The sequence below is a fragment of the Haemaphysalis longicornis genome, unplaced genomic scaffold (genome assembly GCF_048455015.1).
Source record: "Haemaphysalis longicornis isolate Haplotype H1 unplaced genomic scaffold, Haemaphysalis longicornis Haplotype H1 scaffold_12, whole genome shotgun sequence".
Classification (NCBI taxonomy): Eukaryota; Metazoa; Arthropoda; class Arachnida; order Ixodida; family Ixodidae; genus Haemaphysalis; species Haemaphysalis longicornis.
The window spans coordinates 86,078,355-86,195,887 of record NW_027526225.1 but is presented as its reverse complement, the minus strand read 5'-3'; the positions used below and the strand labels follow the sequence as shown (position 1 = coordinate 86,195,887).

The 117,533-nt window shown below is 48.6% G+C and overlaps 4 protein-coding genes, 1 long non-coding RNA gene and 1 pseudogene across 8 annotated transcripts; 3 read left to right on the top strand and 3 right to left on the bottom strand.

Annotated features, from left to right (window-relative positions):
• Nucleotides 1-20,345: 20,345 nt before the first annotated feature.
• On the top strand, nt 20,346-22,271 carry LOC144161715 (uncharacterized). The gene has a single exon (XM_077692331.1). The coding sequence runs from the start codon at nt 20,346-20,348 to the stop codon at nt 22,269-22,271; it is 1,926 nt and encodes a 641-aa protein (XP_077548457.1).
• Nucleotides 22,272-36,919: 14,648 nt separating this feature from the next.
• On the bottom strand, nt 36,920-58,685 carry LOC144162916 (chymotrypsin B-like). The gene is made up of 11 exons (XM_077693641.1): nt 58,417-58,685; nt 56,658-56,836; nt 54,247-54,330; nt 53,636-53,777; nt 49,925-50,038; nt 48,423-48,553; nt 47,163-47,263; nt 45,619-45,721; nt 43,626-43,785; nt 38,619-38,770; nt 36,920-37,208 (listed from the first exon to the last, which is right to left on the bottom strand). Exons 1-11 carry the CDS (start codon nt 58,457-58,459, stop codon nt 37,023-37,025), a joined length of 1,395 nt encoding a protein of 464 aa, XP_077549767.1. The 5' UTR covers nt 58,460-58,685; the 3' UTR covers nt 36,920-37,022.
• Nucleotides 58,686-62,888: 4,203 nt separating this feature from the next.
• LOC144162917 (protein neuralized-like) lies at nt 62,889-97,971 on the top strand. 2 transcript variants are annotated; one of them, XM_077693642.1, is made up of 11 exons: nt 62,889-63,146; nt 65,467-65,677; nt 69,959-70,069; nt 71,101-71,270; nt 72,426-72,467; nt 73,333-73,379; nt 74,743-74,819; nt 78,005-78,294; nt 80,861-80,980; nt 93,507-93,597; nt 97,840-97,971. In XM_077693642.1, the coding sequence occupies exons 1-10, from the start codon at nt 63,122-63,124 to the stop codon at nt 93,584-93,586; spliced, it is 1,173 nt and encodes a 390-aa protein (XP_077549768.1). In that variant the 5' UTR covers nt 62,889-63,121; the 3' UTR covers nt 93,587-93,597; nt 97,840-97,971. The 2 variants fall into 2 exon arrangements, with proteins under 2 accessions (XP_077549768.1, XP_077549769.1); XM_077693643.1 differs by lacking the exon at nt 80,861-80,980.
• LOC144162053 (uncharacterized) lies at nt 84,085-86,839 on the bottom strand. Of its 3 annotated transcripts, XR_013320591.1 has the most exons (5): nt 86,575-86,839; nt 85,351-85,434; nt 84,532-84,595; nt 84,296-84,430; nt 84,085-84,163 (listed from the first exon to the last, which is right to left on the bottom strand). It is a non-coding gene; the product is annotated as an uncharacterized LOC144162053 (long non-coding RNA). The 3 variants fall into 3 exon arrangements; XR_013320589.1 differs by lacking the exon at nt 84,532-84,595; XR_013320590.1 differs by lacking the exon at nt 86,575-86,839 and having other exon boundaries at nt 85,351-85,818.
• Nucleotides 97,972-106,202: 8,231 nt separating the features above from the next.
• LOC144161714 (microtubule-associated protein RP/EB family member 1-like) lies at nt 106,203-107,035 on the top strand. The gene is made up of 2 exons (XM_077692330.1): nt 106,203-106,584; nt 106,767-107,035. Exons 1-2 carry the CDS (start codon nt 106,203-106,205, stop codon nt 107,033-107,035), a joined length of 651 nt encoding a protein of 216 aa, XP_077548456.1.
• A 5,727-nt stretch (nt 107,036-112,762) lies between these two features.
• Nucleotides 112,763-113,641, bottom strand: LOC144161713 (CCR4-NOT transcription complex subunit 7 pseudogene; annotated as a pseudogene).
• Between the last annotated feature and the right edge of the window lie 3,892 nt (nt 113,642-117,533).

Sequence of the window (117,533 nt, the reverse complement as noted above, 5' to 3'; positions counted from 1 at the left end):
TCTTACGAGTTAATGTGAGCTTCCTTCATTTTTTTCCCTTCACTTCATCCACGATCATTCATCACCATTAGTGAAAGGTTGCTTTCCTGCAGGGCGTATTGGCATACAACGGCATCAGTGAGGACCATCAAGCTTCGCTTTAAAAGGCTGAGGGATGGCGCGACGTAACCTCATTACTTACGGAAGAAACGTGGTTTATTTCCTTAAAATACGTTTACAACAGCCATCCGGAATCTTTTCCAGAATAAATGCCACATCGCAGTATTGCTCGACGTGTAAAAGCATTGATTTGTGCCTGTAATAAGCCTTGGTTGCTGGCGAGTTGATTTATGGCTTATCAAACAAACAATTACCATGTGGCTGAACGATGAGAGGCAGCAGGGTGCCAAAAACCCGCCTTCATTTTCACAACTGAATGCTGCTGTCGCGTTTTAACACAAGCTTCCACCTACGCTTGAATAAACATAAACTATGTCGCTTGCGCCGCACTGAAACCGCTGTCACAAATTGTGTGACTGAACAAAGCCCGCGGCACAAAAAAAAAAAAAAAGATGCAGAAATTTTGAGAATTGTCTATTAATACATAAAAACATTTTTGAGGCTTTTCCGTTTCCCCAACCTTGCCTTAACAACCAAGTGAGAGCGTGGGATCAGAATACACGTTAGTTTCGTCAGTTTATTCTCAGTTCTCTTCTTTTTAGACACCCATGAAAGCACACGATTACGCAGAACTATGATTTACTAATTGAGTGCCAACATATTTTTTTTTTGTTTGCTGCAACGGACGGGGGTCTCCAGATTTAGCTGTCACTATCCAAATTGAGCGGTGTTTGTTCCGTTTGGTTATATTATTGTTTTTTTTCCTTCAATGGTTTGCATTTACTTTAATAACGATAAATTGCCCTGACAAGGCATTACACCGTTTGCGTTGAGGTACTCGACAAAGGGTGCTTGCGCATTAAAAAACACAGGTTGACGTTAACACTCTGCCACATTTTTTAACGCCTTGGTCTATCGCTGCCAGCCATTATTTCACACATGAGGTGGTGAAGGGGGAGGGAAGGAGGGTTGTAGCTTGGGCATTTGACTCTCGACAAAATGACCACTTCAAACTCGGGAGTTCCGTTTCAGCTGTCAGACTCCCATGGTGTCACTCATGGAAACAGACACAAGCTTACGGTTACAGAAAAAAATTGTTTATTGCCGCGAATTTTCCATGGTCACATGATAATCGAACTAATACGCGAGTGCCTCTGTCTTCAAAGCACATATATCCAGGTATCCAACCTTAACGTTAAGGCTGATGTGGAAGCTGTAGTCATAACCAGTGGAAATAATTTACCCTGGTGCATAAATACAAATTTACCCTGCACTGTAAACGCAAACTAGCCGGAAATGGAGTTTTAATCAAGTAATGTGCCATGAAAAGTACCTAGAGCAAAAAATGTACACCCTAGGCATGGTTTAAAAAAGTGGACGAACTTCCATGGTAGTACCGTTGCCCATCCGTGTAGGTAAAGAGAGGATTTAAAACGACATAGCACCATTTGTGAGATGGCGTTCGGTTCCTTGTATACTACAACGTCCACAATAAACTCCCCATCGGCGGTAATCATCTCAAGCGGGCGGTCGCCATGTTAGTCTTGGGTTGTTTCCGTGTATCAGCACTTCAACCGTTGCTTAATGCTAATTAGAACGAGTAAGCAGGACACGACGGTTGCATGCAGCTACAAAACCGATACCGTACGTATACCCGTATAGATGCTTCAGCCAGCGCGATCACAGGCAGACAGCGCGGCCGTGTTGTTTCAATCGGTTTATTTTGTCGATAGGTGTTGTCAAACTCTGCTGCTAACAAAGAGACAATTCTCGCCGTTGCAAACAATTGCAATGTTCAGCTGCTTTGCTTGCTTGCGGATATATAGACGATTTAAATTCTCGTGCCAGCGCGCCAACGCACCCTACTGCAGCGACTCAACTTGCCCTGGAGGCGCGACTTGCTGCCCGGATGTAAACAACCTCCGTCGCCGTGCTATCAACGCAGCGCCAGCAGCGCGGCCTGTTGCTCGGTGCGGCCGGAGCTTCAAGCTTCGTCTTGGGCCTTCGTTTTTTCTTATTTGAGAAGGACTAGTAGTGCCATTGGGTGGAAAGATTTTCATGTGCCCCTGTCACACGAGGAACGGCCCCTAACAGCATTTGGATTCGGCGACAGCTGTGGACAGCTCGCTGGTAAGTGGTCTGTCATCAGTCGATGCGTCTGTCAAACGTTTGGATAGGGTTAACAGCGAAGTACCTGGGTACCCGTGCCGCACACAGCACGTACACGCGCGGGAAAATAAAAAAAGCGCACACTCGTTTTATTTTACTTGTTTGTGGGTTTTGGGGCATGCATTCGCATTCTTTTGTAGGCCGGTTTGTAACAGGGCATTCGAGATAAAATCGTTTTTCGCGCGCGGCGTCGTTTCAAAGCAACGTGGCGGTTACTTTGTGTTGGCGAAAATCAGCGCAGTCAGGGCGCTCATATTTAAAAGAACGCGTAATGCAAGCCCTGGAGGACTCCGACGTACCCCCGGGCCTAGAATCACCGTGATCGTCTCGGACGGCCTGTCCTACGACGAAGCCACGCTTCACAGGTAGCCGAATCGCCTCCGACAGCGGTGCATCGTCCGGGCCGGTCGGTGAATATTGTGGGACTCTGTCTCTCATATGCATCGAACTGTTCGTGTTCTTTTTAGTTAACTGCTCTACTTTGTAATATCTATTTGTTAACGCTCCTGGTGGTTTGCTTGTCCAAATATAGGACTTTGAGTTGTTTACGCGTTCAAGGCTCTGACTCATTCTTACCGCTCTGGTCGGCCACCCCATTCGACACTTGTGCCCTGTAGATTCGGTGGGGTTGTTTGCTCGCTTGAGTCGACTCTTCACATCTTCTAACAGCGCACCCTATTAAGGAATCGGTGACGTGCGTAAAAGGTGCTATGAGCCTATCGAACGATTAAATGCACATAGTGTGGTCCACGACGGCGACGTGGTTCGAAACCGAAATGTTTTTATTCCCTTTCGGATGATAATGAGGGGTCGGTATACAATCGGGGCCTGTCAGTCGCCAGGTAAGGCCACGTAATTAAAAACAAAAATTTATGCCCTCATGGAAGAGAACCAAGTTTGCCGTAGCATGACACAAGTCTGCCGGGCATAAAAAGGGATATATTTTTCAGAAGAACAATGCACACACTTTTTTGATGGTAATAACGTTATGTCATAATCAATAGTAAGACCATACACAAAAATTGCTGGAATCATCTGACACTCGATTTTGACACGGAGCTTGCAGCTCCAAAAAAATGCACTGTGGTTTTGCGTGACGGCAACTTCTACAATCACGTTAACATTAACTAAGGCAGGTGTGTGTGGCCTGCAGCGTTGGTAAGTTTGCGAGAATAGTGTTTCCATTTCAACTGTTTTTATTTGTTGTCATGCAATCATAAGTAATTTGGTGCCATGAACGAGGTTTACGTTAGCTAACAAGGCTGTAGTAACGATTGCGGCTACAAATGACCTTATGCACCAATCATGGTTGTCAGCACGGTGACACACAATATTAAGGTGTCGGAATACGAATGACTGAGTCGCCTATTTTATCACTACTGTAAAAAAAGAAAGTGTTTTCTGACGCAGTGAATGACTTTCCTGTATGACTAGCTGTGTTATGACAGATGACCATACTTGATGAGACAATCCGTAACACATTAGCTTTGTATGTAACACCACGAGGGAAATAGGTGGAGGTATCTGCAAGTATAACTGAAACAGTGTGTGCCTGTCCGGCATGAATTCATTATTTGCTGACACGATTTTCTATTGCAGATCCTGATACATGATCGAGTTGAATGAATTCATAGATCTTAAGACGTGGTAGGCTGTGCTGTACAAGGCAAAGCTGCATTTGGAAACGAGGTTGGCCCCTCCAGCAGAAGTGAGTATTGCCACGGCTCGCAACAGCCGTCCAGCTCGCAAAAGCTGCACTTTTTCTATGAAAGTGAGCCACCACGGTAGGGGAGAAGCAGTGTGAGGGTTTGCATCTTTAACTGTGTGCCCACTCACTTGAATAGATGCAAGCTGGCATCTTAAAGCAAGAAACAGCACTCAACAAAATCATGCAATACCAGTGTTTTTGAATCAAAAACAGAAAAACTTGCACGTGTTCTGAAAGAACCCCATTCTACCTCGAAAACGATAACGCACGTTTGTCTCAAACAAGCCTGGCAGGAATTGTCAGGCCATATAGACATGAATCACGGTGTCATTTCAGAGCATACTTGCAGCGCTGCACTTTTTTGCATCTAAACGTGGGACGAAATCATGGAAAAATTTCTTGCACGCACCTTCAAGGGCTGTGCATTTCCCATCCTTTTTCTCTGCCTTGCTTAATTGGAAATTTTTGTAGTGTGTCTGGGAACTTGGTTTTTGCACAACATGCCAGCGGTGCAAAAAGCCAGACACACAAGAAGCAGCATATAGGTGTTTAGGCAACTGTTAGTTGCAAGAGCAAATCTTTTGGCAATTTGAGATGCATCAGCATAGAAGTCAGCTTCAAAAGGCAGACATTAAATTGCGTGGGGGACCTCGGCTGCATTTGCGAATTCCTCTACATTACGAATTGAATCTATATAGTTCATCGTGGAGCCCTCCATTGTTTTGCAAGCTTGAGAAAGCTCCACAGCACATTCATAGTTGAGAACCGCTGATCTGGGTACTAAGGATTTAAAATAAACTGAATATTTTATCATGAGGCGTAAAACCTAAGTATGAGAAGCACTTCTTCGCAGGGTGAAGTAGCAGACTAGCTTCTGCACGACCATACATTTGTGATTGCTTTTGCTGCCTGAAGGAATGCATTCGCTGGTAATCAGATATTTGTGCCTACTATAGGGATGCTTACTGCACAAGCATTGCTCAAGAAATCCTCAGATAGGCACCTCGGAGTGCTAAAGGTGAACAAGTAAACAGCAATGTGCAACATTGGATAGGCCTTGGCATGTATATGTGTTATCTTTGAGGGGTTGTGCATGTGCCCACAGCTTAGTCAATATGGAGCACTAGGCATCTGGTATCGCTCTGTGTGGGTTTGAATTCAGGCTGGAGTTCTTTTTGGGTGGGAGTGGGGGGTTAGTAGAAGCAGGCTGGGTCATGCTGTCTCTACTAACACACCTGAGTCCCTAACGAATCTTCTAAAACGTGCTCTTCTTGCTGGCATGAGTACTTGCTGGCTTGCTTCCTTGCATTCTGTTGCTGATAGACACTCACATATTTTCACTTTTCTGCCGACTTGCTTGCTTGCTTAGAAGGTTCGTTATGGCTTTTTAAGAACTTTAAGACTTTTCAGGAGCAGTAAAACTGCTTTCATTGTATTCCAAAGTATTACAAGCAAGCACTGCAATGGGTGCATTCTTGTATTATATTCTGTTATAGATCAGCGGTATGGAGTTCAGTTTTGAAATTGGAATTGATGACGTCATGCTTTTTAAAAATATGACAAGCCACTGTTTTTGTTTTTAACTGTACATAACCTGGCACGATTGCAAGTGGAACATCTTGATGAAGTTTAGTCTTATTACAAAACTGCCTTTCAAAACATTTGCAGAGGATGGAATTCGGGCCTTGCTGGCATTCATTGTCGACGTGGTGATTCATTCGAGGCCATTTTGACCGAGGTAAGTTTTAGGTAACAGTTGAGCCTAGGCGTAAAGAACTAAGTGCAGCAGAGAGTTAAAAGGATGCTATTAGCTAAATTTAGCATAACTGGTAGACTGATTTGCCTTGCTGCGACGAATGTGATGGGCTGTTGACACCGATTATTCCAAATGGCTAAAGCATGGCCATTACTAGGCTGAACAAAAAGCCAATCATCTATTTCATACAGGTATATCACAAACAGTAACAGAAGCATAGATTCTGGGCTTCAGCTGGAGATTGCTGACTGGTCACTCAATAATGGCTCAAAAGAGCAGTCGTTTGCTAGGAAAGGGATGTCGTTGCTGAAGAGGTATCATGATTTTTCATCCAGACAAATAATAATTGCCATCCTGCATCTCGAGAGATAACAAGGCTAGTCATATTCATCGTCATCAGCCGTCTGCTCATCAGCCACCGACCCATCAAAACTGTGGTCGTGATTCTGATTCTCATAAAACTAAGGAGCGAAACAATGACTACGGTCACTATCTCTCTTAGAGCATAGCGATCTTATTCCTCCTGTTCCTCTCCAGGGGGCAAGTCGTCTCTCTGTGAATATCAGGTTGCATTGGTACAGTCGACACGTTCAACCATTTCTGTGGTTACATTTCAAGCTGAGATGGCTACTGAGACTGGTCATAAATGCGCCTCTACTCGGCACAAGTTATGAATGGCTGTGTGGCTGTGGGAGGCGTTGTGTGGGGGCCACTGTTAGATCGGCTTCAACATTCATGGGGCCTCAAAATAGCAATATGTTTTTCTTTAACAAAGCGTCAATACTAATGATCATGGGTTCCTTTAAAAAAAATTTTTTTGTAATTTTCTAGAGCAGCCAAAGACGTGGGAGTTTGGGGAAGCACGACTGGTGTAGCTGAAAGTGACGAAACCTCTTGGTACATGGTAACGTTGAATTCAGTTGCCCTTTACCGCCATACATCACAGCTGCCTGGCTCACTTCCTGTTTATTCTAATGCAAACAGGGGCTGCATCATGAAACTGCTGTGAAGGAAATGACGGAAATGCATTGTTGGAATAAAGATTTTGTAGGAATGAAAGCATCCTTCGGAAGCACATTAAAGGGAAGGTGAAGCGGTTTTAGAATTAAAAGAAAAGTTGACTAGCAGCAAGTACACATTGAATAGTTCATGTGTACGAAATATTTTCGCTATACATGCAATAGAAGCGGCGCAATGAGCAAACAAAAGTGGCCCGATGCCCCGCCCCAACTTCGCCGCGCGATGCCGGAAGACCGAAGAGCGCGGGCGAAAACCGGCTGAAAAACGTCATACCTGGACTTCCGGCCGGATCGGCCGCCTCGGCCATGCTCTTTTCGCCGTGTTTCCTTGTGAATGATACTTGTTGTTGTGGTTGATAGCACTCATTTGTACAATTTTCGTGTTCAAAAAGTATGCATGAACGCCAAACGAGGCATACGTTATCATGCCGTATTCCTAAGCAGAATAATGCCACGCCGGGATGCTCGGAAGCGACAGCCGAGGTGGCTGTGCTTGATGACAGAGAATATACTACACTACGTTAAATACTTTGTAAACCGCTCCAATGCGGTTTTTTTTTATGCGACGGACGTGAATCTTCCCATCATATTCTAGATTTACGAAGGATGGGGAATACTGCTGTACTTTGGCCGGGGATGTTTCGTTCCATTCCAGAAACCAAGTCACATTTGTTCAGGAAATACTCGTTAAACGCGTCGGTTTTGTTTCCCTATGGGCTCACGACAGTGTTAAAAAAAACAATTTTTTGGCGAAACTAAAACAAGCGGCCAATCCTGATAGAAGTTCTCTCCCGGCTAAGAGGTAAACAGTATTCCTACAAAGTAAAAGAACCAAGACAACCAGATTAATTCTTTTGCAAGTATACATGTCACGATAAGGTGATGTTTGTCTGGAATTTAAAAAAAACACACCACTCCGAACCACCACCGTGCCATAATTTGTGTTGACTGCAGGGGCCTAATTTTTTGCCCAAGATTCCGTGTGGCTGCATATTATAACCTGGCAAGCACTTGTTGTCACTGAACCTCAAGTGTGCTCCAGTGATAGTCGGTGATATATATAATGATGATACTAAAAAAATTAGGAGCGAATAGTAAACATACGGCCTCTGTCCGACTAGCGCGGTAAATGCTTAAATCTAGAAATGCTGAAACAGGCCAACGATTCATTATCACAAACGTTTGGTGATTGTTACCTAAAGTAACGTAACTACAACGTAACTGCCTTGTCCGACTGGTCTGTTAATTATAACGAGGTGGCCGTAATATTGTAGCAGAATGCGCAACGTACAAGCGAAAATCAAGCCCTACTACAGCCAATAATGCTGAGCAGGCACTAGTATGCTGCAGTGTTTTTAGAATACATGCATGTGAAGCAGTAAGACGCCACTCATCGAAGTGCAGCTAGCAATCGCGGAGGCGCCGTAGTGCCGCTGCCGAAATGGCGCGCGCGTGTGTGTATGTGTACGGGGATGAGTAACGGGGCTGGGGTGGGCGACAACGAACAAAGGAAATGCGGAAGCAGAGTCTGCTTGTTGGTTTATGCGTGTACTGGCAAGATGTGTCTCGCATATACGTTTACAGCGCATGAACGCTATTTTTTCGCGCAGTGCACGTACGTGCTTTTCGCTGGTAAATTGTTTATAAAACGCCCATTAATCTTCGGCATAAATGGTTTTGTGTATAATAAGAAACAGTTAAGGCGGTACCTAATATTAACATAAGGTATAAAATCCCCCTATGCTGGTTGCCTAATTCAAAAATATTTTGATGGAACCCACTAGTCGACGTCACAGTCACTGCTTTGGGGTTCTCTGTCGTGTAAAGCAAATTTAAGCTCCAAGATAATCGAACCAACAGCACGGGAAATTATAAAACAAACTTCCAGTCATGTGCGAAAATTAAACTGCAAGCTAAATTGCCGCAAAGGCAACCGTGCGATCGTTCGCAATGCTTCCTACAACCCGCGCGGCCGAAGGGTGTCCTCCTTTGACGTCATGACGGGCGCAACCAATCAGGGGCGTCAAAAGACGAAAAGCGCGCGTATTTCAAACGGGGCCGCGCTTTTTGCAAGATAAATGCCGCTTGGACTCATGTACGATAAATTTCAATGTGATATTCGGAATCGGCGCGCAAGAAACTATATAACTGTTAATCTAACTCAAAATTTTTGGAAAGCGCTTCAGCTTCCCTTTAACACTAAAATGGCTATGGGAAGGTTTGTTTCATTTGAAACCAACTTGCTGTCCTCTTTCCACTCTCAAATGTTCTAGGTCCCTATCAGGAAAACCGTTACGGTCTAAGGTGTTTCAATTGAAAACCTTTCATTTCGAATGTAGACAATATACTCCGTAAAAATGAGTTGCCTGTCCTTTTAGATATGGCGAAATCTCGCGCAGCGCATCATTCTGCCAGGGGGCCATATCCTAATGTCAATGCACACACTATGAAAGCAGCTTGCACCTAATGCGTCACATTGCCTGCTGATAAGCATTTTAGCTTCGCCCCTCTCATCATCATTCAATTCGTGGAGAGGGCGGGATTTTTTTTTTCTTGCATAGTTTGTTGTCGCTTAAGTAATTAATAGCAGAATCAGTCCTACAAATCACAGGAACGGCTCGTTTCACGTTGAAAATACTCACAGTAACACACACTGCACCGCACTGAGGAACAATCGGTTGCAGTGATGAGTCATAAGGGTAACTTGTTGTTCTTAAAGGGTCACTGAAGCAAGTTGGTTTCAAATGGAAGTTTGAAACCAACTTGCTTCACCAACTTACTCCCCAAAGCCATTTCAGCATTCATTTAGTGCCAAGATGCCTTAAATGCTCAGAAATCGCTGTTCAAATGCTCATCAAACGTGACGCAAACACGACTGCAGTCGCTGTTTGCATCAGGATAAACCGGAAGCAAGTGAAGCAACGGTAATAATAGCAGTATAGAAGCAACTGAATATAACATCACCACGTACCAAGCAGTTTGGTCGGTCAAATCGCTCATGCTTTCCCAAACTCCCCTGTCATTTGCCGTTCGAGACCACTAAGCAACATGTTTCTCCATCCATCCATCCATCCATCCATCCATCCATCCATCCATCCATCCATCCATCCATCCATCCATCCATCCATCCATCCACCCACCCACCCACCCATCCATACATCCATCCGTCCGTCCGTCCGTCCGTCCGTCTGTCCGTCTCAGTACCAAACTTGTCTATTGTCTTCATGGCTCCTTTAGAGATTAATGAGCGCTGCCAATATTTGTAGACGTGAATTTGTTGTAATGGTGGTGGGGTTCGTACTCTTAATAGTACTCGTAATGATACTACCAGTAATAGTACTATTCAACAGCAAAGATTGTTGTTCTGCGTGAGGTAATGCGTAGCGATACTCAGGGTGATTGGCCAAAGCGTTGCAAGCCATACTGAACAGCGTGGCTTGGTTGTTGTATCGATAGCCCCAAGGGAAACACGCTCGTAGAAATGTGAACATAAACGCTCAAATGTCCGAATGTGAATTCATTGAAGTAATGATTTAGCACACCCTCTTAACTTCTAACGACACAAAGGCACAAAATTCTGACACCCCCCCCCCCCTTTCCCTGCGAGAAAAAAAGAAATTGAGGAAGTCCACCCCATCTACCCTGCCGAACCTGTGCCACAAATTTCGGCAACATCATTCGAATCCCTTATTACCAGAAGTCGGAACCAAAGCAATCTTCCTTCGAAGCAGCTGCCCAGAAGGAAGCTACTTTAACCCGAATTTGGCCCTTTAATCTAAGTGTGGCCCCGAAATGTTCTCCGCGTCAATTCCTGCAGTGGACGCCAAGCCGAGAGCACGGCCATACTTTATTTTGGGTGTTTTTTTGACATATCAGACCGGGATATAGTCAAAAATTCTATTCATGTTGGTTGCGACAGCGGTGACTCTTGTGGGGAAGCGTCACCTATTCATCATCATAATTTTCCCCATCAGCATCAACAGCGTCGTCATAAAGAGCTTCATCAGAACAGTAAACTTTATTATCAGCAGCAGCTGCAGCAGCCTGCTTCTATCCACTGCCGGACGAAATCCTCTCTCATAACCTCTAGCCGGTCCTCTTTGGCCATGCCTATAAGCGATAGTAGCGGTGCAATGCAAAGCGTTTTTACACGTGTCGATATGCTGCGCGCAACCCGTAAACCGACTTAAACTTCATATGAAACTATCCGTATTTACCAAAAGAGCGCATTGGTCCTAGCTAACAAGTACTTTTACAGGAGGAGGACTCAACTGTATTAAGCCAGCACTAAGGTGCTGATGTGTGGGCACCCGCCTGGTGAGGCATTTCCTCAATGGCTTGCGCTGGCTACGCTGGGAGCAGAGATGGGAGCTCGTCAGCCGTGCCACAAACTGATCGTATGTGGATTGGGGATTATGGTAGCTTCGCTTCAGGAAAGGTGTGGATGGGGGGCTGCGTATTGTGCAGTAAAAAAATCACGGGTCCTGGAAAAAAATAGCATTGCTATATAAGGCTCTATAACACGGGCTGTTTGAGCCTAATCCCTTGATTCTATACCTAGACTACTGAGGCCAAAAATCGGGAAACATTTGGAAGCTACTCTGGAGAACCGGAAGAGTGTTCCAGGCGACCGAGTAGAGGGCATTGGGAGCGTACCGGGAGTCTCCAGTTGCAACACCCCAAAAGTGCTTGCCAGAATGGATGCAAGGAGGGCTGCCCTGCCAAGCACATCTCCACAGGACCAACTCAACCTGCTGGGAGCTTTCGCAACTGCTTCCCTGGACCTAGGGTTCCAAGTACGAATACCGCCCTGTGCTATCCCCTAGCCCCTTTCTCATCTTCCTTTCCTCAATAGTTCTTTCAGTCGGTGGGTCGAGTTTGACCGACTGAAAGAACTTTATTGAAGGAACAACAAGACTGAAAGAACAATACCCACACCTTTTCAAAAACCGAAGCTCCCATATTCCGACGGCTGCAAACAAACTCCTACCCCGCAATGCCACGCTCCTCGCAACGAGCCCAACACCCTGCACGCCGCCTCCTAATAAGACTACTACTATTAAAGTAGTAGTACCATTGCTGCTCTTTTTTTTGCGATAGAATGCCCGTTGGCATAAAAATAACTTATTTACAAATATACATGGGCCCCCGTCTCTCGAAGGAAGTCTTCCCCCACCGCCACTACAACAAATACACATCTACAAATTTTTAAGTGCGAATGCACTTCTTAAGCGACCCTGAATCACGCGTCCACCGCCGTCCGTCCGTCCGCACCACATACCCACTTAGGGCGATTGGCCAAGAAGAGTTCCTAATTTCTTTAGCACATACCCACTTAGGGCGATTGGCCAAGTAATCTGAATCACGCGTCCACCGCCGTCCGTCCGTCCGCACCACATACCCACTTAGGGCGATTGGCCAAGAAGAGTTCCTAATTTCTTTAGCACATACCCACTTAGCGCGATTGGCCAAGTAATCTGAATCACGCGTCCACCGCCGTCCGTCCGTCCGCACCACATACCCACTTAGGGCGATTGGCCAAGAAGAGTTCCTAATTTCTTTAGCACATACCCACTTAGGGCGATTGGCCAAGAATCGGGCGTGAGAAGGGCTAATGCACCCGCTTAAAGGAGTACTGACACGAAATTTCAAAGCTGAGATCCGCTCTAGCAATCAAGTACAACGACAACACAAATAGGTGTCTGTGAATAAATGCATCTTTCTTTCTTTGTAGTTGTGTGTGTGTGTGTGATCTCTCTTTCGCGAACATTACCGAACCGCGCAAATTCAACTCCTGCATTCGCACTTTCACATTCTTCCCCTCGGGGAAATGCGGGGAAATTTTAGGGCAGCGCTCATTAATCTCTGAATGAGCCATGAAGACAATAGACAAGTTTGGTCCCGGTGACAGTGATAGCAATTCCATCGTAAACTTCGAACGAATTGCCGAGATATTAGCGGGAAACGAATGAAGCGGTGGCCTCTACCCAGCCGCTCCACGGCGATTTTTCTGTGACGTCACAGAGTATTCCCTGCGCGACTGGCGGCCGCCGGTCTAAGCCACCGCAAAAGGCATCTAGCTCCGTTTGATCGAATCACTTGAAGGAGAGAGAGAGAATAAACATTTATTGAGCCAAATGCGCAGTTAACACTGACCAAAATGTTTTATCCGTGGCCTATACTGCGTCACTCCTGCTCGTATTACGTCCACGTGGTGCGAATATTGAAAGTTTTTTTAATATTTCGTGCGTTTTTCCCGGCGTCTTTCGTGGCTCGATTGGAGATGAGTGAGCTGCCAGTGACTTGTTTAGATTTCCCACCGAAACAAAGTTGTGATTTGTTTTCATAACTTCTTTAAAAGGGTGCAGAGACACGTTTTAACGCCAGTCCCGAATCACCAACCGGCTCGCGGATGGGCTTCGAGCGTAGAAGACGAGGTCGAAACGACGATCGCGAGGGTTCAGCGCGAGCCACGTGGTTCCTCGGCAGCAGCGGTGGTGGCGGCGGCGGTGACCGGGGCCTTCCATCGTTCGCATCCGACCAACATCGAGCCCTGAGGACGCAGGGGCCGCAGCCGCTGGCCGTCCAATGAGTCCCCGCCTCCCCTAGGCTCCCTCAGGGATCGGAACCCCGCAAAATTTCCCGACTGCAAGAGTGAGTGCTTCTTATCCTGCGTTCCTCTCAGGGCGTTGTCAAATTGAACGGGGTGCTATACAGCTTTCGCTATGGGTCCATCATCATTCCCCATAACGCCGTCGCCAGGCAAATTCGGCGAGGAGGCCAACGTCTCCCGAGAGTTTTTATTTTTCTCGGGCTAGTCGCAGTTCGAGTGTTCTGTTCACCGCCCTTACCTCGCACTCTCCGCTTCTGTCAGCTTCCTGGAAGACAATGCGAGTTCGTGGTCAGCGCGCTTGGTCACGCCGCTGCGGACGGATAATTCCTGGCCCAGCAGCGTTGCGTTCACACCATGTCTTTGTGGGACTGCATCAGCGTAGAAGTCGTCTATATTGCTACGGGAGGGAAGAAGTGGGTACTGTTCAGAGCAGCGTCGGTGCTGTTAGACATACTAGACGGTGGAATTCTACGCCCGCTGAGGAGTCCTGTGGGCGATGGTATAGAAGCACGCGCCTTGTTGTGTCGCTGGTGTCGTTACCCTTTCTCGTCCATGTGTCTGTTTGCGCTTAAATTTCACTCATGCGTGTTGTATACTCTGTAATATATTTTATTCCCTTGCTTCTGCCTATTAACAATATTAATCATCTCGAAAGCTTTCCGGTGTAGACGAAGAAATAGTTTGCACTATACTTTCGAAAACATTTATGTGTGTCTCTAACACGCGAACCGCAGTTAGGTTAGCGCTAATACCTCCAGCGAAGTGGACAACGCGTGCAAGCGCACAGGGTGTATTCACTGGGCTTTGGACCGCGCCGCAGTGCTACCTGCGAGGCGGCGATGACGCCATACCTGCGGCTGCACTCTGCCGCGCGGGCAGCGCGTTTGCCGACGCGAAACGTGGTTTGCGGCGTGGTTTTGGCAAGAACGTTCGAACGGTCTTTTTTTGTGTGATTCGTGGGTTTCAAAAAGGTTTTGTTGTAACGAGTAGTCAGCATTGTTTTCGCTGCAAAATTCCGGATGCTCTGTTGACGTCTCCTACAACGGCAGACCCGAGGTAGGCCGAACGACGAACGCAAGGGCGCCGAGTATTTTTTTTTTTGTCATTTGCTGTTTAGAAGCGAAGGCTAGGGCAGTGCTTGAAGACGGTCCGACTTCGCGCGACGAATGCAACTGTCCAATGGTTTGACAGGCGCGGCCAGCGGCTTGCATAACCCGGTCAGTTTCGGCAATTTCGCGCTATCTCGGTGTCATCCCCGTGGGCGGATTTCCTTATTTCCGGTGTTGCTTCAAATGACCGCAGCTCGAGTTGAGAATATTTGATGTGGTGTTGGCGTGTGAGACAAGGCGCTGCTTTTACCGTGCCACCCAGGCATGTTGCGTGCTTCTTGAAGAGTACAAGAGGTGAGGTGATCTGGTGACAGTGTTCTGATCCGTTGAACGCACAAAGGTCGTCCATGTGAGCTCCTAATGAAGCTGAACAATTGCGCACAGGTTCTGGAAGGAAATGATCGCGAGATAAGTACGCCGTAGAATTTGGCATTGTGGCGACGACAAAGATTCCACCGATATGATTTTTCAAGTGTTTTCCTTTCGGTGCAGACGAAGTGGAGATTAGAAGCAGAACAAGTTTACGAGACACGCTTTGGCTACTTCGAAAGCAGCGCAGGGGCAAGTGACAGTGTTCTAGTTTGTCACTGCATACGTCTTCGTCTATGCGCAGCTTCTGAAGTATTCAGTGTACCCAGCGTCAAGCTTTATGGTGTTATCACGCAACACGCTTGGTCATTAGAGAAAAGTCGAAGGCGACGAAGAATTCGATTCCCGCAATTACCTTGGAAGTGACATTGCATGCACGCGTCTTTTCACCGCCTCAACACTCGAGCTAGTCCATGTTGATGCTGGGCACCCAGTTTGGTTCGTCTCATCCATAAACTACACCGGCTACCTAAATTTGCGAACATTTTAAGCGCTTGATGTCGTCGTGCGGCCTTCCTCAGGTCTGCGGTTGTAGAAGTCCAGCGCAGTCCGGAATTTCGAAACGAAAACAATGGTAGCTACTCGTTATGCGAAGGCTTTCGCAAAACCACGAATCACGCAGAAAAAAAATAACATCTTCACGCCATGAACGATGCCGAGTGTGCGAAGCACTGGGACGCAAGTTGTGTATTTCCTGTGTCATGAGCGTCATCGTCCGTGCGTGCTGATGCACTTTGAATTCTAAATGATTTTGAGGTTCAGTAAACGCACTGTAAATGAAAAGCGCATCACAAAAGACAATTCGCGTCCCAGTACGTCGCACCTTCGGCATCGTTCACGCCGTCTTTTCCGCGAATCATCGTTAACCAGTTTATGGTTTTTACTTTATTTTGCGTTTTGTACCCTTTGAAATTTGCGCTCTTTGCTACTGCAGTTACCGGCGCTCTCCAGATCGCGCGCGTATTGTACTAGAGTGTGAGCCGCTCTCGATAGATGGCGTGTAATGCTGTGCGCACGTAAAGCCCGTTCCGCGCGGAGAACTCCAGACATTGACACGGAAATTGCGAAGTCGTAAAGGGCTTTGCCCATAAAACACAGTTCACACGAACGTTCTTTCCTACACCACGCCGCAAACCACGTTTCGCGTCGGGAAACGCGCTGCCCGCACGACGCAGTGCAACTGTACGTATGGCGTCATCGCCGCCACGCAGGTAGCTTCGCCGCGTGGACCAAAGCCCATTGAATACAGCCTATAAGGAAAAGTTGCATTTCCGTTAAAGTTCACATCTGCAGCCGTCAAATCCAAGTGTCCCGCGTGTCATGAGCCTTTTACAACCATTTTCAATGGGTGTTGCTTATCCTCGGTATTCAATGGCGTGGAATGTATGCAGGCAACCAAGTGTGCGCCGCCATATCTGTGGCCAAGCGTCTGTTGCTAGGCGACGTTGAGCGCACGGCCCGCAGATCAGGCGCCCCTCTTCTCCTCCATGCAACTGTGTGAGTGCGCCCGTGGCCTCCGCGATTTGCTGCCGGCGGCGTGCCGCCTGTAGCCGATCGCGAAGGCCACGGTGCGCCGTCACTCGTTACGTCGGGCTCCGCAGGATGGCGGCACTTGTCCGTGCTAAGCACGACTGTGAAACACATGACTGTGTTTCACGTTACGAACTCTTTGCCGAACACAAAGTATTGCGGCGAGTTCACTGTGAGTGCGATTAATAACATCTCTGTTGGCGCCACAGCTTAGAATCGGATTGGAACGGAGCACGTGACGCACGCCGGTGTCTTTTTTTTTTCTTCGGCGTGCGGCGGCATTATCTCTATGGCGGCGACAGTGGCCCAAGCTGCGCCGTGTCCGTGGCGCATCGGCCATGTCTGTGGCCGTTTACAGTGTTGCTAAGCGAAGAAATTGATCGCTAAACTTTTCAACGAATACCGTCTATACTTAGGCCATGTCTCATGCAAAAAAATTAACCTACTAGTGCTGATTACCAGTTCGTGTTTCCTCGCCGGCCCTAACGGTGATAGACGAGCGCAAATGTAGCCGGCTGGTGCTCTGTGTAACAATCGCTAAAATCAAAGTGTCTTGCCTCGCTAGTAGCGGCTCGTTCTAAGTGTCTTCTCTCGCCGTGCGCGCGCATGCATGCGCAGTCGGGTACCGGTCCCGCCACCCCTAGCGTAGCGCCCACTAGCCGCTATGCCAAAGCTCTACTATACCCCACTCCCGTGTCTCCGCTGCTCCCGCGTTCCCAAATCTTGGGTGCCGCCATGGCGTGTCCGATTTCCGTTGGTGGTCTTTTGGCGGCTCGGTTAGCACCATTGGGAGTGCATGCGGGGCATGCATATCGAGATAAACATCGATATAAACAGCATAGTTCTAACAAACCGCGATATGTGCTAATTGGCAATCCAGCTACAGGCGCGACACCGTATAGTTCTAGGTTTTTTTGTTCGTCTTTTAAAGACTCTTCATTGAGTTACCTAAAAGCGAAAATTTAGAATAATATTTTACGGGCTATCTCCACTAACGTGAAACCTGTGGACAGCGAAGCATGCAGTGTATAAGAGTATTTAAAAATTCTAAGTCTCTCTCTCTCGCCCCACGGCGCGCTCTGATTGGGCGCTGGAGAAGTGCCGGTGCGAGGAGCAATCACGCGCTTGCTAAGACGGTGGCGACGTCACTGCGTTGAACCGGACGTAAGCAATTAAATGAGACATACTGGCCATAGGCTGTCTTGTGTCACACGCAGCAGCATGCTAAGTGGCGCGAGGCGTTGGAAAACTAGTGTCCCGCTGTTTTCCTTTCGCACGCGTTTTTGCCCATGCAGATGAAACGTCGTAGCGCGAGGAGTTGGAAAACGAATGTCCCGGTGTGTTCTTTTTGCGCGCGTTTTTGCCCATGCAGATAGAAAGTAGCGCGAGGCGTTGGAAAACGAGTATCCCGGTGTGTTCTTTTCGCACGCGTTTTTGCCCATGCAGATAGAACGTAGGGCGAGGCGTTCGAAAACGAGTGTCGCGGTGTGTTCTTTTAGTACGCGTTTTTGTCCATGCAGATAAAACGTTGAAGCGCGAGGCGTTGAAAGACGAGTGACGCGGTGTGTTGTTTTAGCACGCGTTTTTGCCCATGCAGATAAAACGACACCCCGGTGTGTTCTTCTCGCACGCGTTTTTGCCCATGCAGATGAAACATTCTAGCGCGAGGGGTTAGAAGACGAGTGTCGCGGTATGTTTTTTTAGTACGCGTTACGTTTTAGTGTGAGGTGTTGCAAATCGTGTCGCGGTGTTTTAGTACCGTGACTACAGGAGACGCCGTTCCTTCGACCCCCTAAGATGGTTCGCCCCTAAAATCTGACCGTGTCTCGCAAAATCCAATCATCCGCAAATTTCGAAATATTTATTCATCAAAAAGTAATGTATAGGCCAAACCTTTCCAAATGAGATTACGGACTGGGTCCTGCACTCATGCAGGGCCAAAAAAAGACAAAAGTAACGTTCTTTTAAATAAAAATACACGTCCAATTGCTTTTACTGTAAAAAAAAATTAAAATTCAGTTGAATTTTGAAAATCGGCGTGACATTTTTTATGGGAAAAGCGCGAGAGGAAGTGAAAGGCCCGTTGTTTGAGAGCGGACGAGGAGGGGTCTGTATAGTCACAATGGACGCAGAAGAAAATCGTCGTTCGACGACAGCCGCAGCGGAGCAAGCAGATACTCTCGCAAAATATACAGTCGAACACGGATATATCGAACTCCAAGGGGATCATAAAATAGTTCGATATATCGATAATTCGAAATATGAAATATACCTATCTGAAGCGTATCTGAAAACTCCGCACATCACTGAGAGCCTTTCAAAGTCGCTACAAGCGGTACCTTACCGGTTTGTTCCTCACAGCCCGGTAAATCCGAAGCCACACCGCTACGATAACGACAATTTAACACAAAACACAAAATCTGTAAGCTTCGCTTGCTTCTTTTTCTGCGTCATAAGTTCACAAATCCAAAGTCTTCCGCTTTTCCGTGACCATGGCTCCGAAACGTGGGCCGTGGACAAAAACACGCAACATGCCAGATGGGTCCCCCTGCGCTATCAACCACTGAAAACCGCTCGAGCATGCAGAAAACATGCCAGAAACCGAACGCGGCAGGAGAAGTCGCCATCATCATCACATCCACCCCCTAAGGAGAAGCGCACTTGCAGGGGCAATTGGGGCGCAGCGTTCGATATATCGAATGTGTCCGTGATCGAGAGTTCGATATACGCGTACAACAGCGCTATACTTTTGCAAGGGGTTTTCAAGGGGATGTTCAGACAGTTCGATATAGACAATAATTCGATATATCCGTGTTCGATATATCCGTGTCCGACTGTATCATTCTTTTAATGGTCTCGAAAACTTTGCGATTTTAACACGTACACACAGGACACGACTGGGTATTTTGTTTTCTATTTAATGCAATTACAGCCTTATCACTGTGCTCTGCGATGTGCTTCACCGCTTACCCTATGGGCGTTCTTTGTCGAAATGATGTGTCGCGCGGTCCTCTCTACAAGCAACCGTTTCACTTTCTGGCTGAGACTGGCCTAAACAGTATTCTGTAGTTCATGAAGCCATCTGCATTCAGTCACTTGTTTTCCCTACTTTGTTTCTTTTTTTAGACTTGTGCGTAAACTTTAGCATTTGTTTTTCCATTCCTTCTATGCCATGGGACAAAAAGGCGCAATAAAAGAAAGCGAACATTGCGAGCACTCTTGCTGCTTACTAGTACAGCGGTTTGGATTTAGGAAGAAATATGAAAAGAGCGAAGAAAGGTAATGAGTAAACTTGCTCTACGCCTTGACAAGTCTGGTATCTACCTTGCAGGTCCAGCCCTGCTGTGTGTCCTCCTCGCCGAACGGCAGCCCGTCGAGCCGAGTCCGTTCAAATTCGAAGCCGCGCGCCTGCTACCCGCTTAATATGGCTGGAGCTCCCCGAGGCCCACGTCTTGACGGTTTCCCAAACGCGGCTCCGATCCCGCCACTCGGACAATCTCCGAGCTTGCGTCTCCCTCCACCCTCGGCATCGCCAGGTCAAGGTGCGCCCGGTGCCATTTTCCCAGCTTCGGTCACAGGAAGTCGGAGGGGCTCCGGCACTGGCCTCCCAGCATCTGGAACGCCGACTCGGCAGTTCCCCCCTCCTGCTCCCCCAGCGGCGGCCACGCCAACTTGGCAACCCCCTGATCCTGCTCGTCTGGGTTCGGCCACGCCAACTGGGCAGCCCCCTGGTCTTGCTCCCCCGGCTTCGGCCACGCCAACTGGGCAACCCCCAGATCCTGCTCGCCTGGGTTCGGCCACGCCACCTTGGCAACCCCTCGGTCCTGTTCGCCCGGCTTCGGCCACGCCGTCTCGGGAAGCCTTTCTCGTCGAACCACCGCCACAGTACGCTGCACCGCCACCCGCGCCACCGACGACCGGGCCCAGCCAGCAGCCGCAGCCGCAGCCGCAGCAGGGAACCGGCACCGCAGACATGGTACCAGGCGTGCCTTCAGAGTCTGCCAAGAAGGAGTACCTGTCGGCGGTAAAGGCGTACGAGCAGCAGCTGGGGCCCAACATTCTGCGGGGCAAGATGTACATCGAGAGCATGCCTGCGGATGCTGTGCCGCCCGAGCAGAGGTTTTCTACGGGGACAGTGGCTCCGGGAATGGTGCCGGAAATGGCGCCCGGGGCGGAGTGCGGGTACAACACGGCAATGGGCATGGGACCGGGTCAACCCTGCGGATACGGCACCGGCAAGCCAATGGGCGGCGGCTACGACGGCGGGAGACCAATGGGCAGCGGCTACGGCCAGCCCATAGCCTTAGAACGACCGTCCAGTGGCACGAGTTTGGCCGCGCAGCGTAGCAGCGAGGGGTTTAAGGAATTCGCGGAAATGCACTCGGCGCTGAAATTTGCGGAGCTTGCCGAATTGCGGCCTGAAGTCAAAAGACTGATGGACAGGGGAGGCCGTTTGGAAGACATTATCAACCTTCCCCGAAATTACGAGGGACCAATGGTACAGTCCGGCAGCGGCTACGCCGGGCCGCCCATGAGAACGCCAGGCACTTTTGAAAGGCCGATGAATCCGGCTGGGGGCTTCGGAAGACAGCCCATGCCTGGATACGACCCACCGATGCGACTGGCTCCCGATTACGCCGGTCCGCCAGATCGTTGCGATGGTCCACTAGGTCGCTACGACGGTCCGCCAGACCGGTACTACGGTCAGTATGACCGCTACTACGGTCCACCACAGCGCTACGGCCGTCCACCAGATCTCTACGACGGTCCACCGGCAAATGTGAGGTCTTATGGAAGACGTGCTTTTCCTGGTGAGAATTCGCGAAGCGTCTGGGAAGGCGAGTTGCCGGGGCGGGCCGCACCAAAGCAGCACTCGCCGAAAACGGCGTTGGACCTCTTACACAAGATACGGGAGGACATCCAGGAGCATTGCGCAGACGGCATGTCCCATGAAATGCAGCGAGAAGTCACGGGGTATGAAATTGGTGAACAAGAGGAACGCCGGGTCCGAGTCGGCAGTGTGCCGCTGAGGACTACGTCCCCGCGAGGAATCCGCGACGACGAAGTTGAATCGAGAAGATCTCGGCGCTTTCGGGACGACTACGACGTCCCGAGGAAAAGCCCGTCGTCGCCACGGCGACAACCCTCGAGGAGGCGGCAGGAGTCGTCGTCTTCGACTTCCTCATCCTCCGACGACAAATTGCGACGTTCGCGCACCTCTCGGTGGCGCAAGGATGATTCAATCAAAAGCTTCAAGTCTCGGTCGAAACGACGGCCTAAATCTATGACTAGAAGGTCGCCTTCGTCGTCCAGCTCTTCCTCTTCGGGCGGCCGAAGACGCGGGAAGGGCAAATCTGCGAAGAAAGAGTCCTCCTCGTCGTCCTCCAGCTCCTCTTCGGACGTTCGACGGGGGAAGAAAAAAGTCGAAGGGGTCGAGTTTAAACGAAGCGTCACCGGGCGGATGTCATCACAAGCGCAGAAGGACCTGGAAAGTATTCGTAAGCATTGCGAGGCGGTGGTAAAATCCCTAAGTTCCACGCGGGGTGGCAACGGCTGCCCCCTCCTAAATCTTCTGGGTATACGGACGCGCGAACAGGCGAGTCTTAACAGACCGCCATCGAGGAACACCGTAGGCACGCTACCGATGTACGGGACCGAAGAGAGGAGCCGTTCGCGAAATTTTGGCGGTGAGATGACGGCGCGCAATGGCGTTTCGAGGTCGGCGTTGACGAGCTTCTCCAATTCGACATCGAGGAATTTGGGCCGCGAGGTGGAGGGCTGCGACAGCGGCGTCACGAGGCCGCCATCGAGGAGCTTTGGCGAGCAGGCGCAGCGCATGCGTTCTCATGGATCTGTTTACAGATACGACAGCAAGCCGTCGGCCTTCAAAAGGGATTAAAGAATGCCAACTACCAGACTTGTCTTACTCGCACACTTAATTTCTTGCAGGCGCGCTCGGTGTGGGAGCAGTTTTTATCGTATTGACGTAGTATGAATAGCCAACATCACTATACTGACCATACTGCAGCATTGCTACTGGACAGTGCTTTACCATTCTACTTCTGGGTTATTCCAGTTTGTGCTCTGCGATGGTCAACGCACTGCCCTAGAAGCCTCTCGTACAAATTAAGGGTCTGGCTGCTTTCAGTCTAGTTTTGTGCCGTGTAAACCTATAGAACCCATAGAAACATTATTGTTTGTTTTATTGTTTGTTTTGTTTGTTTTATTTTTAACCCCTTAAAGGGACACTGAAGTGAATTTGTCAAGCTCCCGTTTTTGCTTGGACTGCGTAGACTGGCTCAAATTAGCACACTTTTCATCGTTTATCCGGTTGACAAATCGGTAATTATTTTACAAAGCGCGAAGGAAGAAAAACTACCATGCGCGGTTTGCGGCGGCCGCACCAACTAAAGCTGTGACGTTAGGAGGAGCGGGCACCGTGATTGGACGATGCCCAAAGTGAGCAACCAAACAAGTTTCGGTTTCGGTTCTGTAAAACACAACTGGTGGCGTTGTTGGATGGGAATTCTCAATAACTCAGTAATCATCGTACCGCGCTTCTGCCATGTTGTCAGCTGTGAAAATGCATAAAGATAAGCCTCCCAGGACGGCTTGGAATCGTAGCATTCACTAGCCGAGGCCTACGCAGTGCATGGACGCCCTCCGCGTACCCGCAGACGCCCAAATGTCATGCGCTTTTCCCCCATATTTGGAGCTTGCCTCACTCATGCCTGTACCGTAAAAAGCGTGTTCGCACCAGGCCAAGGGTCTGTTCATTCTGGCCTGTGCCCACTGCCCGCAAGCAGTCGGTGCTTATGGCAACAGCACGCCAACGAGAACTCGCTAGCGCGCCAGTGCCAGCCTGCGCGCGTTTTGAGAACTAGTTCGTGTAGCCATGAACGTTGCGGCCCAAAAAAAAGGTGTACTCAATGTAGAAAACATCGGCAGAAAACGGAAAAGTTAACTAAAAAAAAAAGCACGAACCCGCGGGGACTCGAACTCGTAACTTGCAAAACACTTGCGACAACACACCTAGCGCCCCAAACTACTAGACCACGAGAACTTTTTTTTTTATTGCATATTTTGTCAACAACACACACTTTACAAAACCAACCTTTGAGGTTGAGGACAATAAACCTCCGCCAAACTTTTAGTTGGCGCTGAAATGTTGGTGCACTTTCATTACACTAAGCTCATTTAACAAACACAAAAATTCATGATCACAATCATCATTATTCACCACATCTCGAAGACTACAGACGTCTTCAACAAAATAACTATTTACAGACCGCGCGTCAACTGAATTGTGACGAACGTCCATTCTGCTACGCCATATTGCGTGCAAACCTAAAAGAAATAGCAGATCGTATGGAATACTGTCCGTGTTTACTGAAAGGTATCTAATTCTTTCGGCTGTTAGTGGCAAATCTTTTTTTATAATTCTTTGAAGGACGTCCCAGAAAAAGACTGCGTCCCAGCAATCCAGGAAAACGTGCTCCACATTTTCGGGTTTTTTGCACAAAAAGCAGCCTGAACCCAACGGTAAAAAACAGCCCCCTTCGCTCTTCCCATGTCAGTACCGGAAGGGTGTCCGTGTGAAGCTTAAAGAAAAACGTCTTTGCAGCCCCTCGCACTGCCATTTTTTTACCCTCTTTAAAACGTTGCGGCCGGTGCTGTCACGGTATCTGGATCGGTAGATTGGTTCGGGGAACAGGGATTCAGTTAGGCCTCTAGCATTTTTTCTTGGAGCGCTTACCGTCACCGTCGTTTTGTGAAACCCTAGTGTGAAAGTTGGCTATTCTGCAGTGCGTTTTCACTTTTAGACGCCATCAGTGAGCCAATGAAAGCCTCGCTTTCAAAATCGACGCAGAAGAAACGGGCACGGGCGGCAGACTGCTCCAGCCGTCACGCATTCATCAGTTTGGGGCACGACATCTGCTCGTTAAAGTCTCCCTGAAAAGCGCTCCGTCTCACCGATTTCGTGGCTCAGACTTCACTTCCGGCCCCCAGTGGGTGCGGACGTGCGATGGCTAGCTCCGCGCAAGGCGATGCTGCGGCTATCTCTGGCCGCGCTGGCCGCTCGTTCGGCGAGCCAACGCCGCCTGTATTAACATTGTCTGACGCGTCGCGCGCTTTTCAATGGGAAGGGTAGGGACGCTTAGTTCAGGCACTGATCCGCTATGTGGCGCGTGCCGGCGGACATCTCGCCTTACGTCAATGCTCGCGAGTCGCGAACGCTGCACCCACTTCTACGACGGTGTCTGTCAGCTTTCCTGTTGGGCTTCAAGGGCCGTTTCGCTTACATCTTAGCCGTGACGGGGCGCTAGTTCTGTGGCGCACTGGGGATCTCGTTCAACGTGTCGCTCGCTTCATACTTGCTGCATTTTTCCAAAGATAAAGACGGAGGCGGACTGAAATAGTCCAAGAACATACTGAATGTCGGGTAGACATATAGCTAACAGAAAACGATATTTTGGGATGGGGCAGCCATTATTTTACTGATATTTTTCTTTCTGGAGTATTTAGAGAAGAAAAAATTGCGTGCACGTTTTTTGTTCAGGCGCTCACTTCTACGATTACTTTCCAATAATATCACGTGCTTGTAAACTTCAGAAATTTATAGGAAACAAAAGGATAAGCAGCTGCGATCCCGCCACGCTGTCCGGGCGCTTCTACAGTACAGTCCTCAATTTTAGAAGTGCGTACCGATCCGGAGTGCGAACAGGGGGGTCAAAACAATACCTAAATGCGGAGGGGATAGAGGGGGGATGCCCCACTCAGAAAATTTCAGGGCCTGTGATCCGAGTAGATAAGCGCGCAAAGCCGGCATCAGCCTGCGGCAGCGCAAGGGATTTTGCTTCGTGACAAAGGAAGTTTTATCAGTGACAGACCAAGACAGACAGGCATGGTGAAAAACAAGAAGGCGTAGGAGCGCCGCCTCGGGAACGCTAAACAAACTTTCCACTATTTTGCATAGTTTCCGAGAAGCGGCGCTGGCTGGCGGACACGAAAGCACGCTGGAAGGCTACGGAGCGGGGAAGGGTAGGAGAGAGCAACAGGAGAGTGGCTGTTTGGCCATTTTTCGCTCACGCGTTAGGCACTGTTTATACAGGCGGCGTTGGGCGAGCCGACCGGTTATCGCTGGCTGCTGCCCACTTTGCCTTCGGATGATAGCATGAAGGCGTGCGTTTTTCTGCACTGTGACCCATCGAAGCGCCCGTACCGTATCGACAATTTTTGTGCACCGTTCCGTGAATTGGACTTACTGAAGGAAGTGGGAGGCATTGGGCCTTTCCAGATGAACCACATCTGGCTCGTCAAGTTTCGCACCCCGGCTGCGCGTGAGCGGATTTTGAAGAAAGGATCGCTGCAGGTGAAGGGACATTTCTGTGCGGTAATCGACCCAATCCACCAGGACGTAAGTTTTAAGGTGCACTGGGTGCCATTTGACATTACTGGCGAGTGTCTGAGCCGTGCACTGAGTGATTTCGGCGACGTGAAGAGTGTCAAGCATGACGCCAGGGCGGCCAACGGCTTCGAGATGGCGGAATCGACCACACGGGTTGTCCAGATGACGCTCAGGCCGGACGTCACTCCGGACGAACTACCGCACGTGATGAAATTCTACAGCGGCCAGGTGCCTGTCGTCGTGCCGGGACGGGCGCCGCTGTGCTTGCGGTGCAAGCACACTGGTCACATGAGGCGCGACTGCCGTGCGCCGCGGTGCTTCAAGTGCCGTTCTCTCGGTCACACGGCCGCTGAGTGTGTGCCGACGTACGCCAGGGTGGTTGGGGGAAAGGAGGAGGACCCTGAAGTGAACGAGAACTTGATGGAACCCGAGGAAGCGGAGGCGGCTTCGAAAGCCGAATCCCAAACGACAGTGCAAAGCCCGGAACAACAAGGAGCGGCAGCGGCGGCAACGCCCCCCGAGCCAGGCCAGGACGAAGAAGAACAGGACATTGACAAGACGAAAACTACGCAGCAACAACAACTGGAAGAAGGAAACGGTGCAGCCGATGCAAGTGTGGAAGCCATGGATGCCAAGGAAGCACCAGCAAAGAGACGACGGAATGAGGGGGAGGACTTCACCAAGGAAAGTAACGAGCAGTAACACGAATGCAGAAAGGCAGCAGCGGGAAAGGGCAGGTACGGTAAAGAACCCCGGTCCGTGTCTTTGACACATCTGCAGCGAATGAAGTAGAAGCCGACAAGGTTTTTTTTGTCTTTGTTACAGTAGCTATTTCGTTTGTTTGTTTGACACCATGCTGTCAGAGTGCTACTATGCCTTATGACTGTTAAACTCAGAACGCCCTTCAGAGTAGGGACCTTGAATGTCCGGGGACTCGGGTCAAAAAGGCGCCAGTTAAACCTCAGCAGTCTGGTTCGCGAAAAGCATTTGGATGTCATTGGCATTCAAGAAACTAAAATTGAGAGCGAAAAGCACACTGACAGTATGGTAGCACCTTTTGTTGCTGAATTTGATGTTGCTGTAAGCCACTCAGTCGGTCTATCAGCCGGCTGCTGCTTGTTGCTAAGAAAGTCCCTAGGTATCGTTGTTCGAAACGTAGTGAGCAGTGAAACTGGGCGATTTGTTTTATGTGACTTTGTTTATGAAGATGTAGATTTCAGAGTGTTGTGTGTGTACGCCCCCACAAAGGCGAAGTCCCGCTATGAGTTTTTCGAAAGCATTGAAAGTTATTTTGAAACGGAGAAAGTTTTGATTGTTCTTGTTGATTTTAATTGTGTTTGCTCTCCCGAAGACAGGGCAAAGGTAGATGGGGTAGCTGATCGCAGCGCGAAACTACTTGGAACGATTACAACCGACAGTTCGTTGGAAGATGTGGCCACGATTGCAGGAAATGGAAAAGGAGTTCTTTACACACACTTCCAGGGTGCAAGTCACGCGAGGTTGGATCGCATTTATGTTTCCGCGGATTTGACACCGTTGTGTAACAACTACGAAGGGCAAGAAGTGTCGTTTAGCGATCACTGTTTGGTCGCATTTTCATTGGGGTATAAAACAATACCAAAGTCCAATTTTAACTGGTCACTTTGGAAGATGAATGCAAAATTGCTTGATGATAAGGTTTTTCTCGACAGGGTTAAAAATTTCTTTGATAATAAGTATGGACTGAAGTGTAACAGCAAAAGTGAAGCCTGGGAAAATTTTAAACAAAACATTAAAACGATCGCTCTAGAGCGATCAAGTGAGATAAAGAGGAAAGAAAGAGAAAAAGAAACAGGCCTCCGAGGTATCCTTAAGCAGTTGATACAGGAAGAAACAAAAGAACCCGGCCTTTTTATAGATGACTTAAGAAACACAAAACGCGCCCTGGAAGACCTTGATGTCGAGAAATACCGTGGGGCAACCGTGAGGGCTCGTGCGGAAAAAATGTTGGCAGGTGAATAACCGACAAAACGCGCTCTAGCTGACGAAAAAAGGCATTCACGTAAGCAAGACGTAAAAGAAATAGAGTGGGCAGGTGTAGTTAGTCAAAACAAAGACGAGATAGCTCGTGCGTTCACACAGTACTATCGCGATTTGTTTGCTCTGCGAAAACCTAAAGAAGGGTTTAAAACAGAATTTCTGAACTGTTTGCCGCAGCTGGAAAGTGAAAAGACAGCACTTCTGGAAAGGGAGATAACCTTAAGCGAAATCGAGGACGCCATAAATGATTTGAACTCTGGCAAATCGCCGGGGCCTGACCGGATTGGTGCTTTTTTTTTACAATAGGTTAAAGGCAGAAGTGACGGGACTACTTCATGGGGTTTTTTCTGAGTCTTATGAGCGTGGGAGTCTACCGCCGTCATGCGGAAATGCTCACACGGTGTTGATACCGAAGGGGGAGGACAGCGACCAATCGAACAAAGTAACTGGCTACAGGCCTATTACACTTACTAATACTGATTATAAGATATTAATGAAAGTTCTTGCGAAACGTATGCAAGGCGTTATCAAATCGTTAATAGGGCCTCACCAAACCTGTGGTATAAAGGGAAGAACTATATTTACAAATATTCATGTAGCCCGCAGCGTATTGGAGTACTGTGATGCCGACTTTCGAACGGTAGCCATGGTACAAATAGACCTGGCGAAAGCTTTCGACCGTGTATGTCATGAAATACTGTTTGAAATACTGCAGCATGTTAACTTAGGGTCGGTAATTAACGACGGCGTTAAAATGGCCTACAGTAATTGTAATACTAGAATAATTATTAATAAGGAATTAACAGATAAAATACATGTTCAGTCCTCAGTGAGGCAAAGGTGTCCACTGAGCCCGCTACTTTTTGCCCTTTATGTAGAACCTTTGTGTGCAAAGATAATTGCAAGTAGTAGCATGCGTGGTTTTTGCCTGCAGGCATGCGAAGTAAAAGGCGCTGCTCATGACGCAACGCTTTTGTGATGTAACGGGTAGTCAATTAAACGTCAGCAAAACTGTCGGGCTATGGCATGGGGAATGGGCAGAGGTACCTGCTGTTTACGAAAACTTCCAGTGGTTCACAACGCCGTCAAAGTATTTGGGGGTACCATTGGATCGGTATCGCGAAAATACGGCGTACTGGGGCGATAGGGCGCATGAAATGCGTGCGCAGACAGAAAAATGGGGTGGTAAAAAATTGCCTATTTTTGCGCGTGCAACTGTGTGCAACTTGTTTCTGGTGGCCAAGATTTGGTATATAATGCAGGTTTTATCGTGTTCCCGGGTGAATGTGCAAACGTTCCATCGCCTGTTTGCAGTTTTCGTTTGGCAGTCGGTTTTCGAGCGAACAAGCCGCAGCAATTTGTTCCGCAGACTGGAGGATGGTGGTCTGGCGTTACCACACCTTTTTGTGAAACAGCTTGTGTCAAGGTTTTTCTTTTTAAGGGACCAGACAGACCCTTTAATTTGAACCTATTTGCAAATGTCACTAGCGACGGCCCTGCCAAATTTTGTTGTTTCATCTGTTGACTATGTAAGGCATAGTGGTAGCGGTTTTCTGCGGGAAGTAGTCGCATCCTTCCGTTTTCTCACGGCCCGGTTTTCGATGGAATACCTGTCCAATGTTTCCCGTAAGCGTCTTTCTAGGCCACGAGACCGGCTCAGCCGACCTTGGTAATATAAGGTATATATTGTACAACACGTTTACACTTTTATTTAGTTTTGGCATTTCAAGCAGCTTAGGTGACTATTTGTTGTATTGCGCTCGTGCAGTAAGCGTACCCCGAGTTTCCACAATAGCTCACGTCTAGCAATTGCATTTCGTAGACGGAAAAGCGTTCGCAGATGCGTAGTCGTGCTGCTGACCGCTGTGGTTGTTCGCCCAGCGCAAAAAAGTACTTCCCGCACCCTAGTTTTACGCTGTACGGTAAAAATATCAGTTGATTTTATTTCCTTAGTACCTATATTGACTTCGCTGACTCTTCTCCCGCCTTCAAGAGGCCTTATATTTTCCTACTGGCGTACTAGTCAGCGAAGCGTCGCATGTGCGCTTGGGCAGCGCTTGTGTGAAGCGACCTTGACTTGGAGCTAGATGCAGTGTGCAAACTAACCAAGTAAAGAAAGGCACATTCTTCCATTCACAAACGTGTCCTGGCTTCGTTTCAACTGAGCGAACGAATTGCGACGACCCGTCGGCGGCCGGCGGACGAAACGCTGGGCCGACTGACTCTGTCTGAAGGCCGGGGAGCCGTGCAGTAGCGCAGCCAATTGCGAGCTCGGCACCTTCTGACGTCACACGAAAACGCCACAGAAAATGGGCGAGCGTAAAGAGAGGAGGACAGCATTTTCGAATTAATTTTTTCTACTAAATAAAATCGCGTAAACGCGCCCAGAGTGGTCGAAACATGGCCTGGGGACCCCGGGCTACAATTTGCGCTAGTAATCCCGCAATGTTTACATATCACTTCAGTGTCCCTTTAAAGTATAGACGGTATTGCTGAAATGTACCACTGAGCATCGCGGGACAATGCGCTCACGTCTATGCTGGTGAGCCCGAGGTCGCTGGTTCGATTTATAGCCGCGGCATCCGTTTTTCAGATGGAGGTGAAAAGCGAAAACGCCCGTGCGTTCGAGATTTCGGCGCAGGTTAAAGGTCCCCAGGTGGCCAAAATTAATCCGGAACCCTCCACTACAGCGCGCCTGATACGCTCACGTGCAACGGGTTACATGGCCGCAAAACTGAGTCCTACATGAATAAATAACAAAATTGTCAAAACGGTTAGTAAATTAGATGGGGTAAAATTTTACACAACTGATTCAAACCCATCGCTCTCCGCTTTATCCGAATGAGCGCACTAAACTTATCTCATTGTCGGACCTTTCGTCTCTGTGGATCTTTCGTCTCGTTGGACATTCAGGCTCGGTTGGGCCGTTCGTCTCGTTGGACATTCAGGCTCGCTGATTACGTGACTAATTGGACCTTTCGACTCGTTGGATCTTTCGTCTTTCGTTGGACCTCGTTCCCAGGAAGAGATGTGTGGCCAGGGATCCACACTATACGGGTCGTTGGGAGCGATGATCGGCGTGCTAGAATGTTGGAGCTGATGCGAGTGATGCGTACCGTGGCGTAGCGGCGGCAAGCGGACTGGGAGTCGGTCAGCACTGTGATGTCCGATGAAGCTGTGTTGGTGATGACCAAAGCGATTGCAGACTCACTTACCGGGCATTCCCAGAAGAGACCAATGACGTACCCGGCCCACGAAGACCTAACCCTCCACCCCCTGTCCCCAACTTACTCCGACATCTTAGCGCACTAGCGGAATTCCGTACGACTCTATTATCCCCCCCACACCCGTCCCTCACAACCGCCGACGCCCGCATATGGCGCCGCCTACAAACACAGAAATACCACAATCACACTCGCTTTCACTATGTCTCCCCCACCCTCTACCCACTCAACTGTCCATACTGCAACTCTCCCAACACCACCATTCACCTAGTTTGGACATGTCCGTTCAATCCCCCCTCCCTCCCCACTCCTCTCTCCCTCTCTCCTGAGCATTGGGAGCGCGCGCTGCGCTGCAGCCAGCTCGAAGAACAGGAAGCCCTGATTAGGATGGCCACCCAGTGCTCCACTTTTTAACCCAACTCCCCTCCCCTCTTTTCATAATAAACGTTTTCAACACCAACAGCAGCCTCGCGCGCGAGAGATAAGCCCGACGAGGTCGAGTAAATTGAGAGGAGAAAAGGCGAGTGTGAAACTGCCAAGGCCAAGCGAAACGAGACGGCGATGGAAAAAGGCGGCAAAGAAATGAGCGGAGCGAAAACATCGCTGTGAAAGACACTGAAAATCAGAAAGCAGAGAGAGGGAAGAGAGAGCGTCGTGAAAAGAAGGAAATTAGATCGAGTGTGCGAGGAAAGCGGGTGTTCGGTCATTGCCTTATGATTGCGTCGTACCCGCCTGCTTGCCTGCGTCTGTTCAGCAAGTGATCTGGCCCGCCTGCGAACCTTTGCAGATCAAGCAGCGTCAAACGGGGGTTAAGAATAAAAAAAGGTGGAGACGGGGTGGGGAAGCGGTGTAAAATTTGGGAAAAACGCCGGTTTATCCGCGCCAGGGTCCGTCGTATGAAGCGGACTGCGTGCACACGAGCGTCACATCATTGGGGGTTTAATGTATTGTTTCTATGTGGTTTCTGGCACTATAGTCTTTGTTTGCCGGAACCGGGGGAATCCTTCGTAAGAAGCGGGTTTTCGTAAGTCCGGGGGAAGTATCAGCGGGGTTCCCCTGTATAACGCATATGTGAATATGGGGAATGTACCGTGAATATTCCTCCAGGTCTGAACAAACATAATGTTACTGTATTTTCACCGTATGCGGGATTAGCATGCGCGTTTGTGTGTGCGTATGCGCGAGTGCGTGCTCGAGTGTGTGCGGGTGCGCGCGCGTGCGTGCTTGCGTGTACGTACGTCCGCGTGCGTGTGAGCGTGGGTGTGTATGTGTGTGTGTGGTGCGTTCGTGTGTGTGCGTGCATGTGTGTTATTGCGCAAATGTGTTACGCCGTCGCTCCTGCAGAAATTATTGGCAACCTACTAGCACTCGCTCCTGTTCGCAGTGACTTTACACTGCGTAGGACAGAGAAGCAGTAATGAAAAATGGATGTGCCATTCCTAAGTCTCTATGATTTCGTTTACACCTACATATATCAGACGAAGTTGAAACCACCATTGTTTTGTTGGTGAGGACAACAGGCAGTTTCTGGAGCCGTACGTACGTGAGCTAGTGGTCAACGGTAAACCGTGCCGAGTTCTCCGCGACGACAGTAGACATGATCCACCCTTCGTACGTTGAACCGGATCAGCTGACGGGACAGAGTGTTTGGGTGAAGCAGGCCGTAGCAGCACGAAACGTGCGCCTGCCGATTTCTAAGGTCAGCATCGCAGGTCCATTTGGTGGACTTGTCACGGAGGCGGCAGTATCTTCACAACTTCTTTCGGTATACAGGTACCTATTCTCGAACAGGTCGGATTAGCCGTTACGTGACAAGGGGTACAATTTCTAGAAACTGCCGAGGAAAGAATCAGCTGGGCTCGCTGCAAAGGGCTCAAGTAACGACAGTGTCACCCCCTCTGAGAGAAATGGCGAGACTCAGACAGATAGCGAGGATGGGGCATTTCCGGAGGCTCACGACAGCGGACAGCGTAAGTACACTGGGTGTAAGGCCCTTGCTGAGAGCGGAGATGTGTCAGCGTTGTGTTCGGTGTGCTCAGGTTCACGGGAGGCCTTGAAAACGGCTGTCGACCCGAACGCGCGCAGTTCGCAGGCTAACGACATTCCGCGGGAAAGCCTAAACCGTGACGTTAGCGAAAGGAGGCAACACGATCCCGTTGAAGCGAAAGTTGTTTCACCGGACGCTAGTTCAGAACCAAGCTACGTTGGGGCAGAGCCGGCAGTCGAGACACTTAACGGTTTTCACGGTGCAGCTAAGCTGGACGTCGCCGCAACTGAGCGAGTCGCTAGCGTTCCACTTCCAACTCAGATACTCGATGTGGAGCCACGGCAAGCCGAGCTAGTAGCGATTCAAGTGTCGCGTGTGGTTGAGCCGTCTGTTGAGACAGGGCCGCCCGTTCCTAGATTGGCCTTGACAGCCGGAAACGAGAGCGAAAACACCCTTCGGTATTCGCTTACTGACAGTGTCGCAAATAAGTGTGGCAAGAGCTCCTATGCGGGCCTGCCGAGTGGCAGCGCTGCGCGCACGCTGTGCGCCGCGTCTCAGCGGACCTCGGAGCCGCCGAGAAAGAAAGCGCATGCCTTGCTCGAGCGGTGGAAATTAGAGCAGTTTTCTCCGCGCGCTCGAGATATGTCTCGGAAGGCCGATGTCGTCTCGACCGATCGCAGTAGCTTTCAGAGACCGGACGCACCTAAAGTGCGATTCAAAAAGGGAAAGCTCAGGGAAATGACGAGAGCTTGAATCGCGGCTCTCAGCGCGAGAAGTGGACAGTAGACGCCTTACTTTCTGAATTCCGTTGTTTTTCCTGAACCAGGTTTCGCCCTTTACTACTAATTTTTTTTGGACATTTCCAATCACTCGAAATGTCACCTTCCAAGTTTGAGTGCTTGTCGAAAGTACTGCTGGGGTAAAATATAACTAGTGTAGTTAGTTATTAGCGCATTTTATCGCAACTAAAAGCCTGGTAGAGCTTCAGTGTGGATTTGTCTTCGCACTTGCCAGCGATGCGGTTGTGTCTTTCTGTGTTGTTCTGTTGCTTGCCTGATCAAGCCAGAGACGTTTTTTGGCAAAACACTATTCGTCCAGTGACCGGCCCCGGTGCAGCTCCAGCACGGTGTCGTACAACCCAGGCCTGGAGCCGATCATCTGGCGAGCACTTTTCTCCGAAAGCATCCCTCCGGACAACGGTTGAAGACCCTTATCCATCGGGATCTCGCAACCCCGGCGGAGAAGCTGTTACCATTGAGCCCACCGCTGGGCTTCGTTGCAATTCTCCTCGGCTGTGCGGCGAAGCCTCCACCACGTGAGCCTTTCAAGCAGGCCCTCCCTGTCGGTGGTTCACGCTTGCAAACGACAATTCAAACAAGCTGTGACAGGCCTGGATCACGCGCCTCGTTATCGGCGCGTCCAAACTTCGATGGAGGCCGACGCAACATGTGGAGACTTGCCCCACGGACCCAGAAGCCCCGCGTCCGCTGCGGAGACCTCCTCTCTCCCCTCTCTCGGACTCAGCGTGCGCCGCTACTACCGACTGCTCATGAACTCTGGAAAGAGTGTTGTGCGTGTCTATGCAGTTCGTGACGTGTGCACAATCTAAAGGGAACCCTTGTTTTGACCGTTGGCCCTTTAGGTATAAATAAGAACCCCCCAAGCGCTGTAGTTCATTCCTGTTTGAGCAGTGAATCAATACTGTCACTCTGCTCGAGTCCTGTACTGTAACCTCGCCCGTCGGGGCATTGTTATTTGGCTTGGGCTCATCTCTTGCAATGAAGTAAACAGTTACGTTAGCCTACGGCTGCTGGACTACTTCACGGCTCAACATTGGCTGGCCGCTCACTTCAAACCACGTTACCAAACGTATGTCGGAGGCGACGGAGCTCAGCTCGGGTCGGCCTTCCCGTACGCAAAAGGCCTAGTCCCAACAGTGGTGACAGCGTCCAGATGGCTGATTCCCAACTTCGGGTGACGAGCTGGATGCGAGTCACAACCTTGGAGCAGTACTGGGAAGGCCATTCCAAACATCACGGAAGCAACACTGCGTTGTGTGATCCATATACACCATATGCACCGGTATATGTGCAGGCCACATGCACCGGTTATGGCCTGCACATGTCCACTGCCCTGCACGACCGCTGACGAGCCATCACTATCTCATTCTGAGGCCAGAGAGAGAGAGAGAGATTTATTGAGCTTTATGTGGCTTTGGGGGCGGTTGTGGCCGCTGGCTTGTACCGGGCAGCGACCTGGGCAGCTCTGATGACCAAGGAGGTTTGTTCCTCTAGGTCAGAATTCCCAGCGCCACCTCCCATTGCTCATCACACAAAATTAGGGCAAAGGGATCTTTAGAACATCACGAGTGGGGAAGGGTGGCGAGGGCACCACATGCAGGGCATTCCAGGGAAGGGTATGAAGGGTGGATTCAGTGGAGCACGTGTAACGGGATTTAGAAATGCGTTCGTCTTAAGCAGACGCCACGTGTTCTTCCGAAATGGGGAGGTCGACGTGAGGCAGGTGCCCAGATCGCTTGATTGGCTCCAAGAACATGTGCAGTAGGCTGTAGATACCCTTGTAGGCGCGCGCTCGGATATGGAGGGAGGGGGTTGATTCTTTGAATTTTCATTGAGTAGGGGCGGCCACAATCTCGAAAAATCCCACTAACTTCCTCGGGGACACACATCTAGATTTTCTGCCTTAATGCCACCACAGAGCGTCACTCGCTCCCTCTCCCTCCTTCTCTACAAACGGGCCCAGAGTCTTCCATTTCAATGAAAGAACTCCTCCTTTTATTTTCCTTTCCTCGCAACAAACGGTACAAACAAACAAAGAAAAAAAACGTGGAATCACGTCGAGTTCAATCGCCGAGCGAATTCAGACCGTGGTTTACGGAAACAAACGCATGGGCAGTAAAATACCGTATTTTTTGGGATTATAGGCACCTCCCGCTTCTAAGCACCCTCCCCTACTTTCAGGAAGAAAATTGGAAAAAAAGTTTGCATGCGAATCTAGGCACCCCCTTTACTAAGCAACTATCGCAAGGTGAGTTTCGGACGTGTGGAAGCGGGCCGGAGTTGATGATCTGGCCAAGTCATTTCTGAAGCTTTCAATTACAAACCACTTCGATGGAACGGAAGACGACCTGCTGTGGTACACTTAGAGCAGCGGCCCGAGTGGCACAACGGACTCTAATGGTAGTGAGGTTGACTGTGTGTCAGACCTAAGCGGTGGGTTCACTGTCTGTAGCTATTTTCCTTTTAAATGTTTGCCAAATAAAACATTATTCCTTGAGCCTGTCTCGTCGAGGTACGACCGCAGCAAAAAAATTAGTAGTGGCTTAGTTCTGCTATGCCAGGATATACGTAGCGTGAGCTAAGGTTCAGCAATCCAGTCCAGTCCAGTCCAGTCCAGTCCAGTCCAGTCCAGTCCAGTCACTGCTCCTCCCGCATGCTCAGCACGTCTTTTTGACGTGCCACGCGAAACGGCTATTAAGCGGCTCCGGTGCAGCGTCAGACTTGGCTACTGCGCAATTGAGGCGCACACCTGGGCACGCGCCGGCGCCAGTGCGTCTGCCGCGGCTGCGCCGCAACCCAATCCAACACAATCCGCATTAATCCAATCTAATCCAAATCCAATCCTATCTAATCCAAGCCAAGCCAATCCAATCCAATTTCCCTCACGCCTGCGCAGAACGGCCCTTCACGGCACACGCGAAACTGCTCAACCTCGGCCAGCGTAGCTTACGCTACAAAATGTGGTGGTGGTGGCGGTGGGGTCTGGGGGTGTAAATAAGGTTTTCTGAATCGAAGCACACCCCTCACTTTGGGCATTGCGATCGTGGAAAAAAGGGGGGGGGTGCTTAGAATCGAGTAAATACGGGAATATCTTTGGAGAACAGAAAGTGTGCTTGATGAAAGTATGTTTATTTACATCAGCCACGCACTATGAGCACGCCCTCAGTTCATGGCGCGGCGCACCGTACGCGAGCATACAGAAGAGGGCGCTTCAGAGGGTGCGCACTGCGTTCGCTATCCATGGTCGGTTGGCGATGGTGGAACTCCAGATGGTGCCCGTGCCCATAGCACACAGCGCATGCGTGACGGTGAGCTGCGTGCCCTGGCTTGTCATGCCCACCAGGGTCCACGCGGAAGACGAGCCGAGCTGGCAGACGAGGGGTCCTCCGCTGTCTCCCTGCACGCGTGCGAAGACGAGGATCAACGTGTTTACACTACAGAACATTTGAGGGAGACACACGGCATTTTTAATGCGAAAGTGTTTTATTCCCGGTTACACCAAGATCTCAGTGACGTCATATCCGTCACGGAAGTGACGTCGCCAGAAAAAGGTGCCATTGACGCGGCGCCGCCCGGATTCGAGCACACAAACTCGCTCGCCAGAACGGGAGGTACGTGGCGCTCTGCCCACTGCGTTGTAAACACAGACGTGAGCAGCCCTACGAACGCGCCTTATGTCATTCCCTATGACTCATTCAGATGGTGCTGCCGTCTAGGAGAGGCGAAGCGAAGTAGCGCATCATGACGCTAATTAGCACCGACAGTTGGAGCCTCGATGCCAGCGTCTTCGTGTACGGGGTACGCGCGTGAATTGAGGCACCCTCCGCTGTGGCGTTGTTCCCATGACCGTTGTGTTTCAACCTGATGTTTCTGTGCATGTCATTTTTGCTTGTGTTTACCCGGACCAAGCGGTTTTTTTTTCTTGCGTGTCGGCGTCGGTCAGGCTTGCTAACCCTTCGCACGTGAAGGAGGTTCCTTTAACATTCCACTGCTCCTGTGAAGGCCCCTTTCACTTTCTTGTTTTACCGATTTTATGAAAAAGGGATCAATCACAATTTTTGTTAATTCCCGCAAAAATTACTTCTCTTAAGAGTTTTCTAACTAAACACGAAGGGGGAAACTCATCGCGGAAAATCGCTATAAAACGAAATGATGAGTTCTTTAAATAATTAATTTCGTTAAGCCCAGTTTACCACTGCTTGAATGAACTGTACTAAGCTTGAAAAAAAAATGAAAAAGTCGTATGGCCGCGAGTTTCGCTGAGCCTGCTTGACAGGTTTAAGTGAACAAAGATTTAAGAAAATGATCTCGTTACATCATCAACTTTCTAAAAAGTCAACGTTCGTCTTACGAAGTTTTAGTGCCGGATGGCAATCTACAAATGCTGCAAATACGACTGAACACACGGGTTAGAAGTGCTTCTGGCTTTCAAGAGTAGAAGTTTGACAGCGTGATCAAGGAAAGAATCCGCAATCGACCGTTGTATGCTAGCCAGCCTTTCTATGCACAGTTGAAGGTTTTTAGAGGGAAAGCTCCAGGCACAAAACCAAGCAACCACTCGTAGCGTCAATATGACCTTCAAGCTCATCAAGGTCAAGCCAGCACCTCAAGGCAACTGCGCCGATCAGAGTTGCGTTTTGTCTCGCGGTGCGATTGCGCACACGTTCACTACTAGTTCTCGGCACAGAAACCTAGCTATCAGTCGAAGATAGCGGTTTAACCACGTTCAAACACACCAACATTTTTCTAGAAGGAATATGTGCTGTTTATGCGCGTGCCCACCCACATTAAAGCGGTTGGTACGTACGTGGCAGGGTCCGGAAGAGTCCTCGTCATCCGTAGCGCATACCAGGTGGCTTGGGCGCAGGTTTGGCTGGAAGCTTAGGATGTTGCGGCAGCTTTGATTGAAGTCACGCACAGTCAGCCGAGACTGCTTCAGGAGGAAGGAGCTACCAGTGCCTGCGTGTACGCGCAAATGAGCAGCATACAACGTGTCTTCGTTTTATTTTTATTGCAAAGCAGTATATGTCTAACCCCCCCCCCCCCCAATTTTCATTCCTGAGTCATCGATTTACTTGGCGCCGCTCCAAGGCTCTTCCTCACTACCGTTGACACCTCTTTCACAACTATTTCCCCCCTCACCTCCCTTGATGCCCTTTTGGCGAATTGCGCAGTCGGTAGCTAACGGCGGTGTGCGGTTATCAGATGATTGCGAAAATAAAATGGCAGCATCTACACTGATGGCGAGGGTGCGGAGTACGGGGACTCGAAATGACATCCAAGTTGCACCCCGAGTGACATCCGATTTGCGCCCCGACCGTCATTTCATTTGAGCCGTGAGTTGCACCTTGAATATTCCCTAAATGAGACTGGAACTTACGCCTACGATCGAATTTCTCATGATTTTCGCTTGATGGTGGTGTGCGCACGGATGGACGCGGACGGGGGTCAAGGTACTCCGCACCGTTACAGGCGAGGGGGTAAGCCGTTTGACTCTCGGGTGCTAACCAGACACAGGCTCGAATCCTGCCGGTGCCTGTGTCATATTTTGCGGTTGTAAATGCTGTGCGCGCGGACGCGGACGGACATTTCCCGGTCCTAAGGTACTCCGCACCTAAAACAAAAGCTCGGATGGGCGTAAAAATGCACTGACGATTACTGCACTCCCTAATATGAAATTTGTGCGCAGCGCGAGCTGCAGTCTTCTCGGTCACGGCGCAATTCTGCTGCATCTCAGGAAGTATTCGCGTGATCAGCGAACGTACGGCGGCGGTGCGCTACTCTGCTGCTGCCTCGCAGTGCGCCGCCGCCGCCGGCCAGCTTGTTGCAAATCCTGTTTGAACCTCTCGCACAAATGTCACGTGATTCAGATTAGCCCCGCCCAAGGGAGCAGCGAGCATGCTTTTGCATATCGTGTTTGAAACACCCGCGCAAAGGTAATGTGGTTTGAATTAGTGGAGAATGGAACAGCGTTTGGGGAAAGTGTCAGGGGTGGAAACTCCTTGGTGGCGACACATGAAGCATGTGTGAGGGAAAGGCCGTGAGATGACACCGTAGCCGCCCCTGTCGTACTCCACTTCACCCTTCGCAAGACGCTCCTCTCCGTTTTCTTTCTTTCGTCGCTGCTGCGTTCGCTCACTCGGTTATGCGGACATAAACAGACGCCGCTCCGGCGAAGCCTAGGTAGCCGCTGCCAAAAGGCTGCCCCCTAAAACGACAGAAGTCCGCTGTAGCCGTTTCCACTCAAATTCACTTCGCCAAGTAGCTGCGAATTCCTCCCGGTAGGAGGAGGAGGAGGAGGAATGCCTTTATTATCAGAGGGGGCATGAATGCCCTGTTGGGGAAGGAAAGGGACATGAAGGAAGGGAGGGAATAATCGAAAAAAAAGAACAATGTTCAAGGTTCAATCACCTTAAATGGTGGATAGCATTGTAAAGTCCGTGAACATATAGTTCGCAGAAACCGTGAAGAGATAGGTGCGACGATTTTTAGAGGTGTCGGTCCAGGTTATTACACCAGCTTGTAAAGACCACTGGTTAGTGCGTATTCAATAACTTTCTCAAGTACTGAGGGGTCCTCTCGAACGCGTTGCAGGTGAGCTTCTTCATCTCCGGGTGGGGAACCGAAGTCCAATAGTGGCTCGCGATCGGTCTTGAAGTGCTCACAGTGCCATATCAAATGGTACAGGTTAGGGATACACTTCTCGTCACAATACGGGCAGCGTTGGGTGTGCGAGCTGGCTCCGTGGGTCCATTTATGTAGTACATGAGGGGTTAGGGCCGTGTTAGCGTAAATCTTATTAGCTACCACCTTGCCCGAGCGTGTGAGCGTCTTGAGCAGGCCCAGCACACCCACCGGGGTGGTATCTTGAAGCCTCTTGCGACTCTCTGAGAAACTTCCCCAGTTGGGACGCCGGCTTGAGCCCATATTTCTTTCTAAGCTTGAAGGCCTTTCGAGCGACATTTTCACCGGTGTCTTTCACGCCTAAGTATGTGCCATCACCGGTTGCCGGTTTATGCATGCACGGTTTGCAGGTGGAAAAAGGAGGGCGTGCACGCACAGTTAGGCTTTATGCCGCTACCGATGAAATGCCGGTTGTGCTGGTATTAAATGTCGGAATTACATGGCTCAATTCGATTAATTGGCGGTCCTCCTCAATAGAGTGGTTCGGGTGTGGGTTGATCTGTTAAACAGACATCTTACCCACACAGTAATATCATACGATGGGGAAGGAAAACGAGCAGGCACATTCTTGTACGCGAGAATAGACCTCAAGGGCTTCCAGGTTTTAAATCGTTATGGGACGGATGCATGCCGTTCATTTGGGGGAAGAATCGGAGCGTTGGCCCGAATACAAGCGCGAATGGATGCAAAAACAACGCAAAGCTGCTGGCACCTCCGTTGCCACCTCAAGTTCAGCTCGTGGAGTAGCGGCGAATCCCTCCCGGATGAACAGCAAATTGCCTGCTTGGAACCCCGGCGTGAGCCAATATGACTTCTTCAGAGGAGCTTTCAGAGGATATTTTCGATGGCGTCTGTCACTTCTAAGCACGCGCACATGACCGGTTGCCGGTTTATGCGTGCGCAGGTTTGTAGGGGAGAATAGTAGGAGGGAGGAGGGGAGGTGGGACCGAAGGATGATACGTCCGTTGTGCTGGGGCGAGATTTAAACGCGGACGTTAAACGGCCCAATGGGACCTGTCCGGAGTCCTTAATGGTAGAGCGTATTGGGTTTCTGTGTTACGCTATGCTCAGATTACCGACACAAAACCCATATCGTGATCTACGGATGTAAAAAATGTAATGTCACGCAGTGCGGTTCACTGAGACGGGAAATGACGTCATTCCGTAAAGTTATTACGACAGTTGCGGCAACAGTCTGAACCGGGCCTTACACAAACAGTACGATGCTTACGACGCGAGAGGGACACAGGCAGTTCCGTTTTTATCTGCAAGAACAAAGCTTGGATCCGTCAGAGGTTCACTCAGTTATTTGCCTAGGAAATATGCTCCATCGCAATTTACGATAAACGCGTTTTGTTTCATGCACTCCGAGGACTGCGTCCAGCTTTGCAGGTCATCCTTCTTCACAGAGCGAAAGGGCACTAATTTTTTAAAGGGAAGCTATAAGTAATTCCTGCGCAGTCCTTTAATGCGAAGAATACGCAACTATCGCGAGCAACTCTTAGGAACCCTCTACCTACATCTATTTTATCATATGAATTCATAATTGAAGATCAAAGTGTTGTTAATTAAATTAGAGCTGACAGCCTAGCTCCTCCCACTGCCTTACAACTGGTAGAGACGCCACCTGTTCCGCTCTTGACATGGGTGCGTTTTTCTGGCCTCTAAACACGCTTTCACACATCAGCCTTATGGCTTGCTAGTGATGTCTTTGCAAGCCCGCTTCGGTCTTACCCGGGAAGTATTGCCCCGAGAAATTTGTGGCCATAGGCCAATAAAAAGCAAATGTCTATAGACCTTTCATTTTAACACGATTGTGTTTTATTCCCGGGTACACGAAGATTTCGCTGACGTCTTATATGTCAAGGAAGTGACGCCACACCAACGAAGCAAGTGGCCTGTAAAGGGTGCACCCCTGCACACATGGTCTTCTTGCGGGGAAGCAACCTTTAGTACTAGAGTACGCTATAATGAATGAATTTATTGTCAAGTAAAAAGAAAGGAAAGACCAAAAGCAGGCGTAAATTGTCACACCTAGGGGTGGACACCGGAACGCCTGCTGGTGTGGGAGTTGGGGCAGAGGATGACAGATTCATAGAGAGGAGACACAGATGATAAAGGTGACATATTTACAGAACACAGGGGAGAGAAGAGCATATTTACAAGTGAACACACACTCACGCACCCACACAAAGTCTGGCCCAGAAAAAAAAGGAACCCGTAAAAGTCCACACAATCACTGGGCCGGAGAGTCAAGTGCCAGAAAGTCAAGTGCCAGGGAGTCAAGTGCCGGGGTTGTTCGTTTTCGGATTTTATATTTTAGGCCGTGTCTAGAGTGCCGTCCGACGGTATTACAAGCAGTGCACTATATCGACATCCACCGACGTTTTGTGACAAAATCGTCGCGTCTGGCACTTCATCGCTCTAGATAACGTAAGGCTAGGCAACCTAACCTAAACATAACATAAGATAACCTAACGCACACAACGAAATCATTTAAAACACCAGAACTAACCTAAGACATCAAAATTATACTTCAATTTAAAGATAAAAAAAAACCGAGGCAAGAACTGGTCTCGAACCACCGTCCTTGAGAACAAGAAACTAAAGCGGATCCTCTGCACTACAACGACAAGTCTCTTCAGCCCGGTACTAGACTAGTCTTCAATATTAGAATGTCATCGGACGGCGCTATAGCCATGCCTGCAGCGGCCAGCTAGAGCGCCGTCGGACGGCCCTCTAGACACTGCGTATATTTGAACACGAAAGTGTTTTCTCCCACGATACCCCAATATTTCACTGACGTCCTATCCGTCACTGGATTACCGCCAGTACTCGTTTGCCGAAGCGACCCGCTACAGGACGTCGCTCGCCAAGCGCACCCACAAGACAGCCGCCGACCTGCAAATCATGCCCAGCTGCCGATTTCGCTGCACATTTCACTTTCGTATTTACTGATTCCTGTGAGAGATGAATCAACCAGTTTTTTTTTTAATGCGGTTAACTGTAATGCACTGCACTACACTGAGCATACGAATTAGGTAATCCTGTCGAGTGCGCCAATTGAATTGAACTCAATCAGAAAATGGCTGCTTCTAGATTGAAGAAGTTGGAAAGGACTGTAGCTTACCCCGCGTTGTGCCCCAGCCAGTGGAGTAGCAGGTGGTGTTGAGGGGAAGTGTCACTCTTGGTCCGGGCAGGCAGACAGGTCGCACGTAGTCCGTGAAGTTCACCGGTAGCGTCAGCTTCAGCAGTGCCACGTCGTGGGTCATGTCGTTTTGAGTGTACCTCTGCAATAGATGGCAGTTGGGCACGACGCGTTGAATGCTTGAACGTTCGTTCGTTCGTTCAAAACTGCGTGCGTCGACGGAAAGCACGTCGAAAATTTTGACGCCGAAGCCATCATCTTGGTGAGTGCTCTGTAGCTCTCAATCAATGTACGTATTTTGAAAGAAAGAAAATGATACCGATATTGTCCGCTAGGACGAATATATCATTTCCCCGAGTTGCATTTGCTTCTCGTGATTAGTTGGTGCGCATTAAAGTTGCAAACGTTACAAAACTCCCGCCTGCTGTCAATACATGAACGTCGTTTGCGGATGGAGCGTATTCAGTAAAAGCACGTTAATTCGAACTCGAAGGGGACCATAAAATTGTTCGAATTAAGCGGAGGTCGAATTAGCGGGCGGCCACTAGAATGTACTGAAAGAATGTACGAATGTACTGAAAGAAAAGTTGGAGAGGGTGCAAAAAAGGGCTGCCAGGTTTGTAACAGGTAATTACGATTTCAGAATAAGGTCTTCCGGAATTCTTCAGGCCCTGGGATGGAAACCCCTTTGTGGACGACGGAAAGTTCAGACTTGAATTTCTTTATAATATATATCTTGGTAAAACTGGAATAAATAAAGAGCGGTATTTAAACACGCCTAGTTATATGTCCGAACGGAAAGATCACTTATATAAAATTAGAGAATATAGCTGTCGATTGAATGTCCTTAAATACTCTTTCTTTCCAAACTCTATTAGCGACTGGAATGCGCTAAAAATACCAATATTCTCTGATTCTAATTTTCCAACAGCCATTGAAGCAGCATTTTGAGTTGCTGAAATAGCCGATTTATTTAACGTTGGCTTTGTACTTCTCGTGGTTGTTGATTTTTGATATGTATAATTACAGCTTCCGTCGTATAATCTTGTGTTTTGTATTGTTGTTACAATGCTGTACTGCAAGTGTTTAGATTTCTCATGTATAATGTTATGCATGATTTTAGTTCGGTGACAATTTTGCTGTTTGTATTCTATTTTCTACTGTAACCCCCATACAACAATGCCAAAGGGCGATGTGGGTACTTGAAATAAACAAATAAATAAATAAAAATTAATGGAAATCGCGCCACACTGCGCGGGAAGAACACAAAGAAGCCACCTATGGACTCGTCATCGCGAATTAGGCGCTGCTACACGTTTGGGGCAGGTTAGTTCGTAAACGAAGTTTCGTAAATAAGAATGGCATGCGCCGGAGCCCTGGCGCCGGTGGCGCAGCGCCCTCTGTAAAAGCGAATAAGCTGTTGCAGGAGAGTAGCGTGCGTGCCACGCCGTTGTTTTTGTTTCGTTGTTTTGCCTCTCTCTAGTTTGGTTTGGATTTGCAACGCATTGTAATCACTCTGGGCCGACTTCTTCTGTGAGGAGCGATGGAAGCCAGGAGACAATAGTTCGAATACCGACGTGTTAGAACTATCGGGAGTTTTCCCCCATTGAAATATACAGGGCTGTGCCGGGATCAGGGCATGAGTTCTAATTAACCGGAAGTGACGCTAGTTTAAACCGTAAACTACAAAAAGGCAGAACCTGGCTCTAAACCGCGCTCTCTCAAAAGTGACAATCTCGTGACCGAACATCGAATTGGGTGGCTCCGCCTCTGCACGAGTTGCCTCGTGACATCGGTTGTGTAGAATAAATAAACGCGGGGCTTCAGCGCACTTGGTCGTGTTACACGGCATTATACTGCGTCCCGTTTAGAATTTAAAATAAAGGAAACTTAGTTTTCATTTTGAAAACCTGTTGTATTTTTTTTGCGTTTCGGTTGCGATTTGCAACGAGTAAAATGTCTGCAATGCACTCACGCTGTGCCTTGCAATGACGTCCACGCTTCGAATTTGAACTCCCGCCTCGTCGCTGACAAGGTTGTGGCTGCCAAACTTCACCACCAAGTTCTTTGCGCGCATACTGCGTAAAAGAATACACAAATGATAGTCACACAAAGGACAATACGGGAAAAGAGATAGTGCTTCCGTTGTGTGCCATCTGACTACTGTACTCGGGAACAAGTGAAGAACGACAATAGCTCATATACGGTATCACTCCGCCTAATCGACGGACCCGGATGTCACGGCACGCGGGTTTTGAAAGGACATCGCTATGAATGCGGGGTGTCGTCTGCCTTTCCTCACGTAGGTTGTTTGTCGTCGCTGCAGTAGTTTATAAGCATATTAGGTCCTAAAAATCACCGAAACGGCCCGTGCCGTGCTCAAAATATTCTCAGTAACGCACTATTTGCGCCTCGCGCAGTAATATCCGGCTGCGGTGATGAGGCACAGCGGCAATACCGTTGAAGATTAGAATGCTGGTGGATGAAAAGCGGAGAGGGGAACATTGCCTAGGACAGATACCACATTAAACAGAAAAAAATAAATATTTTGTGCGTAATAAGTTTTTTGTGCCTGCCCTATGAGCAGCGCTAGTATTAAGCGGAGAGTATAAAACATTGGTATATTAGTTTTTTTGGTAAGATGACACATAATCAACCCGCTACAAAGGGGAAACCAATAGCAATCATCATCAATCATCAACGTTGCCGTTCTTAAGTTGTATCCGGGTGTAGCGACCGTCAGGTTCGCTAAGCGCAATCCTCTCCACGCCTGTTTGAAGAAACCGTGAAGACAAATTGAACAAACAAGTTTGATTCATTGAAAAAAAAAATTATTGACCCAAAGAGCAACGACCCATAATTTAACGCAAACTTAGACCAATTAATAGTTGATGCAGAAAATAGTTGATGCAGTGGTTATTCACCAGCCTTTTTCTCTTCCATCCCTTATTTCGTCACATAGACATGTTTGTACGATTGCCAGCCGCTGACTAAGAAATACTGTACAACCGTGGTGGTGCCTCTAGTTCCGTTTGAACGACGTACTGTACTGCTATGGATCGTGCCCACTTAGTATCTCCGCGATTACGTCACTGTGGAAGTTTTTTTGGCGCGAAATTTGAAAGAAAGACCCCAACCCGCACAATTATTTTGTCGAAACGGGAGCTTCGTAAAATCGAGAAAGCGTTAAGTCCACGCGACACGATTGGGATTTGACAAAATTTATTCGTACGCGCGAGTGTCACAGGGCTTCAGCGTCATGATCATCATCATCAGTGGAGAAAGAGGAGACGAACCCGGGAGTAAGAAGAGGGAAAGGCGTATGATGATAATGATGAGGAGGAGGAGCGAAGGAGAAGACGGAGGAAGAAGAAGAGAAAAGGAGTGTGGTTAAAATGGGGATGATGGTGATGAGGATTAGGCGGATGGAGAGAAACGGGAGCATGGTTATGATGATGATGGTGGTGGTGAGGAGGAGGTGGAGGAGGAGGAGGGGGAGGAGGAGGAGGACTTTCTCACTCAGATACGCAGTGGGCTGCCGTAATGATCAGATCGTTGCGAAGCAGGGCTCCACCGCAGAAGTGCGCCATTGGAAAGATTCCGGCCAACTGGATGCTGGGCTGCGAAAGAAACAGCGATGAAGACGCCGGGTTAGAGCTCTCCAAGCGGCAACGCTTAAAAACTTTTTCTCCCATCTTAGCACTGTTATGGACAGCGTGCAAGCTACGATTTTTTCGGCCGCGCGTTGAAAGCCGCCACGGCGTCACCTCTGCTCAATATCTGCGGGAAGCGCTGGCGAAACCCCACAGGCTATGGAAACCACCCTGGAGACAACGTAAAACCCGCAGGCATGCTAACTCAATCTCGCTTGTCAGACTGGCACGTTTGTCAGAGCCACTCTTTTGTAAAGCAGCCAACGGCTTTTGCTGGCACCTCGATCGGTAGAATTTCATTCTCTACCTTGATAACTTTTTCTTGAAACAATGACACTAAACGGGGTCTATTCCTTGATGGAACTTGATGGCCAATTCGGGCGGGTTACCCATCCGCCACTGATAAGAGCAGAATGAGTTTCGCGGCTCGCTCTCAAAAAAAAAAAAAAAAAAAATCAATGCTGTTCCACTCAATGTGAAAAGCTGTCGGAAGTGCAGAGCAGTGATTCGCTATAATGGGCTGTACCGCCCTTATCCGCTTCCTGCTACCACCCCATGCAAATCAAATTTCCCGCCTTCACAGTGCTCGCGCGCCCCCTGCCTGAAACTGCGCCAGCGGGAGTTCTGTTCTCTTTGTGCTTTTCTCGCCGCACGTGCCGGCGTTGCACTGCTGCATTTTGCGCAAGTGCAGTGTACTAGAATTAGTACACTATATGCAGCGCAAGCGCAAGGATTAGGTTGCATTGCATTGGCTTGGCTTGGATTGTTGGATTGGTTTTGGATTGGATTGGATTTGGATTGGATTTGGATTGGATTTGGATTGGATTTGGATTGGGTTAGAATCAGCAGTAAGCATGATAATCAGCTAATCCTAGACAACCAGAAAAGCTAAGAATAACCAGTCGAACCTCAGCTCACGCTCTGTATATCCTGGCATAGCCGCTTGGCTTTCGAAGCCTCTGGGTTACGCCGCGGCGAAGGGACCGTGACAGGCTACACCGCAATGCCGTGGCGGTATGCTCGGTTCCAGCTAGCGAACTAGGACGACAAGGCGAGCGCCTAAAGTTCTCGGCACTTAAAACAGCTGACCCGCCGAGCAGTTCTACCCGGCAAGGGGGACAGTTACCTGCCAGGGCCAGCTGTGGGGAACCGCCTCCCGGCCTCCGACGATGCGGTCCCAGGCCGCTGTGAGCGGCTGAATAACGGGGCTGCCGCAGGGGACGTCGGTTACCAGGTTGCGACGCCAAAGTTTGTTTACTGCAAAGAACAGCAAGCGAGCAAAATGTCGTTGATTCTCATTTCTGCAGTGATCATCATTAGAAGCAGAAGCAGCAGCAGCTGTTGTACGTACTGGGCAGGTCCTGCAAGCGTTCCCATGCACCTCCAAACTTTTCTGAACTGATTACTTTTTTAGGGGCGAAGCCCCGCAGGGGTTGGGGCTGCTGGCGTCCGATGTCGTCGTCGTAATAGTCGCCTCATGTAGTCACGGTACTAAAACGCCCGGAAACTCGTTTACGCCTCGCGCTACAGCGTAACTCGTACCAAAACAAACACCGGGACACTCTTTTAGGCCTCGCGCTGGAGCGCTTCGTTACGCGTACTAGAAAAACACCTGGACACTCGTTTACGCCTCGCGCTAGAGGGCTTCGGGCTTCAAAGACAAGACACTTTTATACCAAAGCTGTGTACCCCCACCCCCCAACGGTTTCATCTCCGTTGCAAAAAACGCCAAGGCGCCAAGAATACATGTTTCTACGTTGCAAGCTTCGTCCCTCCCCAGGTTTCAAAATCGTGGAGATGGCCGGGGATTTTTAAAAAAATCTCGATAACGTTTTCTGATCGTTATCTGTCTCGCTAAGCTTATGTTCGTCCCACAACTCTATTACTTTCTGTTTCCCTCATTCCGTAGATTGATTTCCTTATGTCCTTTCTGACTTGTTTCATCTCACAATCACTTCCCTTCAGTTACGTCTATCCTACATACGCATCTGTTACCCCACTCATGTGGCTGATCTAACATGTTCTGCAGCAACTATGCATCCCCCCCCCCCCCCCCCAAGTTCCACTACTCGTGTAATTTAAAAGCATCACGCCCTCTCCTGCGAGGTGTTATGCCAAAGCTTTCACTGGTTTGAGGAAGACAGAGAGCACAAGATGCCATACCATGCCCAAGAACATGCACTACACACTGGATGTAAGATGTAAGCTACTAAAATCAATTAACACGCTGCGTTACTAGCGGCTGCTCATGTTTTGTTATCCCTTTGAGTAAAATGTTCTTTGACGTTCTGCATTTTTCACGACCGCAAACGGAGAAGAGTGCAACCAGGCAGCCAAAAAAATTACGGTCGAGATCTTTACGAGATTTCGCACACTTCTGCCCGTATAAATGATAAATTTTCATAAATTCTGTGCGAATACTTATCTGAAATTCAAATACTCCCGCGCAAATAATTTTCACCTGGCCGACTAGACTAAATTACTGCAAAAGCTTTACCTGCGTTGCGGTCGTATCTCTTTCCTGCAACAACTGTGTAAATGGGTGTACATCAATGACAAATCCTGCCTTCAGAAATTTCGGGTTATGCGTTTAATACCACGCACCCAAACGGAGTTGGACCAACTTACGGCAATACTTCTCGTCCGTCCCGTCAGCACAGTCAAACTTCCCGTCGCACACTTGGGACCTTGGAATGCACTCCGAGCTTCCGCACTGGTACTGGTTTTGGTTGCCGCAAGAGTCTTGAAGCCAAGGAAGCAAAATACCTCATCACGTCACTCTAAACAAATAACATACTCATGCTTAGACAAGTTTTGTTACCGACAGCTGTTCATGAACTCCCCACTTCGCGAGACGGAATGCCGCGAAAACTCAGATGACGGAAAAGTTAAGCGAAAGTGGCAAATTAAGGGGCGGAGACTCTGCCACACTTTCTTCAACTTTTTTTGAAATCTTAAATGCTTGCAGAAAGTACTCACCCAACACACCCAGTACTTTGATTAAGGGGTCGCAAAGTACCTCAGCCAAATATTACTGCTCTATGCCTATCAGATAACTTGTAAACTCGCTCAAAAGATTTTTCCATCGACGCATTCCGTCAATAGCATGTTAACTCAGGTGCTAAAAAATAATCCTGACCTTTTTCTTACTGCGCGTGGGTGTCACAACACTCATAAAAGTCCGGTGCTCAAACTGGAAATTTGAATTTGTCAAAGGTGAGTATAGGCTTCGATTTTAAGGCTTGATAACGAACTCGTAGAAAGTGAACTGTATCGTATGCCCGGCCTGAGACTTGTTTATTTTCACTCACCGTCCAACGCGGCAAGCCTGAAACATCATCCACGTTTTCATCATCATTTCAAGAGTAAAATTAACGGCGCGAACACGGGGGCCGCAGAATAACAGGACACGGAGACGACCAGCAAACGATCAGACGCAGGAGCCCATCCTCTCATCATCATCGTCGACGCTACCGTAATTCATGCTACGTATAAGGACACGTTTACTTTCCTGAGTGCCAATGCAACTGCTTGGTGAATGCACGTGGCCACAACAGATTGATTGATTGATTGATTGATTGATTGATTGATTGATTGATTGATTGATTGATTGATTGATTGATTGATTGATTGATTGATTGATTGATTGATTGATTGATTGATTGATTGATTGATTGATTGATTGATTGATTGATTGATTGATTGATTGATTGATTGATTGATTGATTTGTTGGTTGATTGACTTGTTGGTTGATGTATTGATTGATTGATGTATCTCTTGATTGGTTAATTTTCGATTCCGGGCCGCGGCGGCCGCTTTTCTGATGGAGGCGAAAAACAAAAACGCCCGTGTATACGAGATTTCGGCTTACGTTAAAGATCCCCAGGTGGTCAAAATTAATCCGGAGCCCTCCACTATGGCGCGCCTCATCGTCTGCGTTGCGTCGGCGCGTTAAACCCTACAATCAATCAATCAATTGATGGAATAATTGATTAGTTCATTGATTTATTGGTTGACTGATTGATTGATTGGCTGGTTGGTTGGTTGATGTATTGATTGATTCATTGATTGACTGATGTATCTATTGATTGATTGGTCGTTTGATTTATTGATTGATTGAGAGATTGATTTTTATCTTTTTTCGCCCAGCTGTGGCCTGCAGTTTCGCACAGCAGCGCCAGGTTCAGGTGACGCTTAGCCAAGGGCGAGATGTTCGTGTCGCGAATCAAGTCAGCGGCTATGTGCTGACCCCAGGCTTCGCCACTGGCCAACCGGTGCCCCACAACTTCCGCGGGGCTGTGACGCTCCAGGCGCCACTCGGATTTAGCGCAAGCATGCCTGCACGTCCCCTACCCCCCTTTTTTCTCCTCCCCACCACAATAAATTAAAAAAACCCTGCAACACCTTCTTTCAACTTTTTTTTTAATCCTAAATGCTTGCAGAACGTAGTCACCCAACACACCCAGTACTTAAATTAGGGGGTCGCAAAGTACCTTAGCCGTAAATTACTTACTGCTCTATGCCCATCAGAAAAAACTCGCTCAAAAGCATTTTCTCTTTACCGGTCTTGACGTTCTTCGACGGCTCGAATTATTTCAATAATGCCATGCAGCGGCTGTTGGCCGGTTTTCCTTTAGATCCAGAAATGAACGCTTTTCGGTAGCGAGGCCACATAAACAAAGCAGAAATGGAAGGCGTATCTGATGCGACGAGCAAATCACGCAGTGTCGCTCCGTGCTGGCGATAACTGTAGCCTTCGCACTGGTTCCAGACGCGAAGGAAAGAGTGAAAGCGCCTATCGAAAGTGCTGCAGGGTCCCTTTAATGTGACAGAATGCAAACGTCCACTCCTCTTATTCTTCCTCCTTCGCCTTGTTCTCAATCTCGCTCTGGCCTTCCCGTTCTTCCTCCTCCGTCGCCTTCTCGCATAAGGGCCCATAATGGTCAGGGCAAGCGAAAACAGAGCAGTGGTAGATGAGTTTGGTAGTAAGTAAGGACTTTCCAATTGCTCCTCTTGAAGTGCGGGATTACGCCACACCCTAGCATCGAGGCTCACTCGTGTGTGTTACCCCTTTCTCCTAATATATCCAATAAGAGGCTTCAGCCGTCACCTCCCCTCCGCAGACTGACCCAGCAACAACAGGCAACCCTCAGACAAGCAACGACAAACACGCTGCTCGCACCAGCTATATAGACTCCACCTCTACAGAAACAGCAGACACACCCTACCAAATTGTGCACTCAGTACAGTACCACAGGATCAAGCCCATATCCTGTGGGGCTGCCCCAACATCAAGTCATTCAGTGCACATGACACTAGGGAGTGGCAGACTAATACAAGCAAGCTAGAGAAGCAAGGGAGCCTGGCGGGTTTGATCATGAAGGCTACTAGGAAGGCTACATGTAATGAGGCAGATCCAAGGCTCCCCCGCTACCCTCTTTTGTAGCGAAAGCTACGCTTCCTCGGGTACTCTTCGCGGGGTAACCAGTTTTGACCTTGAGAGCTAGAGGTCGAACCACACCCCGTTCCGCAAGCGCCCTGATTGAAGTAGCGCCCGATGGCGGGGAGAGATAGGCGAGGAGGGAACGGAGAAGCGCGCGGGACCCGTGCCGCCACCTGGCGGAGGAAGGCGAGGACGCCGCCGCCACCGTAATAAGTGCGCGCGAAAGGCGACGTGCGCGCAGAGCCGTGTGCGACGGAGTAGGACGAACATCCCGCTGTGGTCGCTCGTACAGCGGCGACGCTTAAGCAACGCCGTGAGGAAAAAAAGAGGAAACACGCTACTGTTGCGTCCAGCTCGCTACATTCAATTATGGCGCGTTTTTGTGAGCTTCCTTCATTTTTTCCCTTTCCTTTATCAATCAGAATAAAGTATTGTTTTCTCTCTCTCTCTCATGAAATTCTGAGTTCCTGTCTATTCTTATTGAAGGAGTTTGTAAGATAGGAATTACCCGCGACTTCTTTTCTTCTGATGCTTCGACTTAAGCCCGTTTTATAGGGCGCAAATTCCGCCTGGGAATTCGCAGATGCGGCTCTGCTTGTGCGGCAAAAGGTTCTATTCTCGTTGCTGTGACAGATTTTTAAATGTTTGAAACAGTCTAACTACTCCTGGGAACGCACTTCGCCATTCGGCAATTCGTCGCAGCAATGAAAATAAAAATAGATCGTTTTGCCGCACGAGTGGCGCCGCATCTGCGAATTCGCAGGCGAAATTCGCACCATGTAGAACAGGCTTTAGGCGTTTTAGGTCGGCCGAAGATTCAATTTAGGTCTGTCGAAAATTCGCTTTAGTTCCGTCAAAAATATCATGCTCGTTTATCCGTAAAGAGGGGCCTCACCTTGGTTGTTGGTGGCTGTAAATCGGATGCGGAAACCGCGGCTACGCTTCAGGCCATCGGTGACAAGCAGTAGGTTCACAAGGGAAGATTGGCTCAGGTACGCCTTTGGTCGCTGGTTTGAGCAGAAGATGTCTGGAGCCATCTGCGGCAACAACGAAAGCGAGGGAAATGCAGGCTCCAAGGCTGGCGGACTTTGTACGGACGATTTTCGAGTGTTTTTGTTTTCTTATTCATGTGCTCCGGTGTCCTCGATAGCGACATATAAACACATGCAGAAGACAAAAATGGAGCGTGGATGTGGTGGTGCTGGAGTGTCCTTCTGGACATCGCCAAAAGTACATAAGCGTGACGCTTTTAGAGCGAAAACTCCACAAGTACTGGAGTTACACTTTTCTTTTACGACAACTTGATGTATGTATGTATGTATGTATGTATGTATGTATGTATGTATGTATGTATGTATGTATGTATGTATGTATGTATGTATGTATGTATGTATGTATGTATGTATGTATGTATGTATGTATGTATGTATGTATGTATATATGTATGTATGTATGCTTCCTGCACGCATGCGTAAGTAAGAAAAAAGATAATTGAGTCGCACGTACATTGCCTTCCCGGACGACGAGTCTGTCGCCGCTGCATTGGGGACTGGTTTCGAGGTCGAATTCTTGGAATTCCAGGCGAATCCGCTGCAGTAAAAGAACGTTGATGAGCATAAGATGGTAAAATAAATCCGCATATACCTTCGCAACATGAAACAAATCAAGCACTGCCAAAATATTCTATTTCTTCAAAGATATATGCCAGTCGAAAAAGAGGACAAGAAAACTGTCTGTAGTTTGTCGTATTTCCGCGTGTCGTATTGTCGTCTTGTCGTATCCTTGTCGTGTCGGAATTCTGATGTTCTGTCGTGTGTCGTATTCCTTTCCTTATTTTGATGTTCCGTCGTGCCGAATTCCTGTCTTCTCGTGACCCTCATGTTCCGTCAGTAGTTGCACATCGTTTGAATGTTATTGCCCATTGTGAAGAGCAGCGTAAATGGCAGTTCTGTAGTGACTACAAGAATGTTTGTCGTTGAGAAAATTGACTTTGTCGGTCGTAACAGCAGATGGCTTTGTCGTAACAACAGGACCTCTGTTGTCACAACAACGTTTTTTGTAGTGCGATAGGAATCATTGTTAGGTTTTTGCTGTATCCCTGTCGCAATTTTAGACTGGGTACACATATCAAAAATAGTTTAAAATTGCAGGCAGAGAAACACGCCGCGAGGGTGTAAGAAGGAAGGCTGGTGGGTGGTTGAAATGACTTCAGTCTGTCACGACCAATTCGTCACCCAACTGTAAGTCGCACTGCATCTACAGGCACCGCTACTTTCAGCGTTATATACTATATTGTGAGCGCTCCCGTCATGCTGATCGCTACGGTGACCACTCTTCCCACACACGTCCGCCACAAACGCTGCTAACATCACCAGCATCATCATCTTCCACGCGCCACCGCCTGTCGCCTTCAAGTCCCGTGCCTCGCGCGATTGTCACCTACGTCCTAGCAGAGCCCTAGGCTGTTCGCAAGGTCGGAATAAACGGTCGCTCGCTGCTCTCTCTCTCTCTCTCTCTCTCTCTCTCTCTCTCTCTCTCTCTCTCTCTCTCTCTCTCTCTCTCTCTCTCTCTCTCTCTCTCTCTCTCTCTCTCTCTCTCTCTCTCTCTCTCTCTCTCTCTCTCTCTCTCTCTCTCTCTCTCTCTCTCTCTCTCTCTCTAATGCCTCACAACCCCTTGACCGAAGAACGATTACGACGACGGCAACGTTCCTGGCGCACATGTTGAGTGAGGTCTGTGTCATGGCCGCTATGTCCATTCTGTAAATAGATCGCTTCACCCCATCCCATCGTTCGTCTCATCTGTGTCCTGCCGCCACGTAACATTTTGGTGGAGTGTGCGAGATCGTCTCCATCCTGGCCTCCGCATCGCATTGTCACGGCCTTGGGCGAAATTGTCGAGGGCCCGTCGGCCATGTCGGGCAGCCCAGCCCACTGCGACCTGCATTCGACCTCGTCCCCCGACCCGTGTCCCCGGCCCGTGTGCAGCCACTGAAGACCAGCCGATAAAAGCCGAGAACAGACCAAAGAAGACGCCGTGTCCCCAGCCTTTTCGTCCAACGTGGTTCGAATTCCGCCGACGGTTCGTTCCTGCCTGAAGACATCGCTTCTGTGTGGCCAGGCATCAACAGGGACGTTATCTTCATCTGTGGCGGCAGGCAAATCTCCAGTGTATGTTTTCATCGCATCGCACACCGCATCGCAATCCTCACGTTGCCTCCGCATTGACCGAGACGGTCGCCCTCGACCCGGGGAGTGATGTTACGGGACTAACGTGGGCAATGCCTCACAGCCCCTTGACCGAAGAACGAAGAACCGACGTTCCCCCATCCTTCGTCTCATCTGTGTCCTGCCGCCACGTAACAATATATGTATGTATATATATATACCAACACACAACATACATACACCAAGGAAGGCATGGGAAGTGGTTCATCATGTTCTCTTGCCTAAACAGGTATATTATAATCTTTAAATATTTATTCGGTATGCATCCACATCAGATATAAAGAGCTATAGATGGATGTCTGTCATTGATATTTTACGACTCGTGGTGTGAAATATTAGGAAGGGATAAAGTAAGGGAATGTTAGTAAGAGGTACCAGGAGTCTCAACGTCGCACAGAACGAGTATGACGTTCGAGCCTAACGCCATTTTCAGTCAAAAATCGGACGAAAACGCGTTTTTTCACTGCTGACGTAAAATATTTTCCTTGAGCAACTTAAATTATATCATTTTAATTAACAGTACCTTAGAATCTTTGTGGCGGTGAAATTCTTCGAAGTCAGCGCGCATGCAAGCTATCTATACGCCTAATTTTGTACCAAGTGTGATAATGGCTTTCTGGTACGAAATCTCCGGATTTGCTCCGCCTGCAAGGCCCCAGTAAGGACGGGAGAGGTTGGTGCAGTACGACTTACGCTAAACCCCCTTGGCGCTTGGATCGTCACCGCCCCCTGAAAATTGTGGGGCACCGGTTGGCCACCGGTGAAGCCTGGCGTGACCAGAATGCCGCTGGTTAGTCCCGTGACACGAATATCTCTCCCTGCGGTAAGCGTCACTGGAACCTGGCGCTCCTGCGCAAGGCTGCAGGCCACAGCTGCAAGAAAAAACAGCACTTAGGACGAAAAAATACTCGTCGGAAGTCATAAATGGGTACGGCCGAGTAAATTTAAGTTCTGCTATACGGCGAGCCCATTTAAAGTCGTATTCACTAATACACACACACATGCATTGCTGAGAACACATTTCTTTAGGCTCCATATAAGCAGGCTCCATATACATAGGCTATATATACGGTTAATGAAGTGAACATTTTTTTAATATACAGAAGAAAGAAAGAGAAACACGCGCCCAGAGTGGGGACCGAACCCACGCCTTGTTCACTTCATTGTTCACTTCATTAACCGTAGTAAAAAAAAAGAAAAGAGCCTAACCACACCCCTATGCCTCCTTTGGCGTCGTAGACTGCTGACCTATCTTTCTGTATTTCCTCAACGAGCCCCTCATTTCCTTACTATATTATTCTGCGAAAGCCTAGCGAGGGTCTCGGTTCTGGCAGCCTTGATGCCTAGGTAGCATAAGAGGGCTTCCCGCCAGTTACCCGCTCATGACAGGCTGTACAACATTTGAGTCACGTCCCGGGGGTTGAAAAGAGGGTCCCCTTCTCCCGTGTAGTCAGAGTGGCGCTGGCTACCACCCTCAAGTGTCAGATACACTCCTAGTAAAATATAAATAGCCCAGAAAGTGAAGGAGAACACAGTCGCCCATATAGCCGAATTGGTAAGGAATTCGACATGTAATCGAAAGGCGTGGGTTCGGTCCCCACTCTGGGCGCGTGTTTTTCTTTCTTTCTTCTGTATATTAAAAAAAAATGTTCACTTCATTAACCGTAGTAAAAAAAAAAAGAAAAGAGCCTAACCACACCCCTATGCCTCCTTTGGCGTCGTAGACTGCTGACCTATCTTTCTGTATTTCCTCAACGAGCCCCTCATTTCCTTACTATATATATATATATATATATATATATATATATATATATATATATATATATATATATATATATATATATATATATATATATATATATATATATATATATATATATATATATATATATATATATATGTGGACCACTTGTAATACACACACGCTAGACAGCAAATTTAAAGGGACATTGTAACACTTTCGATAAGCGCTTTCACTTTTTCCTTCGTGTCTGGATTCTGGAACCACTACGAAAGCTATAGTTATCGCCAGCACGGAGCGGTACTACGTGATTTGCTCGTTGCACCAGATACGCCTTCCATTTCTGCTTTGTTTTTGTGGCTTTTTTTTGAGTTCCTATCGAAAAGCGTTCATTGCTGCTACTGAATGAAAACAGACCAACAGCCGCTAACTGGCCTTAATGACGTAATTCAAACCGTCGAAGAACGTCAAGACCGGGAAAGAGGAAAAAATCTTTTGAGCGAGTTTCCGAGTTATCTGATGGGCATAGATCAGTAATTTTTGGCTGGGGTACCTTGCGACCCCCTAATCGACGTACTGGGTGTGTTGGGTGACTACATTATGCAAGCGTTTAAGATTTCAAAATAAATCGAAAAATAAAGTGTTACAGGGCCCCTTTAAAGCCATTTTTTTTAGACGAGGACAACGTGACTGTAGTTGGAGGCAACTCACCTGCGAGGAACACGGAGGCGAGACTCAAACGTCGCGTTCCCATTTCCGATGGCTCACCACTCCGAGCAAGTAGACCGCCTACAACCTGTATACCGGACTTGCCGTTTTATACTGCGAAAGTTTCCATTCACTTGCGCTCCCCGCTATCAACTCCGGCCTTTGTTCTCTCTCCTTATCTGCTAAGCGATTCACATGCTTGCGCTTGTGGGACAAAAGTAGGCGCAAACACTTTGCGGACGTGTTTCGTCCGTTGCGTCCAGGTTCGTTGCGAGGTTTTTCGATTGCAGATCAGAGGCGGATCCCACGCGTTGTCCTGCCGCCAATGATTGCGGTCGCGTCACTGGCGATACGCAATCTCCTTTTAAGTGCTCCAGCTTCGGGTGATCTCAGTGGAGATAACGATGACGGCAGTGAAAGACAAACTAAACGATAAGCCAGAAAACAATCATATCGGTGGCGCAATTTCCTGCAGGTTGCAAATGTGTAATATTCAGTGCAGTCATCTGCTTTTGTGATCACGAGGGCGGCAAAGTCACAACAGAATAAATGTTTTTTTCTTCATAGCTGGCGACTTTGATACGCTTAAAAGCATGATGGGTGGCCGGCAGAGTTTGTGGAGCGGAGGTGGTTTCTCGACCTTACGGCAAGCCGACGAATTGGTTAAATTCGTAAATAATCTCACTCATTGCTCTGCTGCATACCACTGATTTATGTTTGTATTTCAAATTGTCCCTCACCGGTGCAACATGTTTCCGCAGCCCCAGGTATCGCATCAACATCTCAGCTTACCGTCTAGAGAGTAAAGAGTCCACGTAAAGTTTATCTCATTGGCAGAGGGGATTGTGATAAAATTTCGCTAGAAATTGAAATTGTTTTCCGCTCTATGAGTCCTGAAGAGGTAATTTCAGCGTTTTAAACTTGTGGTCAGTGTTTAGGTAGACAATGTCAAACTACAAATTCAAGGTCCTTCTTAAGTTAAAAAAGATCCAGTAAGCCGTAGTATTGAGGCAAATAAAATCAGTAATCAATGAAGAAAAGCGTTCTGATAGGCAGTTTAAAGCATAGCGAGTATAGGAGTTATTTGCGATGACTGGAAGGCTGGGAGATTATAAATATTAGATGAAACAGAGAAAACTACGTTTCTTAATTTTCTTGCCAGGCTTTAAAATTGAGAGAAAAGCTAAGGAGTATTCGAAATTTGTTAAATAGAGCTCTAAAGAATTGGTATCCAACCACTTATAGAGGTCATTGTTGTAAGGATAAGAGATGATGGCAAGACGGCTGTTTTAAAGGGACCCTCCAATACTTTAGATAACCGGTTGCGCTCTTTCCTTCGAGTCTGGAAGCACTGCAAAAGCTGTAGTTATCGCCAGCGCGGAGCGGCACTGGGTGATTTGCTCGTCGCAGCAGATACGCCTTCCGTTCTTGCTTTGTTTTTGTGGCTTTCTTTTTAAAAGTTGCTATCGAATGCGTTCATTGCTGCAACTGAAGGAAAACCGGCCAACAGCCGCTACATAGCCTGAATGACGAGATTCGAGCGGTCGAAAAACGCCAAGACCGAGAAAGAGAAAAAAATCTTTTGAGCGAGTTGACAATTATCTGATGTGCATAGAGCAGTAATCTAAGGCTGGGGTACTTTGCGACCCCCTAATCTGAGTACTGGGTGTGTTGGGTGGCTGCGTTCTGCAAACATTCAAGTTTTCAAAAAAAGTTGAAAATGGGTCCCTTTGACGAGTATACCTTGAATCTTTTTCAAAGCATACAGCTACAGTTAACTTCTTCCTCAATCATCACATGTTTTTGAGATAATGCCTGGTGACGCATTACGTGTGCACGGTGACGATAAGCATTGCAAAACGCAAAACCCCCCTCAGCATACAGCTCGAATGTAATTTTGAATTTCGTTATTAAAGCATGCTCACCTAGTTTCTCGAAGCTTCCTACCTAAAAAAAAAACGGTATAACATCTCCTTTGTAAGTTTTAAACGTCCAGATCATTTGAAAATAAGAAAAGCCGGTATCATAACTCCGGACGTCGAAATAAGTTTTCAGATCACAGGCCAATATTGTCCGTAATTAGTAAAATACACACGTACCGAAACGCGCTGGAATTCGATTTGCTGACTTTAGACTGTGCACCTCGGCCTGTTTGAGCGCTTCCTCGAGGTTTGTTCTTGCTTATAGTTCATTGGGAGCCCAAGTTGGCGCCACTAAACTTGATGAAGTAAAATAGCCTTCCTTCGTCCCTGCGCTCGTAACAAAATTAGTAATGAGTATACTAAAATCTTTAAAATAATAACCTTCTTTGTTCCCGATCAGCAAGGATTTAAATCAGGCCCCTCATGCACGTTTGATATGGATTACTCAAAAGGCATTATATAAAGTTTACGCCTTTTATTAAGCAAGTTATTATCTATTCAGCTGCCAGGTAACGTTTATCTTGAGCTTCAAAATTGTCTAATTGGATAATTGCGGAAAGTTCTTATCAATGGCGCTGACTCGACAGACCTTTCTGTATCATGTGGTGTACCCCAAGGGTCAGTTCTTGACCCACTCTTCTGGGTTTCTATAAATGATATAGGCATTGGCATAACGTCGCACATTAGACTTATTTCCTATTCATTTTGTTTTATACAGGGAAAGTAATGCTGACAGTGATACCGTCTCTTCGCCGCGTAATTGGGAGAAATTTCCATTTGGCAACGGCTCACCAATTTTTTTTTTAATTGCGAAAGTTTGCTCTGCAGCATAAAACTTGAACGCCTCCAAATGACGATACGCTCAATTGTGTTGCAAAGGTGAACCTTTGAACGCTCAATATTGCTTATCGAACAGGGCAATTCATGATTTAATAAAAGCTGAATATTATGAGTCGCTTTTTCGCATGATTTAACTTGGAACCGCCACTTTGACTCGCATGCAGTTTGCACTTTTATCGTTGACACTTTGACTGATTGCAGCGGGGTTGACTTTCGCACTTCGTCATTTGATTGCCGCACACAAGAAAGCTTCGCGTTTCAGCGATCGTCGTCGTGGACGGAGGGAATTCGGATTTTTTACAAACCACTTATACGGAATAACACGCCCGCCCCGCTGCGACTCTGACGTATATGGTGGCATGCAAAAGCACATTTTATACGTGGTACCATGACAAAAAAAAAATTCACGCATCTCCACGAAGTGAATCATGGCAAGTGGGCGAAGCACTGGGGATCGTTCTTACCGTAAATCACCCGTGGCAATGCCCAATCGCGCATGTAAATGAGTGACAACGCGTGTGTACTGTATATACAATTTCAATACAATCTAATCCGATACAATTCAGTTTAATCCAATCCAATCCAATTCAAGCCAATCCAATCCAATGCTCTTCGCGCATGCGCAACACTGTATACACGGACACCGAGCCACGGACAAAGCGAGGTCCTAAGGTGCTGCGCCCCTTCGAGCAGCAGCGATCAAACGGTGCGCGCAAAAACATCATGATTTATGTCCTGCGTTGCCGGAACGATTATCAGTAAGGTGCCTATTGCAATAATGCGTAGCAAAAGGCAGCACGAGCTCAGCGCCGAATGATCGGATCGGTGGATTTTCACTGACTGGTGCAACGAATGCGTTGCGCATTGTTGCAGCTCATCTCCCGATATCGTTCTGTCACAATCACCAACGATAAATCGACACCTGACAAACGAACGACCAAAGTCCATTATGCCGTGCCAACGTACCGCCCTCCCTACTTAACGCGCCGCAGTTCTTTATGAGGTTTAGCGTGACGACGCTACACAGGCGGTGAGGCGCGCCGTAGTGGAGGACTCCGGATTGATTTTGACAACCTGGGGATCTTTAACGTGCGCCCAAGACTCGTGCACACGGGCGTTTTTGCTTTTCGCCTCCATCAGAAAAGCAGCCGCCGCGGCCAGGAAGAGAACCCGCGACCTCGTGCTCAGCAGCACAACGCCTTCGCCATTTGCGCTCCTGCGACCTCTCCCAACAACAGAAATCACCCTAATGCTATAACGCTAATAGGTAGTGACGCTAACACTCCCGATACTTCCCGTAAAAAAACATAAAATGAAAAGAACACTGTTAATCCACACTACTAACAAGGAACTGGATAGGGTCATTTTTTGTACCGAAGCGTATACTCCCCGGTGTACCAAAAAAAAAAAAAATGACACCACCTTCCCGCGAGGGAACCCTGAGTTGATGCGAAGGATCTCGGAGGTTCCGAAACGTTCACGATATTGGGTATCCAAATAACGGAAAATGACGGGACTCCGGGCGGCGCAGCGTGACTCAACCGAAGCAGTAACAGAGGGAGCGGCGCGCGGACGGGGTTTATTATATAGAGCAGATGGAGTGGAGAGGAGGAGATGAGAGAGGAGACGCGCATGCGCGCCTATCGCGCAGCTGCGGTGATGAGTAGCGCGCGCGTTATCGCACAGCTGGCGTGGAGAGAACATTGTTGATATTGCTGCAGAAATGGCGAAAAACTTCTCGTCAAAGTGGGAGGTGACGACGAACAACTCGAGGCAAAGTCGCTCGGGTGATCTAATACGCCCAGGAGGGATCCCATTTATAAAGGGGCAGCCCCTAAACCATCGTTATTATCATCACTATCATCAGCATCACATTAAAGGCGCGAAGAAGTGAAGTAGAAGCCAACCAACCAAGCAGATTCGGGCGACTCGCCAGGACCGGTGACATGGGCAATGCCGCGTCCGCAAAGCGTGAGTAGCTTAATTACCGAGTTTTGGCATATCGGCTAGGGTACGCCAACCCTACAGCGGCGGGTGCCGAGACCCGACTGGGCAGGTGCGCGTTCGTTCCTCGGGGACGGGCGCCTATGCCTCTCCGAGCCCCCGCATTCGTTCCGCTGAAGGGCGACCTCTTCGCCCCCCCCCCCCCCCCGCGCAAGCATGCGCAGTCGGGTCCCTGTAACCCGCCAGTCATAGCGTTAGCGTACGCTACTCGTTATTCTAAAACTCTCTACCCGCTATGCTAAAAATCTGTATTGCCCAATGCCGAAACATACGCGGGCGCGTATGCGTAAGGTCCGCCTTGTTGTATCCGCTGAAGTTGGGGAACACGCCTGTCATCAAACTCTGGTTTCTTATCGATTTCATCAAAAGTGCTGTTATTCGGGCATTTTTAAAGACGATAGTCTTTCTTGGGCTACTTAAACCCAGAAATTTTGTGTCTGTCTGTCTGTCTGTCTGTCTGTCTGTCTGTCTGTCTGTGACTCGATTCAGCCACCCGGCCAAAGTGAAACGAAGTCTGCGCAATAGTCTTATACACTCACAACCAAATCTAAACGTCTAATTCCGATTTATAAGTTCATACTTGTCAACACGGTGAACAAGACATTATGCAAATATAAGACAGAAAACTAATACACAAAACATATTTACCGTGTTTCTTTATAAAAAATTCATAGGTGCTTGATTTTTGCGGTCTGAAATACCACATCCACTGCAGAGAAAAAAATCTCACTGCCGCCTGCTATCGCCTGCGCCACTATAGCTTCTGGCCGCATCCTTAGAAATCAAGCGGCAACAGTTACGAAAGGTTCCACTAGATAGGTTCCACGTTCTACTTGGAACGCACATGGACTGGGGCAATGCGGTTCTATAAACGTCAAGTAGGGCGCCTCAATTCACGCGCATCTTCGCCGTACGGCAGCGCTGGCATCGAGGCACCCGACCTAGAGCAGTGAAGCGCGGTAAATTTAAATTGACTTGAACAAACCTTTAGTGTGTTTACCTTGTGATGAGCTCGACGCAAGAGCAACAACATGACAGGTGAGCGTGAAAGCGAAGGGAGTCATTTACTTGGAAAATGTCGACAAAGGCTATCATCTTTTGTCGAGATTTGCAACGACAGGAGCAGATACACGGCCATTTTTTTTTTTTTTTTTTGTCAACGCAGTGAGCCGTCGATATCCGCCGGCTCACCCGGAACTGACTAACGCCGAGGAACGACTGTGGTGTCTTATGCAGACTACCATGTGGGGCCAGGCTGAATTTAATTTATCCTACTGTGTACCCCTCACCCAATTGCCCTGCATGTGGTGCACACCACACCATCGCTCATCTCATGTGGAATCGTCCCAAAGACAGACCTTTTCCCTTAATACCCACTGGCGAGCTCTGGGAGGAGGCGTTGGGCAGCTCAGACCTGCAGGTTCGGAAGAATCTGACGGAACGAGCGGCCGAGGTCACCGGCAAGCTGCAGCTGTCGGTCACCCTACCTCAGTAACCCAGACTCTATAGTTCAGTTCAGTAAAACTTTATTGAGGTGGGGGAAGGGATTAAAGGGAGAAACTTGGGTGGAGTCCTCTTTCCAGGACCCCAGAGATCAGCTGGCGCTGATCTTCCAAGGCCTCGCTGGCCAGAGTCGCCTCCCACGTTTCTAGTGAATGAGGTGTGTTGTTCGCTGTTTGCCATATAACTGGGCAATTACATATGGCGTGGAAAAGGGTGGCTTTTTCATTGCAATCATAACAGTCCTCACTAAATCTGTCTGGGAACATAAGCGCCAGCCTTGATTTGTGTGGGAACGTGTTGGTTTGTATTCTTCTCAGTGTTTGTGCATCGTGGGCGTTTAGGGCCATGTGAGGAGCGGGTAGCGTTCTCCTTTCAAGTCTTTTTCTTTTAAGACGTTCTCCGTAGGTTTCGTATGGTGGAAGGGCGTAGGAGTGGTCCTCGTCGCTGCGGTTCGTAAGACTACTCGCAGATTCTACAAAATAAAGTTTTCTCTCTTTCTCTCACGCGCTACAACCGGCACCAACCGGCTTCGCGAACTGGGCGTCTGTAGCGCGAGCTGTCTTGAGCTCCCCCCTGAGGCCTGGACGCACGTGAACTATTTTCTTAATATTTGTGCGAGTGCCGCGCGCAAGCCCGGACGACACCGGGCGCTCCTCGTGAAGCATGTGCTCACGGGAGCGATAAACGCGCGGGAGTGACCATGAACCGCGGTTTCCTGATCGCGCCGCTCACATTACGGCCAGCGACAACAGCTGCGCTGTTTAAAATGTCTCTGGTGCCGCAGAGCCGGAAGCGGAGGCTGGCGACGCCGGGAAGTCGGTAGTGTTCCACGAAGTGCACGGCGAGAATGTTCAGCTGGACAAGGAGAAAAAGGTGGCTCGTCGGGTGAAGAGCTACTGCAAGTCGGTCGTGTTCAGCTCGCGACCTATCGAACCCGGCGAGGTCGTTCTGCTGCATCTCACGGAGTGCTGCGAGGACTGGAGCGGCTCCATCCGGTCAGTACCTGGCCTCACTGACATTGCAGTGCAAGCAAAGTAGTAGTATTGCGGGACGCTTAATATGAACCAGCAGAACTCGTTGTACAAGTGGGGAGGATTGGGGATTAAGAACGAGATTGAGGAACAAAGCATCCACCAAAAACATCACCATCATCATCACCACCAGCCTATCTACGCCCACTGCAGGGCGAAGGCATGTCCCTTTAATCTCTAATTACCCCGGTCCTGTGCCAACTGTGACCAATTTATCCCTGCAAACTTCTTGATCTCATCTGCCCATCTAACTTCCTGCCGCCCCCTGCCACGCTTGCCTTCTCTAGGGATCCACTTTGTTACCCTTAGTGACCAACGGTTATCTTGCCTTCGCATTACATGCCCTGCCCACGTCCATTTCTTCTTAATTTCTACTGATATGTCCTTAACACGCGTTTGTTCCAAAAAAACATATGACCTGCTTTAAAAGGAGCTCTCCATGGGCATCGTGAATTACGTTTTAAGGGCAGAGCACTTTGACAGCCCGACTCATCGTCGTAGTCGTCCGCCGTCACGCTATCTAGGCACCGCAGTCACACGGCGTAGCGCATCCAAACAGAGCCGGATCGCCGGATCGACGGAGTGGAGGTAGGGCCACGAATTGGAAAGCCAACGTTCTTGTAACGCGCGCAAACCATTGTATAGACCAAAAGAGTGCCGATTGGGAAGTTTCGGAAAGGTATGCGCCTGTAGCAGTACGCAGTTAAGGGGGAATACTTCAGGATAGAAGGAGGGTAGTTGTTCAGAATTTGCTGGTGGCTGCTTTTGTTCACTCAAGATGGGAGAGGTTGACTTTGCGACGAGAAAGATTCATGTGATTTTGTTGACTGCAGCGCAAGAGACCAGTGAGAGAAAAATAGGCGAGCAAGGTTTAAAATTCCCCGCATTTCCCCGAGGGGAAGAATGTGAAAGTGCGAATGCACGAGTTGAATTTGCGCGGTTCGGTAATGTTCGCGAAAGAGAGATCACACACACACACACAACTACAAAGAAAGAAAGATGCATTTATTCACAGACACCTATTTGTGTTGTCGTTGTACTTGATTGCTAGAGCGGATCTCAGCTTTGAAATTTCGTGTCAGTACTCCTTTAAGCGGGTGCATTAGCCCTTCTCACGCCCGATTCCTGGCCAATCCCCCACGTGGGTATGTGCCATGTCAGCGGCCAGGCAGCGCGCGCCCATCTCCCCCCGTTGCCAAGGAAGACGAGGAGATTCCTGGCCAATCCCCCACGTGGGTATGCTATGCGGACATCGCCGGTGGACGCAGGTTCAGGGTCGCTTAAGAAGTGCATTCGCACTTAAAATTTGGCGAGTCATACTCCAACATGGCTTCGTGCAATCGGAGACATTAAGCGACTGGCTGCGGGTGTGGTCTTCTTGAACTTTTGGTTTTTGTTTTAAATGCGATAGTCTTTGTTGGTCTACTAAAACGCAGAAATTTTGGTCTGTCTGTCTGTTTGTGGCTCGATTCAGCCACACGGCCAAAGTGACATAAAATCTGCGCAATAGTCTTATATACTCACAGCCAAATCTAAACGTCTAAGTCCGGTCCCAGTGTTCATACTTGTCAACATTGTTGTACGAGAACAAGACATTACGCGAATATAAGGCAGAAAATAAATACATAAGCGATATTTGCAGTGCTCTTTTAATTTAGAAATTTACAGATGCTTGGTTTTTGCGATAGCAAATGAATTACTAGATCAACGGCAGAAAACCGTCGCCTGCTGTTGCCAGCGCTCCCTCCAGGCGGCATTTAAGAAATCAAACGGCAATAGCAACGAAAGGTTCCACTAGATGGGATCCACGTTCCGCTTGGAACGCTCGTGCAGTAGGGCAACGTGGTTCTATAAACACGTGAGTAGGGTGCCTCGATCACGCGCGTCTCCCCCTTACGGCAGCGCTGGCATCGAGACACCCAACTTGGAGCAGAGAAACGCCATAAATTTAAATTGACTTGTGCAACGAGCCAGGAACGAGATGGTAAAAGAACAGCATGAGAGGTGAGCGGGAAAGACAAGGGAAGCTTTTACTTGACAGAGGCGCCAGTCGACTATCGTCTTTCGGCGACATTTGCAACGAAAGGAGCAAATACGCGGCCATTTTTTCCTGAAACATTTGCATGTTTTTTTTTTTTTTTTTCAGTTTGAGTTCACAGTTACCGCTCTCAGGAACGGGGTTCGTACTGGGCTGGTTGCTCTTTTGTGTGCATTTGGTTAAGAATGGTTGCCTTTAAGCCGTAAGAAGTAAATCTTACATCATCATCATCATTATCATAATCATCATCATCTACCACTCCTGTTCTGTGCCACTCTAGTTCATTCCTTGATGTTGAATTTCCTTATTTCGTCCCTCCATTGAGTTAAGGGCATTAACATTCTTCTATAATCGCCCCTTGGTATCTGTTACCCTACATGTCCACCTGTCGTCGGTTCGTCTCCCTACATGGCCAGCCCAAGTCCATATCCTTTTCTTTATTGAAACCATGATATGTTTTACTCGAGTTTACTCCCTGATTCAGGTAGCTAGTTTTCTGTCCCTAAGTGTTACTCCTGTCATTCTTCGTTCTATGACCCATTGAGCCGACCTAAGTTCGTTTTCTAGTTGCTTCGTAAGGCGCCAAGTATCCGCTCCTTATGCTATCGCCGGCAGGATGCATTTGTTGTATATCCTCCTTTTGAGCGATAGAGGTAGCTTACTTTTCATTATTTGGGAGTGCTTGCCGGAGCGCTTCTACCAATGCCTATTCTGTGTCGAATTTCTTTCTCGTGATTGGAAGCCTGTCCGAAATAAATGTACCTTTCTACCTCTTCCAGCATTTCGTCCCTTACGATAAAGAGTGTACCACACGAAGGCAGAAAAGCGCGTCTTCCGGAGATGTGGGCATCGCGCAGAGTTTTTTCACTTTGGCCACTCCCGTGCACCAGAAGATTCCGCGAGATACGACACGAGTCGAACCGGCAGCCTCTGTCTGCCCTTAACAGGCACTCTTGGAATATCACCTCCCTTGAGTGGGAGAACCACCTTCCTCGAGCTTGAACCATCGTGTCATTGGTTTGTGAATGCGGAATGTAAGTCGTCGCAGGCATCAACTATGTGCCAAATGAGGGGAACTCTAATGTTAACATTCCTATGGGACTTCTAGCGTCACTAAATAAGCTACGCTTAAGAGTGCCGCCACTTCGTGCCCCCGGAAGCGTCTGGGGGCCATTTTGTTTCTGGCTTGCAGTGTTACCATCTCTCCCAATGAAACCGCCGCCGGTTGTGACAGGCAGAGTGCAACCGGCCGCTCTAGCGTCCGCGCAGCAGAGAGAGAGAGAGGGGGGGGGGGGGGGAGGCGCCAAGAAACAAAATGGCTGCGCCCATATGTAAACAAATTTGACGTGGTGCGACCGACCAATGGAAATCCTGGCGGCACATAACAATGAGAGGAAAGTCTGCCCATACTCTAAAAGCCTTTATTTAGTGACGCTAGGGACTTCCTCTGTCATGACCCACGGGCTTAAAAATCATCGTGCAGCTATAAAAAAAGTTTGGCCGATCCATGAAAAGGCTCCAAGCGGCCGCCTAGTTTGCTTATTTTGGAAATAAGTCACTTCTGTACTCAAATAAAGAAAGCAAACGCTCACTTGCTTGGCAGCCAGCGCCATCTAGTGAAATTTAGATAAAACAATATGCGTTTCTTGTTTACTTTTTGTTCAGTAAAGAAAGGACATATTTCTAAACGAGGTCGACTTGGCTTTTAGAAACATTTTCATGTGTGCGTACATCTTTGTGTATCGGTCCACGATGCTTTTTAAGCCCGTTCGTCATTATTAGTCATTCTCATAGGAATGTGTTGTGTGCATACGTACACAGTGTCGCACATACACAGTAGGAGAGAATGTCCAAGACTTCGCAAAATAAATCATAAAAACTTATCAGTTAAGCCCTGCCAACCAATCAATATCATTACGACAATAATTTTGGTCACGGACGACTATCCGTGGGTCTGTTTCGTGATTACCCTGCAAACACGCGCACAATGTAGGTAAGACCTTCACTCAGTATAAAATGGTTAACACTTGAAAATTGATCGAATCGAATTATTTATTCAATAAATCCAGTACTATCAACAACAATGTTCGATAAAGGACTAATCAGTTTAAGTAAAAGAGCCATTTGAAGCGATAAAACATCAGCTATTGTAGTAGTTCACAGACTTCCTGTCGGGCAGTTCCTCATTTTTTCCTATGTCCTCGCAGGGTGGGGTTCACAACCCACAACCCTGTCTCCCTCAAGGCTTCCCTGCCAACCAGTGCCTACCCAAATTTGATGAACGTACCTGGAAACTGGGTTAAGCCAGTGGACGATGAGTACGTTTGCTGAGAATGTCAACATTAATTTATCTGAAATTTTTAACATTGCTCTTCGTGGGATCATATGTCATTTTTCTCTGCCTTGTACTGAATCCGTGCTATGTCTTTAAATGGTGTTTTTTTACGGGAGGGTGTTTTCTCACGTTGTACTCCTGGGAGGAAGTTCGTGAAACACTGTCTTTGCCGTGGGGCACTGCCTCGTGACGACTGTAGCCTTTGTTCAGTGGGCACGGAAACTGAACATATATGTGGCGGCAATCGTTCGTTAGAACCTGTGTTCGGAATCCTGTTCAAGGTGTAACGTACGGTAAGAAAGGTGAAGCGAGTGTAGGGGTTGTGGAAGAGGCCGTAGAGGGAAAAAGCGGCGGCGAAAAGTGGTGAGAAGAGATGTGGCATTTCGTCAAACCAAATGTGCACACTACTGGAAGGGTGCTAATAACCTCACGCATTATGTAGACATTCCTCTTAGACGGCTGATCCCTAAATTTTTTTTTGGTAGTTCGTTTCTTTTTTGGTAGCTGCAGAGAGACAGAAGAAAAACGGATTCTAACTTTTCTTCCGCATTTTCTCAATTAAAGCTCTCTGTTTAAAATGCACGTACTCAAGAATCCTGACATGCCGATCTAAATGTCCACGTTACCAATTTCAGGACCCCCACCCTTGTAAAGCCGAATTCATCGGTTAAGGGCGCGGAGTTTGAGAGCAGTGTATACGTGCACGACGCACTCCTGGCAAATCGTGCACACGAAATACGCTCACACTTGCAACACGTTCAACCTATTTATATCATATAAACTGATTTGGAGCTCTCAACTCGTGTGCGTCAATTCGCCCAGGCGCAGTTTCGGCTAAGAAAGCTTCAAAATAATGTTACTTCCATTCACTTAAAGCCTTGCCCCGTTCGCAAGCGAAATCTGTTTAAATTGTGTATGCACAGCCACAATTAGGTGCAGACATGAATCCTTGTACGTGCCATGTTATACTCTACGCACGTTTCTCTTGGCGGCCGCAATTGAACGGTTGCGCAGCCACGCCAAGCAAGACGCCTACATCCACTTCTACGTGACCGAGGCGGGCGAAGTGTTGTACGGCAGCAACGGGAAGGACGAGACGGAGCTGCTCACAGGGATAGACACGAGTGGACCCTTGTGGGCGCTCATCGACGTTTACGGCAGAACCCTCGCCATCGAGATATTCGGTGCGTGGCATTATTTTTAATGCGCAGTACTGTGGTTTGGCGGTGTCGCCGGCTTCGTAATTGAGCGAACGGGCTGGTTCCCATTGTTCACCGGCGCCTCATCATCCGTCATGTGGTTGAGATGCTTGTTTTGTGGGTTTTTTTTTTCTTTACACGGATACTGAGCTCAATGCTGCACGCCTGATTGCCTGACGCATGTGCTCGGCGCCTTGGGCGAGAACTGCTGAGTCCTGCCTGGGTTTTGTAGCGAAAGCTACGGTACGCTACCTCGAGGTCGCGGGTTCGATTCCCGGGCGCGGCGGCCGCTTTTCTGATGGAGGCGAAAAGCAAAAACGCCCGTGTGTACGAGAATACGGCGCACGTTAAAGATGCCCAGGTGGTCAAAATTAATCCGGAGCCCTCCACTACGGCGCGCCTCATCGCCTGCGTTGCGTCGGCGCGTTAAACCCTACAATCAATCGGTACGCTACCTTGGGCAGTCTTCGCGGGGTGACCAGTTTTGACCTTGAGAGCTAGAGGTCGAACCACACCCCGTTCCGCAGGCGCCCTAATCGGAGCAGCGCCCGATGGCGGGGATAGGCGAGGAGGGAACGGAGAAGCGCGCGGGACCCGTGCCGCCACCTGGCGGAGGAAGGCGAGGACGCCCCCGCCGTAGCGATAAGTGCGCGCGGCGAAGGAAGGCGACGTGCGCGCAGAGCCGTGTCAGGTGGCCGTGTGCGATGGAGTAGGACGAACATCCAGCTGGGGTCGCTGGTACAGCGGCGACGCTTAAACAACGCCGTGAGGCGAAAAAGAGGAAACACGCTACTGTAACGTCCAGCTTTGCTACCTTCAAGTCTTACACGTAAGTGTGAGCTTTCTTCATTTTTTTTTTACGACACAAAATGTTCTGAGAAGCGAGAGTCCAATAGCTAGGCTGTAAAACCGTTTTTTTTTTTAGATATGTAATCGTCCACGCATGTGCCGTGCTATCGGTGTCGACAGACAAACGAAGAACATTATTTCGTCTCTTCGCACGGCGTTCTCAAATTTCACTGATCGCGCACGCCAGCTTTCTGTAGTTTCTCCCTTCGGACATCAAAATGATTGGCGTTCTAGTGGAGTGCATAGTCTGATCTTGTGCGTCCCGTGCCGCCATGTTTGCCTATCTTGCAGATGAGGGAGCTATCAACAGCAGCTCGGACGAAGTCAAAGAGAGTGAGTATTGGGCCAGTATTTCCGTTAAAGTTTAATTTATTATCAAGGTTGTCCACGTTGATACCAGGTGTTTAGCGCTTCTTATCTTTCACCGTTCATATGACGACTGCAACATGTGTGGTTGTAGATTATCGTCTTTCACCATCATAGAGATTTTCTATCTAGTTCCGAAACCAATTTTGCATAGGCCTAAATTCTGCCTGGTTAACATCTTTTCAAGTTCTTCCTGATGTTTCGTGCGTTATAGTGCAACGCAGAACTATGCTAGGCAGGTGCGGAGGCATTTTCAGTCGAGATGCATTTGTAAAGCCTATTGTGCAGAATTGCTTGGGTTTGGGCGAGCCACTGTGCAGTGTGTCTCAGTCACTCTTGAATAAATTGAAGGACGGCCAATCTTTTACCTTTGGTTTGTTTTGCTACGTGCCGCTATTCAAACCTGAATGGAATTTACTTAAACAACATACCTAACTTTCGGAAATTCGACATTTTTTGGTGTTCTCGCACATATATCACCAAAGCTATAGGGAATCAGCATGCCGAATAGGAGTTCTAGGGCAACGGTTTTTCGATCATTCCAGCATTTTTTACAATACGGCAGGGTCCGACCTGGTCATATCGCGCAAATTGAATTCATGTGGAAAAATGTGATGTCAACTAAGCAGACACAAATTCCTCCCCGCTATCCGTTCTGCCAACTAAACATCGTTCCTTTCCGTCCGGAAAATGAATTAGGTGGCCGCATACGCAGCACAAACAAGTGTATCATCCCCACCGGCCTTTCACAAGTTAAACTGAAACCACGCTTAAAAATATAGTTCTCAGCCTTAATTGAGTCAGTCACTGCCTTGTTCGGTCTTCTTTGCAGTGGTCCAGGCGTACACCAATGCAAGGAAGGCGTCAGCTTCGTCCAAGGTACGTCACATATGATGGATTTTGAGCTGTGTCATGCAGCACTAGTTAAAGCCTCTGTTGCTAAGTGTTTGTTCTTTCAGTGCGATACGCTTGAGAAAAAGCCCCTTTAACCACAGATTGGAGTAGTACGCGCTCCGGCCAGATAGTCTTTGTGGCCGCTTTGCCGCACAGGGGACCCCTGCACCCGCCCCATAAGTGCGGTAACAATAAGAGCGTGCACTGATTTGGTGAGGTTGAGAGAGCGCCGTTGCCATAGTAACGCGGAATGACTCAGTTCGGGTGTCGCACCGGTTGCAAGCACTGCGAGAGATGCATTGTTGCTAATTTAGCACCTCGTAGCGTTCGTTGTCAGGGCAAGCACGGCTGACGCATTGCCTCCGAGATAACCCGCGTTTGTTAGACGAAGAGGTATTGTGAGCGTGAGGCTAGGAACCGTTTACGGAGTGGTCAGATCTTGGAGATCCTATGAATGCAATGTGTATCTTAGAAAGCGAAATCACTGTGACATAGAATGGTTTTGCACGCAGCATAGTATAGTTATTCGGCGATGCCTGCAATGTAATATTGAATTGTAGATTTCTGACATAGAACGAACGTATATCCTTGCTATAACGACGCACTGTCATCGCGATGATAGCAGGATGTCATAGAAAAATGCAGATATCATCGCAAGGAGCATCGAAATACGAATGTAAAGTTAAAACGTCACTATATAGTACGAACGGCAGTGATGACCGCTTAGCATTACGGATAGAACGATCGTCCACGAATGTTTCCACTTTACTTCGCCTATCAATACTTGGAGAAAACGAGTGGGCATTCATAGTTCAAAATTATTTTCGGGGAATTTTGCTTCCGCGAAATAATTGTTCAACTTCGTGACTCCTGGGCAGAGGCGAGTAGATCACACTACACACGTTTTGCGATTTTGTACACGGAATGACCTACGCAAAAATCAACAATGCACATTGCATTAGGTGTACTTGTGCTGCATCACAGGAGCAAAGGCTTCCAGCAATTCTCATGCCCGTTTCTTGTGTAGAAAGCAATTCTATGTAATCCGGAATTTGCCATGTTCGGGGAATGCCGAAGTACGCCTTTTGTAAACGTCGTAACTCAAATGGACACGTTTCGTGTAAGCGCGCGGGAGCAGCACCCCAAGCTGATATGGCTTGCGCATCCGTATTCACATCAGTATCCACATCCGTATCCACATCCGTATGGCATCCGTATACACATGGTGTGGATACGGATTTGTTTGAGGGAGGCGCCATACCACCGATTGGAGGCATTGTTTTGTGGGGCTCCGTAACGCACTTGGGGAAGCTCTAAGGCGTGTCATTTCCTTTGAACAACTACGCAGGCCGGCGATGACAAGTGGACGCACTTGGCATACCACAAGATACTGGGGCCTAACACGAGGCTGGATCCTGGAGATAGGTACGCACATCGCGGTCCTCTTATTAATGGTGTACATAATGCCGCTAAAACTGCACTTGGACGTCAAAAGCGCCCACCGGCATTACTTGTCTTTATATTGGGGTATTTGCCATGTTCGGGGAATGCCGAAGTACGCCTTTTGTAAACGTCGTAACTCGACGTCGTAACCACGAACCGTTACGGTATGACATAAGAGGCGGTTTGACACAAAATAGCAGGTTGTGCTTCCAGAGTCTCTTCTCTCGTCGAAGTAACGGGAAAGAGCACCTAATGTGGTTACAGGTGTTCAATACCCCTTCCTCCCACACCCATTGAAGTTGCAGCAGGGACGAGTGACCCACGGCGGACATGATTTCTTTTTGTAAGACGCCGCTCTCAGATTTCACTTATTGCGCGCGCAAAGTGTAGGTTACCTCTCAGTTAAGTCGACATGGCGCTAAAGGGACAAACAACCGTTTTTTGTCGACTGCATTTTTTTTATCCCAAATGTAAGGGACTCACTTAAAACACCTGAACCCGAAACGGCTTTTCTGACGGATCACTCGAATTCGTAATTTTAGATCTGTCAGCGATACGTGTCCCGCCAAAAGGAATTCTGGTAACCCAGAGAGTGAGCCGTGCTGCAACATATTTTAGATGCGACTGCATCTCATTCACTCGCCTTGTCCCTCCATACGGCGTTGTTGTCCGTCCACACCCCTCCCCCTACACTATAAAAAAAATAGCTAGCGGCGCCCGGTTTCGATCCCACGACCCTGTGGGCAGAACGCGAGGCACATGGTGCTCTTCCCACTGCACCACAAAACCGAGACACAATGAAATGCTACGAACGTGCCTTATATCCTTGACTCATTCAAACTACGTCAAGATGCTACTGATACAACGCATGATGGGGCAATGATTAATACCTGCAATAAAAGAAAAGAATCTCCAACTTACAGCAACAATGATGGAGTAAAGGTCGTTCCGACAGCGAAGCCCCAAGCATACCACTTGGAGAGACTGACCAAGATTGGCCAATAAAACATAATAATAATCATAAAACATAATAATCATACGCGTTCCCGACATGTTTCACGCGATTTCAGAATCAATCCAACGGAAACACCAAGTGAACCCCACGATGAGTCGCATCTACACAGGGTTCCCCTCGCGGGGAGGTGGGCGCAATTTTTTTTAACTGCACGCTCGGTGAAAAGATGTGTTTAAAAACTTCCCCCAGGCTAAGGCAACAATAATTGGCAACCTTTCCTATTCGTTGATGCGGATTTTGAATCACGCGCTGAAATTGACGGAGTTTTTTTGGACACGTCCGGTAGTGTCACTTTTATGGCACCACCTATCAGACTTCAGAAATTTTTTGTAAAAAATTAAATTTATTTCCGCCTGTTTATTTAGAAATCTCTTGTGGTCACCCCACAATAGAGGGTGTTTGACCTAACTTAAGCCAGAGTTTAAAAACAGGCCGATGCACTCTAAGACGACGCAACCAAATGCAAGTTTCTAATTTTTTTTAATGTAGTTTCTCCCGCTACTTCTGTATTTTGCTTAATTAGATAATGAGCCAATATTAATTAGTCAACTTCCGAACCAAGGAAGCTAGGAAAAAAGTCCCAATTAGAAAGTGGCAGAGCGATTTGCAAAACGTTGGAATAAACATTTTCTGTCTTTTTATCTCTTAACTAATCGTTTTTTTTTTTTTTTCAGCTTACTGAAGATGCCCGCGAAATACTAAAAAAACGCCACGTGGCATGCCCGTTTGCGCGTCGTGATTTCAGTGCTCCCAAACGATCCGCGTACAATCAATTATAGGTGCAGAGCAGCCTAATAAGTGACAGGGCAGACGACGAACCTGTTGCTTCCGGCAGCACAAGCGATAACCGCTGCGTCTGCTTATCGCCGCTAAGAATAGTCCCGAGAGAAGCACATCGCTGGCGGAAATGGCACAACGAACGCCTACGTTGCTGGCCGCCCCTATGGCTTTTTGCGCACGGATCGTTTGGGAGCACTGCAATCAAGATGCGCAAGCCGGCCTGTCACGTGATGTTTTGTTGTATTTCGAGGGCATTCTCAGTAAGCTGAAAAACACTAATACTTGATAGATAGAAGGACCGAAACTGTTTATTCGGACGTTTTGCAAACCGCTCCGCAACTTCCTAATTGGGATTTGTTGCGTAGCTTCGTTAATTGGGAAGTTGGCTAGTTAAAATTTGCCAGTTATCTAATTGATCAAAAATAAGAAAGCGTGCGACACTACTCACAAAAGTGAGCAACATGCGTTTGGTTGCGTCGTCTTCGATCGCAACGGCATATTTTTAAACTCTGGATAAAGTTAGCTGAAACACCCTGTATGATCCGCCGGCTTTCATATGACATAGAAGACATGCACTGCACAAAAATCTGTTGTCCGTCGCTTTGTAGTCAGTTGCATACGGGGATCATGTGATTTTCCTCGCCGCCATGTTTGTGTATCTTGCAAGTAACGATGCTATTGACCGGCAGCTAGGACGAAGTCAAAAGCACAGAGTCCGGCTAGCGTTTACGTTTGCCGGGGAGGAGAGGGTTGTTAGAGGGAAAAGGGCGCTTTGCCGGGGCGGCGAAAGACACATGCCTGAAAAGTTAAAAACGCCCTCGGCGTCTAGTTAGGGTGGATATAATAGGATATTCCACCTACCCTAGTCTAGTAGCGCCCAAGAAAGGAAATGCAAAACGAGGCATCCATGAAAGCAAGCGTCTTGTTCCTTCAAGTTCACATAAAGCGCAGAAGCCCAGCATGCGCTGCCTGCTGCGCGTTCCTTGTTCCTTCGGGTCATCGTCCTCGTTGCGTGGGTTATGGAAGCAGGTGGAATTCGCGCGGGAGGTTCAAACACAACTTACAAAAACATGCTGGGCAGCGGTGACGCGCCGGGAGGGAACGGCTGAGTAGCGCGCGCCGCCGTGCGTTCGCTGATCACGTGATCACTTCCTGAAATGCAGCAGTTTTGCGCCGTCACGGAGAAGACGGCAGTTCGCGCGGCGCACAACAAATTTCGCATGAAAGAGTATGGTTATCATCAGCGCTTCTTTTCCCGGATTCACGCGTTCTAACGAATATTCCACAAAATGTAAAGGGGGGGGGGGGGAATCGCACACATTCTGTCGTTGTGACAGCGAGTAATTTCTATCTCAATTTACCCTCCACGCAGTCAGGTGGCAGAGCGCTGTGAACTTGGCAAGCGCAAGGCGTTCGCCTTCCTGTCACGTCCTCTGGCCACCAACGAGCTCCTCCAGGTCAAGGTCGAGGGCTGGGAGGAGGCGCTGCCCGGGTCGCTGTCCTTCGGCATGACGACCTGCGACCCCTCGTCGCTCTCTGGGAAGACGGGGGAGCTGCCCGACAACCTGGACAACCTGCTGGACCGCGAGGAGTACTGGGTCTTCCAGAAGGCTCTGAACTGCGCGCTCAACGACCAGCTCGTCTTCGTCACCAGAGATGATGGTGCGTGGAGTGCATTTCCTCTAGCTCGTATGAAAGGCAGCGTTTTAATTACCGGGGTAACCTCTAGACAAACAGGCGGAAATAAATTTATTTTTGCACTGAAATTGCTGAAGTCTAGAAGGTGGCGTCATGTTGTGTCTAAACGTTACACTACCATACGTGTCCAAACAATTCCGTCGATGTCAAAGCGTGATTCAAAAACCGCATGGAGGAATAACAAAGGATGCACATTATTGCTGTTTTAGCCGGGGACAAGTTTTTATATACAGTGAAACCCCGATAATACGACTTTCAAGGGAGCGCGAGAAAGCGTCGTAGGAGCGGGGTGTCGTACGACCGGGCTGCGGATAAATGCCGCCCTAGTAGATGGTCTCACGCGACAGGTGGGTTAAGAGCTTTTTTTTACTGTGAAACTGCCAAGGCCAAGCGAAACAAACGACGGTACACGGCGGCGATAAAAAAGCGGCATTGCCGTACAGGGTGGAGACGCCCTTTGAACGGTTCCGTGTCGTCCGTATTGGTCAAAGTGTTCAACACATAGCTGTTTTCGTTTCTCAGAAGACCCAGCAACGCGAAATAGATCAGATGATTCGAACCTCATGCGTAAACCGCATTGCGGCGAACATTATAGCGCGGTCTTGCCACAGCGACGGGCTGCGGCTGCCAGCAAGCGTGCCAACGTGTACGTGTCTCCACCCTTGCGGCGGATGTGCGTGAATTGAGGCACGCTATCGAAGAAAAGAGGGGAGTGACAACGCGGCTTTGAAAGAGACTAATAAGAAGAGAGCAAAGATATAGGGAGAAAGAGCGTCGGAAAGGAAGAAACTTGGATCGGGCGGGCGGGGAAAATGGCTGTTCGATCATTGCCTCTCGGCTGCGTCGTACGTGTTTTCGCGTTCATCGGCACCTCGACGAGAACTTCAAATTCACGGCACGCCAGCCACCTGAACATTAACTTCTCGCGGTTCGCACGTTGCCGTACTGCTTCTGCGTGGGGCCGTCGCAAGTTAACTCCCGCTCATGAGTACCTTCCTGCTTGCTTGAGTCTGTTCTGCAAGTGGTCTGACCCGCCGGCAGACCTTTGCATATTAAGCAGCATCAAACGGGAGTTAAGAATAAAGAAGGTCGGGACGATGTGGCGAAGTGATGTAAAATATGGGGAAAATGTCGGTTTATCTACGCCAGGGTCTGTCGTATGAAGCGGACCGCGTGCACCCTAGCGTCATATAATCGGGGTTTTTAATGCATTGTTTCTATGGGGAGTTTGCCGGCACCGCGGTGATCCGCCGTAAAAAGCGGGTCGTAGTAAGGCCGGGAGATGTATCAGCGAGGTTTCACTTACCTCTTTTCATGTAACGGGCAGCTAAAAGTACATTGCCACACGGCTCACTGTCATGTTGGCCAGCACTCCTTTTGGCAGGCTACTTATGGCTGGTACTTCTGAGAATTCTGATTTCAAAAGTTCTGGGGTGCTATCAGCAAAACCGCTTTGGGTTAAGGAGTATTAAGTGATTCCCTGTCATTTGAGATAAAGAAAATATACTCGACAAAACTCGGTTGTCTGTCCCTTTAAGACGAAAGAACGCATGTTTCATTCTACGGGTACAGAAAATCACGAGGTACAGGAAGTCGTATGGTGCGGTAAATAGGAGCGCCACCTGGGAAAAGAGGACAGCAGTTCCATAGGACGGAAGGATAGTAGTCTGCTGCCGCCAGTGCAGTACGAGCCACTTTGAGAGGTAAAGAGAAAAAAAAAAACGACTTCCCCAGGGGGCTGTTCAATTGGCAACGGCCACCCGCCGCAGAGCTCAACAGCATGCTCAGCAGCGGATCAAGAGGAAATCAAACTAGGCGTTTGCCTTCCCGTTCCTGGAAACTTCTTAGCATCCCTCTAGTCCTTTCCACACCACTACCACCAAAGAAATGTCGATGGTCTCCCTGCGCTCCTCCTTCTCGCTCTCTTATTACACTATACATAGCTTGCACTGACGTCACTGTAGCTGCCATCTTGGAGCACCGCTTGCACGGTGGAAGGCCGTGAACTTATCTCCTCCTCCAGGGCCGTAGCCAGAAATTTTTTTCGGAGGGGGTTTTGGGAAGGGGGTAGGTTTGCCGAAAGCAACTGTAAGTATTGCTTACACGCTGCCTGGAAAAGATTTCGGGAGGGGTTCGAACCCCCAGACCCCCCCCTTTGGCTACGGCCCTGTCCTCCTCCGATCTAGAGTAGCACTGGGAAAGCGGAGAGCAGTACTCCAGAAAGGGCTGTGGGGACGTCACATGCAAGCAATGTATAGCACGACACGCACAGGTCCTTCGGAGCGAAGGACGTCGTGCTAGATATAGGAGAGAATGGGGTGGAGGCGTGCCCGGTGCAGCCGCAGCCGGGAGTCGAACTTGCGTCCTTGTTCAACAGAAATGACGGTACATACTGCAGAGCACAAGTGTGCACTTCAGGGATAGTCATTGCTGTGGGCGTGCTTAGTGAGTACATGGGGAGGGGGCGGGTTGTTCGCATTACGCTTGTTTTACGCACTGAAGGGTTCTTCCCGTGCCTCCGTGCTTTCAGGACAAGTCGAGTACTCGTGCAACGGTGGACCTTTCAGCACCATCCTGCACGTAGACGGCGCGGAAAACTTCTTCGCGTTTTTCGACATTGCTGGCCGCGTGACGCGGCTGCGACTTGTTGGTACGCGTACCTCCTACATACCTCTGCAGTCGCATAGCTTTTCCTTCCCACTTCTTGGCAGGGTTGTAGCCTTATGTGTCTCGTCAGGGACGGAAAGTGAACGCAAAAACTGGCCGTCGTCGGCGTCAACGCCAATGGTCACGTGACCGCAGCGTTGCCCACTGCGCGGTGGTGCTTTAGGGGCCCTGTTTGTCGTCGCTCCTCGATCGGGTCACGGTATCCAGCCGTTGCAGTCACGCGCGGCGCCACGCGCCAAAACAGCGGCTTCGAAAAGATCACCGTTTCTTCTTGTTCTGGGTCGAAACTGGGCCCCTCGCGTTACGCAGCCGCTGTCAATTCCATTGCGCCACACAAGCACACGATACTCACATGGAAAGTGGTTGGGATGATCTTTGCACTGCGCCTTTGCCACGGAGGCTGCCGTTGCTAGGAGTACACAACAGTATAAAATAAATAAAAATTTTGAATTGACGTAATGATTATCCCAAATTAATAAAAACTCCGTCCAGTTTCTTTTGATAGGCCTTTTCAGGGGCTGCGGCGCCCTCTCTTGACTACTTTTGGTATCAATGCCAGCCTGATACTGAAACTAGTCAAGAGAGGACGTCACAGCCCCTGAGGCGAATCACTGCTCCGCGCTTGAGAGCTTTTACTTAGGGTGCGTTCCAATTTCCCCTTTAGACGGCTTCGTTGCCGTCTTCGCGGACAGCCCGCCATGTTAAGCACCGTTCCAATTCGAACGAAGCAGTCCTTCGAGGAGACGGCATCAAAGTCAGCAACGATGCAGGCTACCTTCCTGTCTAAGCGAATAAGTGACACCAGCGCCACCTTGTTGCGTATTAATGTTGAAACAAAGGCACTTGTTCTTTCGTTGAAATATCTAGTATAATTTACTAGCGGTGAAGATGACTTTTTTTAATTTTTAAATGACGTATTGTTTTTAATAACAACGGCAATATTAGTTACGAGACCTGCGGCTTGCATTTTTCAACATGTCTGCTACGAGGCTGTCGTCTGCGCTGGTGTTGCGTTTGGGACCGCGGCGCCGTTCCAATTTTATTCCTTTAGACGTCTAGTTAGACTCCTTCGTAGGCCGTCTACCAAGCTGTCCGCGAATTGGAAAGTTGCCTTAGAGTGGAACTGCTTTAATTTTTTAAGAAGTTCTGCGTGCATGACTCCATCGAGAATTCAGCGCTATCTTCCAGCTCCGAGAAGTTGATAAGGACATGGGGTATGATAACGGGTGGTAGGGTGTATACATCCTTTCGGCCTCTCATCAACGTGACGAGCGGATACCCCGCCCTTGTTCTCGTGGGGAAAACCATGCAATTGGATGACGAAAATTATGCGCCCACTCTTCGAGAGACGCGGTGACGTCATTTTACTCTAGCACTCAGGGTGCAGGGTTTGCCTAGTGGTAAGACAGTCGGCTCCCGTGCTGTGACCGGGGTTGGATACCCAGACAATGTATTTTTTTTTCTTTTGAACAGCGGCCATTTTGCTACTACTCGTATTGACGCCGACGACGGCGACGGCCAGTTTCACTTTCCACGTTTGAGAGGCATCTAAGGCTTTCGCCTTCATGAAAATGGCAGTTCGACGAGGCAGCAAAAGGCACGGACGTGCAAAGAGTAACTCGCACTCTAACGTTCAGTTTGAACTGCATGTAGAGACTGTAATGTATAAAGCACGTAATAAAACATACCGTACCTTATGTTCTGAGACACTTTTGGAGCCTACAAGAAAAACTGTTAGAGGTGGATTCATCCGCCGCAGAGTTGGAGTGCTTTCTGAAAGAGCTCCACCGATTATACCATTACATGTCCACTAACAAGCCACTTTTTACTCCTCTCCATTTTTTCTTAGCGAATCCGGACGATGGCGCTTTGCTTCATTCGTCTTTTTCCCAAGTAGCACCAAAACATTAGAAGAACGTATTTTTTTTGTTTGGTGCTAACGTTAGAGCAATGTTCTTAATGTCATTTTTTTTTAATGTTTAACTAATGTTATCAAAAACGTTACAGTAATGTTTTGTCAAACATTATTTAAACGTCCACAAAACATTTTTACAACATATTATTAATGTTAGTGTTACATTTCCCTAACGTTGCAGCGAACAAGCTAATAACGTTCAAAAAACGTTTAAAAACAATGTAAAACGTTACATCACATTTCGCCAAACGTTATGCGAACAGTAAGAAAGCATTTCTACAACACATAAATACTTTTGGAGTTACGTTTACCTAACGTTGCAGAAGCACCCTACAAAAACATTTTAACTAAAAAACGTTACAGTAACGTTTCGTCAAACATTATTGGAACTGTGAGGAAGCATTTCGACAACATAGTAATTATGTTGGATTTACATTTACTTAACGTTGCAGAAAACACGCTTGAAACAATCTTTTAACGTTGCAAAACCTTTTCAGAATGTGGACCAGGAACGTTACAATGACGTTTTGCCAAACGTGTGGAATGTGTATCATGGAGCATTGTTTCTGTTATCCACGTTTGCCGGTTACGATATATTTTAAAGCATTTTCAAAATAAAGAAAAGTGAAATTTCAAATAAAATTTTATTTTATTTTTGCATGGTTACAACATTTTTTTTATTTACACTCCATTGCTGCTGCTGTGCAGAAGAGGAGGCTCCATCCAGGGGCTGGCTGCGTCTGTGTGGAAAAAGCAAACAATTCCTACTTCAGTACCCTGCGGCAGTAGGCGGTTTTTGCGCGAAAAAGTAGTCGCCACCTAAGGATTTGTTTAGTTAACGAGCGCATACACACGCACATGCACACACGCACGCACTAAAAGGAGAGTAACTGAACAAGCAGCTACGCAGCAACTCATGCTAACCATATGACCAGAAGAAAGCAAGGGCACAAAATTTTGGGTCACCTGACTCCCAACTTGAATCTCCCGAGTCAGTAACCTATACAGGTTAGTGACTGTTCGTCAAAGTCGCTCGCTAGCGGAGTGTTATGTCTTCTGCATGGTTCATGTATTTTTATTAGGCAGAGATTAGGATGAAAATTATTTAAATATAAATGCACTATTAAATTTTGAGAATATTAGTTTATTGCTTACCTTGTGGGTTCCTGTAAGCCCAGTATTCGCAAAGTGGATCCAGTCACCAATGATGTGGCCCGCTATCGACTGTGACCTGCGTCACACCAGCAGCAGCTGGAAAGCATAGGGCGCGACTTGTTATGGGCTGCATAGCAGTTCATAAATTGAACTACTAAAAAAAAAATCAAAATACGCTCTCAGAAATTTTCTACACTCACCAAATACTACTCGGGAATGGATACTAACCTCTCGGACCTTTTTCTTCTTTTCTTCCTGTCCAACTGTATATAGATGACCGCTACCTCAATCGAAACAACCCATCTGAAAATTCGCTTGGTTGTAGAAGCGACGTTTGCTCCTCCAGTCCGGCAGATCTTTCACCTAAAAAAGAACACAAAGTGCTACAGAGGTATTACAGATGGTTCACACAAAAGAACACACCCATTAAACACGAATGTGTATAATGGTCCAAGTTTACTTACGTAATAAAGGGAACCAAAGTGGGAACTCATAAACGCACAACTTCGATCCTAGTCTTTCTCAGCACTGAAAAGAGTTGTCTGACTGGTTTAATACATGCTTGGAACAGGCTAGGGGAAGAAAGGAGGAATAATTTGAGCATTTTACAACAACCCGGGCATTCTTCTTTTTTTTTGCACGAATGCAGGAATGTTCCGTTTTTCAGTCAAAGCCATGCGTATCATTGCAGCCACTAAATTTGTTAGTGTTCACTTTAACCATGGTTTTTGTTTTTTCACGCTCGGCGTTGTTACCTCGTCATATGAAACGCACCCTGTTATTCATCACTGCTGAGCATTTACAGGATTTTTCAAAAGTTGGGAAGAGCGCCTGGAACCACGGCTGTAAAAGCCTTTGATTCAAGCTGTTCGAAACCGCACCACCGATGAACAGTACTAGAACTAGCCTTTTTGCTCGAAGCATGTCGGTTTTATTTCGGCGAACGACGGCTGTGCATGATCAATGCGGGCCCAATGAAAGCGTGTTGGTTCCAAACTTCTGATAAAGTACGCGCAGTAGGCAAAATTCTGTATCCAGAGTGACCTCTTTTGGACGGAACGGCTTCCTTTAGAGGGAGTGGGTGATCGCTAGCATGACCAAGTACCTCCAACACCTCTTAACCCCAATTCCCCCCTTCGGATCTTTATCGGCTTAGTTTAAAGTGGCACCTGCCCTGGTCATTCCAGCTCCTGTTGTGCTGTGCGTTATCGATTGAATTCGCTTTTCCATTTTGATTCGCTAAACCCGCTAGCCATTTACACAATTGAGCAATATTTACTTACCAGTTTCTATGGTCTCGGGATTGGCACTCATCGTCGATGAACTCCGCGGCTTTCCCGGTTTGAGGGTATCTTGAAAACCATAGCCTGCAATGAAAGTGACTTCGACTCTTTACCAGCTGCTATTTACCAGCCTTTTGGGGTGCATTTCTCACAACTCAAGAACGCGCTATGCTGCTTAATGCATTTCAAAAATGTAAGTCGCAAACGAACGCATGTACTCGAACAGCGCACTTTTTCCCACCCTCTGTGACACCTTCAGCCCTCAAAGATCCCCTTTCTAACAAAGTTGGCTATATAGTCACGCAGGTTGTCTGGTTGCTTACTCGCCAGCGAAGAAAGCTACGACAAAAGGCTCAGGTTTGCAGCTTTTAACAATATATCCCAGAAGTCTGACGAACTTTTTGCGATAGGTACACCGTCATACCGTCTAAGTTAACCAGCGGCAAAATAGGCTACCAAGGGGTGCATTCTGACCTCCTGTTCGTTTGCATTTTGTATCGACTACATTCCGAAGTAGCTGCACTGGCTGCACCCCCCCCCCCCTCTTTTTTTTTCACGTTAAGGAACCCCGGCGTTCTCAACATAATTATCGCATCGCCAGGCAATTAGGGGCAAACGTAATGCTTTTTTTTTTTTTCAAAATTTCGCACAGCGAACTAACGTGACACGCACATTATTTTGTTTCACGTGCCCAAGCCGCTACCTCACTTGCCCGGCTGAAGTGAAGATCATTCGAGTGTGGGCGAGGTTAGTTATCCGAATTCACTTTGCTTTGCACAAAGCGCGCAAAAATCGTTTCCATGCAACGAACAAAAATCGTTTCCATGCAACGTACCCGTAACATCGATTCTTCCATCAATACTGCCTACTATATAGTTCACCAAACATATAAGGCCCGTTCACACTTGCGACGATGAGACGCGATTTCGGAAGCTTTTGCCGTCCGGCGATCCGTTTTGTCGTTCGGTCTCGGCCAATTTGTCGCCGCGACAGAAATCGCGTTGCTCGTCGCAAGTGTGCACGGGCCTATAAGCAAGAAAATACTCACGAGTTGCTCCTGCACACGTTCCTTGTATGTCGCTTACATTGCCCAAACGCCGCCTCTGGCGCTTCGTTTTGAATATCCAGCGATAAACGGGTCTCGGTTGGACAGACCACGGAGAATGATATAACACCATCGAACAGGCTACGACTGAACAAGCATGCGCTTGCGCATATACTTACGTCTACAACTGCAGTGTTCCAGGTAAACGATCCGGTGTAACGACTGGAGCTGGGTGCGCACGGGGTCCACTCGGCAGTGGCGAGAAAAGACCCCTTGAGCCCTTGCCCTTTTTTCTTTCCCTCTCATATGGGGCGAGAAGGCAGTGGATCTCCAAGCAACTTTCCGCAGCCGCTGTCTGCGGCTGAAACCTGTCTGAATGAACAAAAAGCCGTGGGGGGATGCTACACAAAGGAACGTCGCACAATGCGACGGGACACTTCTCCACCCGCCCTTGGGAACAGCGCCGCGAAGTTCGCCTTTTACATCGCAAAGTGAAGACAGCCTTACCTGCTCGTCTCAACGAACAGAATGAAGAGGACTCGCGAACAAGATTGACTTTGAACGAGACTGAGCGTGATGCCCGGATCAAGGAACGCTTCATAACGAAACATGAAATACGAGTGGTGTAGGGAGAAAATTTGTAAAAAAACACCACTGGCATTTTTTTTTTGTAAACTAGAACTTAAACGTTTTGATTCACTAGTCAGAAATATCATGCTTCGATGAAAAAAGAATTGTGGGCAACTTAACCAGTCCGGCTGGTGCGTACGGAATAACTGCGTGGTCACATAACTACAAAAAAGGTTTTTTTTTTTCGTACGTGTATGCTTTAAACAAGCGAGTTACCCCTGCAGCCTTGAGCACTATTAGCGAACACGATTACGTAATTTCTCGCCTGATCGCCGATAACGCATGCCTTCGCCAGGAATGCCTTCGCACATGGAGTCCATCTCACCCCCCCCCCCCCCCCCTTCTTCTTCCCCCGTTAAACGGCTCCGAAAATTACATAGTCTCACGACTAGAAATAATAGGATATCATTTCACAGTAAATCACGGAATATTACGCAAATTACGGGATATTACGGCTAGAAACTGCTCTTTCTAATGTTTTCTAAAATGTTTTCTGAGTGAATCTAGAGCAATCTCTCCCCTGCCCAAAGAACCACAACTTAATAGGAAATAAGCCGCAACGAGTAAAATAAATCTGCTTTATAATAGGTGTTGCTTGAAGTGTGTTAAAGAAAAACCAAACAATGGACACAAATCGTAAGATAAACTTTTGAAACGCGGCATTAATATAATAAAAAAATTCAGTAAGTGCAGTAAATAGTCATTCACGACATATGATTTACCAAAATCAAAATACAACAATACGTTCAAAGCAAATAAGGAATACAAGAACCACACCGAAGTAGGTGGCTAGTACCAACAAATATATTTTACATGACCTGCTTGAGACAGCTAGCGCACCGCTGGCGTTGTCTTATTACCGCTGTTTCCAGAAAACTGCACGTGCACTGCTTGCGTACTCAAACGCTTCGTCGTCGTTTTCTACCGTCGTTGTCTTCTTCCATCGTGGCACGTTAGGAGCACACTACGAGTAACCATATATGTTCTTCAAAATGTTTTCGCATCGAAATGCCTTTGAACCGAGAAGTCCGTGCATCGGAAAGCCCGTGCGCCGAAACGTGTTTCACCGAAATGTCCCAGACCCCGTCATATCAGTAACAGGGAGACACTGTGATCGGATGATTCGTTTCAAATAGAGCCACTATTTAGTGGCTCTAGTTTCAAATTAGCTCGATGGCATAGGCGCCAACAAAGTGGGCGATGAAAGGCTCGATCTTTCCTCTTGCCTCCCCCTCCCATTTTTCGAGGGCTTCGTGTCCTTACGCCGCACACGATGATGGGAAAAATATGGGTACGCAGCTTTTCAACAACAAACGCAACTCAAGGTGTTAAACGAAGTTCGCGTAATTGGAGGCTAAATATTGCGCTTCGGCTGATTATAAGGACTCGAATACTTCCTAATCGTCTTGCCCTTGCCTGTGAGAAGAATTCGGGCTTTGAGTTAGCACAATGTCTGCAAGGCACAAAATGGGAAAAAAGGAGTCATTTCAATTACACTTGAACCAGGATGTAACTTCCATGTGACGAATTCCTGGATTTAACAAAGTTTTCAAATCCCCATTGCCAGCCTCATTGAAAACGATGCGTTTTCGACCTGACGTCTATATAACGAAGGCATGGCAACAGTTACACCTTCATGTAACGAAGTCGATACGCTGATGAGCCATCGTTTTTTGCACTTTTTCTGAAAAATTGGCTGGAGATATGCACTAATTTAGCGAACATTGCCCGCGCTGCAAACTACCGTGTGTGTTTCCAATGTGAGTGTGGTGTCGCTTAGGTGCTAGGCCCAACTGTCGGTGAGTATATTCGCGCGTCTCCACTGATTTCTGAGGTGTAGGTTCGTTGGTGATGAGTTCTGCTACTAGAAAACGAAAAGATTTGTCTTTTCAAGACAAGCTCGCAATTTCAGGTGCCGTCTCCGCAGGCAAGTAGGATCAACGTTGTCGTTCGGTACAGCATCCCAGCTAGCACCTTCTCAAAAAGTTTGAGTGCACAATTAAATAGCATCAAGTTCGCGAAAAGGCGCCTTTTCAGCACACGTTTGCTCCTTGAAACTGGTTGAAGCAGCGAAGAGTGTCAAAAGGCAAAATTGATAGTTACGTTACGCTTGCGAATACAGGGGTATAAGTGACCTTGATTCTTTGGACTGCCGTGTACTGAAAAACTTCGTGGAAAAGCAGAAGCCGCAAATAGAGCATTTTTTCACTCCGAAATAAATTCTTGAAGGGAGAGTTCACTATCCCTGATGTCAAGTATTCTGATTTAGTTTCTGCTTCATTTACGGGTGCCTTAAATCGAAACTTGCATATAATGAAAACCTGCATGTAACGAAAATTTTGAATTTTTATCAACTTCTTTACATACAGGTTTAACTGTACGCGTAACTCTATACTTCGACGTGGTGCGTGCTTTTACACGGCGGATAAACCTAGGCTTGCATCAAAATTGACGAATTGATTACGTCTGCAGCAAAGAGAAGTTTTCAAAGTTTCAATTTCGTCGCCTAAATATTTTTATGAAGTTTCATCAAAGGTAATACAGTTGTCAAACATTATAGCTTTTGCAGTGAATTAACAACACCGCAGCAGCAGCCATCAAAATATTTAGGCAGCAATCGTGCCGGCAGCGCAGCGCTATGGGGAGGAATTAGAGCGACAGCGGAGTGCAGTTTATATACGTAGATGTTAAAAGTTGAAATCCACTCTAGAAATAGTTATGCGGCTACAAAGGAAGGCTGTACAGCTTGGTTAGATACTTCGCAAGGGTCCCGGTGCTTGATTTCACCTTGGGTCCACCGCCCATCGACATCATAAAATCGATTTCCCGACTAAACTTATAACCAGGAGGCTAGCCGTTTGTAGCGCGAGCGTGAGCGTAGGGTATCATCGATTGTGAGCACTTACGCGCTCGTATAGGCTCAAGGCAGGAGCATGGATATATGGTTAGCAACCGCCACCAAAATGTTACAGAGAGGAAGACGTGAAACGAAGATGTATTTACAAGGCGTATTTACACCCGCCTTGGTGGCTCAGTAGCTAAGGCGTTGTGCTGCTGGGCACGAGGACGCTGGTTCGATTCCCGGCCGCTGCGGCCGCTTTTCCGATGGAGGCGAAAAGCAAAAACGCCCGTGCGTAAGAGATTTAGGCGCACGTTACAGATCCCCAGGTGGTCAAAATTAATCCGGAGCCCTCCACTACGGCGCGCCTCATCGCCTGCGTTGCATCGGTGCGTTAAACCCTACAACCCATGAACCAACAAGGCGTATTTACATAACAGAAGGCTCCGCGCAGACCAAGAACGCCAGAGCTTCGGCTTCTTCCTTTTCAATACATGTACACCTCAGAGTCGATCTGAGCGCGCCCAGCGTCTTGTTTTGGCTACAATTTACCACACGTGCGAGCAGGCTAGGCACTGGCGTTCGTGTCTTCTTGCTCTGTGGCTGATGCACCATAACAATGCTGTTGTACTTTATATGGCTAATGCGAAACAAAATAACGCGAAACTGCGGTGTCGCAGTCTCGCGTTGCATGCGCAGGGCAACTCTGGCTTTCACTGTAGGCGTGAGTTCGTTACAGATCTACCAAATCATCCAATGGGTGTTAATTCGATCGCCGCATTGATAAGAAGCAGCTCTCGCATTTTTGTTTTATGCTTCAATGGCGCAGAATTTGCGGTGCAAACGTGACAGGAATGTAAAAATTACACATAACACTGTCAATTCCTATTCATTTTTTTCTATTCCTATTCATTCCTAGTCATTCATTCATTATTTCATTCATTAATTCATTCATCCTAGTCATTCATTCCTAATCATTCCTAGTCAATTCCTAAAATAAATTTAACTTCATGATGCTTACTGAAAATAGTTAAAACTTTCGTGTATATTTGAAGTAACCTGCATTTGACTTGCAAATCGTTGTTTCCCGGCAACAAGTGTATTTCTCGATGACGCAAAACACCTTCTGCTGCTCTGTGCTGTCGCTCTTTCTTGCGCTCGGTGCAGATGACAGAAAAGAAAAATTCCAGGCAGCCTCACGCCGGAATACAAGACACAAGAACAGGCTTTTGACGCACTTCCCCTGCAGGTCTTGAGAGGGGGAGCAAGCCCCCACCCGCCGCGCGCACCCGCATGATACACGCCTTGCAAAACGAGGGGAGCGGCGGTGGGCAACAATAGGACTGGTCATAAATGGGACCGGTTGTTGACGGAGCTATTCCTGTGAGGGAACAAAAGGCAACTGAGGGGAAAGTCGCCTTGCCTGAGAAATGTTTCGCGCACACTCGCAGCGGCCAAAACCACAACTGATGACACGATTGGCGCTGTAATTTATCCTCCTCAACACGTTGGCCTGCCCATGTCCTGGGCTGGGCTGGGCTCATAACACAAAATAAACACGCACGCATACACACTTACCAACATTTGTCTCAGCACATCTCCGGCGGCGTCAAAATGCAGTCAAGCACTAAAATATAATGTGGCTGCGATTTTTAAAAGCATTGGCGTAGCCAGGATTTTATATCGGGGGGGGGGGGGGGGGGGGGGGGGGGGGGGGGTGTTTGTTAGCCTCCCTTTCCGCCCCCACCCGTAAAGCTGACCCCCTAAACTGCCTTTCTGTCTCTTCGTCAAGATGCCTGCTAAGAACAGAAAGTTGGTTTCATTCGCCTAGATCGTCCTTTTTCTTTATTTCAAGCCTAATTCGAGATAGGTGATTGTGCATACTCTTTCAACCAATTTAACAATGTAACAAGCGGGGACCTTATTTCAGGTCATAACATATGTTACGCCAGGGCTCGCGAGTTGAAGAAGTGGAAGGGGACGGGGTTCGAACACAAGAAGCGCGGCACATTTACGCATTCGGAACAATTTCAAACAGCTGCCTATCCCTGCACATTGACTAGAGCTTTGATCTTTCTAATGTCAGGGGCCCAAACAGACATCTGTCCTCCTTAATTGTCTCTCCAGTCATCGACTAAGACTTGTGATACTTTATCGAACCTAGTTTCCATGGCGCAACGCATGCTTTAGGAGCTGTGACGGGAGGTAACAGAGGTTGCGTGAAGGCTGTGGAAAAGATTAAAACGAAAAGCTGAGAGAGGCACGCGTCGATCGCGGAAAAGAAGATAAAAAGGTGGCCTCTTAGGTGTGCCGATCCTTGGTACAAAAAATATATACGTGACTGATTGAACGAGCATGCGGCTTCCACCGGATTGTCTGCTTAAGACTGGTTATTTTACTATTAGGAACTGTTGGCCCGAGCCGCCAGAGCTGCTCAAACGAGCTGGAAGTTGGCCGCGGAAGACACGCCAAAGATAGCAGAATCGGTGGCGACACGCCGACGGCACGAGATGCAAAGTTCTATATATGTGAAATAAGGAAATAACCCGAAATATCCTCCCCCCACCCCTTTTAATATGTCAAAATGGTGAAGAGGGAGCCAGAAGAACCGACCGGTACGTGCTGGAGCCTGGAAGCGTTATCTGGCGCGTGCGATTCACGTTCGCGCGAATCACCCGTCCTAGATGACCCCCCCCCCACTTCCCTCACGAGAAATTTCGGGGGGAGGACTTGTTTTGACCCCCTGTACTCCTGAAGACTTTGGTAAAAGCCAGTTGTATTGTGCAATTAGTTTGAACATAACATCACCCTGCCGTTGTAACTTAAATGTTATGCTTATGTTCAGATTTATTATGTTACCTGACAGTATTACCTCGAGCATTTTAATAACGTTAAATTTCTAAAGTTACTTCAACGTTATGCCTTGAACATTGTAATAATGTTGCAATAAAGATGTTACCTATAACGTTGCTTTGCGGTTACTTCTTAACATTATAATAATGTTTACATTTGTACATCCCATTAATGTTCTGCCGTGAACATGCCCTGAACGTTATTATAATGTTTCAATTTGTACATTACTTTATTGTTGAGTCCTGAGCATTTTAATAACGTTAACATTTCTAACATTGGTTATAAGTTGTTTCCTGAACATGTCCTGAACGTTATTATAATGTTTGTATATTTACATTACTTTAATGTTGAGTACGAGCATTGTAATAACATTAGTATTTCTAACATTGGTTTTAAGTTGTTTCCTAAACGTTAAATAAATGTTGGGAACAAAACGTTAATATACATGTTTGTTTTCAACGTAAAAAGAACGTTTCTAACATAACATCAACATTGAATGTTTTTTGTAAACGTTACATAAACATTGCCTCGTAACATTTAACGTTATTTAAACTTTCGCAACTTCCAGATAACGTTATTCTAATGTTCTGTGCTACTTGGGTTAAAGTTGTGAACACTCTTATGAACTTAGCCTCACCGGATAGCTTGTTAGAAAATACACATTTAATTGTTTGGCGATACGCTCGACGTTTTTAAATATACTGAAAGTGCTTGTATTTCGACCATAGTTGAATACTTTTCGGGTTTGTCTAGAAAGCAAGAATCTGGAGATACCCGTCGACATTTCAGGTACCAAGATGGACCAAGACAAGAGCAGCGATGCAGCGTCTGGCGAGAAAGCGGCGAAGAAAGCAAAGACGGGAATTTGACTCTGCATTGGGTAAGACTGCTCGGTCGCGCATTTTAACGTTGATTTGCCGCCGTTTTTCTTCTGAATCAAATTTGAATGTGCAGTCTTTGCCAAAATTTTCAAGGCCACGCGAGAGGTTTGTGGGCCACGAATAATCCAAAGTGTAAGCCTAACGTTTAACTGTTGACAAAATATATTATGGCAGTAAGACAGAAAGGTGTTTTCTCCAGCTTTCCGCACTTAAACATTTGAGCCTCGCGCGACAGAGAAGGTGGTACTTTGAAATTTCTGCAGCCTAAGTACTTCCGCCATGGCCGAGAAAAGTTGTGACAAAGGCTGTACATAAAAAATTCTTATGTACGCTCATTTAATGCGAATGCTCGTACTAAAATCACACCAACTTACCAAACATATTATAACTTAAAAAAAACTTTCACATACATAGTGCGGTCGACTCACAGGTGTTTTATCAAACTGGACCCATTCCTTTTCTGTATTCCACGGCCTCCGTAAACCTACGCCACGCCAGTGGTGCCTAACCGTGAGTGGGCAGAGGATCTCTTCTGGGCTCACAATAGGGATACGAAGACGCACAAAGAAGTAAAGGAAGCACTCGTAACAAAATCGCTTTATTCAAATTCTCGTTTTGTTCGGACTTTTTCGTGGTACCAACTGCTATGCAAGAAAAGCAAGTCCGCTTTTAACGAACCACCGCTTACAACGAAGCAAAGTTCTTGTCCCAAGTATTTTGTTACAACGAAGGCTTACTGTAGGTCGATGCGCGTTGTATTGTGAAATAATTTGCCCTCGGAGCGAAAGCTGCACGTCCCACTCTTCAGTGCTTACGTTTTGTAAGTCTTTCTTCCGCCACCACAGCAGTGTGGTGCAAGAAGCGAATTTTGAAGCAAGTGCACTGCGAAAGACAATCAACTACGCTTACCATGTGCCAAAGCCACAGTTTCTGCTTTGTCATCAAAGTTTTGCATAAAGGAGAAAAAAAGGGAGGGGGAGGGTTTGGCAAATTACTTTTGGGGGCTTCGAATATTTCTCGCGGTCTACTAGACGTGTTCTGACGCCCGCTTCAGGGACGGAGCACTAACACAAACCAGACCATCAGCGAAGCGGGGTCTACTAAAACAAAATAATTGGGCTTCGCTGTTTTGAATGAGATAATTCTCTATGGGGTATTGGGGTTGACTACAAAAAAAAAACACTTACTCCATAGAACCGCAATTCATATTCGGCACTGAACACTGGTACAATTTACCCGCCGCGGTGGCTCAGTGGCTAAGGCGTTGCGCTGCTGAGCACGAGGTCGCGGGTTCGATTCCCGGCCGCGGCGGCCGCTTTTCTGATGGAGGCGAAAAGCAAAAACGCCCGTGTGTACGAGATTTCGGCGCACGATAAAGATCCCCAGGTGGTCAAAATTAATCCGGAGCCCTCCACTACGGCGCGCCTCATCGCCTGCGTTGCGTCGGCGCGTTAAACCCCAGAATCAATCAATCAATCAATCAACTGGTACAATTTGAATCAGTCGTCTCACCCACTCTTATTACGTTAGAGTCAGTCGTCTTACCCGTTCGGCCCCGAACGTTGCTTTTGTTACTAGTTTCCGGAAAGGAACTCGTGAGATGCTCACAGAAAAAAAAAAAAAACACAGCCTCCGCGGGTGTCGAACTACCGACCTTCAAAAGCTAAGTCGGAAGCGTTAACCACTAGGCTATTCCCGCTTTTGATTCTTTTCTTTTCAACATTTATTTACATAGAGATTGGCACGCTCGGGGCGGTGACCGACAATGGTACGCATACATGATGCTGTCGCCACAGGAACTCCAACCACCTTTAGGCGAGCCTTCACTGTCGCAAGGTACGCAACCCAGCGGAACTACGGCGGCAACAAGGAAGGAACAAGCAGGAACATATGACCATAGGAGACACTATAACATCAGAGTACATGAACAGAGAATTCTGGGATAGTAACATGTTCCCATGCGAGTGAAAACTCTGGACAAGGATATACAACGCCTGTTCAGCGGGGAAAAGCGTAGTTACAACGTACTAGTCCGGCAACGTCGCAGCCGTTGCCAGCGATGCACCTTTTTCTTTAAAGCACCGCAGTGTTTGATGTCCCTTTGCAGGGAGTCGCGTAGCTCCGTGTTGGAATCTGCTTCCCCCGTAACGCTCACTGTACATTCAGCCTTTGCCCTAAAGTGCCGCCAGGTAGCCTTGGGGTTCCTGGCGCACTGAACTGCGTCCACTCGAGCCCTCCACAGCGAGTGGAGCACCAGGACAAGCACACAGTCCCGAAGCACCATGTTCTTTTTGAGGGCGCACTCAGGCGCCGGAGGCCTGACCCCGAAAGGTCCCATCGCTCGGTGGACGCAGTCTGCAGCTCGTCCCAGAAGACGGCTGCAGTGTTACAATCTGTGAGGACGAGAACCCGTGCCGCCATGGAGGAAGAATCTCTTACCCTCCAAATGTGCCTCTGACGGCAGTACGCCCGTGTGGAGGCGGAAGAAAAAATCCTTTGAAACGATGGGCACAGGGAGTCTTCTTACCCGTTTCAAGATATTGTCAGGTGTTGGGGGTTGTCGGTAGAGAGGGGGCGGCAGTACCTTCTCCAAAAGGTCCTAGTAGTTTCCAGGGCTTTGTTTTAGGTAATCCCAAGATAAATGCTACTCGAGCAGGGCTAAGGCTATCGCGACTTCCTTCTAGAACCTCGTTCCGCGCGTGTCAAAGAAGACAGATGTTGTCGTGGCAAGCCACGGGGCCAAATGTCTGGTACCCAGGCACTGTGTGGCTACCACTAGGAACGGGTCGCGTAAACCCAGAAAGTAAAAGGATTACTGGACAGTCAGTTTGAGCTCCGCGTTGACGAGCCCGAACCAACGCTTTTCTAGGCTCCAGAGCAGGTTTGAGCGGCGCATGGGTTCGAATGTGGAACGCCAGAGGAATGCCGCTCAGGATCGGAGCAGCTTATTCAGGGTATCTGCGTCGATGGGCCCCTTACAGCACTGCAGGGTATGTAATCGCATTTCATACATGGGCCCTCATGAATAAAGCGGTGTGCCGGTTTCATCATGGTTGCAGCTTTCTTTCCGCCGCTGACGGCTTGGGTTTTCACCGATTTGTGAATGCGGCGCTTTGCTTGAGGTTCACACCCATATAGTACCTTGACATATCCTGTTCCCAAGCCATTCCAATTAGGCAACTTGGTTTGGCGGCCCATTCACCCAGCCAGGCTCCCCTCGACTTAAGTAAGTTTAGCTTTGCTCCTGAAAAGCGGCTAAAGTGGTTTGCTAGGTTAATTATTTCGCCCCCTCGTGATCCTTGTGTGCAAATGAAGGCCGCTTCGTCCGCGTAGGAGAGAACACGGAGTTCCTCGCCTCCCATCTTGAGGCCATTGATGACCTCGGATGCAAGGGCCATACGGCACAGTGGCTCAAGATAAAGTGGGAATGAGATGGGTGATATATAAGGCAGCCTTGGCCCACCGACCTGCGGACGTCTATGGTTTTCCCACAGCACTATTTATTAGTATGCAAGTATAAATGTCCTCGTAACAAGTTTTGATCCACTCGATCATTGTGTCACCGATGCCGCACCGTTGGAGGAGATCTAGTAGAAAATTGTGGTCCACGTGATCAAAATCCTTCACAGGTTACCCCATAAAAGGGGGCGGCTCGGCCACACTGGTGCGGTTTTACTGTAGCAACCAGCCACTTTTCTATGTGGGTTCAGTCAATGAGTCAGTACCCGAGAGTCAAACGGCGTACTCACTGGGCTTTGACTGTGGAGAGGAATCACGTCACCTTCTAGACACAGAACACGTCATGGGATACACGTTGCACCTGCAGGCGCCAAGTTTAAGTGTGCGTGCTCCGTTCGTTCGTTCTGCTTCTTCGATTTTCTTCTTCTTCGCCATTACAGTAACAAAATTGGAGTAAAGGTCGTTGCGGGTGCGAAGAATAAGCAAATCGACTTCAATCGTGGACTTAAACCGTCGGGATGATTGTGAAGCTTGCGTACAGCTCCTCTACCTACGAGTCTTGCACGTTAGTGAGACCTTCCTTCATTTTTTTAGGCGTTTTTTCGGTTAAAGGCGTCTTTCGCGGGTGGAAGTGAGCTGAGTGAGTTACCAAACTATAGTTATTACAAGCTGAACACGGTTGTATTCTGCCTTCATGGCCGCTTTCAGAAGGCCAGTTTCCTGGCGTCAGCTTATCCAAATATCTAAAAACCGGATTCCCCCGCCGTGGGATTTTTACGCAGGCTCATCTGTACTGCAAGAGCATCTGGTTGTTCTCCCAAGCTGGTGCACATCAGGAGCTTGTGCTTGCTGAAATCGCCTGATGACCCGATGCTGCCTTATCAACGCCGGAGCGCCCTTTAGACCTGAAGGCCGTAGAAAATGTGATTTCTCCAATCGAATACAAAATTTCACATATTCCTTCATCACAGTCCCACGCAGTGCGATGCTACACTTTCGTTCTCGCGCGTTTTTTGCAGCACCTTGCTGATATTATTACAAGAAAACAACACCGCAAAGGGCATTAGGCGTTGTGCCGCCGTACAAGTTATCACACTACTAATATTTGTATTATTTTCTATTTATTGTTTTATGAACAACAAAGGCCTTGGCGAATAATGCGAACTGAGTGAATGGGCAAGATTGTACTGTCATAGCCCTACATTGTACATTGTGCACCACAAGTACACACTACTCGGGAACAAGTTAACAGCGGCAAAAGCTCATGTGCGGTATTACTCCGCCTTAGCGACGTGCCCGGATGACAACGGGCGCGCGCGCCTTGAAAGGAAATTGCTATGAATGCCTGATATCGTGTGCCTTTTCTCACGAAGCACGTTTTACGTCGCCGCAGTAATTTGTAAGCGTAATAAGTATAAAAAAAGTCATGGAAACGGCTCGTGCCATGTTCAAAATATTCCTAGTAACGCACTGCTTGCGCCGCCGGAGGGACATCGGGCTGCTGTGATGAGGCACACCGGCAACTTGCGTTGCCGTTCTTAAATTGTACCCGATTATAGCTACTCACAGCTTCAACCCAATGTAACCAATTAGTACCTTCAATAGAGTAGGTTTCCGAAATGGGAGGCAACCGGCGCAACAGACGAGGAAAGAGCACGACAGGACAGGAAAGTCGATTTTCGGTAAGCCAAGTTCCAACGCCCACGTGTTTTGGTTTGCTGGGCGCCGTAGCCGCATCAGGTAAGTATGGAATGAAAGTGAAGGAAAATCAGTTATAATGACGGATATGATGATGCCGTGGCGTACTGTGTACGCAGAGATCTTTCGTTGGATCGATGTACACATTTTATAAATTAATATACCGGCAGCATAACCGAGATACATAAGGTGATCGTGTAGCACCAACACTCGGAATATTTAAGGCTTCATGCCATCAGCTGCTTGGTCTTAGCAGGAGGTTATAACGAGATATATTTAACTTTGGTGTATGTGCTTAGTAATCCACTTCATTGCTTTCAGGACTATTGCGATGGGCGTTAATGGACGGTGTGATGCTATACAGGACATTCGTACCCTTGTGCACCAGATATCTTAAGTGACACGGCCGAGAGCTTAAATGAATTAAGCGGTGTATCTTTTGAATTTCAAAGGAAGCTAAAGTTAGTTTCTTAGCAGAAATCTCCTGGCCCACGCGAGGAGGAGTATATATAAAAATTTAATGCCCCTTCGTCTAACGGAAAGATGGTTGAAACGCGAAGCTTTCTTCCGCCGCAGACCGAGTCTAGAGAGAGAGGAGAGAGGAAGATGACTTTATTCGAATCAAGCCTCGTGAGGGATTCGTTCGTTGTCGTCTGAACGTGGGCTCTGATGATTATTATGCCCTTCAAGTGTTTGGCCCGTACGCACTCGGGGAAATTGTCCAGGGATAAAGTGTTGACTGTTAACCCGCGTTGGTGTGGCTTTGTGGAAACCCATTGTGTAGGTTGGCTTTCCTGCAGTGCATTTTGGGCGTAACGATTGGCATTTTGGGCTTGGACTTTGGACTTCGAAGACGTTGGCTTTGAACAGAGAAGGCTTCGCGTTTCAACCATCCTTTACTTCACCCACTATCCTCATCATAGGCAGAGAAAGTTGGATTTCCTGCAGTGCGCTTTTGGCGTAATCATTTTGGTATTTTGAACTTTGAAAACGTTGGCTTTCGACCAGGCTTCGCGCATCAACCATATTTCACTTCACCCACGATCATCATCATAATCATCATCATCGTCGTCAGAAAATGTTCGCTTTCCTCCAGTGCGTTTTGGCCAGAGAAGCGTTGCCGTAGAAGACTTGTTGCCTCCTTGGCCACAGAAACGTGGAGGTAGTAGACCTGTGCGCTGCGGCGCCGCGCTGCCGCCGCAAGCTATCTTGCTTGTGCCGCTTCGCGCCGCCGCTAAAGTCCCCGGAGTGTGCACGCTGCCGGGGATTCGCTCCTATTTTGTGACGCAATGGCTACGTCACGAAAAATGAAAGGGAAGTGGGTGAGAGAAACGCCAGCTTTATTTACTTATTTCTCAGCAAATAATGGATCGTTGCTCGACGAACAAAAGCCGAGATAGCTACGAAACGCATGATCTTTCAGTTAAATCAAAATTTTATTCAGCCTTTAGTGTCCTTTTAACCCAAACACTCTGTCCCGTCCGCTAATCCGTCGCGACCTACGAAGGGTGGATCATGTGTCGTGGCGGAGTCGTGAAGTACTCAAAATGGTTTGCCGTTAACCACTAGCTCCCGTACATAAAGCTCTACAAGTTGCCAGCTGTATTCATTCCCATCTACTACGTGAAAAATTGGGCCCATCTCCCCGCGAGGGGGACTCGAGTAAATGCGTCGCATAGGGGGTGGGTGTATTGCGTTAACGTTTAGTGTTTGGGGAGTTGGTGGTAGTGAATGCGTTGTATCAACAGCTTCATGACGTAGTTTGAATGAGTCAAGAATATAAGGCGCGTTCGTAGCCTCCCAATCTATGTCGGCTTTGTGGCGCAGTGGGTAAAGCACCATGTACATTGCGTTCCGCCCGCAAGGGTCGAGGGATCGAAACCAGGCACCGGATAGTATTTTTTTTTATATAGTGTAGGGGGAGGGGTGTGGACTACGACTACGGACGTCAACGCGGGTGACATCGTGAGTTACTGAAATGCTCTGCATTTAAAACAATCTTGCCGTTCTTGCAGCTCGCAGCGAAATGCCCGGTCTCGACACAGTTACGACACGCGGACAGCTTGCACGTTTCAAGGCTTTCTTTCGGCGCTGTGCCTCTGCGTCTGCGTCCTAGTCGCTTTCCCAGCCCGTTTCTCTATCCGAGTCAACACAATTCTACGCTCTACCGTTTTGTTAAATACCTCCACCTTTCAGCCCTGACTTGTCATTCCTCTGCTTGAAATTTCTTTAGCCGTGGTCTGGCCCCTGCGCACCGCGTCGTGCGACAAACTCGTCGGTTGGCTGAGCTGCCCTGTCCGCAGTGTTTACATCTGGCCACTCCTTCGCCCAGTGTCTTACGTTTTCCGGCAGTTGGCGGTAAAACTATTCTAGACGGAAGCATTCAAACAACTTGTGTTCTCCGTAAGCCTTCACTTTTTCGAGCCGCTCTTGTATGCTTGCCATGAGCTTATAGGTTGTATTCACTGGCGTGGCGGGCGTGCCGGCAGCCCTGTGGGTCGCCTTAGCAACGGGGATGCGCAGCCACTATCATGGCGGCACACGCATCAGGCCGTCCCACCGAGATCAAAAGTAGTACCTTGTGGAGAAACATGGGTTTATTCTTAACGAACCACAAGTGTTCCTCGCCGCGGCGGAATGCGCCCTCAGCTCTCACGTGGTAGCCGCCACGCGTATTCGATTACAGAGCCAGCGGGTATCGCGTAGCGTTGCTTTCGCCACCGGGCGCTCTCGGAGGGACTTCGTTTCGGCATCCCGTTATCTCCGCGGGCCGCCACCCTAGATTGGGATGTCGTCCGGCTTTCACTCTGCTGGTGTGGACCGTCGAGATTCAGCTCCCGCTCCCCAGAACTTGTCTTTCGGCCACACTCCATTCCAGAGAACTCCGAAGTGGCTGCAACCGCCGCAGACTTCGCTCCTTGTCACAGAAAGCTCGCTCGTCTCATTGCTTCAGCGTTCCCTTCAAGGCTTCTCGCCTCCAGGACGCAGCATGGCGCCAACCAGCAATGTTCGAGGCGCGTTGTGTGCGACGGGATCAACCATAGTGGAACTACTCTTCTATGCTCTTCCCTCGCCTTTCTAATCCTTACTTTTCTCTATTCTATCCTAGCATCACTTCAAAATGTCGCTGCTAGTTTTCATATCTGTTGACGCCGCGGCCGAGACGACGCATACGAAGTGCTCGACGGCAAGTAGAGCGCCACCAGATATTGTGAGTGCGATTAATAATATATCTGCTGACGTCACTGCCGAGAATCGGGTTGAAGCGGGGCAGACTGTGCACACGGTGTTTTTTTTTTCTACGAAATGTGGGCGCAACGCGCATGCGCAGGCACAGTGTCCTCGGTCATGGCGGGTTTCACTGTTGCCAAGCGAAGAAATCTCCCGCAAAACTTTTGAGTGGATACCACCAATACGCTGTATTCACTGGCGAGTCACCCATTCAGGCAACCATGTGAGTGCGCCATCACTGGATACGTTGGCCTCCACGGGATGGCGGTACTTGTCCGTGCTAAGCATATGATGTGTGTTGGGCGTTCCAAACTCTACCCTAAAGAACGCAAATTAATGCCTCGACTCCAATGAGAGTGCGAATAATAACATCTCTGCTGGCACCACCGTTCAGAATCAGGTTGAAACAGAACAGACGACGCACACCGGTGTTTGTTTTTTCTGCGGCGTGCGGAATCACTGGAACAAGCCGCCTTGTCCGTGATGCTTCGGCCATGTCCGTGACCGTTTCCAGTGTTGCCAAGCGAAGAAATTGGCAGCTAAACTATAGTACCCCCTATAGACTCACTCCGAGTATGACTTGCCCTTAGCTCACTCGTGCTCATAGAATTTCTGGCAAAACGCCTTCGCCTGTACTTACGCTGGAGGCTGGGCTTCACTTTCTCGTAGACCTCCGGCTCCACTTTTGGCAAGCGAGCCGTCACGTCGGATGCCTCACCCATCAAAAGCGTAACCAATCTTTGCGGTCATTAGTCGCGACTAAACTGGGCCTTCTCTCAAGTACGCTCGAAATTGACCAGAAAAGGCAGATGTCTTCTCGTATCTTGCCGGGTCGCATAAGGCCACTCCTTACAAACGTAGGTCACTTAGTCGCCGCAGACTGCGCGCTGCTGTCACCGTGAATCTGAGGTCGAGACATTTCGAGCTCAAGCCACTTGAGCACTATCTACTGCATCCTTTCCTCCGGCCAGATTCACTCTCGCTCGATCTCCAGTTCTTGTTCTTTTTGTCCCTTTGGAGTTTATCCCCTTCCTGCTGAAGTTGTTCTCGCTCCAGCTGGATTTCCTGTTCCCGTTTTTCTCGCTGGCATTCTGCCTCTTCAGCCTGACGTTTAGCGGTCTCCCTGTCATCGATATCCTCAATGCGTTCCGACAGCTTGTCATCGTAAACTCCAACAGCGAGTACAGCCTGTATTAACTCTAGCTTTCTGAGCGCGTCAGAAACATCCAAGCGCAACTCTTTTGCAAGCTCCAACAGCTGGGTTTTTTTTCGCAGCTTTCATACACAAGGCTCTCTAAAGTACTACTTTTCAGCGGTACCAAAGTAGTCTTGTGCGAATAACCTACGTGCCAGTCACACGCCCTTACAGCTATCCTCTGAACCCTGTTAAAACTCAGTGAAGAAACGTCCCGCTCTCACGATTGACCGCCGTGAATTCTAGGATGTCCGAGCTACCGTAACGTGCTTACAGCCCGACTCGGAAAGAGCAGCGCTCCAAACGGAAGCCCGATGCAGTCACTGAAAGCGCTGGATCTATACCCAGAAGCGTTAACTGTTTCGCCGCCTCCCAGGGCTTCACACACAGCTCGAAGAAAGTACAGACGCACAAGAGCACTCTTTCCCGGGCCCGCGAAAGCCGGCGCACGTTGAATCTGAGAGAGGGGGAGAGGAGATCTCAGCGACGGGAGTCCGCATATTCAAGTGTCTACATGCCTCCGGTAGAACAGTGTATATTGCGATTGCTGCGGGCTTGGCTCACCGACAGCAAGCATCTGCGCGGCGTACGTACTCCGGCTTGTCGCAGCATGTTGAAGTAGGGCGGCTTTACCGCAGTACTCAAAGCTTACAACCGCACTACACTACACTTGCAGCACGCGCGCACGGGGTAGGGGCACGCTGTATCGTAACACAATCCACATCCATCATCATCAGCAGCCTACTGAGGTCCACTGCAGGAAGGCCTCTCCCATTGACCTCCAACTGATCCTGTACTGCGCTGCTCGGGTTCACAGTTTACCCATGAATTTCCTTATATAACCCCTCCAACGGATTGCTGGCCCTCACCTTCTTCTAGTCTGAGGTACCTGGATCAGAGAACTAGAGCAGAAGATATCATAGTTGAAATAACGGAAAAGAAATGTACTAGGTCTGGCCATGTAGGGAGGCCAACTGACAACCGACCGGTGAGCACTCATCCACGCATGACTACAATCATTACATTATTTACACGGCGGCAATCAGATAGCCAGCGCATGGTACGCCAACCCCTTATCCGTCGCAATCTCTATATCGCTGGTCTTTCGTCATAACAGTGTGGGGGTCATGGCGCTGCGGGCCCCTCATATGTCCCGTGACAATACCAAATCACTGCCGCGCAATATGCACCCCGAACACCCCACATAGCCAGAAAAAAGAAAGGGGCTGGAGTACTCCACAAAATAAACAGCAATAACGCGAACACCGTCTCTGTAGACGCAGAAGAATACAAGCACTGCGATGCATACGCAGTCGCTTTAACGGACCTCTTTGAAAGACTCCTGAATTCGGCGAGAACACGAGCCACCCGCTAAGAAACTGCGGGAGAGGTGGCCATAGCCTTAGCCATTATACAGAGTCTTACCCCCCAGTCAACCATTTCTCATTCAAAGACTGCAATTCCAAATTTCGCCTCTGACCGGTCAGCACGGGTGGCACTCATGATTCGGGAAAAATGTCCACCCATATCCACTGGCCAGAGAATTCTTTTGACCTGGGCACCCGCACACTCCGGCTTCGAGGGAAACGAGACGGCCCGCGAACCCGCCCGAGGGCTCGCGATCTTGGCAGGGCCTAATCTCTATCCCGATCACGTAACACGCTGCATTTCTTCAAAACCGCACGGCCACCGTCCGTCTCGGGCATCTCCGATATACGACTTTCACTCTCCGCTCCAGGGGGACACCACAAGGATCAGTGGTGTCTCCGCTACTATTCAACCTAGTGATGCGAGAGTTGCCACCATTACTTAGCGCAATCCCCACAGTCAATCATGCTCTGTATGCTGACGACCTTATACTGTGTATTGGTCTTCGGGGGATCTCCTGGAAACACTTACTGGTTTTACCACACACTACCGCCTCTACCACCAGATGTATACCCACAGGCGGACGAGCAATTAGACAAAAGCAAAGCTCACATTTGTCGTTTACTGCAAACTCTCCCCAGCCCCGCCCGTCTTACCTATGTACTTACAAGCCTCTACTGAGCCGCCGTCTGCCACCTGTACGGCGAACACGCCGCATTATATGACATGGACATGTCCCCAGGATCCGTTCCAACTAATCACCTCTAAGGGGCACTGGGAAGCCGCGCTCAGCAGGTTTTATCCGGACATTCAGATCCGGTTAACCGACAGGGCTGTAGAGTTCACTGGTGAGGGGATGCCGCACAAGCCCCCAAAATAACTTAGATGAATCGGGCTACAAGCGCGACCTTAATGGCTAATTCCAAAATAACGTTTTTTTCTGTCTGTCTGTCTGTCTGTCTGTCTGTCTGTCTGTCTGTCTGTCTGTCTGTCTGTGTGTCGGTCTGCCCGCCCCAATGGCGCAGCAACACGCCCTCGACCCCCACAGATCAGGATGAGGTCACACAGTTGACATAACTAGACTGATTATAATTGTTATTATTTTATATTATTATTAATCAATTCGGAGGCAAAGAATGGACTAAAGCAGCGCAGGACAGGAGTGGTTGGAGGCAGATCGGTGAGAGGCCTTCTCCCTGCAGTGGACCTAGTAGGATGTTGATGATGATGGTGAGTATTGGTATTTATTAAGGAAGAACTAAGAGTTTCATTTTCACTTGTAGTGCTTTCCTAGGACGTAAGGAAAGTTTGGTAAAGTCTAGGTCGCTTTAGCAGAACATGCCACTTGAAGAAGCCAGTAGTTATCACTGCGGCTAGACGTGCGAGTGGTTAATTTTCTGCCGTGGAGAGAAATATATTTTACTGCCATGCAGTTTCCCCAGTGGAGAGTAATAGCCTGCCTAAGCTCTAGTCAATGCCTCGTTTCAACCACCAATCCTGAATGTGAAGTCCTTGTCTACTGCACTATCATTATCATCACCATGACGGTCATTATCATCATTTCCAGACAACGGAGCAGCAGCTGGTGCCTGTGTGCCACGCGAACGCTGCGCAGTTCCAGAGAGCTCACAAGAATCCGTTGGTAAAAAAAGGATGTCCCGTTCCGCGACTCCGACGTCGCTTCAGCGCAGCGTGGGCTCAGCAGGCGACCTCATTACCCGCAATCAACTCATCGCTTGGATCAACGGACGCCTGGAGTCAAACTTCGCGAGCTTCGAGGACCTCAGATCGGGCGAGGCCTATTGCGATCTGCTGCGCAAGCTGCGCTCCGGAAGCCTGCCTCCCAAGAAGGTGAGACGAGGCGCGAGGAGTGAGCACGACCGTGTGCTCAACTTCAAGCTGCTGCAGCAGGGTCTGGACAAGGCGCGCATGCGCCGAGAATTCCGCAAAGAAGGTCTCGTCGCCGGCCGCTTTAGGGACCACTACGAACTTCTCAAGTGGTTCAGGCGGCTCTTCGACGCGACGCACGCCAACCGTGACGTCGGCTCTACTGGCAGCGCATGCGCAGCGACGGCCGCTTCAGGGACCACTACGAACTTCTCAAGTGGTTCAGGCGGCTCTTTGGCGCGACTCACGCCAACCGTGACGTCGGCGCTACTGGCAGCACATGCGCAGCGACGACTGCCGAAGAGGGGGACTCCCGTCGCGTGCCGCCAGGAACTAGGAGCACACTGCCCGGGCCGGCAGCTCCACTGGGCCAGCACCGGGACGCGGCACGACGCCCGAGTTCCGAGCCGCAGGACGAAGTGGAGAAGATCGAAGAGCTCGCCGATGATGCGGCCAAAGAGTGTGACATTCACCGCTTGGCCCTTCGGTCCATCGAAAACATGTGTCGTGCCAGCGAGGATGCAGGAAGCACGGAGGAAGGAAGCCTCGTCGACGAGATAATTGACGTGGGCCGACATCCAGCGCAGGTCTGCCGATGAATTGAGTGAAAGTCCGCTGAGCGCCTTTTAAGGGAAGTCAATAAAAAATCCTCGTGTTGGCCAGAAGCTGACTATTCTACCGATCTTACTGCATCTGCTTGTGTAACCCGCAAACCATTTTTTTTTTAAACGCGGCGTTCTACTTGTCGGAGGCGGAATTCCAGTTTGTAAATTTCATGTCCGTTTCGAAGTGTCAATTTTGATTGAGCCGTGATTGACTGAAAGCGGTCAACCAGGGTTTTTTTTTTTTTTTTTCAGACCAATGGGAAATGTGTGCGACAAATTTGCACAGCCGGCATTTATACCTGCCCCATATTCATACCTGCGCAACGTGGACGCTTTTGATATGGGCGCTGCTATGAATGGACACTATAGTCACGCTTGTACGCCTGACGTTACGTCTTTTTGTTAGCGGACCCCGCGCTTTCTTAACAGCGGGTGGTGGTTTTGAGCCACACGAAGGACCAGATGCAGCATCGCGGACATACTGCAGACGTCGTGCCGATGTTCTCAGACATGTGAATGGTCGAAATACAGCGCAAAGTACCGGCAAGATAACCTCGGTAGATCAACGGCTGGTTCTGGCCATTCATACTTTTTTCGCGTACTGACCCCTTGAGTGACATGATCGACTGTAGCGGTGACCGATGTAAGCGGCGAGCGTGCCCACTGGGAAAACACAACGAGTGAAAAGGCTTCCACGGTTGCACCTCGCACACTCGCACGTTACTTCAGCCTCGCCGGCTCCAAACACTAAGGCCCAAGGACGCGGGTTCGATTCCCCGCCGGGAAACCGCATTTCTGATGGAGGCGACAAGCGAAAACGTCCGTGTGGTCGAGATTGCGGCGCACATTTAAGGTCCCTAGGTGGTCAAATTAATCCAGAGCCGCCCACTGCGGCGCGGCTCACCGCCTGTGTAGCGTCGCCGCGTTAAACCCCCATAATCAATCAATCAATCAATCAATCAATCAATCAATCAATCAATCAATCAATCAATCAATCAATCAATCAATCAATCAATCAATCAATCAATCAATCCAAATATACAGGAGCTCCACAAAGCTACCCAAGCTAAACAACGATAAGCAAGCTGCAAGCGTTCTCGACAAAGTGAGCTGCCCGAACTTGTCAGCTTCTCTTCCGTGTCAGTAGTTCTCAAACGCACAATACCTGCCTTCCTCGGAAAAAATGAATTGGAGGACGACGGAAGTCGAGTCAAATCAACTTTATTTAGCACACCATCATAGGTGCAACTCTGGATGGTCTCCTGGGCAATCTGCAGCGGCCCAGTGTGGTGCCGCGTCGGCGACGGCCCCGAAGAGCGAAGCAGAAGACGTACGCTCGAGTCGAAGAGTCAAGCCAAAAGGCAAGGTAAATGTAACTGGTAGCGAAGCTTCCATAGAAGCCCATACGTTCAGAAAATGGCGGCTCTTAAGCTGCTCATGCATCTTAGCGCCATCTGTGTGAGGAGGGGACACTTCCGGCGGAACAAAAAATAAACAGGATGTGACGCAAGATCCGGTCAGAAAGTGACGTCATTTTGGTGGCAGTAGCGCGACAATTTGAGTTCAAAATAGCTTTAGCAGGCCTCTGATCGCTGAGGGCTCATGTCATTGCCATCTGACGCAAGTTGGCGAGCCCTTGGCGTGCGTGCGACGCCAGCTTAACTAGTACAGACTCCTGACTAGAGAAACGTACTTAAGCATACTGTCGTATGATTCGCCTCGGTGTTTATAAAAACATCTTGCATTTTCTCAACCTTTATTCTGTATTAATGCCTTCCACTGCTGTATAAAAGCAATCAGTTGTTTATTTTGATTGCAGTGGGTGGCAAACCGGGAACCAGGCACGTACCCCCGCCGCCCCCCCCCCCCCTCCCGACTGGAATTGTTTTTTCTGCCTTGGGATACAGAGCGCAAAATGACACTTGACCATTCTCCCCGCCCCCCCCCCCCCCCCCTTTCATATCAAAAACGTGCCCACTCCTTACCCCGATACAAATTTCTACCAACGCCACTGCTGGGTTTAATTACGTCGCACATACGCAGGTTGCGTGCGTGCTTTAAATACAGATCACGGTTATATAATGCTTGCTCAGTGTGTGTACTTCTGTTCTAAGAGACGACATAACGCATAGTAATGCTATAATCAAGACATTTGAATTTTATTCCAGGATAAACATAAAACAACTTTACCACACTGCACAAAATCAGCACGTATACAGTAAGAACAAAATGTTCGTGGGCACTACATGCATTATCATTTTCTTACGCGCCGAAAAATTGACTTTACCCGTAACACATAGGATTATGAGCAATGAAAGCGTCAACAACAGAACTACTTCGAAACAAGAGAAAAGAACTAGGCACTGCATCTTGACGCGCAGAAAACCGGGCCGAAGGAATGCCGATTCACGAAAGTGCAGCGAGCACACCGCAGCTGTCCCGGCGTCGTATCAAGTTCACATGGGTTTCTAGTAAGTTCACTCAGCATTCACGCCTGCAATTTCCTGGTTGCATTGTTAGGCAAGTGTCGCAACAGATAAGTAAAAAGAGGAAAAATGGATCAATGCAAAAGAAAGCGACGGCAGTAGGTAAAATCACATAGCAGGAGAGATCTTGCAGCAGCGCAGCACGAAGCAGCACAACACATTACGGCGATGCGCATACAAGTGCGGGAAGCAACGATCACTACAAGCATTGTAATGCAATAGAGGAGGCACTGATATAGACAATTAAAGCGACTCTTTTAAATTCGAGTGGTACTACGCTGCGAAGTCGTAGAGCAATTGACACCACTTGCTCCGAGCCAGCCTGTGGTCAAATCAAGAGATAACTGTGATATAACAAAGCTGTAGACCCATTTTTTTTTTCGAAGCACCACCACGTCTCCTTACACAACCCCGTGCACGTATTGACAGTACTATAGTTTCGTGTTCCTTGCGGAAATGAGAGGTAAATGGTGCAGTAAAACGACAGGCGTACGGGAGTTGCTGTAGCAACCTTGTACACCACGTTTCCGTAGGTACCGAGGAAAGCGCTCCGCTCCAACCGTTGGCAGCATCGTGCCGTAGTTCACCGTGCCCGCCGGGCACGGTACTAAACGTGTTCAGCGACGATACAACGCACCTCGCAACTCCACGGACAGCAAAAATTAAGCGCACACCAAATTAACAAGGAAAAACGAATGCAAATGCACACCACCAAAACACGCGAGGGGCGTTTCCTAGCAGACGAACTTTAGGAGCGCCTTTCCGAGCACTACCAGGTCTGCATTGCATCACAGAGAAATAACATGTGTCATTCTTCAGAGAGCGCTACAAAAAGGTTTTGAGTATAAACGACATTTTCATAACTTATTTGCACACTGTGCCTAAATAAATGTGATTCAGAAATAAATATTGTTCGTAAAATATCAATGATGTTTTATTGTTGAACAAAGCTTGGTTTTTTGTTACTAGTGTTTGTTCCCTCCTCACCTAGTCGCGCTTCAATCGCCACTCCCGTAAGCCTCGCTGGCAACAGGTTCTGAACCGCTTTTCGCCCGAAGCTTCGCCACCATTTATATTTACCTTGCAAAAGGGACCAATTTATTTGGTCACGTGAAATATATACACAGGGCTAGCCCCATGGAGGTAGAATCACTTGACGTCAAAACCGAACCTGAAAACCCCCGGATACTACACCCAGGAGCCTGTGTACATGGCAGCAGGCAATGCAAAAATTCAGACATTTTACAGCATCTAAAAGCAAACAACAGGAAGAAAATAAATTGCTGTACGCATTGTTGTGACGTTGTCATCCCACCGCTGACAACCCGTTGCTGCATACGGGAATGCCGACCCGAGCCGAGCTTCATTGCCTCCGGCATGCGTGTGGTAGCGTGGTTTGAAGCGAGCGGCCAGCCAATGTTGCAGCCGTGAAGAAGACCAGAAGCCGTACTGTTTACTTCACAGCGAGAGATGAACCGAAGCCAAAGAACAATGCCCCGACGGGCGAAATTACAGTAGAGGACTCGAGCAGAGTGACAGCATTGATTCACTGCTCTAACAAGAATGAACTACAGCGCTTGGGGGGTCTTATTATACCCAAAGCGCCAACGGTCAAAACAAGCGTTACCTCTAGATTGTGCACCCGACACGAACGGCACAAGCACACACAACACTCCTCTTTCCGGAGTTCCTGAGCAGTCGGTAGTAGCGGCGCACGTTGAGTCCGAGAGAGGGGAGAGAGGTGGTCTCCGCAGCGGACATGGGGCTTCCGTGTCCTTGGGACAAGTCTCGGCCTGTTGCGTCGGCACGCCACCGCAGTTTGATCGCGCCAATAGGGAGGCGCCTGATCCAAGCCTGTCACAGCTTGTTTGAATTGTCGGCTGCAAGCGTGAGTCACCGACAAAGGGGGCCTGCTTAAAAGGCACACGTAGTAGAGGCTTCGCCGCACAGCCGAAGAGTATTGAAGGAAGCACAGCGGCGGGCTCATTCGTAACGGCGTACAGCTCGCCAAAACTAACGAAAGTAACAGCACTATAAAACTGGGAAAACTCACGGACATGTGGCCTGGCAGTGATATTGTAGTTGAGGCCCGCCTTTATGAACTATTACAAACGCACTGTATGACTGTAGGCGTCTTTTGTTCATAGCCACTCTTTCATTTCTCCGCCATCTTAATCTCTCTCATCCTCTATGCACACGCTGTTTCTTTCCCCTCCCATTGCCTCACACAGTTTCTCGCCAGAACTAATATCAAAAGACCGCCCTTTGTTTCTTTTTTTTTCGTTTAAACCACATTTCTCTCTCCCTATGCATGAGCGAAACACAAAAAAATCGCGGGACTACAACCTACCGCGCGCTAACTTTCCACACCTCTTACTGCGCATGTGCGTGAAATATACCTTTTGTGCGTTTGCCGGCATTCGTCGGGCCGCCGGGCACGCGGCGCAGGCCGCAGCAAGAGAACTACTGTGAGTATCCAACTATTCTATATACCAAGTCTTCTAGTTCACTATAACAGAACGCCCTCCTGTGGTGGCACCCCCTGGGGCGGCCACATTAGGACATGCCTCCAAGCACACCACGTTCCCACATGAACACACGCGCGCATATCACTCGCTCACTCCTCTACTACGTACGCATGAACCCGCACCCACACGCGTGCGCGCCTGCTCACACACACGTGTATTAAGTGCACCATTATTTCGGGCCCTCATAGGCAAAAACTACGTTACTGGTGCTTTTAACCTCAGCTCCACAAAGACAAAGACACAAAAAGTATAACTTTTTCTTATTTTTTCCTCTCTAAACGTAAACTTGGCTGCATACTTTTTTAGCGTGGGGAAATTCGGAAAAAGATACGGATGTCCACAAAAACATCAAGCGGCAGCAAAGTGCAAAGACAACAACGCATCCCATGAGGAAAACGGCAGCGAAAGGGTAAGGCAACACAACTGGCGAGTTGGACGCAAATGTTCTGAGGTTATACACGGGAAGGGGACGAAGAGGTGATACGTAGCAACAGAAGGAGCACCACATGTGAAACACTGATCACACACCAGAACCAACGCGACACGGCCAGTAAACATGAAGTAAGCTCAATGGTGATGAGACGCGATGGCGGTTGGAGTGCTGCTGCCAAACGCAGGATGAGAGAGGGTGACTTGAAAGGCAACGATGATGGCCCTGGGAGGAGCGAGGCGATTGAAGCAGCTGGCGTGCTTGAAGTTTCTTTTCTCGAAGTGCGAGCCGCCGATTACCAAGCACCGAGACCAACCAGAGGCCCGCAGAGGTTGGGATTCGTGATTTCTCCTTCAAAGAAGATTTCTCGTATTTTGAAGAACACTTCCCCGGTCAGAAGGCTGTCGCTTCCTGCCTGATGTCGCGTCCCAACCTCTTCTAGCCCCAGCTTGTCAGCCAGTGTCTTCAGGCCTCCAGTGAGGTTCGTGCAAGTTTGCACGAGGTACTGGACATCATAGACGACCGGAAAGTAGATCTTGGTGAGCTCGACGAACTCAGACTTTTCTTCCGGCAGTGGCTGGTTGGTCAGGACCTTCAGGAGATAGGCCATGTCGTAGGCGCCGTGAAAGCAGATCAGCTTCACTTCATCCGAGAGGACCACACCGGAGACCGTGAACAGCTGGGCAAACTTGACCGGGTCGATGCCATCTTTTTCGTGCCTCTCAAATTGAATGCCAGAGTTGATAAGGAGGTTGATGGAGTCTTGAGCGTACATGTCCTCTGTAAGGCTGAACCTGAAGTTGAACTGCCAGGTGCAGATGTTTGAGGGCTTGTTGCCTGCCTCGTCCATGAAGGTGAAGCCTATCTGGATGATGTTGAGCATGCTCACATTGCAACAAAGGCTCTTGTAGTGGTACTCTACTCGGCTGTGAAAGTCGCCCATGACTTTCAACGCCACACCGGGAAACTCGGTGTCCATGGCGACAAACTTGTACCGCTGGACGACACGGCCGATGGTGCGCAGTTCTTGGTCCAGGTTGAAGGCCCAGACATCGCGTATACCACGTGTCTCATTCGCAACTTCGATGACGCTGCCGCCACCACGGACGAAGCTAGTAGCGTTGATGCCTGTGGCATTCAAACGAGGCATGGCCATACTTGCGATCACAAAGTCACGTCTCCACAGTCTATAGCGCAACAAGAGCCGTAGAAGCAGGCACACTGGTCGCGTGAATTTCTTCCAGTGTGCCCAAAGCTTGAGACCTGGGAGATGGACAGCACTTGTTCAGGTCGCGATGACGCTCATAAGCAACAGAACGACCCTCACCGAACACCAGGACCCTTGGCGACGACGCTGATGGCGAAGGCGACGTCGGTGCTCTCACAAACAGTGAGTGGACTTGCTTAGTTGGCTGCTTCAGAACAAACAGGCTTATAAATTCGGTAAGGCAAAAGAAACGCGCTTCTCAAAGAGGACAAGCAGCCGCACCGAACGCCGTGGACTCCAGATTGAACCAGGGTTGACACCCTGAACGCCGATGAAAGTCTTGAGTGGCGCTGCAGTCCTCACCTAATTTCCATGTTTGTGTTTATGTTGTATTTTACCCATGCCGTTTATTGTTTTTGTGTACATGCATTTATAAATGTTTTTTTTTCATACGGATTTTGGTGAAGGTGCATTTTTCTACCCCGCTAGCGGCAGAGCCACTCGCGAATTTGTTCAGCCCGATCTCGCCGTCTTTTATTGCGAATACTCTGTTTCTGGGATTCTAAGCCTTCTTTCTCTTAGAGCCTGGTGACATTGCACCACCAGGTTCCACCGACAACACATTGCAGAAGTTTTCACCCCGTTAGATCCACAGTGGCCATGTTTTGACGCAAAATCCGAGGGCGTTAGTCTTATTTTGAAAACTGTACCCCGTGTTACTCCGTGCGAACCTGTATTAGGCGAAGCTTACTAATCCTGGTACAAACATAGGGAACGCCTGACAGCGCCCCTTTGACCCTAAAGCAAGCGTCTTATGCGTTCAAGGTCAAGCAAGAGCCACGTGCGGTTTTGCGGCGCCGACGGAAGCCCCACCGCTTCGGTTACCGTCGGAGCGGATTTCCGGCGCCGACAACTTGTGCCGCAAAAACGTGATCGCTGGTTAGTTCCAAGGTAATGGTTGCGGAGAGGGGGATAGGCGGAAAGAAGAAAGACAAACTCAGCCACGGTCAAGCCAGCGCTTCGTGCGCTTCGGCAGTGGATAGATAGAATATTACCGCTCTAATCGACGTTTCGTTCCGAAGAGGGGGATGTAGAGAAGCGGAGAGGGAGGAAGAGTGAGGGCACGTGCCATTAGATGGCGCCTGCTGCATCAAAATTCTCAGCGCGTTCGCCTCAACAGTGGCACTGCGCTGATCAGCTTCTGTGGTTTGCCTTGCTGTGCAAGTCTGTGCGCGTTCGCTCTAGCCCAAAAAAACTCCCACCTCCCCTCGCGGGAACCCATGTGTAGATGCGACGCATAGGCGTAGCGGCGAAGAGACCGCGTTTTATAGCACGCATAACGTTGAGGAGACTGCGTAAGCCGGTCCCAGTCGATGACGACGTTGGCGTACTTGTAAAGCGGCGTGGACTCTAGGTGTGAGCCAAGCGTGGATGTTGCTTCGCCGGAGAACGGCACACCGGTTATATGCGCCATATGCGCAGCGCGCCCGAAGGAGAGGAAACCGCGGAAGAGAGAGTACTGCACATGCGCCGGCCCCTGCGCGTCTGCCGCGGCTATGACGCAAGACAATCCAACACAATTCACTTTAATCCAATCCAATCCAATCCAAATCCAATCCAATCCAATCCAAGCCAAGCGAATCCAATAGAATCCAATCCAATGCCCCTCGCGAGAGAGTGTTCGCTATCGGAGAGGAAAGGGGGTGAGCGGCGGAGAGTGCAGCTGGCGCGGCGAGGAGAATGCGGGAGGGGCGGACAACGCCGACGACGACGACGACGCCGGAGGGACAAGGCGAGTGAATCAGATGTTCTGCATCTAAAACAGAGCTGTAAGCCCGCTGCGTAATTCTCGTTTTGTTTACCGGCGAGACGCGAAGTTGGAAGCCGCGAGCGCATGCCTCGCGTTCCTTCCTTTTGTGCGGCGAGAGGAGGGGGTGCTTTTCCCGAGAACCTTCGTTGCGCTGGTACGCGGTCAGCTCTTCCCGCGGGTCGGGCGGCGGCCGTCCTTGGCCTCGGGAGGGGATTAGCCCCGACTTCCTCATTGTGCCGGCGAGCGCCCGTGGTCAAAGGCGAGGCGGCGAGACGTTAAGACGTTGCTGTAAGGCGTTAGTCTAGGCCGTTCTAAGCCGTCCGGCTTTCGCTTTGGAGCAGTTACCGCCCGTTCAACCTAGTGGGGTGCAGGGGGGTAAAGCGAGCTCCGAGACCGTACGAATCGTGGGCGCTGACATGATACAATTCTCATGGTTGCCAGATCAATTGTATTCAGCCTTCTAAAAACTTCTGCCGTAATTATTTAACTAAAACAAAGAACTGAAGCAAAATAGTTACAAATAATTGCCTCAGTAATTAAAACTAGCTTCATAAAAACTGTTTAGTGTAATTAAGCTCTAATTAGTGGAGAAAGAGTAAGTTCGTACTTCAGTTTTGGTTTCGATTTTTTTAAGTGTGCTAGGAGGTGGCGAGGCCCTGGCGCCCTTGCGCAGTGTGTGTGTGCAGTCTCCGGCTCAGATCTGCGTGCGTGCAAAACGTATACAAGTTATACAACTCGGATGCACGCGCTGAGCAACTGCCTCCCCGGGCGCTTGCGAAGCCGTCATTCGTTTCTTCACGTTAAACACCTTATCTATTGGCCCTGAACTGACGCCAGAACAGCGATTCCGATTTGACCTTGACTACCGCAAGTTCACTACAGGCTACGGAGTGGCAGCCAGCGATGGTTCCCGTTCGAAGAGAAATAAAAAGAGCTTTTATAATCGCTCGGTTCCAGTTGTTTTATTAATGGAACTTCTTACAGCCCTTCGTGCTTCGAACTTTCGCGCAATCGCTCGTGAAGGTAGAACGAAAAAATAGGTAACAAAATGCGGTTTCTTTTTTAATCAGTCACAATAAATCAACAAGTCAGTGTTGTCTTCTCACGCGCTCTGTGCGGTAAATTACTGCCCATTCAATACTCGCATTCAGTCCCGCAGGCTTTCCCTTTGAAGTGGTGGAAAGCAGCTAGAACTTGACGAATACAGACAGAAAGGAAAACGGGACACGCCGCGGACTGTATTCCGCATACTCCTTTGGCATGCATTCTTCCAGTCTGTTGGCCTGCGATCGACCGCGCTCTTTCGATCCTGTGCTTCGCCGCGACTCACCGGCAATACCAGCGTTGGCCCATGCGATGTTTTTTTTGTGTGTGTGTGTGTGTAAATAAAGGTTTTACATTGAGCTAAAGCGACAGTTCACTTCACGTTGTTTGAAAAGCATTGAGCGACTCGCAAAATGTCACAGAATGGCAAAAAAAGCGGCACAGCGCAAACATGCACGGAGATCATACGGATCAGCAGACTCCTTGGCGTCCTCGCGCATGCGATCAGTCGCATTCGAGCTTGCGCGCAAGTGTTGTTTGAGCGTTGGCACATCTTGCTCAAATAGTCTCAGTACATATGAGTCACACGTACGCTAAACCGAAAACACGTCGGTTACCTACCCACAGGAGATAAACTACGCAATGCTGTTGATGCTGTCGACGCCGCCTACACAAAATCCGCCTGGCCAGCGGTCCGCCATGTTACAATTAATCCCGGCATGCTTTGCTAGCCGGACGCGGAAATGCCACAGTAGCACGTTGCCAGATTACAACCCATCGCTTTCGCCGTTTTTAGTAAGCAAAAACTCAGCTGGAAACCTTCAAATCGTTGTATCATGTCTGCCACCATGTGTCGTACGGTTCCAATGCATTGGCTCAGCGGCGCGCTTTCCCTCTAGAGTATATTATCTCTATGGTGGGGTGACTACTCCTCACGGTATGCGACTTTGTGTAGCCGAGGCCTTGCCTTGGCTTAGCGGTGGCAAT

What these genes read in the sequence shown, in the direction of transcription:
- LOC144161714 (XM_077692330.1), top strand. Translation starts at nt 106,203, where the DNA reads ATGTCCCGTTCCGCGACTCCGACGTCGCTTCAGCGCAGCGTGGGCTCA. An exon ending in CGACGCGACGCACGCCAACC is followed by an intron (nt 106,585 to 106,766) that starts GTGACGTCGGCT and finishes GCGTGCCGCCAG; the next exon opens with GAACTAGGAGCACACTGCCC.
- LOC144162917 (XM_077693642.1), top strand. Translation starts at nt 63,122, where the DNA reads ATGGGCAATGCCGCGTCCGCAAAGC. An exon ending in GACTGGAGCGGCTCCATCCG is followed by an intron (nt 65,678 to 69,958) that starts GTCAGTACCTGG and finishes ATGTCCTCGCAG; the next exon opens with GGTGGGGTTCACAACCCACA. An exon ending in AGGCGTCAGCTTCGTCCAAG is followed by an intron (nt 73,380 to 74,742) that starts GTACGTCACATA and finishes ACAACTACGCAG; the next exon opens with GCCGGCGATGACAAGTGGAC.
- LOC144162916 (XM_077693641.1), bottom strand. Translation starts at nt 58,459, where the DNA reads ATGGGAACGCGACGTTTGAGTCTCGCCTCCGTGTTCCTCGCAG. An exon ending in CCCACAGCTGGCCCTGGCAG is followed by an intron (nt 47,264 to 48,422) that starts GTAACTGTCCCC and finishes TTTCTTTCGCAG; the next exon opens with CCCAGCATCCAGTTGGCCGG. An exon ending in TGGCTGGGGCACAACGCGGG is followed by an intron (nt 38,771 to 43,625) that starts GTAAGCTACAGT and finishes GCGTACACGCAG; the next exon opens with GCACTGGTAGCTCCTTCCTC.
- LOC144161715 (XM_077692331.1), top strand. Translation starts at nt 20,346, where the DNA reads ATGGTACCAGGCGTGCCTTCAGAGTCTGCCAAGAAGGAGTACCTGTCG.